We start from the raw sequence: 118742 nt of genomic DNA on the forward strand, positions 1-118742 counted from the left end.
TTAAAGCAATCGATCCATTTTTTACGAAACCGCTTCACTCCAACATATCCCAACGCCATGTCTCGCATGGTATCTGATTCAGGTGAATTTGTTAGACGCGTGCACCCGCAGAAGTTTGTGCGTATTCTTTTTTCTAACCACTTTCTGGCTCGACTCGAAATAATTTAACGAAACGATTTTAACATTTAACGAATTCCTTCACGCAATTTTGTCCATCTTCAGTGGGCAAATAGTTTTGTGTGGCATCCTTTCAGGCGAGCACGTGATTCGTTTGAATAATTTTACTCAATGAAACCGTATTTTAGCGAAGTCTAAAACCACAATTACCGTATTTGTGTGGCTTGCACTTAAACGGGAGAAACCGCCCGGGTGTAAAGGAGGCAAACCTCGACTTTGCGGTCGATTCGGAAACGGAAACATTCAAATCGGAGTTGCACGTTTAATGAAGCTTGTCCAACGTTGGAATCGATGGGGGGGGGGGGGGGGTTCCATGATTTGAAAAGAATTATCCTGCATGCATTTTGCTTCGACAACATTTAAAGTAGTTTGAAATTAGTGATAGTTGGATTTGTTTTACATGCTTGATTTGATATTGATTGTTCGTTTGAGACATTTAAACAAGTTTGTCTAATTTTACCAGTTAACCAAAGAACATTTCATTTCCAACATAAGTTATATGTAATAGAAGTTGTATAATCGTGAATTGTCATCATCGCGCGCGACCTGCATGACCAAAATATGTTTCGGAAAATCATCCGAGTCCAAACGGCGTTACTGACTATAAAATTAGAAATCAATGCAATAATGCAGACAAATAATGATTGGTAGATGAAAGAATGGTACACAAATCGTGAATGGCTATGGCTTTCTTTGCATTAAATAAATTTTATTTGTATCACTCCATGAGTAAAACACCATTTATATTTGATAATTATATTCGAAAACAATGTCAATGTGTAATCGAATATAACCGAGCAGACCGCTGATTGGTAAACTGATGTGAGATGAGAAAGTAGAAATAAGTTTTGAATGGAAATTTGTAACTTTTATTTTACAAAGGAAAATGATTTGGTCCATGGTAAAACTACTGGATATCAAACATTGCATATCACAATAATGATAAATTCAACAAATATATTTTTGTGTGAGAAGTGTTGTGAACAAATATAAATGTAATGCTCATTTGAAATTCATATTTAAGAGGAGCCAATTGTTAAATCAAAGTCCTGAGAGCTATTTTACATTGAATTTTAGCTGGAGAGCATTTTTCCGATTAGTTTGATTTCCTCTAGACGGCGCACCTCTGTATGGACTCAATCCTTTACTTGTTCATTAAATAACTGTGGAAACTCATGGGGGGAAAGCCATTTCATTCTCATTTTGTCCTTCTCTCTCTATCTCTCTTTCTTGATTGATGCATGTTTTTTAACTGACATAAGGTAGCACAATTCTCTGTCGGTTGATTATGTTACCAATAATTATGAAAATAAAAAAAACTGACAACCCACCCGTTTGGGTGCGAATGATTCGATTTGATGCTTCGAAGCAGCACACCACAAACACATCAACAAACCTCACGGTCCGTTTTCCGAGGCTCGAATTTGATACTCACCGATCCCGGGATTCATTAATACGATTACGAATTAATTAAACTAATCATGTTTCTGCATTCTCTCCGGTGGCAACACACACGCCCGCATTTTCTGGTAGTGGAAAATTTGTTAGAAAGACGAACTAGACGGTTTCAAGCTGCCTCTAATTTCCAATCCCTTCCACCGCATCCGTAGTCCAGAACCATGATTTCCCTCCCACGCTGCATGTGCGGTGTGTGGGGTTTAGAAATAGCTGCCTCGTAAGGGTTTTTTTGTGTGTGTCGTTTGCTCTTCAACCACCCCTAACTAGGACGAGCTGGGTCGACGTGTCGTGTCCGTGGGGAATCGTTTCTGATCGAGAAGAAAGGCCAAAGAGCCGTTTTCCAACGAGCAGCAGCTTCTCGCCGTGGTGGTGAGCTTGTGTAAAGACGAGAAAATCGCTATGTTTATCCCACCCCGTGCACAAATCCTGACCGGTCCTTGTGAATAACCGCTTTGATCCATCCAAGCCGTTCGCTGTCGGGCACGATGTCGATGCTAAAAACCCCGGCACTACCTGCTCTCGTCATGGGGAAGAGCGACGGTAAGGGCAGATGGAGGAGCGCCCACTATCTGCCACCATGTTGATCCTCACGTAAAATCGTGCCCTGGCGACGTTTGGCCGCACGCAGGCAACCGGTACACCGTGATCGGATGGGTTCGAAAGAAATCGAATTAAAATTGTATCAACTTTAGTGGCGTTGGTTATTTTTGACGGTTCGTGATATGCTTGCCGAATGGCTTCGTTATCCGACGTAGGCGGTCAAGACGCCGGCAGCAAGGGGCTGGCCCGGGCTGTACGGAGGAGCCGAACCGGTTCCACACCGAGCCGAACCGAGAAACTTGCCGAAACCATCGTACCCATGGGTGAGCATCTTTTTCTAGGGCTGTCGGATGTCGGGATCTTTTTTCCCCTCCTGGCCACCAGCAGCTGAGGGTGAAGAGTGATAAAATAAGTAAACCTCACACAAGTGAGTTATGAATGTTTGATGATCGGTAGTTTACCTCCACAAGCCAATGGCCCGGCAGCGGTTGGCCACGGAGCAAGGTTGACTTTATTATTGGTCATCCCGTTTTGCGTTGTCGTTGATGTAGTTCCATTAAGTTCAGGTCAATAATTTGTACCGGACCGACCTTTAGATGCTACCCCTACCCCCCGATGCGACCCATCCTCTCAGGCATCGTTGCCGGCGAGGGGGAGGGTCGAAAGTATCAGATTCATAAATCTGCAAAACGTATGCGTTCGAATCGTGTCCCATTGCCACCGTAACGAGATCGCTGCTAAGTGTGATGATAATTTTACACTCACCTTAGCCACAAGGTCGTCATGAAGTAAAATTCATGGGGTCATTTTGCACGTGACTGAGCAGCACATCGTCTGTGAGGCGAAAGCAAATACCCAACCCTCGGTTTTGTTCACTGGCAGTCCAATGTGATGTGTCTTGAAGCCGCATTTTCCGACACGTATAAGCTAGAAAATTCATTATTTTCTTAAAGGCTGGGTACCTACTAAACCAAGGACTTTCAAAATAGCATCAATATTTTTGAACCGAATTAAACTAAATTCGCATTGCATATCGCTCAACGTTAATGAAAGACTTTATTTTTATTACGTATGATTATTAATTTCCTCAAAAATAATGATATATAAGTAAAATACATTGCCTTCTTTTTGCTTCCGGTTCAACAGCATCCTTTTGGTTCTCGCATGTCCTTTGTTTATAGTTTCAGTTAGAGTTTAGTTCTTAAGATCTTGTTTTTTGTAATCTAATTTTTAAGTTTTGTTAAGCCATTACGTGCAGACCAAATAATATAAATAAATAAAAATGAGGGGTTTACGACAACCAAGCGATAGAGCTGGTCACAAAAATCGACCCATTGCTGAGGCTCACTACCTTGACGGCGTGGCTTGGGTTCGAATCCCAACCGAGACCGGACCCACTCCTGTACGAGAGGACTGACTATCCACGTACACATAGAGTAAATTTAATTCGATTTAGTACAATCAGTTCCAAAACAAGGTTCAAGGAATTAAGTATATTTATTTTACAATACCAAATTAAAATTAAATTTGGATTTGAATAAGATATGTCAAAAGTACATTGTTTGTGAGTCATGGATGGAGAATCTGCACAATCTGAAGTACAGATCTGAAGACTGAAAAGTATTTTTTTTTTAATTCTATTTTAACTTCAGTTTTGATATGTCTTGCCAAACATTAATAGAGGTGCGTCACATTCCGCTACCTGCTATTACTAACATGCGTTTACTAGACAATTTCGCTTTGCATACGTAATAACCACTTCTATGTTACTGGCGTTGTTTTACACAATCAAATTATTGATGCTGTGAAACTTACATCGTATATCATTACCATAATGATTTGAATTTCGAATAAGGTAGTCACAAAAACAAAGATTTGGAAAAAAAAGTATGGGAAATCATGAAAATTATGAGAGTCCGTGGCTTAAACATTAGTTAACCCAAAACTGCCAATCCATTGATTAGTTATATGCTCTGATATAAACCATCATAATTATCATGCCACAAATTTATCCCCTTCTACCATATGCTAATCGGAGTCCGGTAGGCAAGTAAAACTTACCCGTGTGCCGCAAGTTCATCGTTAATCTTGCACTTTGCCATCGAGTGCACGAAGGATGCCATCCCTTGTTAAAAGCTAATTTATCATATTTACACTTTGGTGTCACCTGCTTGCATCGTTATGCATCAATGGTGGCCTCATGCGCCCTGAACTATCATTTTTTAAAAAGCTTGTTGACGGCTCCAAACTATACGATGAACTCTGCGCTACTATGCTCATTTTTATTCATCATCCTTCGTACTATCTTAGCAGTATGGTGCTACCAACGTGAGGTTGGATAGAGTCGTTTGGCTGTTTTTCTGAGATCATATTGACTCAGCAGTTCCTCCGTTTAATGAATGCTAAAACGGGAACAGCTCTTTGTAATTAAAAATTTCGATTTCGGAAAATACAAATGTTACTTCAGTTCTTGGAAGTATTTTGCTTACTAACCTATTTCGGTTTAATCTTTTCTCGTTGGTCTGGTGCATCGCCTCCACAATGGAGCAACCAGATGCACTCATAAATCTTGCAGAAAACTAAGCAAAAAGGTAAACTTTGCTTGATAGTAATTCAACAATTAGTGTCAGGGCAATGTGTTTCCCCTTCGGTACGGTCTTCTTGGCTTCTGCCGAAAACCGCTACTACGTCTAGTATGTCAGCCTCTAGCGCTAATAGTCTATCGATTGAGATTAGCTCTATAGACGGAATGTCGCTTCCGAACCACACCAGCCACTCTTTCGACAGCCATATATTACAGGAGCATCTACTTTTACGAAGTAGGAAGAACGTAAAACCAAATTACATCACCTTTTGCACAGCGCGTCGCGTTTTCCCAGCACAAATCCATGTCCATACTTACTCCTTTTTCATCCCTCCTGTCTGTGCTTATATTCTTGAACATTGATTGATAGCATACTTGAGTGTAAAGTTTTTTTTCTTCTATACTGCCAAGAGTCCTTCAGTTCATTGTTGACGCTCCCTACTCGATGAACTCCTCCAATGCCTGTTTGTTCCAGTATGGTAAGAAAAAATCGTTTCTTATAGGCTCACATACATTGCCTATTGAATGGAAAGGGGAGGTTAGCTACAAGATTAAGAAAGCAAAACGAAATAAATACACTGTGGGAATGGATCGTCCATATCGAGAGAGAGCGACAGTGCTTTACATAATTGAATTGCAATGCGACACGCTGGCGTCAAGTGCGGCAAATTCCTGTGGTGCGGTTGAACGGAGTACGGTGGCATCAACAACGTACGAAAAAATGAAAAATTGTACAAAACGGTAGCCAACCATCCGGTACTGGCGCAGAACGGGAACAATGTCAAGCAATGGGGCTCGGAGCATAAGAATCGCTTCAAAACGGGAAAATTGCAGGATAAAAAAAGGGCGCTGACAAATGGAACAAAATACATAAGTGGCTATTTGATTTGCCCAGAAGCGTAAAAGATTTATCACCCAAAACTTGCGACGCGGCTAAGGGGCGGTGCAGCGTCATAATAGAGGCTATAAAAATATAATCCCACTGCATTCGCCTCCCGGCGGGGCAAGTTTTTGAACGAAAGTATTATCGTACTTCAATCTACGCCACATTAGGTTGCCATTGTAAATTTTGCGAGAGGAAAATAAAACCTAGAATACTTACGCCCCGAAACCGGCTAAACGGAGGAAGTGAAGTTTCCAATCCGTGAAGTTACCTTCTGATGACATAATATGTCAGTCGTTATCCAATCCGAGCTTCCCAAATCTGTCGATTGCCGTGGGAATGATTTAACATTTAACCCCTCGTACAAAGACTGTCCTTACGACGACTCCATGCAGTGCAGCTCTGAACTCCATGCAAATATCATGTGGCGAAGTTGAAGGGAAGCTGGAAAAAATATCTGTGGTAAAAATCAACCTCTACTATTTCCTATCGAATACTTTGGGTAAAAAATAGTTTATTCTCTCAAAAAAAAGAAACGAAAGAAAATCGTACAGAAGGACTTCTTTCTTGACATCAGCATCTTCGGCGCTGGTAGAACTTCCTCCGACGTTGTAAGAAGGGCATAAGTATGAGAAAAATATTTTCATTGTAAATTTGAATTTTATTCAATTTTCCATTCATTTCCACCGAGCTGCCAAATAGTCGGTTGAAGTCCCCACTGGTGTTCAATGTGTGTGTGTGCGTGTGAGAGAGAGTGGGCCTAACGTGCCTTGGACCACTCGGCTCCGGATGCTGGCCCCGGAGACGATTTGTCGCTGGATGCTCGACTAAGGGGGCTCTCAGCGAGGTGTCGGGTATCCTTGTTTCCTTCCGGCGCTTTTCGTGACTCGTCGTCGTCGTCGTCACAACACACGAGGACAGCCGAAAATGGAGCATGTTTCTGACTTAAGCCATTCATTTCTGCTCCTTCCGCTTGCTCGTCCTGCGCTGGTGTGGATTTTTGCATACGCCAATCGGAGCAATATGCGGAATAATACGTAAATACGTCTGTGTATTGAATAGACAACGTGGCGTCCCATATGTTAAGATATTATTTTATATTTCCATCGCTTTAAAAGTGGACCCTATGTTTGGAAGCTGGAGCGGAAATGTGTTCACCATCGCACCATACCGGAGCGTTCCGACGATCGCCAAATGGAGGCCAGAAGGAATCTGGGCTGCGCGGTGCAGAGTTCAAAATGTGCAAAACTAAACTGCATCGCCCGGAAGGGGAGAGCTGGCGGTTGCGTTGGTGGTCGCGAAACTGCCATAAGGCTCACCGCCTTCCGGTGGAAGGTGGAAGCTCAAAATATGTGTTGTGGAAGGAAATTCAATTTCTTCGAAGGATTTCGAGGGATTCACGTTTCGACGTGAACGTGCATCGTGTTCCATTCCGTACACATCCATTAATGCGTGCGCCTTCCCGCCATCGGTCGGTTTTGGATGGTGAATTTTTATTGGCACAATTTGCCAGCCTTTCCGTGTTATGTTATTTTAGTTTGCCTTCGGTTTTTTTTTGCTCGTTGTTTTATTTCACTCTAGTAGAGCGCATTGAAGGGCAGGGGTAGGACATAAAACGATGGCCTGGTGGATCTTTTAGGGTACGGGGAATGTACCGCACCACGAATCGATTTGATCGGGGCGATTTTTGAAACAGTTTTGCGTTTCCGGAAACCCCGAACGCTTTATGGTGGTTGCGTTTGTTGATCTTACTCGCAAGGTTACCCGAGAACGATTTCCATTTATTCGCGAGATAACATAAACAAACTAACCGCATCATATCAAATACTGTGTGAGAAAAGCGTTCGTATTAATTCTATTTCCAGGATTCCTCGATACTGTGCAGAGCTTTGTTTAAGCTCTAACAGATTAAATTCTGCTAAAATAACATCGAAAATGCACTCTGAAAAATTATAATTCAACTATCGACATCCATCAATATTGAATGCATAAAATTGACAAATAAAAATAAAAATACAACAATAAAAAAAACATAATCCTCTTTCATGAGCTGAATATAAGATAATTATCTAACTCGCGAAGTTTGGAGTTCCTACCCTTTTAACCTTTTATAATAATGCTTTAAGATTGAATTTATAATGATTTACATGAAAGATTGCAGCACAGGTATTTGTCAGTATTTGGGACCAAAAATTATATATCAACAACATTCACTTCAAACATCTGAATTACAAATGAAAATTTTAAAACATATATTTTATCGAATCTTTAAAATACCTACCATTTACTGAGTTTCACAAAAAATCAGTTTGAAATATAGAAAATTTATACCACCTTTAGATCTTTGCAACACTTGTTTAATGAAGAAATTATTATTTTACCAAAAATAATCAGTTTATAAATTTAATATTTTACAATAGCTGCACAATATATGGAAAATGGCCGGGTTGGTCGGCTTCCCTCTAATATGAATAATTTAAAAAATATATGAAATCATAGATCAAAAAGGTTATTTTTTTCAATTTTGACATTTTTGCAAAACTTTGTATTAAATCATCAAATTATAGCCTATAGTTCAATACAAGGAAGAATGTAAATGATCGGATTCAATTTCAGGTTTTTTTTTCTACGTGTTCATGGTAGCTTCAGAAGCACTTTGCGTCAACATCGATATTACATGAGAGTTATTACAGTTGATGTACAGTATTTTAACGTCTTTATTTTACTGAACGGTTAAGTTTTAGACTAATTTGTATTGATTATGGAGTAACAAAAGCATGTTCTTAACATTTATTTATTTATAAGTTTTCTTATTTTATCTTTCCAAGAAATGTACTTGAAAACAAATCTAAAGTTTATTACATTAAAAATTACGTAGCGTGCTATAAAATTAATGGAATTCTCTGTAAAAAATGAAATAATGAAATGCAAACTTGAGAATGATTTCCTGCTGTTATTTGTTTTACTTTAAAATGCAATACTTGTTGTCTCGTTGCAAGGATACAATTTTCCCGAATGAAATTTGATTTACTCACTCATATTAGAATGCGGAGTAAACATTCTTCCGTCCAATTGACGAGAGTGAATTACTCGGTGTCTGCTACCCCGCGTGTCGCAACTCTTCGCAACATTTCCATGTCCGTTTCCCAATTTCCACGAGTTGCGTATCAAAACATTTCACCCCAGCTTTTGTGCATACAAAATTTACTCACGCAAAGTAAAGATGAGGTTTGGCTGTTATTTCTCTGCTCCCTTTCGTCGCCTCCGCCTTTTTTTGCCTTCGTTTCCAAATCTCCCACCCGTATCATCAACCGGATCCGGAGCATAACCGGATTAAATTTGAATCAACCGAAAATCGGGAAACGTGATATGCTTCGAAATCGGCCCGACCGTGGCTGGCAGTGGCTGTCTTTTCGCAGTGGTCTCCATGATTCATGATTCGCCTGTGCGCGGTGCCCGGGATATTATTCTACCTTATCGTTTTAATCGAATCAAAACATTATTTTTTTCGCCTCACCACCCACACGGTTGCATAGCAAAGTGCGATGGTGATAGCAAGCTTCAGTGCTGCGGCAACCACGTGGCCCATGCACATGCCTACGAAAGGTGGTTCTACACCCGGTCGACTTTCCACATTTTCCACGGGCTGCTGATTTTTTCCAATGCCCTTCCCAGAATAATATTCACCATTCCTTCATTGCCGGCCAGACCATTGTCGTTTGGTGCATGGTGAAGGTATATCCCACAAGCTTTCCACTTCCGCAATACAAATTTCTAACAGTTAATAACATCAAACCCGTAGTAACGCGTGGAGCTCCAAATGAGGGACGAGAAAATCCAACGACAAAACGACTTTTCTACTTTTGAAAACGATATTCAAACGACAGGGCGTATTTTTCTGCTCTCCGAAAACCCCTCAAACCTTAGCTAAGCTTTTCACAACACAACTGTTACGCTCATGGCGTTCTGGGCCGTTTGCACGAGGAAAAACTTTTCTTGAGCTAAATATTTTCCGGCATTTCTTTGCCAGCTTTTCCGTCGGTTGAAGTGAATTAGTTACTGTATAATCGCCACCTCAACGCTCTTGAGCCTATTCATTGCAATGAAGACGTTTCGGCCGACTTCGAGGGACGGTAAGATAAAGACCCTTTCGGCAGACAGATTCAATCGGTGAACGAGTGAGATGTTATAATGCATCAAGGGTGTGTTGGTGTGTTTGAGCATTCCTTTCAACCGATTCTCATCGACTTCCAACTTTTCCAATACCTTTCCGTCCTTGGTCACACCGGCAGACAAGCATACACGCTACTGACTGTCCCGCGATAAGTCAACAGGGAGAAGGGATGGAAAATGTCTTCCTCATTCCTTTCCATCCTGTGTCGGTTCTTTAGTTCAACCTTTCACCACCTTGGGTGCTTTATCTCTTTATTCATTAGCATGACGACTTTGTTCCTGTTTGTTTTTTGTTTTATCCTGAAATTTTTGATTGAAATACTTTTCCTCCGAAACGTTCCTGTACGTCTTTGGTCGAGAGGACGAGCGGACGGAAGGGAACACTCCGGCCACCAAAAAAAGGGTGATTTTCGAAGTGAAAGTGAAACTTTCGACTTTTTGGAGCAAAGACATTCATTCATTTCTAAAGTTTTCTTCATAAACGGGTAGGTATTTGTTTCCAATGAACTTCATGGAAGAAAACCGAGATGGCTACAACTTCCTATCAGGCAGTTAGCATTTTAACGAAGCTACTTCTTTTCATAAAAAAGACATTTTATTCTGTGAAAATGTATTTTTACTCATAGATTATGTAGAAAACATCACACTTTAATAAACTTTTATTGTAAGCTAGCATTCAAAACATTTTGATTTTTTTTTCATATCATGTTTCTAAGAAGGTTTTCAATGCATGCTCATAGCGCTAGAGAAAAACTAGTTCAGCTAACTACTCAATGATGGATATACTTTTTTACTTTTCAGGCAGCTATTCTTTTTGAATAACTTTATTACATTGCTAATCATGTTGATTATTCATTTAGGTTATTTTTGTTTTTACCTTTAGTACGTCCATCTTTGCACCGTGTTAAACTCCTATTTCCCATTTTATGGGAGTCTTTAATTGCAAAATGCGGTTTTGTAAATATTATTCTTTATTCATTTTGGTACGTTCACCATGTTGTATAACTTTTGTTGAATACATCTTAACATATGTCGTAGTTATTGGATTACAGTAATGGTCAGCGATGCATACATACGCGGATGCTGGGTTATTTTTATTGGAACCATGTATGAATCTAAATTTGAGTTAATATAAAAATCGTTATTACAGTAAATGCTACGAAGGCTTTTTATTTTACATATAAGCTTTTGTTTGTTTTTGTAAAACTGAGTTTCAATAGTAAAAGTTTGATGATTTTATCAAACAATAGTTATTAAACAAATCTTCAATATGATTTGAAAAAATTAAACTTAACGTGAAGAATGTTTCAGAATCGACGGATTGGTCGAGTTTTTAGTGCACACAAAACTCCATACAAAAAAAGCTTAAATTTATAATAGATCAGAAGTTGTTTAATTCATTTTCATTTGAATATGGTACCATCAAATAAGGAATTTATATGGAACATTTAAAAAAGTAATCTCATTGGATAAACTTCAAATAACTCTTAACAGAGGGAATTCTATGTCTCGGCAATAGTGAGAACAAATTCAACAATGTCAAAGTATGCTAAATAAAACCCACTATGAAACACAGCTGAAATATAATTATCCAAATGAAGATTCCTGAAAAGCAGTATGTCTGGTCTTTTCCACACTGGAGAAAGAATTTACAGATTTGACATAGTAAAATCCCGGCCTTACTTTACAAACTACCACAATACCGACCGATCAATCAGTTGAATCGAGGCACTGCAATTTGTCGATTGACAATGGCTTCCATTGCGATGACAATTGTGATTACAACCTGCAGCATCAACAACGTCATTGGAAAATCAATGGACGAGTTAGGCTCGAAAATCAATGGATAAGTTGGGTCCCCGTTTCACACCGTTTCGGGGGAAAACCTCCATTCTATTCTTCTGTTGCTTGACCTGCTTTTCCAATCGCTGTAAGAAATGTTGCTTTCATTGAACAATCAGCCTAACTGGATTGCATCGCCAACAGATAATCATCCAACGTTGGATGGAGCAGAGGTCAGACGAAAGCGAAGAATAGAAATCGTACACCATCATGGGGCCGTATGGTAGAAGAAGGCATCATAGAAGCATGCTGGGGAGTACTTTGAAACCGAAACACTTACACAATACACACAACTCGAGCGAGAACCATCGATAAAAGTTTGAAAGTATAGTTTCAAAGTTTTATTGATTGCGGAAACGAAACGTTCTCAACAAGCGTCGTTGTATTGTAATCCTGAAAGGCAGGTGCATGTTTCTAATCGAGGTCGTGAATCCGTTTGTAAACGGTATTATAGAACACAATAGGCAAAGCGGAAATAGAGTCCTGGAAAATGCAACGATAAAATTAAGCATGTCGCTGTTCTCGCGTGTCGTGTCTTTTAAGCCCCGTCGGCATTCTGTGTCGTGTTACATTCAAACAAAAGTTCGCTACAACATTCTAATGGAACATCACCTAGATAAATCTATATAAGGAATCTTTCGTGATGGTAACATGTTAACTACACATTAACTATGCTATTTTGAGATTCAATAGACACGTATTTCATATTATTGCTATTTTTATATTTATTTGCTAAAGGATTGTGTTTAACATAGATACTCCTTTTAGCCTTCCTCTTTACTTTCAATCGTTACGTTCACTTTAAACTTTACCATTCCTATGAATCGGCGGTTGTCCTTTACGATCTGTTTGGTGTTTTTTGTCAGACAATTTATACACTCAACCGTCCCACTGCGTCTGTCGAACAAAACTGTTGATTTGGTAAAGTCACGAAATCTTGCGAGGAAAGCGTATGAATGCGAAGTCGCTCGTGGTTGAACGTTTGCAGAGTTTTATGATCTGTGTTTTTATACGAACAAGAAACACCTTCTGGTAAAAGTCTCAGGTTACGTGTGAAGAGAGTAAGAGTCAAGATACAATTTTATAAACATCCCACCGCTGAGAATTGACTTTCGACGAAAAGGAAGGCAAGGTTCATCAACATAATCACAAAAGTTACAAAAAATCCTTTCTGCTTTTGCTGGTATGGAATTGATTTTACTTAAAACAATTCCAAATCCTTCAAATAAAAGTTAGCACTCATCAAAACATTACGCTTTCCTACTTCGACATCAAATGTAAATTGAAATTGAAAAACCCGTTGAATAAATCAGCTTATGCAACGAACCATTCAAACCACTTTGCCAACCTCTAATTATGTTCAACATTTCTTGTCAGGCGCTCTCAACCGAAGGTATTTATGTGTTTCATCCCGCTACACAAAAACGGTAATGTAAAATTTAACGCATCCCCTCGAAAGGGTGTCGAAGGAATGTGTGAGAATTCAGAGTCTCGTTAGATCGGTAGCAAGTATTTTTCAGGCGTGTCGGTAACCTGGCACCGGGCACCCGATTTTCCGGGTGGAAACAAGAGACACTGATTGTTTGCAACAAACTTTGCCCTCTACAAACTAACCGATCTTTTTCAGCTCAAGCGCTTGCGTTGCACTGGCTGCATTTGGTTGAGATATAAATTTGAGACATTTCCTCGACGGGAGGCGAGGAAGGAACTGTTTTGAGTAGGGTGAAACGGTTGGTGCAAAGCTCAGATTTCAAGGATGAATAACATGCGCACCCAAAAACATTCTTCCTCCCATACTTGTTTCGAGTCCCAATCCCCATGTTTTTACCGAACGGTGGTAGCTGTTAACGTTAGTTGGTGTGTTTGTTTATATTTTTGTTTGATAAATTGGTTGACAACAGTAAAAAGTGTTCATCCACATGGAATATGTATTTATATGCCGCTTGTAGACAATTGTGTAGTGGAACCTCAATCTAGCACACGGTCACTTAAACTACTAAGGCAACAAATGAAACTGGTTTATTGAACGAAGACTTTTATGTTCTAGCATTGACTAAAAGATGCTATCGTTGAATTCGGTTAAAAGATCGTTTAAAGACTTTATACGTAAGCAATGGGAAATTTTCAATCAGCATTTCTGTAGAATGGAAGCATTTAAGTTTAATATCTTGGTTTAAAGCAACGGCACTTTAATTAAAGCATATTACTTAATGGCTTTGAACAATCTATTAAAATATCATAAATTGCTCAGGACTTCGTGAGTTAATATTCTACAAAAAGTAAGCATAAACATAATTACTGGGCAGATATGTAATAACTTTGTGAAAAAATAAGTATTGACAAAAATCTTGATAAGTGCAATGCAATGACCTGTATGGGAGTGTTCCAATGATTTATTCTAATATTTTTCTATTTTTCTAGTATTTAAAACAAAACATGCCGCCCAAATACCATTACTCAGATTACCATCTTCCAATCGCTGTGAAACTTTTTCAACGAAACTATGGGTCCCCGACGAACGTAAGTGTTTCCCACCTTCTCTTTGGTTCTCGTTTCATATATAAAGTAACATTGGCCACCATAAGCCCCGCACTTGCTCAAGAGGAGAGTGTAGTTGAGGAATGTTTCTTAAACTTCACTGCTAGCAACAAAAAATCAACACGCCAAATTAAGTATACAGAAAGGAAATAAAATTTGATGCATAAATCAAAACTTTATCAGTATGAATTCTTAACTAAATACCAAATAAAAAGGCATTTTCCTTTTTTCTCGTACATTTCCTCGTTCATTCCACTTCCAGGTAACACTATCTCCCTCTTCATCCGGGCCATGTGCACTCCCCTTTCGCCGTCCAGATTGCACTTGCCGTTTTAGTAGCCCAAAAGTTGACCCTTGGGGTTGTTAGTGGTAAGGTGAAATAGTTTTCGTAAATTATGTGTGTAGCTCCACTTAAAGGGCGGGGAGCTGTTTTTTCTGCTCATTCTCTGCACCATGGTCCGAGAACGCTGGAAGGCAAAGTTTCCCACTCAAGGTGCGAGGATGGGGAGCCTGTTTCCCGCATCTACCTTTCGCTGGTCACCTACATTCATTGCGGGTTAGAAGCCCGGATTAGAAGCCCGGAAGGCTTCAGGTAACGGATTTGGGACTCGAACAGAGCCTGTTGGGTCTCATAAAATCATTAAAAGATCTTTTAAACATGAGAACCTCGCACTTTTCACTTTCAAACTTCTCCAGAAGAGCAAAGAAAACGTTCACTGCCCCGTTCTCGGATCGCCTTTGCGTGTGGTCATCTTTAATTAAAACTTGAACAAGAATCTCGCTCGGATCGACAACGGAGTAAAGTTGGCCTTATTCCGAGCAATAAAATCATTATCATTAGTGTCCGATTATTGGTGGTTCAGAAGTGGAATCACGTGTCTTTAGAAACGAGTTTAATGCACAGCCGACAGAATACTTTTATTTCCGGTTTGGGTCAATGATCTTTGATGGGATTTTAACCAGTCCTATCGATTTTGGTTCATGCGTAAGGTTTACCTACTGTTTGTGAAACCTATTAATAAATAAATAAATAAATAAAAAAATAAATAAGAGCATTTTTGTTGCATTTAAGAATTTGAGATAAATACTAACTTAAATCCTTACTGAATTAGTGTGGCGTAGATGGATAGGCCAATGATGGCGGCGCATTTTTATTTATGTCCAAAGTTCAATTCAAAACAAAAAAATATGAACGCCTTTAAAGAGCTTATGAATAGAGCGTTCCTAATTCGTACGCGAAAAGCGAACACGCTGCTAATGGGGATTCATCGTTAAATTGTTGAACTCTTAGCGATCCGTCGTCTTACACTTAGTGCCCTCGTGCTTCAAAAACCCGGGCCCGGAATCCCGGAGTTCCGCAATGAATAGGGGAGTCAAACATTTTTCCGTTTTCGGCGAGACTCCACTAGAATTTATGGTGATAGAAGCAATGGCTTCAATTACCACGACGACGAAAGCTGGCGAAACGCTCTCGCGCATCCGTGGAAGGTAATAATTTTCTTTTTTATTATGGTAATTACTTTTTCTTGATCTCCCGCGCTCGCTTTTCCCCGCGCGAGTCACAACCGGAAGGTCGGTGCGGAGCGGTTTAACGGGGCGGAAGTGATATTATTGTAGGTGTTGAAAAATGTCAGGATTTTCATTACACAGTCATCTAGCCATTTTGCGCGCCCGAGCCGGAGTGGAGGAGCCAAAGTGGAATGTAAACAAGATAACAACCACCGCGTGCGTTCCTGGGCACACCTGATTCTGGCCTGGCTTTCGATCGTCTCCTTCCTCCGCCAGAATTTTCCGCCGTAACCCCCGTCCGTCACAAATGCCAACGCGTTGAGGGCAGTGGGCTTGCAGGGAATCCGTATTTTTTATTTTACGTCGCGACAAAATGCTTGTTAATTAAAATTATGGTCTTCTTGCTCCGCTGCCTATACAACTAGTGCGGGCCGTGCCTGGAGGAGTGTCGCCACTAGTTCAGCATGGAATTGGCTTCACACGTTTTCCTACTGAGCGGCAACACAACAGTTGGAGCGATGCGTGTGAAGCTAGAGGAAGCCGGAAAATCGTAAACATCGCCGTTGAAAATCGTTTAATTTCACACTAAACGTCGCAAGCCACTTTCAGCGTGAAAGTGATTACAATTTTCTTCGTAGCAGCGTGCTAAAATATATTGGATTTTTCTCTTTTTACCAGAGATGGCCATATTTTACTGATATATTTCAATGGTATGTAAAGAAACATTGGTGGCAGTGAAAATACAGCCATTGCCGCTATTTTATTCTATCTAACCAAGCTATAACTGAAACAGTGTACAGAGCAGGCTGTTTTACCCCGTAGTGATCCGTTTTTAGCTTCGCATTTTTAATTGAAACAGGAAGACTGTTTTAATTAATATTTACACATAAAAAAATGTACAGAATTATTAACAAAATGAAAATGTACTGACTAGAAATACGCTATCAAAATACATTTACATCCCACGAGTTCATCTCTACTGTGTAGATCTCGAAATACTCAAACAAAAAGCCATAAGTTAGTTTTCAAGCATAAAATTATCTATAAATATTTGCGTTCAAATGTCTAGTCTAGTCTGCGTTTAAATGTTATTTCTTTTTCTTTTTTTCGGTTGAATTAAAAACTGAAGTCGAAGGACAAATATACGATTTCATTATTTACTTGCAATTGCTGTAAGCTTGAGAATATGTGCACATTTGCTTAGTTTATTGCTTAAAACTATTAAAATACACATACAAATGGGAACGAAACATTAGCAATTAATTTAAGGTTTTCGATATCGTTCTGTTCCAAGAAGCGCCCACTAAGCACGCACACCCTGGGCCGCCTTACCTATCAGAACTACGAAAATCCATTAGTGGCTAATATCAGGTGACCACGAACGCGTCACAATGGCGGAATTCATACATGTGCTCGGGTGTTATCAGAGCGCTCATTAAGCGTTTGTGTGTCGGAACGTTCCATACAATAAGTTCCAGGGTCCCATTCGTTTTTGAAGAATGGAGTAAACAAACGATTTCGCAAAACAATTACGCCAACCATGGCGTTTTGGAGAACCCAAACAGCCGAGACTGCGATGTAGTTTCTTCGGAAGATTGTATTACGTCTCGCTGTACAGTGTCAGTACGTACTTCTTGACGCGACGCTAACCTCGTCCAACCATATCAACAACCGAAAAGAACTCAATTATGAACGATTCATGAAATTAGGGTTTTCCCGTTTGATTCACGTCACCGGTGCTCACTTTTCACGGGTGTGTTCGTGCGAAGCGTTCATATTTCAAACTCCAAAAAGAAACAACAAAACAGCGCAGATTGGGTTTCAGAATCGTAAGTTACCCCGGCCTCGCTTCGCCTCCTGTCGTGAACAAATCGTATGGACGAATGTCTTCTGCGCGTCGGACGCTTAAAGGGCATGTATACATTTCACGCCCGGAGTAAAGGAAAAATTTGCCAGTTCTAATTCAATCAGTTAGCGGGTCGAGTATTTTTTAAATTTAAAGCGCTTTCCTTGCGCCACCCTACCGGAGGGCTTAGGTCGAAGCTGAAAGAAGGAAGTGTGCCCGAATTCGAAGGCTCATCCTTAAATTATCCTACTCCTATCGCAGCGTCTAACGGTTTGTACCACTTCCTTGAACGCTCGAGAGCCAAAGCCCTAAACTGCCCATGCCGGTGCCGGTCTAGCCATCATGAATAATTAAATCACTGAAGTGAAACAAATTGGCCGCAATTTGCGGCGAAAGAGCTGAAGGAACAATCCAACACCGACAACAGCAGCAGCAGAAGCAGCGGCCAATACCACAACAACACCACCGAGGGCCGCCACGAAAGGCGCACAGTGAAATTAGGAACGTTGCAGGAAGTGTCGTTGGTGTGCAGCGCGAACGTTGAATACGTGGCGCGAAAGTGAACGCGTAAACAAGCCATTTTCCAGATTAAATTTTCCATCCGCACAGATAACGTTACAAACGGCATGGTTGGAGATTTGAAAGTTCTTTCGTATAGCTCGTGGCTGCAACGCCGATTGCTTACCATCAGTTCTGAGGTGGCGGAGGACAAAATAAGGACTTCGACAAGCGCAACATACCGCAAACACGGGGAGCGAACCGCACAAACCATTGAGTAATTTCTGTAAAGGTACAAAATTGTTGAAGATTAATTTGATTTTATTACAAAAAAAACTTTATTACATTATTTGATTTCAACGTAACCTTCCAAGCTGCTTTACAATTTCGTACTTGGTATAGATTTATCATTCACACTTTTATATTTTTCCCCCGAACTGTAGTGCACAATCGTTTTGTTAAATCTTTTGGCCTAATTCCTCTGCCTTCTCGCATTGCGAATTGTCTAGAGTTAATCTTTGAATAATGATTTCGCGACTGCAGCCTTCCGCTTTAGAGCAGCTCATAACTAATACCTCTAATAATATTGCAATCACCTTCGAGTGATTGTACCAACTGCTAACGTATAACATATGACGATCAACAAAATGGCCCCTGCAGCGCCTGGAGGCTGGCCGGTCCCGGAGTTTGCTTCGTTATCGACGAATGCTTCCTTTTCACGCTGGTCCTCGCTGAAACTGGCCGCATTGTCCCTGTACCGATGATCGCGATCTACGCAAAAGAGAAGAGTGGTTAAGGTGCTACTACATTTACTTCGCTGCACACACTCGCGCCGTACCTTTCTCCATGGTTCCATCGATGTTCCACAGCTCGGAACTTTCTCCAGGGCCCAGAATCTTATTGGACGACGCTGACAAATCGTCCACCGACTGACGATAAATTTTATTTTTGTCTGCAAAAAGAAAGTAACACAAAAATTGTCGCCATTTAATTGCCATCACCGTGAACGCCACCTGCCGTGGGAGGAAACGTACAATTCTTCCTGTAGGCTGCCTCGGTCGTTGTTGCAACTGTTGTCGTGACCGGTGGACTGGTCGCTAGCGCCGTCGTCGAAGGAATGTCTGCCAACGGGAGAGAGCAGACCGAGAACCGATTAAAGTGTACACTTCCAATAATTTGTCTACCGAACTCGAAGGATATACTCACGGTACACTTTAATAGAGCCATCCGTTTCGCCGAGCGAGTTCTTTACGACACATTTGTACGTCCCGAAGTCACCGATGTCGATGTCCTTAATAGTGAGCTTCATCACCACCTTGTAGCTGTTGATTTCCTTGATCGACGGTTCGAAGTGTTTGCCTGTGAAAACAATTGATAATGTGTAAAGAATACTACAATAAAGCTGTACTACGCTTAGAAAAGAAAACTATGGTTTATAGCGATGCTTTGATGAAGTAAACAAAGACCTATTGTGTTTTACTGTAGCTTTTTATCAACTGAAGTTTATCTACTTAATTACAATGATAATTGTGGCCGTGAAATTAATTCGTTCTGAAATTATGAGGTGGTGAAATGGTGCATTTCTATAGATCGTTTTTTCAAAAGATAATTCGAATACTTTTTTCCAGAAAGCATCCTTTTCTGTAGTATTCCAAAAATTTATACCTCTCTTTTTTGTTTATTTTTTTTCCCATCTCTTGTTTATTTTTGCATTTTGCAACAAATCAAACAAAAAGATGTTTTTCAAGTAAAGATCATTCCCATAAATCTTGCCCCCGCGCTTCGAATTTCCCGAAACATCACGCCTGCGTTTCCTTCCGCAGGTACACCCAAAATATGGTGCAGGGTAATGAATTCGTTGACGTGGGCCCTTATCATTTCACCTGCCGTCGTTCAGATCGCCGAATAAAAGAACAGAACAAGCAGGACTATCTTTCACTGCTTCTCGGACGAGCAAGACTTTTCTTCTCCTATCTACCTTGTTTTTTTTTTTTTGCTACACGCTATACCCTCGGTGGATTCCTTTTTATTCATCGCTATTGTCCTGGGAGTTCCCGGAATGTCCTTACTTTGATTGAATAACAAGATGATGATTGTGACACAATTTTTCCTCGTTATCAGATTTTTCCTTGTTTATTATTTCCATCCGCTTGGTGATGTTTCGCTCCGGTTTGGCGAAACAAACCCCACAAAAAACACAGAACCATCCACGAGCGACACGCCGCCGAAAAACATGCATACAAACGGTCGGTAGCATCCCAGGACACGAATTGGTGTAGGATTGTTGGTGTAGCCGGTAAAATCCGCTGCCCGTCAACCAAAAGTCAGTCCGTTTCTATCGCAGTGAAGGGGAAAATATTAATGATGGGTTCTTCGCTGCTGGCAAACCAACTAGGTACTTCGGCCAGACGAAGGTCGAGAAATCTTCCTGGATCCGAAATATCCCAGATCGATATGCTTCGTTGGCATGTTTTTTATTCATCTTTTCCTCCCGGCCGGTTACTCCCGATGATAATAATGATGAAGGCAATCGTTGACGTTGTCTTACCTTGTGTTATGATGGTGTCGTTCTTCATCCAGTAATTGATTGACCGTGGGTAAGCTTCCGATTGGCATTCGAGAGTCAAACGCTGGCCGAGCGCTGCCCCGACCAGCTGATCCTGGATCCATATCATTGGTGGAACTAGGGAAGACACATAAATTGTACACATTAACCCCCTAAATAGCATTCAACGGTAATATTCGGTGGTTTAATTTGTGCGTCGTTAGCAGAGATGTCTTCATATATGAATGTAAATGCATTATCAGCTAATAAGAACTTAGTTCCTCAACGCACCGCAATGAAGATTTATAATGATTTCATTTAACAATATTACAATAAATTGCTACGGCTGAGGAAAAATTGAATGAATTAAAAGAACAGGAATGTTTTAAAATATGTGTGGTTTAAATTTCAAACTTTCACTTTTTATAATAAACATCACCTGGAAATGCTTTTTACTGCTTAATTAGGTTTTGTTGTTTTGTTATTTTGCATTGTATTTATGATGATCCGTTCAAAAAAAAATAGGCCTCGTATTAATGCATATTGGATGATTTTCGGTCAAATTTTAGCATAAAATGGCTTCATTGAACAACTTAAGCCGCCATAATCGCCTTATTTTTCAACATTTGTGAATATGTTGCCTGCTTCAACTACTCGCATCAAACTTCAAAGATTGTAAAATGAATGTATTTCGGGCAATAAAAGCACTGCATACTGTCACCCCGTAAATTTAACTGTAACATTTTTATTCTAACACAAAACGAGGATTTTGTTTTGCTCCATCAACTTTATTAATAAACTCTATACTAATTCTCTACTTGCTAATAAAATTTTGATTAAAAAAAAAATGTAGTGTCCTCGGATGGCCCAAGAAGTATTAATTGAATTCATGACCAATGTTTTGGGAACAACAGAGGGTATGATATTTTTAATAATCCAGTAATATCACAAACACCCACTGTTAACTACTTGAAGATAAACAACAGTGTGCTCCTCTACCCCACAGTGCTTTACAGTTTGGATCGACTTACTTATTATTCGACGATAATTTCCTTAAAGTTGCTAAACTTGGTTTAGTATATGTATTGCAAAGCTACGTTGCAAAAAAACATATTTCTTTGACATGTTATGAGGCTCGTTTCACAAAAGTTTATTTTTAATTCAAGCCAGCAAAGCGAAACTTCTTCAGAAATTTAATTTTACGAACATTGAGGGGTAATTCATATGACCGACAATTTCCAGACCAGATTGTTGGTTTATTTTGTTACGGTTTATTATGTTTACGCATATTATCACCACGGTCATTGCAACGAAGAGTGGAAAACAAACGAAGGGACGTACTTACAGTGAACAATCAACATGACGCGCTTGCTGACCGATGGAGGGATGCCGTTCGACGCGATGCACAAGTAGGCCCCCATATGCAGTCGATTAACCCGCGAAATGGAAAAGGTGGAGCTGTTCAGGCTGGTCGCTGCTTGGCGCAGAGTGGGCCGGCACGGTTGGATGGAATAATAATGAGACAATTTGGTTGTAGTTTTTCAACTCGATGCACTTTGTGCTTGTGTGATATGTAGTTTCATGGTGGGCGGAATCCAAATAAAATAGTTCAAGGTAATCGAGGAAAACAAAAAGTTTGGGCCACACACGCGCAAACATACAGAGAACCAAATCGTCCTACCTCCTGCGCTGATCGGCTCGTTGCCCTCGCGGCGCCACATAATGGAAGGTGTTGGGGAACCGGAAGCGGCACATTTTAATGTAACGTTGCTTCCCTCGCGCACTACCATGTCGGTGCTGGTGGGATAGTCCAATATGTTCGGTGGAACTGTTGGGATTATATTTTTAAAGTTTGTTTTATTTTTTAACGCGCAGCGAAAAAACATTCTCATTAGCATAAGCCAACAGAGGGTGCGTCAATTAAACCGTGTTGCGTTGCTAGCAACATTTTCCAATTTTACAAGTGAGATTGTTCAGCACATACTCACCGACAACATTCAGGTAACCGATTTGATTTCGCATCGGGTCCGTATTGACCTGGCACATGTACCAACCCTTGTCCGACTCCTTCACGTCGCGGATGCGCAGCACCCAAGCCCGTCCCTCCACGTGAGCGATGGTCATCCGATGGTTTTTGGTGATGACGTGCGTTTGGATTGTCAGGATCGTTTGAGTATCCACTCGGAGCCACGCGACCTAAGACGGCGAACAGACAAAGATTCCTGTAGTAATGATCCTCCTGCTAACGAGTCGTACGCTTCGCCTTTTGGGTTACCCTCTCGGGAAGTATAATTCCTTCTCCTCTCGGGAAGTATAATTCCGGGGTGTTACCTTGTACGTCTGCAGATTGTTGATGACACACGTGAGGACTGCTTCTCGGCCGACCGGCACGGTCAGATTTTGGATAGGCTCTCCAAACTTCGGCAAATCTGAAAATGGTCGCATCGACATGAGTATTACCTTGATTTATTGGGAACTGGGAAGCTACTTCAAAACACTTTGAATTATTATTATAAGTCTGTAGTTCAGTTGAATTATGTCAAGCATGGAATCTTTCACTACAAATAAATAATGTGACACTTCATTACAATGATCTTGTCTACTGGGGATGAACACAAGCAATAATTTAATTTCACTGGAACCTTTCACTTGTAAAAAAGGGGGGTTGGTGCATGAACAGCGATGAAATGTGTCTGTGAAGATGAGACGAACCTTGGAAATAATTGTTAAACTAATTTGTAGTAATTTACCTTTTTAAAATTGTTTTATATTTTATCAAAACTACTGATTGTACTTACGTTACAAATGTAGTAAGTTTCATTTAAACAATGATAACTATAAAGACGGAAATAAATCATAGCAACATTCATCAATTGGTAACTTCTGACATTCATGGTAGTTTTACTCGTGTTTTCAGTGTTATTAAAACTTTCTCTACACACGACACGTTCCGAACGCCTTGCTTTCTCAATTTAGTTTCTATTTAACTCAAACGTAACGCAACACAACAGCAACGAAATTTATTGTTACGAGATATACAAATGAATCACATCGTATACCACATTGGTAATAGTATTTACAAGTACTGGTTTGAGGTTCAGAAAACGGTTGAACACCCAGTTTAAGAATTTTTGTTTGTTCGACAAGAGGCACTGCCTTCATGCAATTTGCATTCACACATGACTGGATTGGTATCTTTTACCAGTTAAATTTAAACAAATTATTTTACGACAAGAATTGACATATTGTTGAAGGAAATTGAAATTTTCTTACAATAGAAAGTTGCATTCGTGTTTCAGCACCTTCAGGTAATAAACACCAAACACTAAATAAGCATAATAAGTAAAACATAAAAGATAACGGATGCCAAAAGGTTGGAAAAAGCCACATGACGCTGACCCTATTCCCACACTGTGCTCTTTATTCGTTTAGTCAGCTCAAGCTGAACCAATTAATTCCTGCTCAATCATAGCTTATCCCGCCTTGGCACTATCACACTGTCGATACTTCTCAGTTTATTCTACACGGTTTCGCTTTTACCAAACGGATGCGGACCCTTCCTTTCCTTCCTGCCCAAAAACGCTCATCCGTCTTCTCACCATCCGTTCCGAACATCTCACACTATCAGCTGACTCACAATATTTTCCAATTTTAATTACGATGAATATTTTACTCCACCCCGCACTGTCATAATGCCACTGAATAATGCATCACTACTGGTATATTATATTCATGAAGCACTTATTCCTAAAAATGAGTGCATTGGCGCTACTATGCAAGCCGTTGCTCGATGGCAATTAGTGCTGCGGGGTTGGTTTCTACTTTTTGCTACCATTAGTCTACACTTGGCCGGTATTTCAATGGATTCTTAGTGGCTTTTGATTGCTATCGATAACCTCAAAGTGCACCAGAAGATGGAAGCTCTCATAACCTGCTTCAAATGAAGTGTCTGTATGATAAAACACCGAAAAACGGATGATACTAAAAATAGAAAAAAATAACCTTGATTCAATGGTTTTATCCTCTGTTTTCCCTTCCTTCTCTTCCGTATTCAGTACATAGTTCAATAAACAATAGAACTCAGCCTTTTAATTTAACCTTAAGGTTAGCCTTCACAGTTTTCATCAGTTGGCAGGTGCAGTTTCTTAAAAAATACACTTTTTTCCGAAATATTGAAAGATGGTGCCATCTTTTTGTTTGTATAGGATCAGAATCGTAATTTAACCCGTTCTCAGATTTATCCGAGCCTAGCTCGGGCAAGCTGATGGAATTTGTACTGCTTTACCCGGACAGTTTTTTGACGCATGGTTTGTTTCTACTTTCGTTGCGAGTCGTTTATTTTAATTGCTAATATTATGTTATGAAATGTAGTCTTTTATTGCGTTATGATTGATTACTGTTGTGGATTTTTTTCTAACCCCTTCGCAAAGAAATGAACACTTACTTATAAGTGTACATTATAATGATATTTTATATATGTTTACACATAAGATTTTATCTTGGCTAATAGGTTTGGCTATTGAATCCAATCAATTGAAAATAATTTCCTCTTTAGTCTTAGTAATGTAACTATTTTTCCCCGTCTGTAGATAATTTTTTTCGTGTATGGTTTCGGTATCCTTTAATTGTCTAAACCGTGCAATCGAATTTTGTATGAAATATTTCTTAACGGTACTTGCTTGTGAACTCAATTTAAACTAAAAATGTCACAATTTATCTTGAAACTTACCTTTATCAAGTATGTACGAATTGCTTTCCTCCACATTGTCGTCTACTGGTGACAAGTTATGTAAAGAAATAGAAATAATGCAGGGGATAAGTTGGTAAACTGTTTTATTTGATCTGCTTAATTGAACACAGAACTAACGACAACAAAAAAGCGTTGCGACTCTTGCGTGGCAATAATTTATACATCCCATCTCATCATTATTCCTCCGGAATGTAAGAGAGATGATGGAGTGGATTTTAATTGTTTTACTCTTGTTTACAATGTTCTTACTTATGCATTCAATGTCTTTTTTTTCTCTTATTGCCAGCAGCAACGGCGAACGCCACTGCACCCCGCTGTCCCATCAAAGCCCTGAGCGATGGAGATTGAAATTGAATGAATATGGTAGCGATGCCGGGTTTATGTTTAACCCCCGCATATTTGGTTGTGGAACACCCCGTACCCCATAGTTCATAGTTTTAATATCTCCCATCCTGAAGAGGCTAGCGCACTAAACTTTATAACGCTACCAAATGGATGCAAAACGAAACGTCAACGAGGAGATAAATACTTCCATCCTATCGTGGCTCCGTTGCTAGCAGCCTCCGGCGCAGTTGCTCGCTGTTGGTGGCAAGCAGCAAATTTTCGCTCCATCTGAAACTTTATTTGCATTTTTATCGCGCTTGTTATATCGTCTCGCACGATTGCGAGCTGTCAATTTGTGCTGGGGCGGCCCGATGATCCACTCTTACGCCATGCGACACAATGTCTCGTCGACTCGGCTGCTAACCAAGAAGGTTTTGCACAAATACTTGCATTCAGTTCGCTTGGTTTCTCCACAAACTGCTCCTAGTATGCTAGAATCAGATCCGGTGGAAAGATTTTCAAAAGGACCAACACATTCAACCACCAGTTTGACACTGGTTTATGCCATTTTATTAGAATTAACAAGAAAAAAGTCCAGCAAAGTCAAAATTAACGGGCTACGGAGGCAACGCGCCGAACCATAAAAGTCACCAAGGCCAGCCAGGGAAAAAGGGGGAGGACAAACATAGTGCGAAAAGTAAAATGGCATCCCGAGCAGACTTTCCACGAAACTCACGTGGCAACTAGCATTTTCGCCCATTAGGCGTCACTTTTATCGAAATGTGCACCGTACCCTCACGCCATCATCGTTAACGATGGCAAAGCGAGCGAAGGGATTCTGTATCCACCACCAAGCAATTCCCCGCGCACACCCCCTCGGGACGACCCCTGTCCTCCTTCGTTGGAAAGGAAATCATAAAATTTACAAGCCTGTTGAAAAGGTAAACCAAAATCCCTTCATTCATTTAATTAGCAACTAAAGCAAAGTTGGTTCCCTTTCATGCTCATCGGCACCGACCGTCGGTTGGCCCTGTCCCTGCACACCTACCCCAGACCCTCTACCTCGTCGCGAATTAGCCATCATCTGGCATCCTTCGTGGGCTTTCTTCTTTTAACCGCGCCACGACTCACCGGGCGCTGCAGTGTCGCGAGCGTTCTTCGCCCCCTCCCTCAGCTCCTCTTCCTCTTCTCTCCTGACACCCGACACCCGACTGGAACCGCAAAAATGAAGCGACCGGCAGACGGCAGACGGAGGACCGAGCCGGGTGGAAAAACCGCCAACCCGTGGAGTGCTGGGAGGTTTACATACGTCGGGGTTTTATGTTATGTTCTGTGATGTGGAAAACCGTTGGCATTCTCTCTTTCTCAACCAATTTCAGCCAAAGTCTGCGGTTTTTCGAAGAGGAAAATTATAACCAAACAGCTAATCATTAATAATGAAACCATGGCGAGAGCAGCGGAGACCGCACGCATACAAGCGCCACACACAGCGCCGGTGTTCTCCTTCGTGAAAAACCTCCTAAACCCGTAACTAGGCCGTTTATCGTCAAGGACCGCGGCGTGGAGGCGCTTCCAGCGCGCTCTGCTGGATTGCTTCTGCAGAATCACCGGCTCTGACCTCCTCACTCCTTTCGGCATTGATTCTTCGAAGCCGAATCCCCCCGGTTCGCTTTTCTAACCCACGAGGACACGAGGGTAGGGCATCTCGACAAGAATGGTTGAGCCCTTGTTTGGCTACGAAGCTTAAACAAACTAGAAACGCTTTGGTTGAGTTACCAAATACTTGCATGTGGTGAAACACATGGGACGGGGTTCTGTCAAACGCGTTTGAACGCCCATTAACAATCGCGTGGCCTCGTCTTAATTATCGCCGGTGGCTCAAGGATTGTGCCTCAATTTCAATTGCCATAAGAGAGCTTTTAATTATTTTAAAACTACTTGTAGGATTGCCTCGCTTTGCAAATCTCATAAGTTAATTGTGTTATGTTCATTATGATTTATTTTTTTTTAGATTTTTAAGAACTTGGACATTTAAATGATAATTTGAGATATATCTAATGAAATCTATTGAATGCAATTATACTATGCCTCGTGTTATTGTGAATGTAATTAATCATTATTTGAGATCAGTTTGAACTTAGTTTAAAGAAATTAAACAAGTCTTGGCTGATTGAAGAAAACAATAAATCACAATCTATAAACTACTACATTCTATGTTACGGCTGATGACCGTCGGCACAATTATGAGACCAATCAGCATAAATTTGTCATCTAATTTTGAAGCAAAAAATTTATGTACTCTGTTTCTGAATATCTTGCGAACAATCCTAATGAACTCGAGATTTAATCTGTCAACATTATATTAAAATCAATATTCTCATGGGAAAATGAAAGTTTTTTCCTGTTCTAAAACACCGTGACTGTACTTAAACATGAATTACTTTTTCTTAAGAATAATTTTATTGTTTTTTTTTATCTTTTTGTACAGGAATTGGATGGAATTCAAACCCACACCACTGATGGTGTTAATCGGCTGTACGTTATGTATGCACATAGTTTTTTCGATAACCCCAAGTAAATTAGAGTCATGTTAGTTTAACTAATAAGCCAATAAATATACCAACATTGCTAAAATATACCTCAAGACATATGTAACAATGTCAGGAAAAAAAAATCAGTTGTATGTAACGGATGTTGAATTTTCTTTCCGTTTTACAATTTTTTTCACTTCGACGAAAATCTTAAATATTCTGATGTAAGAAGTGTCCTGATTAACTTTTCAACAACGCTGGCGAATACTTTGCAAATGCAAAAACTTTCAAATCACCAATCTAGTTTGTAAAACCTTTCAAAAATCCACAACTTTTAACTTTTTGTTCTCATTGAGCTGTGTGCACTCTTTTCTGCACCAAACTGCACTGAGCTCGTTCGTTTATCCTTAAGTCAGAGTGCTTTTTGTACAAGTCATCGTCCGAAATTCGCCAGGCGCCCGATCAGGTAAAGCAGCGGAATTTTTCCATGCCATTCCCCTCCTCAACCCGAGGTTGAATATTTTCTTATTCACTTTTCCAGATTGGCGTCCATTCTGCGATGGTGTTGTTCCGCCGATGGAAAGTGTACGTGTGCTCGTGTAAGTGGCTGGAAGACACATAAAAGTTACCATGTTTTCACTTTTCCTTCCGTCTTCATTTTCTTACATCATTGATTCATTCTGCCACCCCCGGGCTGGTGGATGTAGTGTTCGAGAAGTAAATTTCGCTCCATCAACGCACTCGCTCTAGTCGGCCCGGGGCACCCTGCCCGCCCACATCGGCCTACCGTCTGCAGTGCCGTCCGCAAACCATTAGAGAAACGTGGACCGTAATTTGAGTTCAACCATTCTAACCATCCTTTCCCGGCCGGGCCGAGTGAACCACAATGAGGGTTGGAAATAATAAATTTTCATCTTCGAAACAATAGGGAATCATCGCATAATGTACCTGCCGGCAGCCTACCTATGGATCTGGAAAGTTTGTTTTAGAACTTGGTTATAGCGCAAAATGTGTATAAAGTATATGAGGATCGGTCCCGCTGGCTGCTGGCCTAACGCGGCCAACGCCGAGCGGTCCCGGCGAAATTTATAGCGTGTCGTTCTGGCACTATCTGGCAGCCAGTTTCCGTTTCTTCCTGGTAATGTGGGCAGGCGAATGCAAACCCGAAACTGCACCCCGTTGGTGTACGAAAATGTGAGGCGCCGCAAAAACTGGGAGAACATTCCTGGACCAGACAACCGACCAGCAGGCACGGATTCGCTTCATTACGACCATGCCCCAAAATGTGCATTGAAGACGTCCTGCACCGAATGCGTCGTATTTTCAAAAATCACTTCATTCATTCGAACACAACGCGTTTGCTAGAAACGCTTGCCTGAATGTAATGTTCATGATAATGCCTCAAGATGAGTGAATGATCGTGAGCATCGAACACATTAGAAGGATTTGCAATAAACGCATGGTACTACTATTGCTTGGTACATTCCAACGCGAGATGTTATAATAAATATTGGAAAATAACCGAAACAACATAAAAGTAAAGGAGAGAATTAACAGCATATGTTGGGAAACATTTAAAAAAAGACCATATGTGTTGATTAACGGGTTTATTGTAGTGGCCATGGTTTGGATAATATGGTTTGCCGGAAACTCAAATTAATGGGATTAAAAGAGTAGATTTTCTTAAACAAAAACGTCCGTACATGCAATATGGCTGCATATAGCATATATCTATTTTATGTTGCGGAACACTGTGACAAACCGTTACTGGCAATATATGAAATTCAAAGCTAAACAGTAGAGGAATAACATTTTTAATTTTCGATGGGCGTTAAAGAAAGATTTAGGGTGAAATTCTGATCAACCTCTCAATTAAAACTTATCAATTAAATTGACTGGTATGCTTTTTTTTTGCAAATCTCTCAAAATATTCGAGTTCAGTTAACTTGAGACATGATAACAAATTTAAAAAAAAGTTTATAAAGCTATAATGGGAATGAAAGTATTTTTGATGGTACAAACCGCGTAAAATCTATATGTTAAAGATAATCTTCAAAATACATGGCATGTTTGCTGGAGATTATGGTACTGGGCTAATTTACAAATACAAATATTCAAATTTACAATGAAATTTTCAAGTAAAAGTTTTGAAAGATCCAAGTTTTAGTGAGTATCAATGTTGAAATAAGGTTTGAACAAATTTGATTTTAAGTCTCAATCTGTAGCACAAGCCCAGTTTGGAATTAAAGACCAAACTGGAACAAAATTTACATATTTTGCTTACCGTATGTTTTACAAACAACTTTTATTTTTCTATGTTTTCGTCTCTATAATCTCATGTTTGTCATTTTTACAATTTTTTAAAATTAACAAAGGCTTACTGGAATAATTTGAAAAATACCAGATCAATCAACATAATTTTGTTTGTGTATCTTATAATTTTCACAATTTTCTACTATGTTGATTGGATTAATTTTTCACATGTCATTCTTACTTTGAACACTATTCGCAATCGGTTCACATTTTCACATGCATATAACATATGGTATTCCAGACATCTGAGTAGCAAGGCACCAACAATTCAAGCATCTCTACTGTCTCATTTCCTCATCGAGCATTGTTTGCCAACACAGAAGCGTCAACTGTTGTTTAGTCAGAACTGGGCAAACGGCCGCACGGGTCGGCACCTCCTATCATCGGTTTGAACTTTTGCAAATTAACTTTCGATGCACTGGTCGCAAGCAGCTAACAGAACTGTCCGGCTGCGTCATGCACAATGGGCTAGCAAAGTTGTTATGTCAAAGTCGGCAAACATGACATTGAGCCATTGCCATTGCGTACCGTGCACTGCACTTACCCTCATCTCCTTGGGCCGCTGCGGAGACATGCAGGACATTCAGCAACAGCGCAACAAAGACCAGTGCCATCGTGGACCGCTGGAAGAAGACCGTGTTCGCTCGTATCAGCATCCGGGCCATCGTGATCGTCGTCTCTTTTCCACCGACTGGTGTGGCTACGTAGCTGAGCCCAGATCCCGGCAGGAGCAGTCCTTATATGCGGAGAGTTCAGGCTAGAAGCGAGCGACCTGGCAAACCAAAACACACACCCACTCACCGAGGCCAGGCTCCTTGTAATGCCAGCAGCCTCCTACTTCCGCCCGGATCCAGATGGCAGGTGCACTAACCGAATTCAACTGACTCGGTGTGGTTTTGGACGCGTTGCACCCGGTCCGGGTTAGTTGTCTTTAGAACAAGGGTGCACTCGGTCGCCCACTACCGCCTCAGGAGATACCACCTCACCGAGACCGTTTATGTACGGCTTACGGGCGCAACGTGTGAATGTTTCGGTCGTTGCCGGTTGCAAACGAAGAAGCCTGGCTGCAAGTCTTCAGTCTCCAGCCCATTGCGAGCATTGCAGCATTTTGCGAACAGCACCCCTTGCGATATCCTTACGACGTTGAACTCATGCCCGACTCGTGCAGCCGGCAGGAACCTTTCGCACGTACTACGCCTTTCTCCCGTGTTGTCATATGCCGTTCGATGCCTTACCACCACCCCCAAACAGAGTGTCGGTGCTCGCCGGCCAAATAAAACACTCGGAATTTTCTCACTTCACTCTATCCGTGCATAGTAAATATTTCCCCCTTCGCACCGGAAAAACCCTCTCCGCGTGGGGTTTTCGCGATGGGTTCGCGATTAGGTTCGGTTCCTCGCGCGCGCCCCAGATGCTTTTCCAACCGTCCAACTGATAGCGAGGCACACAGTGGCATTCCAGACGTTCGCCACACCGTCACCCTCAGACCGTCACCCGCCGATGCCGCATCGCATGCCGACGCACCGTTCGCCGGGGTTTGTTGTGGCTTAGTTCCACCACTTTCACGTTCACCTTCGCGCCGTGTTCTTTCCGTGCGTTTTCGGGTTCCGTCTTTTTACACTCTCCGGTTTCCTTTGTTTGACGGGTTTTTATTGCCGATTGTCACGAAATTGTACTTTCCTTAGAAATTTATTACATTATTACCCTCTTCACTAAATCTTTCGGACTTTAGCGGGCTGGCGGGCTCCCCGGAAGATGGCCGCCGGCTAGGGCCTTGGGGACGCTTAGGTACAGCACAGCTGTTGCTAGGACGCCTACTGCTCATCGCCCCGCACTCACCAACGCGCATCGCCGACGCCAGCAACAACGTCTTACGCACTTACTTAAAACTAAAAATGGCGCCAACTATTTCACGGCTTGGTATTTACTCGACTGTCACTTAACGAATACATCGCAACCAAAAAATGCCACCCAGGACTCGGACTTTCGGAAACACCCGCAACGGTGTTGTGGTATGTTTCCTTTTCTCTATTGTTTTCTTTCTTTCCTCCCACTTTTGCCTTCAGTTGCCAACTTTACACCACGCGAGGCGAGGAATATTTTCCGATGTGCGATAATTTGATTCTATCCCCGTGGGTCACCCCCGCGGTCCCGACCCCTTTTTCCCATTCCCCCGTTCGGCTAATTAAGTCCAGGAAGTGGGAAGAAAGCACGGCTTCATAATAGTGATTGTGAACTAATTAATTTCTTCCTCCTTTTATATAGGGCCATATCGGTCCGATTGAGTTGGTAAGGAGGTGTGTCTGTGTGTGCGGGTCGGTAGGTTTTTGTCCCCGTGCGTGTCGTAGAGAAGCTAGAAAAAAGGACGCTGTCCCGTAGCTGAATTGACAGAAATGGAAAAAAGACGCGGGAAATAGGCAGATCAACCGAGGGTTTTCAAAATGCTCGTTCCGATGAACGGAACAAATTTGTATGCAACCACCACCACCAGATAATGTGCGGGTCGTGGTTTCTTTTCATTAGGTTAAAAAACATTTAACGGCGAGTAGAATAAAGGCAGCGAAAATAAACTTGTGTTGTCTGATAATGAATGAAAATGTAAACACTTCTTGCACCACAAGAAGACACTATTGCATTGTTTCTTCTTATTTATATTGTAAAAGCGTGACACAATCAACAAATACGATTCAATAAACAATTTATAATCTTCGACACAGTTTTTCACACCGGAAGACTGTCAATATAGCAGACAGCGACGATACGACCACGAGTTATATTCTAGTATTCACGAAATGTTCTAAATACACTTCTGTCACCGGTTACCGGATCTCACCAGCCAAGATCAATTCTCCTTGATCTTGATCCTGGTTGCGCCATAGTCACAAGTTCCAACTCCAAGTCCCGGGTATCCAACCTAGGCAATGCCGTTTTCAGTACTGGCCGAAAGTACTCTAATACCTTCGCTTTTGTAACGATAAAACACATGATCTGGCGAAGCGAAGTTTCGATCGCACTGCACGAACAGGGCCCGAGTCCAGCTTCGTCCTTTCGTCGTCATGCCGGTTTTCACAACAAACAAAACGAACCCAAAGGACAACAGCGCTTCGTCCCGACAGAGTGGTTCCAACGAGCAGGCGCTACAAAGTTCGTAACTACCCAAAACAAATCATTCTCCTTACGGAGGGGAAAACTCGCAGTTCCCAGAAGTGTTTTCCCCTGGAGCAGAATGAATATCTGATGCTGTTTTGTGGCTCAAGCCAACAAACGACTGATGAACCAATGAATAGAGAAACCAGAAGGAAACAAAACTTATGAAAACATAGTTCAAACACTATTTAAAAATGAAATTGACGTCGATAAAGAATAGAAATTAAAATTATGAGCGCTTTATGGCAGGTAAGATTGGAAATGTACTTGTAAAACTAGCGGGTGCTAATAAATTTAGTGCAATGCTTACGAAAAATAACACGAAAGGCAACTAGTCTTTCTTATGGTATTTGGAAACTAGTTTGCATTTCGCTGTACAGTTGCATCTGCAACCCTCTGTCTACCTCTTTTGCTACCTTTTCAACCAACTAACCGAAACGGTACGATATCTGTGATGTCTGTGCACATGTGCAGAAATTACTTGCGCGCATAATTAGTGCATCGATTAAACAAGAGGGTTTGAAGTTGAACAAAAAACAACAGTGTGTCAGACCCACGCTTAGCAACGTTGAAAAGTTCATATCTATTTCCATTCTGCAAGAAAAAATGTTACAGAGATCGTGCGAATTTAAATGGAGTTGCGAAAGAACAATTTTACGTTACGTTAAAGTTTCCTTGTTTTCCACTGTGCAGTATTCTTAAAAGGCAGATAAGGATGAATTTTTGAATGATTTGATAAAATCATGGGCAGTGTGGTCTTTTCAAACATCTGGACGCATATGCTAGACGCCAGAAAATGCGATCGAAGTCACTGTTTTAACCACGCTCCTCCTTCGTTTGTTTAGCGAGGTATACAATTATTTGCAACTCAAGCAAAAATTTGCATTTATATGACATCATCTGTGATGTTGATTTTTTTTTTTTGTTTGTTTTTTACTCAAACACACGCTCCTATATTCTTTGCAAAGCCGGCACATTTCACATTTCAACATTTTTCGTTCTACAATCCTTATCTCTCTCACGCTCTATCTTCGCTTTGGAGTGACTGTTCGGGCGGGCGAGAATGTAAGATATGTGTACCATCAGCAAAGGTGAAACGAAAAGCATTAATAATAATAAATCTAAATGAGCAACATAGCCAAACTTCCGAAATTCTCGCACCCACATTCGCTGATGGGACCTAGTTTGGGTAACCAGGGTGGCGAGCCTTGAATCATCATGTACCATCTTGTTTATTTTATTTTTCTTTTTGAGGCCAAACTGTGGCCATCTTTGCCATTTGCACGAATTTTATCTTGGCCCCCGGTGCCCTCGATGCATATGGGAGTTAAAACTTTTTAGTCAGCAAACTTACAACTTTTTACGCAATGAAATAGAACATTTACAAGGTAAGATATCCTTAAACTGGGCTTTGGATTTCAAAAAGATGAGAAAAGTATTTTACGTTTGACTTCAGCTGATCAATTAAAGAAATTATGTTATCAACAGGAAATTTATCAAATTTTAGTGTACTGGATTCCAGCAGCCCATATGATCGGAGGAATATATTTTTCTTCCTTAAAAACCAGAACCAACACTCATCGATAGCTCCGAGCAGCACCAAAAGCAGGCAAAGAACAGTCGTTGCATTTTTTATGCCACCATGCCACTTCAGACTGCATAGGTTAGCAAATACCGACCAGCGCGCATCCTTTATTCATTAGCAAAACAGTAGACAATTTATCATATAATCCGGCTCAAAAGCGAACCAAAAAACATGGAATCACGCAACGAACCCCGTTGCGTGCGCGTGTTGCTTTCTGGAATCTCTTGGAATGTATATGCCTATCCTGCCACGGGCCACGGGGATCCCTAGCCCCGTTCCGTTCGTGCCAAGCTGCTGAAACTTGTAGCACGCTCGACAAACTAAGAAACTGACAACTGTAGTGCAAAAACACACGGAAGGTGTTGGAAAAGTCTCCGTGTTCGTAAATTATGTACGCTCTTGCCATATGATTTCGTAACACACCGGCAACACTCCAGTGACTCACTAGCCGCGTGCTAAATCACGGTTTCGCAAAGAAAGTTTGCAGCTCCCCGGTCTCATCTGTGGGCCTTCCGGTGGGAATAGGAAAAAGCACACACATTCACAGGACAACGAGCTGGGAGCTTCGCCAAAACGCTGTGCGCTGGCCAACAGCAAAACAGTGGAAAATTGCGTAAAAAAATCATAAATTGCTTGGTGGAAAATTAAATTTTAAATAATTTTGTTTGTGTGGCTCGAAAAACGGCCAAAAGCCGAAAGCAAACAATTGACAATGTAACGCTCTGTCGTGCAGCTGTGAAAGACTGTTTTCTTTCAATTGGGTCTAACATCCCCGTTGCCGCGACGTGGATGTCGATGGCCTTTTTTGACGCTCTTCACAACTATGTGGACTGGCACACGAGTTTCCGTTTTCTGTTCGCTGGGAAGCTTTCAGGGGCACTCCTCTAAACTGTCGATAATGTCACAGTGACTCCTGGCTTGGGTGTGCACTTTTCCGTTTTCAGCAGTTACCCAGTTAGTTCACATACCTTAAACTCATGTTAGTTACTCAAATCCGTGAAAATTACAGCCTATTGTATTTGTTAGTTTGATTTCCTTACTAATATATCTAATGACCATACGTAAACTATATATAAATCATATTTCGAGTTTCGTTCGAATACTATGCATTAGAGTTAAGCATAAATTAAAAGAACTTTACAATAACGTAGCATAAATACTAAGCCAATAGATGTTCAAAAATGTTGAGATATCGCATACTATTTCATAGCCATGCATTTTATAAAGCCATGAGTTTATTATGAAAGTTCACATTCTGGTCCACTGTTATTTACTGAACTTGCCTCTAGATCCTCCATTCCATCTCCTTGTACCTATCTAATGTTTACGGTATCTAAATCTTGCTCATATTCCAGGTAACAAAGGACATGAAAAATAGTTTTACTACGAATTTTCAGTTTTGGAAAATGTATGACCCTCTCTTATGTTAGCCTTAATTTATTCAATTGAAGATTCTTAAAAACCGATAATAATTCCGTTTCGAAACATGCCACCTGCGAAAGGTTCTACTGTAGTTTCAAGCAGCATCGAACCAGTTGCTCCATCTCGGATGCATGCGCGTGTGTGTATGGCAAGTTTTACGGAAGTGCCATTGTTCCACAAAAACACCCTTTCTGATGTTTATACCCTAGACCTACACCGAATATCCCGTTTAGCCGTGTGTGCAAGTGTTTTCTTGCCTCTCGACCTACACTCGTCTTTCGGAGCATTTTTGACGAGCTATCTGGAACTCGCACCACCCTGATCGCGATGGTGATGTTGTGCGAACGAGTTTTGACTGGCACTGTTCTGCATTCTGGCAACGTTCAGGTGCAGCCCATATGCTCACGAAGCACACAACAAAGCTTTATCGAATCATGGCACCCACCATTACTGGTTAGCTCGCTGACCCACAGAATGTAGGTTGTTGTGGAAGAATTTTGCTTGCTTTTATGTTGCATCTACAACACCAGGGCGGTGCTTTAGCTCCAGTTATCCTTGATAATGTTTGCACCTGCCCGCGCTGCTCACCCTTGAAGCCACCCGTTTCATAAGAGGGCTTGATGTAGTGTAGTGGCTGGAAGTAAGTATAAATCCAGGGCGAAATCCCTTTACGTAGAAAAGCACCGTTCTTTTCGTTTAACCCTGCAAGAATCATCCGAAAAGCAACAAAGTATGTGTAACAAATCGTTTATTATCACTATTCCTGGAAATAACTTTTATCATAATTTTCGTTCCTTATTTTGCTGGAAAGATTCCACTATGTTTGATAAAACTTTCCCGGCCAAAACGCTTAGCATAGTGATATAGCAACTCAAAACTATAGCATGATAATTTTTAAAAGAATTTCAAATTTATCGATGCCTTAATTCATTCAAAGTTACTTAATTTTCTTCATAATAATTTTGTGTTTAGAGCAGCTCTCCTCATGGTTTTTCCGCAAGTTTCTTTATCAGACCGTCCTGGACATTGTGAAGGGCGAAGGAAATCTACACTAGAAGGAAAACAAAACCGAGTAAATGCACTGAAAGCCACTGTTGCGGTGATACTCTGCTTATGAAGGCATGCAACACGTTTGATCTTTTACTACTCGGAAAATTCCTTTTTTTCTTGAGTTTAGCTGATGAAAGAAAAAATGTTAATTCCATCAGTTTTTTCGCAGTTTGTAAAAGAAATATGCGGCAAAATCGTATGTCATTGACATATACTATATAGATGGTTTCGCTTGAAACGTTGTTGGTTCCTCTTCGTACCTCAAGCATGTTTCGAACTATGATCATTTAATTTGGTCTTGTGTCGTTTAGTCCTTTGATAAGCTATTTATTGCTATACACCTTTTTAATGTGAATGGCGTCTATCACATTCCGTGTGCAAAAAATCGAGTATTTATTATTTTTTATTACTTACATTCTAAATCAATATAAATACTAGCACTTGTTTCGCATACGTTAAAATACTTCATATTGATCACCTATCGGAATCGTTCTATATTGTAACAACATTCTCTCCCTGGAGTGGAGTAGTGTTTGTGGAATTGGAAACTCGATTAAGCATCGAGCCAATGGATCAATGAAACAAAAAAAGGGATTCAAACCGCTACTACCACAAAACAAGGAACTTCCAGTATCTCAACCGTATCACTTAGGACGGAAGGAAAGAAACAAATCTCACCAACTGAGAAAAAAACCCAACAGAAACGTGCTCGCGAGTAACCGTCTCGCCCTTGCACGGAACGAACATTCTCGCGGAAAAGCTCAGCCGGGAATGGATTCACGAGCCCGAATTCAACAGCGAAACCTTTCAAATTGAAAATAATGCAGTTTAACTTAGGGCGAGGGCTTTTAGCCCCTACGCCGATCGATGTCTTGTATCCCGAACCACACACTGGGTTTTTACTACAGAAGGGCCTTAGACATGCCAGCGGCGCACGCTGAATTGAAACCCATAATTGGATAAAAGCATCACCATTTGCAAACCGATCTGCGGCCTATGAAGAGGAAAAGATGACACTGGATTGGTAGTGCCGGGAAAATCCTTCCGATACCAAGTGCCAAATGGATTTGTTATTTATGATTGGCCCGCGTGTGCTACACCGGAACGGAAGAAAGCTGCTACACGTATCAGCTTGGCAGGATCCTTTATCATCTGAGTTATTTTTTATCTTTTTCTGTTTTGTTCCGGTTTTTTGCTCTCGAAGGAACTACGAACTGAGCCTATAAAATGCGTTGACCCACAAAAAATAAAAGAATTCAAAGAGAATGGTAAACTTAAAGAAATCCTTGCTCTACATATATCGTAACAGATAAAAAGCAACTAAGTTGATTAAGTGGATAAACTATCTCCAACTACTACTGTACTGTTCTGATTGTTGACAACAGTATCCTTAAAACCAAAAACATATTTTTTTTTTCTTTTGAAAAATTTCCGAATCATTTTAGCGTCAGACGGCGTCGCTCTTACATGATACATGGTTTGCATGATACAACCTGTTACAAACATTCGCACATCATAAAACTTTAGACTTGTGCTGTCACCATGGTGTCCACCGTTGAAATTGAACTCCTTCAGCATATTTCAGTTTGTACTTAATTAAGGCAATTATTTTTTCCACTCTGTTAAGCACGAAAACAGATTTGCACCCGCCGTGACAGGAACGGCGTTCCAGAAGTGGCGTTACGAGATGCCGATTCTCCTCCGTTGCCGGCGCCCTGGTTTCGGTCGGTTAGCTGGGTGACTGGTTGGCTACAGCTTTGGTTGTCTTTTTCACTTTCTTTCATCTTCTTGCCAAACGGCACCGCGGTCGTCCGCCCCGGAGCGGCAGAACAAGAATATACCGCCACTTGGGACCTTCTTCGGAAGCGACCGTTTCTGACCTCGTGTTGGATGATACTTGAACCAGCGAGAAGCAAACTTCTACCATACTAACCAGCGTGTGCAGCGGCTTCCTCATCGGTGCCGACAGACTCCCTAGTTTAACTAAACATAAACCCCCGCCCTTATCGGAATGTCTTACGCATGACAAATTTTTGTCGGCAAATTTGTTTGCCGGTACTTCTCGGAAGCGACAGATGGCAAGATGCTTGGTATATTGCAGAACGAAGCGGTTGTCTCCGTACTTGTCTCTGATTGAGATGGTAAAAATACATAAACTATGCGATCAGCAACAAACATTACAAACATCAATACTATGATAATAATGACTTAACACTGAAAATTTTCTAAACATAAAAAATGTTTAAATTTAAAGAAATTTATCAGAAGATACCGAAATGCTATATCCCCGATATTACTATGCTTTACCAGAACAGATTAGGTATTCTAAAACGGAAAAAACGCAGAAGTTCAGGGGAATTAAGTGAATATGGAAATGACAAACATTGTTTACCATAGAAATGAACATATAAAAAACGTTTGAAACGAACTATTTTATTTTACCATTCCAATTTGAGTACTTACTTTTCATCAATTGTTTCAAGACTCCCTTCTTAAGAGCTCTACTGACGTATCAAATGGAGTCAATTTATAAATTAGTTTCCGCTTTATTCATGTTTAAAGTAGTGCTATAAAAATAAAAAAAAAAACAATGCCTCACTCGCCGCATCCAATGCTAGGAAAAAATTGTATTTTACCACCCACTTCCATTCTGTAGTTACAAAGGAACAACCAATTAAAGAGCCAATGTGGAAACATTGGAGCATGATTTTTGATACTTATAATTGAAATTGCACCATCATTTGTGATCGATATCACAACTATGTAGTATAGTGTCAAGTAGTTCTTTGTAGTGACAGCAGTGACACTGAGTTTACTAAACTACCAGTTAAACTTAGTTTCCTGACCCCCCTGAGCCTTTGTGAGCCACCTGAGTATATGTTGCGCTTGAGCATTAGGTGAGCCACCAGAGTAGCTGAGCTACCTAAGTAAGTGAGCCATGTTGCAGAGCTACCAAAGTTTTTATTTCAAACAGGCTGCTCATTGCTCAGTGAGGTCGCTACCCGCTACTTATTTGCGTGATCTACGATAGTAACATGTTCTTTTATCAGTTTAGTATAAGCTTTCGGTCTTTATCTCCATGCTCCGTTATATGGATTTGAATGTGTTCACTTAAAGTAACATGTGCAGAAATACTATGCCACATGTCTGGTAAACTCGGCTTTGAAAAACTGTTTGTGTAAAATGGTTTACCGATCAAAAAACCGAAAATGACTTAATTTCCGTGACACACTAGCTTAGCTAATTTCTGTTAGTTAATTACAACGTCGACGAAAAAGTAATTGCATGGAGGAATCGTTCGTAAAATAGTTGAGCGATGAAACTTGAGTTTGCCACATCCAAGCTAAAGGTTACCAGCCAATTCAAGTCAAACGCGTAAAAATGCACGATACATCGTCCAGCGCGTAGGCCAACGTGTTTTCCAATGCAAAAGTAAATGCACTACATTTGGAAAACTATAAGAATACTCTGATCAACTATGACGAAGTACTGACAACCAAAGGGCTCCCCGTAGTGGCGGATCAAGCTCTTTGGAGGCCCTGAGCGGAATTTTAGTAGAGGCCCTTCAAATAATAACTCATTGTAACTATCCAGCCCGGTGGGGGTGGGGTGGGAGGTGGGGGGGGGGGGGGGGGGGGTTGGTTAGGGGGGTATGGGAGAGGAAGGTAACTTTCACATAAACATTTCATCGATAACAAATTAAGAATTAAATTTTATTTCATTTTTTAAGAAAATGTATAAATTGATTTGGTTCATGTTGCAGTTTCATATTCTTTCTATCATCACATATTCCATATTATATTTTAAAAGGTTTATAACTGACTCGTATCCCTTAGCCCTTTGTAATGTTTTTGTTTGAAATGAATGTAATGAAAATTTGTGCTCCCTACAACTATAGCAACAACACTGAAGCAGCGTGTTCCAAATTACGGTCATTAAAACAACCTCATATTTACTCATTTGTTGGATAAGCGCGTTTGTTTCATCTATTGTTATTGCTTTTCCAGCTTTATCGTTACAAATTTCTTGCAATGCATTTTTGATTTCTAAAAACCCGGTTTTTAAGTCTAAGACCGCGTCAACTCTAGCTGAACACCGAGTCAGAGAGCACCTTTTCAAAAACTGTTATTGAATGATTGTTTTCCTTTTTCAATTTTTTTTTACTTTCCAACGATGGGTTGAAGAAAAAACACTTCGTTTTTAGCTGAAAAAATTACCAAATGAATTTTATGAGTGATTTGCATATGGTATATTCCACCGACATAGCACCTGCACTATTCCGCTTAATGCTTGCGTGTAGACTCAAGTATTTACCAGACATGTTTGAAGCAACGTCAAATGACTGTCCTCTACAGTTTGCAATATCCATAACTATTGTTTTTTTATTTAACACTTCTTGTTCTAAGTAAGACGAATTATGTTTATCGGTCGGAATAAATCTCTAAATAACTTAAAAATTTAATAATACTTAATAACATATTTGCTTTAGCACTTCTCTCGAATAATTGTGTTCCTTTCCCCTTTTTTTATTAACTTTGTGTCATTTGTTTGGGTTATACTAAACCTTTTGTACAAAGTACAAATAGATGTGATGTGTTCTTTTGATGCGTGGATACTAATTAACACATTTGGTAGTTTCCGAAAATAATAGACAAGTGCTTTCTTCTGATGCTCCATTGTTTTTTTCGGTAAAAATGTCCTGCATTGAACTTTCTACAGTAAACGTCATCCTCATCTTTATAAAGCGGTTTTTGAACTTTCGATAATGCCATAATTTGCAGTTGTGGTCAGTATTCCAGGCGTTCACGCCGTCAACTGTTAACGGCCGGTTGACCCCTTCCACGACAAAGGACTGCAGTCTGCTAAAAATGTGGATCTCGTTCCTGATACCGAAGATCGAGGATGACAATAACTTCGTTGTGGCGCTCCAGAAGGACACGCTAGTGGAAATACAATCGGTGTGATCTTCTTCAATGAAGTGTGCCTAGACCTATGGCTTAAAAATTCGCACACAGAGTGATGGTACGGAGTAAACGCAAAGTACACTGTGCCCTTTAAGTCAGTACACAGCAGACTAAAACAGAAGCAAAGGCCATTTATTTTGTAAGGAACCAATGTTTTAAAAAAGTAAAAATGGGGGATTGTTTCTGGCACTATCCTCGTTATTCGTATGTAATTTGGCCACGATACGAGTTTGGGCTCCCGAGATATGGTCAAAATTGTGCCGTCGCACCCTAAACACGCACCAAAAAAGTGAATACACGGCAGAATGTCTCATCATGGTTTGAATTGTATTATGCTTTTTCTTGGCTTTTTGGTGGTTGTTAGGGGTTTTATGACATAATCTGTGACCGATTGAATCAGTTAAACAGTGATTGATAACACATTTACCTTTTTTTTTCGCCGAAAATGGCCAAAAAAGGAACTCCTATGCAGAAGATGTCCGATATCATCCGATTGCATAAAAATGAAGGAAAAAGTTACACTAAGATTGTTATTTGATTGAACGTGAACATAAATACAGTTGCTAGAGTGGCAAAATCAAAAAAAGTTTAAACTGAATGTATGCAATAGGTGGTACATAAATTCGTTAATTTCGATTAACGAGTATTTAAACCGTTGTGTGTACCGTTCATTTCGGCTACGCAATCAACATAGGGGGCGCGGTATGAGGGGGGCCCACGGGCACTTAAAACCATTTCACTTTCATCGTTACCGTTTAGTTGGTAGTATCGAAAGCAATCAGAATGATGTTGGTCATACATTGGAGTTCCAAAATGCAGTACTGTTCATCCTTTGAGAAACTGCACACAAAACAATCAACTTTGGTAGAGGTCATTACGAAAGTTTTTGGTTTTTGCACGCCTATGCGAAGATCACAGAGATCTTGCAATCCGAACCATTGCCACAACCATCAGATAGCCCAAGATTCTCCATTGGCACTAAACTTCACTCCAGGAAACATAAGTACAAATCTGCCTGAACACACAAACAACTGCAAGACTGGAAGCAGAATCAAAAGCCCAAACCAGGCGGTGGAAGGCAGGCAACATTGCCTGGCATCGCATTGTTCGTGTGGAAAATTCATTAACGAAAAATATAATCTTCCCTTTCCATCAAATCAATTTCCGCTGCTTTCCACCATTTATGATGGGCATTCACGCGAGTGCCGAGCGGTGCCATTGCTGCTTGCTAAACGTAAACGCACTTTCAACTGCTTCCGGAAGCGCCGGCACGACACCGTCGGCAACGGGTGCTGGTCGGTCGTTGTTTGAATGGTCTACGGTTTGTCTTTTGGTTGTAGGGAGGGATAGTCAAGGATCGTGAAGGTGGAAGCGATTTAGGAAGCTCGTTGCTTTTGCACCGGTACACTGCATTCCTTCGGACCTTTACTCTTCCCCTAGCACAACTCCCTACTGCAAGTCGAACTAGGAAACCGAACCAGTCGAACCAGGGGTTACACCATGATGTTGCACATTCCGCAACAACAGTCGACAGCTTCTTGGGAAAACGATGGAGAGTAAACTGTTGTTCAATAGTTAATGAACGGCTTTGCTCTTTGCTTTTCTTCCTTCCGGCTGAGGAAAACTACTCTAAGGCTCCTCCGTTCACCTTGCAAGGCGCACAACAAATCAACGAATAGATTTTGTCCTCAAGAAGATACTTTCAACGTGTTTCCCAGGGCGGACCGGTAGAGACATTGCTCAGGCAACCGGATGCAAACTGTTACACAATTCTACTGACCAACTTGCCTGAACTGCCCACTTTCTCTTGGGGCGAATCGGAAGCTAAATTGAGACGCAAATTGTGGCGCAACCGTGTACAAATTTGTTTGTATCAAACAACGAACTCAAATGAAATTTCTTTACACAAGTTACCAGTTTTGTTTTAATTTTAGAGAAAAACGAACTGTCTCTGTACATTTCTCGGTATAACAACTTATTGGGTCTTTATCCACAATATCAGTTTGACTGAATAATATTTAAATTAAGATTGAAACAAATTCAAGGCATATTCAATATAAAAAAAGGAATCAAATTAAAAAATTACACAGTACAACAAATAATCTTAAAAGCTATTGATACACTCAAAAGATGTCATGTTGGAGAGTAAATTGTGGAAATTTTACTATTGGTTAGAATTGATTGACCTACTACAAAAACTATATACAGACAACATAAATTTATTTTGTTCTCTTGCCACTTTAGTGGAAAGGTTGTCCGTAGAAAAAAAGCTCAAAGAATTGAGCATTTCTAACTACCCAAAGCACCCAAAATGCCTCTTTAAGAGATCCTTACCATCTGGTGAGATGACTCAGTCCGCAATCTTGTTGAAAAGTTAATTTCACACTAATTAGAGGTTTATTAAATCCTTTTAATTTTGACAAGCCAAACATTACAACGAGCCTCCGTGATAGGACAGTGGTGCGATGATTTAATTAAATTTCTTCGCCGATTATATCACGCCCATTCATCAACGCTTCTTCGGTGGCCCGTGCCAGGAAATTTAATTCATTGGAACAGAACGAATTTATTTCGTAAACTTTATGGTGACCTTTACAATGCGGAAAAAATTTGACCATCAAAAGAGGAACCACTCAAGAGATTTTCTGTACCACTTTTAACGTATGTATTTCTATTTTACTAAGTGAAACACCATTCCTAAAAACTACAAACTACTACCAAAAATTATTAGCAATGGTTAAAAGATATAATGTTTTCTAGTTTAACATTGAAACAATAGCAATTTATATCACCCTATTCGGAGTCACTACCAACATAATTAATTCATTATTTTTTATTTTCAAAAACTAATGTGTAGTTAATAATAATGTCAATCTTTTTCATCATCTTCAGTTCGCATTATTGAAGGACGAGCAAAACTAAAACATATTTGATTTACAACGTAAACATAAATTATAATCGAAAGGCACGGAACCAATTGCCACATGATTTGCAGAATCATTTGGCGATAATGGGTAGAACTTTCTTTTGAGCAATGTAAGTGTGATGATGGTTTTTCTTTCATCGATCTCACATGCATGAAAAACGATTCAATCAGTAAAATTGTTGAACTTAGCGAAATGGTATCTACACAAAACAAAACTCATCCCAAACGGAATCATGGAACGGTCGGAGACATGATAGGGCGTGAGGGCAGTTATGGAGGTAAGTTGGAAATTAATTTCTCTTGCTTACCCTTCGACGCAAACGAATTTCGGCAAACGTTATTATTACTTAGGAAGAAAACCTGTTCCGCCGAAGGCTTGAGGTGATTGCATGTCAAGACTCACTTCTCGTAATGTATCCTTCCTACGTTCCAAGCGGCTCTTTGGTGGTGTTTTCTGTACGCTAGCACGCTTCCGTGTTTATTTTTTATTCTTATCTATGACCCCACCCTTTTCTGTCAGTTCATCATCTTTACCACTGAAAACGGTGGAACTTGTAGGAAAATCACGGGATTCTTGAACAATGCCAGACAGCTGTTACTCTAGCAGGAATCATTCACGGCATTATCATTACGGCATGTCGAGCATATTTTGTACTATCATGAAATCGTCGAATCATCACCTTTATGATGCTACTGTCGAAGCCAGAAGAAGACGGTGAACGTCCTTCATTGCAAAAATAACGGCATGATTTCTTACACTATCCTTTTGGACAACAGTGGAGTGGCTCGTTTCCTTCAGATTTATGTACGAAACATTAACCCATCCGAACAACAAATGTCTTGACCAGTTGAAGGAATCATGTCAGCATTAAACGAAACGAAAATGTTCTATACAACGAAATACTACTCTTAACACTATTATGGCAAATATCAGCATCAAACATGATTGAGCTTTAGAAAAATTAAAACATCTGTTGTTTTTTACCATATGACCCCTTTCGATAAACGTATGCTGACCCCGTATGTTTTAATGGATAATAATTCACATTTCAACGATTGTTTTGTTAAATTGCTTCATTAAACCATCTAAATCAACAATTAGAAAACAAAAAAACTTAAATACGTAAAATTATTTAAATTAAAGGAATGAATGAATGTACCTTAATTCGGGTTAGCATGTGCAAAATAGCAAAAAAATATTTGTAAAGGAGTAACTGACTCCACAACAAATAACGGTAACAGGAGTCTGTTCTTTGGACTATATAGAAAAATAACTTTCTTTAATTTTCTTCTTGCTCTGGAGAAATTCGACCTTTGAAAAAAATATTAACATTCTTATTATAACACATATCAAACGAAATCCTTTAATCGAAATTGGTTACACTGGAAAACTTTAATCTGTATATTACAATTACATTGCAATTTCATAAGAGGCTGACAAATCGCATTACAACATTTCCCATGTGGTGGGGTATTCAACCAAAGCCACACGTTTTCCCAATTTTTAAACTTGTGTAATAAACTACAGACAGAGGATTAGTAGTAAAAGCAATTAAATCTGCATTTTCACTATCCTCACATCTATCGGACAATTTTTCGGTATCCTGTTTACGAAGCAAAACTTTGCCATTTTGCCAACGATTGCAGTCATCCAGCTTGCAAACATGTTCCACGAGCCCGGCTTAATTGGGTGTGAATACAAGTCATAAACAAAGAGAGGATGTTTTTTTCCTTTTTGCTGTAAGCCACGGTCAACCGTACTCTGTGTGGCAATTACGAATGGCTTAGCGAACTTTTGCCACAAGAACCTCTCTTAATTACCACATTTTGTACATTGACGTCTAACGTACACTGTTATCGAATCTATTTTTTTGACTCCTGCCCATTCTATAAATAACGTGGAGGAAAGATGCTATACATTAGTTAGTACTTAAATCAATTAGAGTAGGCCAGCGTTGCAGTAAGAAATTTATTATTGCCGAAACCTATTTCGAGACAATCACTAGTGATTAAAAAAAACTCAAAATAATTATAACCTGTGTTATAAATTCAGTAATGCATTTTGAGCAGCTGTGTGTATGCTCTGTCAGAATTCATTCTTAAAAACTTCTTAAAACTACTCATTTTAGTTATTCTTTGTCATAAGAGAACTTTCTTCTAGATCTTTTTTTCTTTATTAATGAGGAAACATAACTGGTATCCACCGTAAAGTCCACCGAGTAGCCACTAGACACCAAACTACAAGCGAATAACCTGTACACTGCGCAGAGCTGCAGAGCGTAAAAGGTAAAATTGTTGCAATCCATCATTTCATATCAATCAGTACCATAAATCATGCGTCCGCTTGATGGATAATATGCGACTTGACAGCGTACAGAAACAATTTCACTTACAAGGACCGAATGCTTGGTACGCCAGGCTTTCACTAGTGCCTTGTTCCAAATGCTTTATCCAGCAATAAATGCATGTGAACGGATTTCGTCGATAAGCCGATCTTATTACCTACAGCATACCGTTGACAGGTTTTACCATGAACATGTCCTAACTTTCAACAACATTTTTTTATACTGAAATAATTGTATCGCATCCTAGAATACCAACTGTAAATTAACCAAATCCTTTAAGAATAACAAATGATTACTGAAAAAAGTGACAGTTTTTCCATCCAGTACATTTCCTTAAGATTCTATGGAAAATAAAATCATTTAAAATTTTCAACAATATTGTCTATGTAATTTGTTCATCACAAAAGCAATTAAGAAGAAACTAAATATAAAAGAAGTTGGGAAATAAAAAGAAATAGTTTCAATTTCGTACAAGTATTATTTTCGGTGCAATCAATATTTCCACATAAGTTTGAACATGGCTAAATCAATTCAAAATACATTTAAATAGCCCGATATACCAAACCGAAAAAACGAGAATTAATTTAAAGCTTCCTTTTTTCGGTTCAAAAGTAGCTTGTTTTTTTCTACCTTGCTTCTGCCGAGCATGGAAATTAAAAAAGAACTTACAGTATAGTTTCTGCAGATAATTAACTATAAAGTCAAAGACGAACGGGCAAGAATAGTGAAACAACACTTAATAATTAAACATTTAAATTTAACACTTAATAATTTTAACACCTAAAGATCCTCAGAAATCCGAAGTATGATGCGATGCCCACTCAATTTACTATTCAAATAATAACATCAATGCAAGCAAGGATACTATTTCATTTGTCTGAAAGATAACAAAGATAGTTATAGGAAAAGAGAAGAAGAAGATAGAGGTACAGAGTGCATTGAACGAAACGACAAAACAAAAATTCTTTAATAAAAAACGCAACCGCAGTGGTAGAACATCAATTCGTAGAAGGTGGTACCCACAAACTATTCGAAGGAGCCACCAATATGGAAGAAATAGAATCGAAGAGGTATACAATTGAAAGTATTCAATAGAGATCGCTGATCAGCTGTTTATAATAGCGGAAGGACGTCAAAGACAAGACTCGAACCTACGACTTCTAGCGACAGTGGTATGTCCGACCACTGCACCATGAGCACTCCAAGTTGGCCGAACGCAGTTTGGGAAGTTGTGATGTCCAATTTGCTACCTTTAAAGTCCTCCAAATAGTCGACCATTCGATTCTTATTCCAAATATGCCCCGTTGGATGGCTACGTCAAACTCAATCTGGTTCTTATATTTATATCCGACTTCTGGCAGTCCAATATGACGTCATCCGTCACCCGCAAACTCATATCAACTTTGCTAATATTCTCTTTAATTTTTACTGTTGAAAATATCCGCAGTGTTGTCATCTTGTGGCCCATGGTATGGTTTAACAACACACTCACATTTTTGCCAAATGATTAAAAAAGCCGATAGAAACAATTAAAGAAGATTATTCTTACGAAACATGTAGTATTTCATAGCTCAAAATGGAGGAAAACAATGTTTCAACAGCTTAAAACCCCCATGTGTGTTTTATAATCAAAATTAAGCAGATAAAGTGGATTTGCAAGCTATGCAATATTTGTAATTAACCTTTACACCAACTTTAGAGGTACTAGGGGTCTCTTTCACTGCCCAAATCAAATGTGTTTTCATGTTATTCGTATTATTTTCGATTCATTTTTCAATTTTGTACCTCCAATTCGACACTTGGTGAAGAAAGAAGTGAAGTTGAAGGTGAATTCAATATTCATACGTGGAATTGAAAAAGGTTTTTACAGTTGAAATTTGATAAATAAGTTCCAAACGATACGTAAAAAATCGAAAATTTGTTTGAACCCATGGGAACCGTCTTCGGCCATACTAAAATTCTGTTTTATAGGATATAATGTAAAATATTCAGAGTCAACGTACCGTGAAGAAGAAGCAATATTTAAGTTCACTATCATAAAGTGAATCTTTGCTCTTCAAAATGATAACAACTGTAGAAATTTGTACAGCTAATACCCCCTCCTCCATCAACACATCTTAAAAGAAGCTTTTTAAAGTTGTCTTACGATTATGAGAAACACACCAATAAAAAAATTAACTAGAAAAAACTACAGCATGTTGTAGAACAGCCGCCTTAAAAACATAAAATGATTTTAAAAAACAATCAAGGCAAATGTAAGGAATGTATATAATGGAGGCGCCTAGTAGGTGACTAGTAATAAGTTAACAGAAAATAATCTTCAACAAATTTTATGTTTGGGCCCGTCTCCTACAGCAAGAAACTGTAAAATAATTGTGTTGGATTAATACATCCACAATTTTTACCAAATATCTTGATTCTTCAAGTGGAATCTTTAATTGATCTAGCCTCTAAATGCACATTCTTGAAATTTAACTCTTATATCTGCGATAACAAACTACTGATCTAGTGTCTCCGATTTCCAGTGCAGTGCAAATTACATCGTCCAAATCATTGATTATTATAAGATATTTTGTTTGTAAAACCATCACTATTTATAAAATAAATAGTTTATATTTTATAAAAAAAAGTCACACATTTTTAGGCGACTGATTTTTATGTATAAAATCACTCTCACTTTTGCTTTACATAAAAGGATTGTGCAAACTGAACACCAAATGCGTAAATAAAACAATTGAAAAATCTTTTTTTTTGTTTAATTTCACCCAAATTACCCCTCCTAAGGCTTTAAACTTGTTCGATTATGTTTGACTTTGAAAGAATGCATAATTCTGTGGTATTATTTGTGTCTACAGGAATTAATCCGGCTGAGTCAGCAGATGTTTATATTATGTCAAGGGAGTACGTACGCAATAGCAAAATTTCTCGGGGTAATGGAAAAAGCACATTACTATTGCATGTGACGTTTATTTCGGTTTTCTATAGTTCCAAATTATTTAGCTTTCCTCAAGAACACCTTTACGTTTCTAGCGACGAGTAATTACTGTTGGCTTGAATATTTAATGTCAATGATACAACCGCATCCGATCTGTTATTTAAGGTAACGTCTTTCAGCTCTTTGTTGGACAAAACAGCCTAATTGGCAGACTAATTTTGGAGAAATGTTAGAGCGGTCTCACACGTATCTAGTGTGATGTCGTTTAATGCAAAGAATTACCATTAAACTGAAACATGTATTGTTGTTCTGTGTAAGTTTTATTTATGAAATGTCGTTTATTGTCCGTGTTGTATAAATATAGTTACATTTCTATTTGTACAAATTTTTACTTTACAACAATCAAGGACGTTTACGTCAATCACAGCATCATTGTTTCCAGTGATGTGGATTACATTATTAGACGATAAAAAAATTTTTTATTTAACTGTTCTACAGCTTATGGAATCAACAAAAAAAATTAATTTCTTTTTTACTAATATATTTTGCTGGTATTTCCATGAGGTTCAAGCAAATTATATTATGCAAAATCGAAACTAATTGACAAGTTGTGATAATTCTATTCAATTATGATTATAAATAATCACTTATTCCTAGGTAAGGTATTAGACAAGCTGTAACCGTGACATAAAATATTGCTTTCAACCAACTAGAAGTCAATTAGGTAATTAGCCAATTTGTATACGTTGTCTATGCTCACCAACGATGAGAAATGGCTGATTACAACTTTCTAGAGAGCAAAACTTTGATCGATAACATGAAATAGTAGCATTTTGGTATCTTAAGTTTTCTGAAAACAAATTTAGGCGTAGTTTAATTGAGTGTGCGTTGGAAAGAAATCGCATATAAGGAAATAATTTAATTTGTTCGCAAACATCAGTATGGTATGTTTCCTCGAAATAGCGTTTTCTCCATACTGTGCAATATACTGGTGCTCGGATATTCCCCTCAAATATAAATACACAGTAGAATGTGATGAAAAAATGAAAAAAGAAATCGGGTATAGTGCAAACATTCGAATAATCTATTATCTAAACTGCTGATTTTTTTAAATCTCTAAGGTACTTCTGCTTTCGTTGCGTAAATCATTGATTTGCTAAAACATAGTAACTATTAAATATAATTTGCACAATCTTAGAACAACTTCTGTTAGCGTATTCTAGACTACTTTTCTCTACGATAATGATATCAATACAACAAGGTACCTGGTTTTTATTTGTAACTGTCTCTCAGTGGAATCGCGACACTGGTGTCGATGATAAACTCCCGGTACTATAAGGTATTCTAACTTCTGCCGCAACATTGAGTTCCTGTATGATTTTTGGCATTTGTTTGATTTTCTCTCTTAAATCCGCTGGTAACCGTTGCTGAGTGATATCATCGTTGTCGAGTTGTAGGGTCGAAAAATGATATTGTTTGGTGTTAAGACCTACCCCATTACCTGATCCTGGAGGCGCAGTGTAAGTTATACCGGCGCCGGTCATATTTTTAGGCACCAGTGTCAGTCGGCTTCCGTCGAAAAAGTTTACTTCTACAATGCCTTGAGCGTGCAGCATGGCTGTACCAATTCCGGCAATGGTGCAGCTTTTCGTATTTGCAGACAAGTTTGAATGCCGCATTCGAGAAGTGCTGTAGTTATTCGTAGGTGTTTCAGAGTTGTAGGAATTGGCGAATGAACCCAGCACCAGATTCTGATGAGGTGTCCTCGGAGTCGCTGGTGACGAGGAGAATGCGAAACTGTGCTTAGCATTACTGCCAGTGATAGTTCCAGTCCCGGCGGTTGCCGGCCGTCTACCAATAATGATGGGAAACGTCTTGCCACCTAGTGATAAACACGACAACGTACGCTCGATAGTCCGACAATGTTCTAATGTTTGCTGAAAGTGCTCATATTTTATAAACGCTTCTGATTGTATAGCTCCCGAGCCTCGGTGTACCTTTCCCGTCTTATCAAACATTTTCAACTCTTGGTCATTTGAATTAAGCACAATTTTACTTCCTACAATGGAAAGAAAGTTAACTGTAGTATCGTCAAACAATAATAAAGAAAGCACAACTGTTCAACTTACCATCGTAAAAAACGACCTCATAATCCAGTAGAGTTTCCATCAACTGACATTTTGCCATTTCGCTGTAAAGCGTAATTTTTGGTGTTTTAGCCTTTACCATATTCACAAACCGTGCCGCATACACGTATTTTTTCCAGTGCCTTTCGGGAATATTTTCGTAGCTGTAAATTGAATCAACTCCAGCGAGCGGTAAATCGGGAGGTTCATTTTTGATCGGAACACCTCGACTACCGCCGGGGTGATACAACACGAATCGTAACCCGTCGCTCGATATCCGACACACATCTACGACGCGATCTTCACGCAATCGTCCTTTCGGCTTCACAAACTCTAGCACCACTTCGCCGCTGTCTGCCAATATCGTGAGAATGACGTGCTTTGTACGGTGTCGCGTGGGCATTAGACGGGATGTGTTTAATTGTGATGGCATTTGTAGTTCTTTTCGTGCCGCCGCTTCCTGCACAAACGCAATCGGTTTCGAAACACAACTGGCTGGGGCAGTGCCTTGACAAATGTTGTTCAGAAAATCCTGCAAGAATAGTTGTGACATTAAAAAAAACTATACATGTGGCCTCGGAGTTAGAAAACTTACGTATTGCACAGGAATCTTGTTTTGTTTCGGTTGGAGGTGAACTGGATCATGTGACAAATTTTCGCCTAGTCGATGGGATGGAATACACCCACTATTAGTAGCTGACTCAGTTTTTCTCATTGCATTTAAGGCTGAGGTCGAATTCGAGGGCTGCTGCTGCTGCAGAATACTGGAACCAAATCCAGTCAGTTCCGCTTTGTCAATATTGTACTTTTCCATAAGTTCCAAACTGTTAAACTTCTGAAGCAAAGATATGTGTGATGCCGCAGGATGTCGTTGTAAACCCAACACTATACTGTCCTTTACTTCCATCGATTTTTGCAGATGGTGCTGATTCTGATAGTGATTTTGGTGATCGTTGACACCGTGGGTATTCACATGATTGATGCCACTGTCGCTGTTGCTACGATCGATCGTGCCACGTGTACGAGAATAGAACAGATCCGAACGGCCACCACTGGAAAGGGTGTCTACACCACTATCTGCACCGTGAACCGGTGCATGACGATATATGCCGGATGTGGAAGTTTTCAACCCAAGATCGTACCGGCATAAGAACGGATGCGATAGCACATCCTCCAGTTTGATGCGTGCGTTCGGGTTTTTCTGCAGCAACCGGTCGATAAGATCCCGTGCATTGGATGAGATGTGCGCCGGCATGCTGTAGCTGGACATAACTACCTTCGTCAGTGTCGATTTCACTCCGTTCGTATCGAATGGCGGTTTTCCAACCAAAAGTGTATAAAGCATACAGCCCAAACCCCACACATCTGCCGGTAGGCCGTGCGATGCACGGGAAGCGACTTCCGGTGAGATGTAGTTCGGTGTACCACAAAGGGTAAGATGTTTTTCGTCGGGTTTACTCAGTTCCGTAGCAAGTCCGAAATCGGCAATTTTGATGTTCATATCCTTTGTGAGCAGCAGATTCGAAAGGGACATGTCACGATGTAGGATATGGTGCGAATGTAAGTACAGCAGGCCATCGACCACTTGCCGCAGCACCAGCGCTGCTTCATACTCATCGAAAGGTGTTTGCCGCTTTCGTAAATATTCCTGAAGTTCGCCATTCTCCGACAATTCCAACACCAGATAGACATAATTTAAATCCTCGAAAAACGTATATAGCTCCAGTATGGATGGATGCTTCAGTTTCGAATGAATGGTTACCTCTTGTCGTACCCGGTTGGCCATTCCCGAAGAATGCATTGCTTGCTTGTTGATCTACGGAGAGGTAAAAACCGGTTTTAAACCCAGACCAGGACCGCACAAAATCAGATTTCCTCTTACCATTTTGATCGCAACGAAAACGCCAGTACGTAGACATTTTCCTCGATAAACGCTAGCGAACCCGCCCTTGCCAAGTATTTCATACACTTCGTAGTCCTACAATTTGGAAAAATATAAGTTAAAGTCATACAATCTCATGGCGTCTCAATCAAAACACAAACAATGAAGCTGTTGCAGCACGGCACCAAAATACTGTACCTCGATCTTTTCTCCGAAGCTAGTTATCATTGTGTAGGGGAATGTGTGTAACGCACTACAAATAAATTGCTTTCATATCAAACATATACGCAACAATTCGGTAATTATCTCAATTCAGGACAAAGGATCACAACACACAAGTGCCACCGATAATTTGACTTCCGTTGCAACAACAGCTTGGTTTTGGCTTTTCAAACGACTTTTCTGACAGCTCGTAGTTCAGCTCACGAACACATTCGTATGCTGTGCACTAACCCATCCAATACCGTGTATGGACACGTATCCGATACGTATGAATTAGTGATGTGCCATAAGAATCTTTAGGCCAGACTGCATGACTCATATGAATCCTTCTCCTAATCACGTGACTACATTATGGCCTTATCACACTGGTCACCAATGGTGGCTTTGCAAAGCCACCGAACTGTCAAAATTTTTTTTTGGCATCCAGTTTGACATAATGGTGCCTCTTGGTAGTGTGATAAGGCAGGTCACCTGGGAGTGGGAGTTTATTTAATTCACTTTCGGTTCATGCGGTTTTCGGCAGTTTAAGATTAAAATACCAAAATTTTATAATCTTATTATGCTTATAATTGATTATTAATAAAATTAAAAAACATGAATCACTTTCAAATCAAGCTTAACATGCCCGATACAGCAAACTCCACACAATGACAGCTCGGTGATACGGGTAAGCTCATTCACCAACGGACCCCCAGCCACTCCAATGTCATTCGTTTTCGATGGTCGTTTGACAATCCAGTGCTTTTTCCATGCCACCATTGGTGACCAGTGTGATAAGGCCATTAGGCGTACCATACCAAAAACTTGGTACGGTCTAGCTCCAGCGTACCATACCAAATGCAACCCAGCACTTCTGGATTGGCTGACGATGGTGTGCTCGAAAGAGCTCGATGAAGTGCTCGACTTTTCATATTGGTAAGAATTTGTCAAGCAGTTATCAGTTAATTTGTGAAGAGCATGTCCAAAAAGTTAATTGATAGAAAAAAATAGTATATTTTAGAATCATGATGGAATTTAAAACTGTTATTACTATTTTTCCATGCCATAAAATTGATGAAACATGGCAACTTTACTCCATGGATGAAAATAATGCGCTGCAACTGTCGTTCCAAGCAGGCGTTAACAAACAAACATACTCGTTCTCTTTTCATCATTTTTCTTCTTTTATAATAATTAATACGATGAATTTGCTTAACATTTCTACCCGCTCTGTTGGTCATAGTTCTTGATCCAACAACTATTTCGTTTTGAAAGAAGTTATCTCTGCGTTCCACGCGCTAGCGCGTCCGTTGACGTTTCAATATAAATGTTCACGGATAATCGAACACATACTAAAATACGTTTATAATACCTGGTTTGAGTCTTGGCTAGTTCACTTTTGACCAGTTCCAGTTAGTTGATTCATCATAAAAAATGTTTGAATTATTTTTTGAAGGAAATTTTTATTGCTAATTTCGATCCGACAAATTTTATTTGACACTATTCCTAAAAAAATGTTGTGAACCAACCTGATATTCATGGAAACAATTCAACCCGGTTGTGCAGTTGTCAGTTGCAAGACACCCGGATAATCCGCCCCCCGGTTAATCCGGCCCCGGATAATCGACGTCCAACTGTAATTAATTCGTTGAGAGGATGTTGTATAAAAACACACATCACACCTGCCACGCTAAGAAAGAATGAGTTTTTCTTCTTAAATACTTAAAATAAAATTTGTTTGAGCTGGCGACGCGCGTTCAAAATGGCGGGTGGTTACCTAGACGATGCGCATCTCACGTGCTTAAATGACGATTCGTTAAACGTCAATTATATCCCATTTTGACTGATGTTCGGTTACATTCGGGACGCAGACGCGTCGGACGCACGCCGTCTAATATGGGCCTTACACGCTTTCCAGACTGCACTGTCGCGTAACGCGACGTCGCCTGACAGGCGCTGAACTACATGCAAAAAAAACATAGCGCGATTCGCGCGACATCGCGCAAGGTTTTTTTATATGCCCGGTTTACAAAAATTCAAATTTTTTGCAGCTGTCATCTAGTACCAGCGAGTTTTTCCATGGCAGATTGCTGGGACTCTTGCTGGAACTACATAGTACCAGCAACAATGTCAATTTCTGTCAACCGGGTGGAGTTCAGCTCCTGTCAGGCGACGTCGCGCTGCAGTGTGGACCCCGTGCTACATTAGTGAATCTTTGGGATTCATGCATCTCCAAGACGATGCAAAGAATCATTCAGATTTATGAGACTGCATCCGAATTACCCAACTCTAGTATGAATGCATTCACATCAATTAATTGATGGCGGCCATGCCCAAGTGACAGAAAACACGATTTAGATAATTTTCGCCAGGCTTAGAAAGGGGCTGCATAGAAGATTAATAGCAGACTTATTAAGCCAAAATTGCAAGTGTGTGCGTGAAAAATGAACCCACCGTGGGTGCACTGATCCGATCCTTACTATTATAAATTGAACCCTTCCAACCCAACTCCGGAACTGACAGCTCAAAGCCATCAAATCAAAACAAAATATAAATTCGAATTCAAACAGAGGATTTATTTTAACAATCTCAGCAGTCTAGAGATGAATGACCGAATAGGTCAAAATCTCTAAAATAAAAAAAAAAAAAAAAAAAAAAAAACAATCTCAGCAGTTTTTCTGGAATAGTTTCTTTGCGTGTTCCAAAAACCGTCTAGTTGCAATTCGTAGTCATGAAACGAAAAATACGAAAAGGTAAATATAGAAAAGTACAAATATACAAAAAATTACCTGTTTACATTTACCTTGCTTGCAAACAGGATAATCTTCCCCGATGAACTCGAATGCAACAAAATCGCAAACACTGCATTTATCGAGCTACCATGGAGTAAACCTGCTTCCTAGCTTGCTGCTCGTCCTGTATCATAGGGTTAGCTGCATCTTGCGGCGAACAGAGCGTCTGCATCATCATTGCATAAAGTTCATCCCTCGTCGATACAGTCACTGGAAATATTGGCCTACCCTGGCTTTCCAGCATTATTTTGGCTTGTATGTCCTGTCTCGTTTCCGAAATCATAGCCTCTACAAGCAGCAAACGCTTCCGAAATCATAGCCTCTACAAGCAGCAAACGGTCAATACGAGCAATGCAGAAACCTTCCGGCATTTGTTGTTGAAACCTGCTGGACGGTTGCAAATAACACTTTCCAAATAAAAATTATCGAGTGCTGAAGCGATAACGCAAATAAATCAGTAAACTTACCATAATCGATAAACTGCCTCATCACAATCTTGCTTGGCCCTGGGTAAACGTGTTGTTGGCTTTCATACTGCTGATCCATATGTTGTTTAATCCGCCTTCTGATCGAGAAAATTAGAGTCGCATCTCTGTTTATCTTCGAACCACAATGTTGTTTTTGGTACAGTGCAAACGGCTGAATCGAGAGAGATGTGGAAATATGTTATTCGCAGACCGAGACGCAGGTGGGACATTTCAGTCCAGTCATTGCTGATGCTCTGCAGGACTACCATGACAGTGCAGCGAAATTACTCCGTCGTGTAGCTTCATAGAACACTTTTTCCACTGGATCGTATGCCAGAGGGCAATTGGGCTACGTTCTATCGGTGCCGCAGGACAAGTAAGATCGATCAGTTCAGCCTGAATACCCATCTCGAGAATGCAAGCGCAAACTACGATGCGAGCATGGTTAAGCTAATGCAGTCTGACCTAGCCACAGACTGCTCGTTACAAGGCACAAGAGATTATCTGCGTCATTTTCTTCAGCGTACTTCACACCCGGCGACTCGACACTGTTTCCAGTGCTGCTATCCAACTTTTCACTACGCTTTGTGAAAGTAACATCTTTTATCACCGACCTACCCGATTATTGAGAGGAAACATTCTCCTCGCTGCTGCTGTTGAGCGACGAGTTTTTCTTACGACTTAGCGAACGTTAGCGAACCGATCGCGTCCTGTTTGTCACCAAGTAGACGGAAGTGATCGAAGAGGTGATATTCTTCACCGCCCGTTCACACGGCATCGTAGCGTAGCGATTTTGACACTCCATCGTAGTGTCAACTATTTTTTATGGCCGTGGCTAAGGCCTCTCGACCAACATTTACACTACGATGGAGTGTCAAAATCGCTACGCTACGATGCCGTGTGGACGCTGCCTCACCACCGCATCTTACACCGTATCCTCCTGCTCCTTGATCACCATTGCCTCCTCAGACATGAACGATTTCGGTCCATGCTTACCGCCACCGTCGTGTACGTGTACGCATCAGATCGTCGCCAGCACCATTGATCACCGACGATTCACCTTCACGTTTGACCACCTCATCCATGTCGATCAAAATATTCCCCTACTTTTGCTCCCTCGCGCCTCCGTGGACGCGGTTTTCCATCCGATTTTTGTTCAACAATCGAGCAATCGACTCCTGCCAGCCAATCTGTTTCGCGATCATCTGCGGAGCTTTCGGTTTGGTAAAAGTGTTGATCATCAACCGTCGCGCATTTTCAAGCTTCAGTGACAGTTTGGCCAGATTGGTGTGATAAATCAAACAGAGTGCCCCGGCGTATCCCATCTCGGTGTCGGACCCAAGGACGAGATCCCGCAAACCCAAAAGAACGTGCGGCTCCAGCTCGAACGGCAGCGTGAAGGAAAACAACCCCGATTAAAGGTTGTGGCACTCAAGTGATGGATCGTAGAATCGCAGGACAGCATTTTTTTGTTCGAATTTCGCTTCGTGTTTAGCATCGGTAATGAACTTGATCAGCTTCCTCGGCGCCAAAGTGTCATCAACCTCGTGCTTCGTTGTGGTGGTAAGGGTGAGCTCAAATGAAATCCAAAACGAGAAAAATAGGAAAATGAATAAGCTTGTCCCCTAAATCTTACGAACCTTTTCAATGTTAAACTCTTTTCGGATGTAACACTTCACGTTTGTCAACAGTGACTCCAGTACCATTTTGGTATCCTGCGGCGGAAGTGTCGTACCTATCGCGAAATTCTCCTGTACCACGTCCAACATCTACTGACGTGACGCCGACAATACTTCCGACCGTCCTTGATAATCGTACTGATGTATTGTATGTGCCCAGAATTTCACCCAGATATGCACCGAACTAACGATGGCGATCACATCGTTCATCAGCACATTCTCCTTGTTTGTTGCGAGTTTGTAGAGAATTCCCGAAGCCACCAAGTTCGTTGTGCGAAGTTCTACTTCTCAAAAAACCCTATATCGAATATGAAGTTCAAGAGATGGAACATTTTAAACAAAACTTCCTTCAACGGTTGTGATTTATTCACTCCCGCCGTGTCAACAAGTTTTGATACAAACCTCTGGTTTGTTGACGTTTTTTCATTCAACACCTACATTCGACCGACGTTGATGATGATGCTAAATATGTTTCCGGAAAAAGGCTTCTCTTACCTCTTTTCTTGTTATTCCGTGAAAACATGTGTGATTAATAAAGATTATCATCTTTTATTTACGCTGAACAAGTCCGCACGATGCACAGTCACATTACCAAATGAAAACACCAATGACAGCTCAAAACTGATGCACAGCAAGCTTAGAAAAATGTTCAAGAAGAAAACATTCATCAGTCCGTGTATGTACACGGCGATACGAAATTCCGCACCCATACATTCAAACATCGGTGGGATTTAGGGCAATTTCACTGCATTTTTCAAAAATAACCGTCAATTTTGTCACCTGGGTGACACGTACGTGTCATTTGTGGCCGTTAGATCTCTTTTCGGAATTGAAAACAATCTAAAGTTAACGTTTAGATAACGGAAACAAAAAGATTCAACAAAATCAAATTTAAAACAATACTAGACAAATTACGATCAAAGTTTTCACGACATCTAACATACCAAGATCTTGTTTCTTTCGCATAGCAAAAATGCAAAACAAGGATCATGAAAACATCGTTGTTCTAATACATTTATATAAAACATCGATGAACATTTCGGTATATACACAAAACTTGGGACGCATACAGAAAACAATTACTACATAATAGAATCGATATGCATGTGCATTGTGAACTAGTTAATGTTGACGTTCGATATAATTATACAATGTCTATCTTTCGATTTTCGAGCTGACCGGGTTTTAGCCGCATGTGACTTTTAGTTATTTTATATAATTTGAAAACCAACAATGCACGCAATGAGCTACTCGACTGCCCGAGGAAACCAGTTCCACAGGCGACCTTCCCGCAAATCAGAAGAAAAACTGGTCCTAATCTATTGCCTTGCGGTACAGATTGAGCGTAGCATCCACCTTTCACGATATTTTTTTAAAATTTGTGTCATTTAGAATATATTGCTCCTAAACGAATATACAATCTGATTACATGAGATACGTGTCCGTTAGTTAGTCAACCAGCTCGACTATTATCCACTAAATAAATAAACTTTAAAAGATCAAACAAGTTGATTAGCAGTTACCATGAATACCAGTTAATTGTTAAAGCAAATGATAAAAGACGAACTGGCTGCAACATGAATATATGAGACTTGTTAAACCACCTTAATTTATCCTATGCACGTATAGTGTAAATTGAATAATAACAACATTGGGTTTCCCCTAGCAATACTTCACGATGTTTCTTCTAGAAATAATACTTTTTCACTAATTGTGTGAATAAATCAAATCTTTAAACTTTGCTCCGGATTCCTACACAATAAATAAAATAGTTTCTATGCATCGCTGTAACAATTATGCTAAAGTATATATGTATCTACTATTCCGCAGTCTAGGCAATCTATTGATTCCAGCAATGTTTGCATAGTGTCGGATGAGTTGAAACCTTTTTCTGCTTCAGATTTAAGATTCCATTGTCCTGTGCTTGGCGACCACACTTGAAACAATATACTCTCCCACATTGCCGGCAGGTATTCATTTTGTCGGGAGTTGTGAGCAAACCCTGACATACAGCACAGAACCGATCCATGCTAGAATCATCGTTTGATGTGCCAAGAAAACCACCGACTATGCGAACACTGTTTGAGAATGACGGTTCAGCTACGGACCACGTGAATATGCGACCCCTGGCATCACCTATTGTAGAGTTAAATACAAAATTGAAATATAATCGCAGAAAACATCATTTTTATACTCAGAAAGAACAGCAAAGAATACGAAAGACCCTAGACATTAGCCGTGGGCATTATAAGAGCATTATATATTGTCGATACTTATAATAAGTAGAACTTTATACTTACCGACATATAAACTACGGTGATCTTTGGATATGGCTAGCGCCGTAATACTTGCTGGTTCACTATTATCTTTCCGATCGTACGCCGTATGCATTGTCAATTCTACTCTAAAGATCAGTTTTCGAACCCATTGAACTTCAACTATAAAAAGAAAAAAGCAAAAGTAAGTAACGAACCATGAAAAGTTATGTAATGTAAGAGACGTAATAATTTGACCTACGTTTTGCCGATTGTAGATTATTGTCTTTGGTGTCGTCGCTGGGTCTTAAAACACCGGTCTCCTGTGCCGTAGCACCTTCCGCGGGCACATTTCCTTTACTTTCCTCGGCACCTGTGCCTTTAACAAATTCCATAGACCACATCTGAACAATAAAACATTCAACCGTTATATCAACAGTTAAATACCAAAAAGTAATGTTGTAAAATACCGTACCCTTACTACACCATCAGTAGACCCGGTTATAATCACGTTATTTGTGTCCCATTCCCGAATGCTCGAGAAAGTAGCACAAAGGATTTGCTGCATTCGATCTGAGCTACCCATGCTGGTGTTGACGACAGCCATTTGAAGTCCATTGATAGACCATATGTGCAGCCAGGTGCCCGAGCACGTTGCGATGTCTCCCTAAAAAGCATGGCAAATAAAAAAAAAGTTAATAAATACAAATTTTGATGAGTTAAAATGTGAAAAATTAACGTTTGAAACAACGAAATATTACCGTTAGCTCATTGATGCTAACCGCAGCTACTGCACCTGCATGACCAACCAGCTTACGAACGTACGTTAGGCGTGATAGATCCCAAATGATTGCGCTTCGATCTCGGGAACCACTCAGGATTATATTATATGCGCTACTTGACGTCAGCGCTGTGACGGTGTCGGTATGACCGAACAGGGTCTGTTTGAGCATAATCTTCTTTGCCTTCGTGTCGACACTGTGCACCGATAGCACAGAGCTGGTGCCTGCGAGGATCAACAGCTTTGCACTAGGACAGGTACAGGATAGGATCTCACCACAATGATCGATGTTTTCACAGACGTAATTTGCCCGATCAGAATCGTAGGTACCGACTCGTATCGAGTGGTCGGCGTAACCCCATGCGATGTAGCGATTGTACGCATTCGGAACAAGAATTTTGTTCTGCTCCACGGCCAGTATGTTTTTTTCGTGCTGTATTATTTGTCCTACCGGCCCTTTTACTTCTGGAAATGGAAAATGTCTGGTAAATAAGAGTTGTTCAGTGTGCAAGTAGTGCAAACATCACCCTAACCTTTCACGGGTTGCGGACTGGGTTTAAGGTTGTTAAGATGGTAAAAGAAAAACTTTTCGCTACTTATCGTTGGAGCATTTCCAAGCGGTGATAGTGGTGGAATCAGTGGGCTTACATCGACCAGTTTACTGAACTGCTTTGTTGATACCATACGCTTTGCAGGGTGTGCTTTGCGGAACAATTGCTTTGGAATCTGACCAAAGTTGTTGATAAACCCGATGGCAGCACTTTTCTGTAGAGGATCTTGAATACTGAAAAGAAACGAAACAATTGTCAGACATGAAAATGAAACCCCAAGTCAAACTAATTAATTGATTAAAGTTACTTACTTGTAGATGTCCACATTGCCTTCGTAGAAAAGATGATGGAAAACATTCACAGCTTCAATAGCGGCTTGTCCTTGTTGTTTATAACCGAAAATAAGGTCGATCCACTGCATGCATAAAGTTAAATTATTTTAAAAAATACCACACTAAGTGAAGAACATAAGGATATTTTCTTACCAAATGCAAATTACGGCTCACAAAGTCACATTCCAGTGCTTCTCGATGCATGCGGATAAATTCCCGCGGATCATTTTTCGCCCACGGTGGCAGTACTACATCATTCAGTACTTCCCCATTCTGCTTTGTGCCCAAATCGAAGCGATTCGAATTTTCCAAAAATTCCGGAAGATAGAAAAACTCCGGTATGAGCTCCTTCACATCGGCCATGTTCTGTCGCGATGCCGAATACCATGCTTCCTTTACACTGTGAAAAAGCCGATCGGCCAAGTCAAAGTGACCGCCCTGTAGGCGAAGAAAGTTCTGCGTGAACGGTTCCAACCGCACCAAGTACGAGCAGACAATCATGGCCGAGCTGTAGTGCGTGCCGTAGTGATACGGCGGTGTGTCCCCTTGGGGATCGTCCCAGTCTTCATAGCGCTTCTGAAACTGCTTCAGACGCTCCTGCGTCTGTGCACCCATCGGTTTGGAGAGGTCTCGAAAGTTTCCCGGATCGTTCAGATCCAACGTGTCGCAGTCATAGTTTGCCAAAATCCACGGAAATACGGGGTACTGCATGAGATCGTTGTACGAGCGACCGGCCAGCGAGTTTAGGTGCATCAGATATTGAAAATTGGATATTTCCCCGCGCTGTACAGACAACATTCCGCATTAAATATTGAATGCTACATTTGATAAGCTAATGCTTACTTACCACCCAACGCTGTGTAACCGATGTTTCGCCGATCAGATTACTCAAGAGGCCAGCGTTTTGTTCCACACTGGCGGCCCTTTTTTGTCCTGCCACCGATTGCTGTGCATTATCGGCTATGTGCGTTGCAATGGATATTAGTTTTTGGAATACTTTATTTCGCACTTTCTGCGGGAAGCTCAGCAGGTAGTTCTGACCGTTGCCGCAAAATACCTCTAACGCGATCGGTTGCAGTAGATAACGTCGCTTGTGTATTTCACGAATATCGTCATAAAATATCTTCGAACATTGTCGTATGCTACGAGACCTGAAAAACACATTGCACAATATCTCTGAATAAGTATACTTATAAGAAACTCTTGATTAAAAATATACGTAAATGTACTACAATGAATAAAATGCCAGTTCAAATAAAGGAGTCGGTAGGTAGCATGAACATTTGTGAATAAAATTTAAAAATACATTACATTTGGCTGTTTCCAGTAGTTGTGCTCGGTATAATTGGTTCAAAGTTTTCCGCCGGCAACGAGTCAATGTCGTGAATTTCTCGATTACGCAGCAACGTAAATCCATCGACAATGTAGCAACATTCCCTACCAAATAGGAGAAGACCCTCGAACGTGTCCAATCCTTGTATACGTGCGGAACGAAATATATGCGATACCTATTGATGAAAGAAAAGATAAAAAAAGATAGAATAAATAACACCTTCTCCAATGTATATGAAGAGTGTACGCTTACCTTTTCTTTTTCCTCGAGTAAACGTAACAACACCTGATTATCCGGCAAAGAAGAAGATAAATCTTCCTCGTTTTCCAAGCAGTCACCTTGCATTCCGTTCTCAGCGCTGGAATTTCATTATTTTAAATTATAGGTTAACGATTAAGTGTATCCATACAACATTCAAACTACATTGCCGTCTTACCGATGCGATTTGGAAAAGTTCGACTTTTTGGTGGCCGCATCCGTTTTCGTTTGCCCCGCCGTAATGAAGGCCGCCAGTTCCTGTTCAAATTGCTCCGGAAACATATTGCGATACTGTTGAACGAACTTGCTGTTTTTGCCACTGTCGTGGCTGATGGCCACACGACATTTCAGCTGTCGCTGGCTTTGATGATCGCAACCGGCAGCCACGTCCAGCTCCGGCCGTGGTGGATAGTGCACGTAGAACAGCTCATTCTTAAGCATCTTCTTACGCATACGGTAAGGACCTTCCGTGCTGTCCAGCGTCCACTTGGTAAAGTCTGCACAGCACTCCGGACCCCAGATGGCCCGTTCACGTATCAGTTCCGCCTCGGACTGGAGCCAATCTTGATAGACGTAGCGTTTCGTGTGCGCACTGCTGTTACCATGCTGTTCCAGTCGAAATTCCCAATAATCCCGAACGAGGGTCAGTTTAGCGGTAGTTATTTGGCGGATGTCGGCCCCCCGGAATTCCTCCGCATGCACGCGCCGTTTTCCGGACTCTTTTTTCAACTTTGAACGACTGGTTAAACGTGTTAAGCCACCGGTAACCTTTTGTATTTTAGATTGAATATTATTATGTACCTCCCAGGGCGTACGGTTGGCTGACCGACGTTCCGCATCTAGAAATGCTAGCCAATGCTTTAGTGATATCTCGGCTACCTGTGCTTGGGTTCGATCCATATCGGGTGCACGAGCGTTTCTTACGGGCTGTGAGAGCGTTACTTTGAATATTTCTTCAATGACCGGCTTCTTGCACACATACAGCTCTTCCCAAACTCTAAACGAAGCCATTACCAATTCCGACGACAGGGACAATGATGAGGTAGACGCGTCATGGGCCACCTTATGTGTGGCGATTTGTTTTTCACTATCATTGCCCAGAAAGGAATCAACATGCCAAGTCGTGGTTCGGGCAGCAGCCTGGGCCGATGGTGAATGCAACACGATGCGATCACCACCGCTTTCGGGCCCATCGGAACTGTGCAACTGAAGTAAGCAGTACGTGAGACACCCAATAAAGTCGGGATCATGATTACCGGCACCGAACACGAGCAGTCGATTAGTCATCAGCTTCTGCAGCACCTCCACCAACATTGCATCCCCACCGGGACGTGGTGGATGGGCCAACAGATACAGTATACACCGATTCAGCGAACGGTACAACGGTTCTAAGGAGCTAGCACAGGTAATACTACCCCCACTGCTACCAATTCCTCCACCGGATCCTAACTGGCCAGCACGACGTTTAGCCTGTTGTATCAAGTGTATACAGTAATCAAACACTTCCCGTCCATCTAGGTACAACATCTTTTGCCAGAGTTTGTCGACAATTCGCGCCGTTACATAGAACACGTTCGAGGCAAGGTGCTGTTGTCCACCCGGTGCGGCGTTGTTAACGCTGGAATTAGCAGCCGAAGAAGGTGACCTCAGCATTATGTTAATCGACACGAGGTGTGCCATTAACAGGGAAACAAAATCGGTTAGAAAATGCTTCCGTTGGCGATCGTCTACAATGCTTCCAATTAAAAAGAACTCTAAAACGGCATCAATCACTGGCGCCGTTTTGCCGGTGTAGCAAAGCGACAGTGAGTCCACCACCAGCTTCAATAGGAAGTCCAGAATTTGTGCCGTAATTGGGTAGGGGAAATTTTTTTCACATATTTCATCGTTGCCAAATCGGTTCGCTAGCGTGATAAGGTGCTGCTGATCATCTTCTGTCACTGGAGAGCCCAGGGGAGGTGTTACATCAAAGCTATCCAATTCTTTTAACACCGGAGAAACTGACTGGCCGGTTGCGGCTAACGGTGTCGATGCAGCTGATAAAGATCCGGCTGAATCTTTTACAAATGACGCCGCAGGAGGAAAGAGAACTGATATGAGCGCTACAATCACCTCGCCGCTCATCGCTATAGGGGCGAAATCGGGCAAATGTTTATAAAATGCCACAAGCAACCGCACAACGTCGGATGGACGGGAGTGTAACCACTGATCTGATCCAACGGCCAAAGTCCCATCGTCGGTTGCCTTTTGGCTATGTACAATCTTTCTCACCAAGCTTAAAATTATACAAACCGCTTCGGTGCAGAAGGTTATTTTTTCTGAACCTTGCTTTGTTGGTAGCACACTCGAACCGGGTGATGTCCACAAGAATCCCCAGATGTCTTCGAGACTTTTATTCTCCGAGGGAATTATCGACGACTTCACCGGATACCCTATGATTAGGGCAACGAGTAGGGGATACACTTCAGGCACCTCGATTCGATGCAATAAAAGCCATTCCAGGTAAGGAAATCCCATCAGCACCTGATGCTTGTTTGAGGTACTGCCATCTGAGCTGCCCATCGGATTGCTACCACCCGAACCACCGCCACTAGCGATTTGTGGCAGTGCTGATGACAATAAAATTGCATTACGCGATTGCATAACCACTTCGGTGTTTTTTAAATAGCCTTCTTCAGCCGACCCACCGCTTCCCTCGCGGAAACGAGGAAGAATGCTCTCCCGGGCCAACATTATCACAAGCAGCCGCATAGCCCAAAGCATTGTCGAGTGATTCAGATGCGGTTGCATGAACATCAGTATCCAATCTAGCCCTAGGATTCGCGATATATCATCGCACAGGCGCCAGTTAATGGCATTGTTAGCGCCAAAGTGTAAATGGTGGAGAATGCTGAGGCATCGGTTGCGTAACTGCACCTGTCGATCTTGAACGTTTTCTTCCGAAGCCGACTGGTCAACCTGACAAAAATAAAAATAAGAGAGATTGAGCAAATTGAATAGTATAATCACAAAAACACTAGCTACCGACCGTTGGTGTAAGACTTGTGATGTATTGTCCGAAAAGGAGAACATCGTTTGATCGCGGCTGGTATCCGAGTAAAGTATGCGCCAGAGCAAATAACGCTTTCCGAGCGCTATCGTCAGTAATTTCATCAATGATAAATAACAATTTTGCCAAGCACTGTAAGAAAGTAAATAACGCCATGATTAGTTTTAAGTTAAGATGATAAAAATAATTGTACAAAGGGTATGTTAACGCAAAATATTCTTGCTTGTTATAGCCTCTTTTGAACGGTAGCAACTATCATGCTGCGTGTGGATATATTTAGAAAAAAATAGGCTTAGATAGATTATTTTCCTTGATATCAACAAAAAATAAAAACGGGTTAGAAATCGTCAAGATGTCGATAAAAGATCACGATCGGTTAGCAGTCTTAATGAATCTTTTGGCGAGATTCATTCATATGAATCTTTCACCTAAGATTCATTCAGATGGATTCATGAATCTTTGCGGATTCGAATCTTCAAAGCATAATGAATCTTTCGAAACCCTAATGAATCTTTCATGGATCTGTCATGAATCTCCTTGATTCTTTCATTGGCCTGGGTCATGCGACCAAAAGAAAGGAAGTCCCTCTACCCAATTTTTCAGCAATTGATGATTTTTTGGGATTCATGAATCTACAAAACAAAAAGAACTATTCCGATTCATGAATCTGAATCTGAATTATAAAACTCTACTAAAAACCTTAGCTTTAAATTATTTTATGAACTCCATGACCAACTTACGGCTAATGAATAAAGCTGAAAACTTCGGCGTCAATTGAAGCATCCTTGTCCGATTGTCTTTTTCTCTAATGAAAAACCATTATTCAAGATGAAAAAGTGAATCGAAGAAATGATAGATGACTCGCACCAAATTGTAGCCAAGTTCCTATTGTCATCTCTACCATGGTTCCGATCCATGAGATGGTGCAACAGGTAGTCTCCAGTGAGGCCGATTCCCCCTCATTTCTTTGAACAGGTACTAAAAGTAACAGCCGATGTTTACTTGAAGTTTCAGCAAGATATTGTTGTTCCATGGGAGAAAAAGGATGCTTCTGGCCATCATTTTAACTTCCAACAAGAAAACTCAAAATTAGCAAGAGAAAACTTAGCTTGCGAAACATCGTCATGCGCCCTATAATTAACGCTTACTGTTGAACAATTCTTGAGATTAAAATAGCAGTTTAAAACTCTCATTAGCTTGGAAACGAATGGAACATTTCCAATTTCCATGATAATTAAAAATTACAAGTGTTGCTGCACCAACGATGTGTTCGAGGATAAAACACAACAAAACGGCCAATTTGAACTCAAACGGCTCAGAACCATAAAACTTAAGAAACGCTGCACCAAAAGGAAGACGAAAAGGTCGATAGGCAAAGTCCCACCTTAAATTGTAACATTTCGGTATCCAGTACGATCGTTTGTCCAAATAAAGAACTTTCCGAGAAGGACACGACGTACCGGAATCGAGATGCCCAAATCAACATACACCAAGCGCATGGGTCGATCGCGCATTTGTTTAGGACAAACCGAACGCGTGGCATAGGGAACAGCGATTACGCAATGTACCAACGGAATAAATATGTAGATCGGCGCTGTAAACAAACCCACATGTAAACTCCCGTTACCGATCGCGATCCTGATCCCCAATAAACATAGAAAACGGACAAGGGACATGACGCAACGATAACGGGATGTTCAGGCAATGCGTTGCATCATAAAGTGGATAGGAAGAAAAACCCAACATAAGGATCACCAATCCTTCTCGCCACCTGCCACACATATACATTTAAAACCTTGTATTGTATAAGCACAAATACCATGAAGAAATTCTGGTATATAAACGGAATCAATTTTGAAATAAATTTAGTGTTAAATCAAACTCCGACTAGAGTAACCTCGTTGGTTTTTTATCGCACTTACTGCCATATCCGAAAGCTTGAAGCACCCAGTCTCCCTTTCCAAAGCATAGGCCTCCACCACACGCAGAGGCAACTAGCTAGAAAGTAATAGAGTCCAGGGACTTTGACAATTAGCCGGCAGAAATATAACTTCCCGTTACACACCGCTAACCAAGCTAGGAGGTCTTCCTTCGCGGGACCTACTTGGTTAGAAGTGAGTTAACAACAAGAGATACAAGGCGCCTAGCAGTTTGCGTGAAAAACCCTATCATTTCAAAGGGGCTTTAGTATACATGGCATTAAAACCAAACAAGATTACTTACCTGCAGATCCTGCATGATTCGAATATTGGCGAACTTTTCGTTCGACTCGGTGCCCAGCTCCAAAAGATGCTCTAACAAAGAGCGGATTAAATCATTCGAACCGTCCAGCCAGATGTCGAAATCACATAGTAAATCCTTTTGATAAAAGAAACCAGCATTCATTAGTATTTCTTTTCCAGTATAGCATATTAAATGCTATATATTAAAGATTTTCAAAATACCTGGAACGCTGTTATATTCGGTATCGTAGAGGTCTCATAGCCACTGTGCACTGTACCAACCAAATTGAACGTTAGATGCAATATGTGAGAATTGAGAAGTGCCTTTTTCCGTTTGTACAACATCCCCAGCGTCTGATAGTACCGACGACGGTTCATTTCTCGACGTGCCGATTTATTGGTGCGCAGGATGCAGGTCAGCGCTTTGACAGCCGCGTAAAGACTCTCGATATCATGCGACATGGCAACCAGCCCGAGCAGCACGCTGCAACCACCGACCGTGTTCATCGTCATCGATACGGGGAAGGGATTAAAGTGCCGTATGCCTAGGTAACCGACCAGTACGCCACCAAGGGTGCGTGACGGTCCGGTCAAATGACCGGAAGAATTGTGCAGCAACACGATGGGTGTTGCGTTTTCGTGCGAGCTCATACCGAGCTGCTTTCCGATTGCCTTTGCGTCTGTGCGATTGTAAACTTTGCGAATCTTCGATAGGGTCATATGCGAGAAGGCCTTTGGGTTAACACCGAACATTAGCCGCTCCTCTTGGACCAGTGGGCTAATTTCTTCGTTGTCCTCCAAACGTACATCCTGATATGAGCCAACATAGTGTGGACCAAGAACGTATACACGAGCAACTGAAGCGGCATCAAAAGTCTAAAAATAGGTAACAGTTAAAGGAGGTAGAGTTAATACAAGTACGCTCCCTTTGCCAATGGCATACGAAAACCCTACATCGTCGATAAGATGACAAGCTCCTTGCTTCCAGTTGAGTTTGGAATATATTCTCCATATAGGTGGGGTCCCGATAAATGCATGCACGCAGCTAGACATTGTGCGAGTTGTAGATGCCGTGCTGATAGGTTGTATTTTTTGGGTATGGACATGGCGCCCATCTAGATAGATTGACAGTAGACACGATTTCAGGGTAACTTTTGCGATTGTTACTGCCACATGATGCCACTGACTCTCCTGCAGGAACGTTGGACACCATACACGCGACAGATATTCGTCTTTGTACACATTGCAGAACGCTAAAAAGAAAAAAGAACAAAACATTAAAATTAATTAATAACAATTACAAAATATCCTCATATTATTCCATACCTTGAGTGAACGGAAATTCTTGCGTTGCTACCGATAAGGTTTTATCACTAGGTAGAATGAGTACGCTAAACACCACCGACGCATCTTCAATCGTTCCGTCATCCGAGCGGACAATGTGCAACAGCCTGATGGGATGGCTATCTAGTTGCGGAGGGTGCGGGAACCTGTCCACACAAAACCACGTGCTAAACGTTAGCCCACTATTGGAGGGAAATACTCTATCGCCCGTTCCTATTCCACCACCAGTGGCTACATCTTGTTGGTGGCCACTAGTATTACCGCTTGAACTACTTCCACCACCGCCACCATGCTGTCCCGAGCCGTATCCGACCCCGAAACCGAGTGCAGCCCCTGCTCCGCCAGCGCCAGCTCCACCGTCCATGCTCGCTAGCCCCATGCCGACTGATCCATGCAGATGGTGATGAGCGGTAGAATTGTGTAGATGTGGATTCGATTGGTTGGGTGCGATGTTTGGAAAGAAAAGACACGCAAACCCTTCTGTCGACATGTCCATTTCGATAAACGGTGGCTGCGTGAAAGAACCGTGTGCTCGGAAGTCACGTGGAGTGGTGATTGATACCAACGTTTTCACGCGAGTCAACGGTACTGTGGGTGATTGCATCGATTCGCTGGTCTTTTCATCGTCCTTTGTGCACATGTCGATGTTTAGGTTCAATCGAAGAAACGTGCGCAATTCCTTCGGCATCAGCGCTTGTACCGCGAGACGCTCGAAGATGTACTGCAACGACGTGTGCAGCGGATGACGTTCGTCCACCAGAGCTACCTTGCAGATGCGCAAGAGACACTCATTTAATCCGCCATCGCACATGATTTGTTGATTGCGCTCGCTACGAACAAATGACTTAATAACCTCGGAGAGAAAATATTGCAGCGCGATCGCCCTAGTAGTTGACGATTTCCAGATGGTCGTGTCAGCCTCTGACGAAAGTTGCTCCTCCTTGACGGAAGGGAGCAATTTTAGCATGCAAACAATCACGCTTGGATGTACTATGACGTTATCGATTACGTTCAACGCTGTTGGTGTCAGCACGGAAGAAGACTGTTAGGAAAAAAAAACAATTTTATTTATTACGACTCGTTTTTAACAAAACTGTGTACAACATGGAACAGAAATTATCCCTTTAAACAACGATTGAACATTCGCTTAAACCATTATGAGATTTTAATTTTATATTATACACTTTAAAAATCTTACATGTGTCTCATTGATGATTGCGGCAGAAGAGGCAGTTGAAGAATCAGAGTTATTGTCTGCGTTTGTTTTGTTGTGCGTATAGTGCAAGGTGTCGACCATCTGAGGTCTATCAAATCCATCCAGAACTATATCATACAACGATCGATATATTATGCAGATAGCAACCAATGAACGGGGCATATCAACAATTAAGTGATGTTTGTCACTGTGATTATACGATAAGAATTAGAAAAACATATCAATCAGTTATGAGCACATATTCCAATTTCGTTGATTTACAGTACACATGTTCGGACTATTTTTTTACAACATTTCAATTACATTAATCGCATTTGGCGTTGGTAGGAAAAATTATAACATAAAACACTCCTTGTTATCCGTACATGCGATAAGATTTGAAAGATGCAACTGGTTGATGAATGTAGAAAACTACAATCTTACCTGAAGAGATCATTCCTAATATCTGCTTTAAACACTTTCGAATACGTTTCTACCAAATTATGATCAACCGCCCAGGTATCGGGCCCATCGCCAGTGGTAACTGTATTCCCAGTACCCCGTTCGTAGGAATTAATGTACTCATTTTTAGAGAAGCATCCCAAATCCTGTATGGCCTGGTAGAAGAGTGTATTCGCTATCTGTAAATATATGTCCATAAAAGAGAATATCTGTTTTAAAACTATATTTTAAGAGACAATTTTGCTCAATGACATTGAGAGGGCCCGTGGATCCTACGCTCAAGCGCTACAAGCGGCCCCTGACGCCATATCAGAGACCCTGCTAAACCAATTTAGCATCTTAGAACAGGATCTAGAGAACGACGTCCCTACCTCGCTCCCCCGGGCAGGTAATAACAGGAAACATTTAAGCTTTGCGGTACGATACAAGCTAGCGAAAAAAAAAGTAATTTCAAAGAAGAAGGTAGCACAGAAGAAGCAAAACAAACCCCCAAAGCCAGTAGCTTCCAGACCTGCGCCAGCTCAATAGGCAGAAACTCGCACTCCCCGATCCACACCTAGTCAGACCACCCCACCGGCTGCACCTAGCACCTCAGCGTATACCGGCAAACCTGGCTCCTCTGCTAGAGAGCCTAACTCGTGCGCCAATATCCCTCCCCCATCCCTTTCTGACATCCTTCAGTCGTTGCTGGACCCTCTCAACCTCCCTCCTCCCCTGTCGAGTCTGGTAGCCTGCGCGTTGCCCTTCATACGAGGTGTGTTACATCGATGGCCGACACAATGGCCATGCATTAGCAAGATTGTTCGGACCGATGTTTGATACGTCAAACATTGTCCAATGGAATTGCAGGAGCCTTCTGGGGAAGATAGACCTCTTCAAGGCCCTGCTGAATGAACACCAGGTTGATGCATTCGCACTTTGCGAGACATGGCTAACCCCGGAGACTACACTCAGATTCCCAGGATACAACATTATTAGTCAGGACCGAGACTCACGGGGAGGAGGAGTACTGATAGGAATAAAATCAAACCAGTCTTTTTCCCGAATCCACTTTACAAACAGTGGAACAATAGAGGCAGTAGCCGTTAGAACTAGGATAGGAGAGCAAGACATTGTTATTGCCTCGGTCTATGTCCCGCCGTTTTCTACAGTTAGCCGAACCAGACTGGAATTAATAGGAAGGGAGCTACTTAATCTGTCAAGACTCCTCCCCCCACCGTTTCTCATATTAGGGGATTTCAACTCACATAGCTATGATTGGGGGGGAAATAGGGATGACGCCCTGTCTCACATCATTAGAGACTTTGTAGATAACATGGGATTGACAATTCTAAACACTGGAGAAGCGACTAAAATTCAAACACCCATGTTTAGTCCAAGCGCTCTAGACCTCTCGTTGTGCACGTCAACTTTGCAGCAAAACATCAAATGGAAGGTAATAGCCGACCCACTGGACAGCGATCATCTGCCTATCCTTGTTACACTCTCGAAACAAAGTGGAACCACGGCAAGAGGTGTTTTTAAAGGTGACCTTACCCTAAATATTGACTGGGGAAAATATGCAGAGCTTGTTACCGCTTGGCTCACCCGAGAATCTGATCATACGTCGTCTTTGGAGGAATTCTCAAACTTTGCGGTAGGTGTATACGAGTGTGCCCTTAAGGCACAAAAAGGTCACACACATATCCCGAAAGCCTTCAAGAGGACGCCTAATCCCTGGTGGGATAGGGACTGCCAAGCGGCTAGCATAGCAAAACGCAAAGCCTACAAATACTACTGCAACACTGGCTCCAGATCTCTATATGAGAACTATAAAGGTCTGGAGAAAAAGTGTAAAAATCTGAGTAAGGCTAAAAAAAAGGGACACTGGCGAAGCTACGTGAATTCCCTTAATCCTGCAACAGCTCTCCGCTCGCTATGGAGGAAGGCTAAAAGGATGAGGGGGCACTGCCCGGGCAACGAAAGTGAACGCTTCACTGCGGACTGGCTGAAACCGTTTGCTCACCGGATTTGTCCAGACTTCGTCCCTGAGCAGTGCTTCAAACAGTTGGAGACTGAAGGAGACCCATCACTGGATAAATCATTCACAATGGTGGAGTTCTCCTTAGCCCTGCTCTCGAGCAAAGATTCCGCCCCAGGATTAGACAATATAAAAATAAAGCTTATCCAACAGCTCCCGGCCCTAGCCAAGAAACGGTTACTATGCATATTAAATAATCTTTTCACGCTAAACATCGTTCCCCCCTCCTGGCGCGAAGTGAGAGTAGTGGCCAGTTTGAAAAATGGTAAACCTCCCTCAGAGCATACTTCGTATCGGCCCATTGCAATGCTGTCATGCTTACGCAAATTATTAGAACGAATGATTCTATTCCGCCTGGAGGGATGGCTGGAAGCAAATAACCTTCTATCCAACACCCAGTTCGGCTTCCGGAAAGGCAAAAGCCCCCAAGACTGTCTGGCTCTTCTCACCACAGAGATCGAGATAGCCCACTGCAAGAAGAAGAACATGACGTCAGTTTTTTTAGACATTCAAGGAGCATTCGATTCAGTATCGCCACATAAGCTCTGCAAGAAGTTGCAACTCGCAGGAATTGGTCCCAGAATGAACAACTTTCTGTTCAACCTGCTCGCTGAGAAAACGATGCTGTTCGACAATGGGCATCATCGGGAGAGAAGGGTAAGCTTCTTCGGTCTACCACAAGGCTCATGCCTAAGTCCTATCCTTTATAACTTCTATGTGAACGGCATTGACGCCTGCCTTGAACCGAGTTGTACCCTGAGGCAGTTCGCAGACGATGTAGTACTCTCAGTTGCTTGTAGGGACCCCGCCGAAGCAAAAACATTCCTACAAGCTACGATCAATAAGCTGGAAAATTGGTCTAACGACATGGGAATAAGGTTCTCCCTAGAAAAAACTGAACAAATAACTTTCTGTTTCTTCAGCAACACGGCGGGAAATAAACAAAAAGGCCTATACGAACCTGAAATTAATTTGTTTCTCCAGGGGAAACAGATTAAAAAAGTTGACACAGTGAAATATCTGGGAATTTGGTTCGACAGAAAACTCAAGTGGAGCAAACATGTGGCAGAACAATCACGAAAATGCTCTCGCCGTATTAACTTCCTCCGCACAATAACAGGCTTCTGGTGGGGGTCTCACCCTACGGACGTACTGCGACTCTATAAGACTACGGTTCTCTCGGTATTGGAGTACGGCAGCTTTTGTTTCCACTGGGCAGCAAAGGCTCCTTTGCTGGTACTAGAGCGAATCCAATATCGATGCCTGCGAATTGCCTTAGGGTGCATGAAGTCAACGCACAACATGTCACTAGAAGTTATGGCCGGTGTAATGCCTCTTAGACTGCGCCTGAAACAACTAGCACTACGGTACATCATTCGGGCCTCAAACTCGAATCCGCAAGTGATAAAGAATTTTGAAATGCTGCAAGCATTAGGGTGCAGCAGCAGAATTATGCAAATTTATCAGGACTACTTGTCTTTACATATTATTGCTGACAAAGTCCCGAGATTTAACCTTGCTGCGCTTCCAGGCAAGTTGGATAAAATTCTAAAGATTGACACATCCTTCAAAAAGGAGCTAAACTCCATCTCCAAGGAAGGGCGAGAGACGACAGTCCCTGCCATCTTTAGGAAAAAGTTTGGCCATATAAAGCCGGAGAAACAGTTTTATACGGACGGATCTGCTTCCGCCGAGGGCACAGGTTTCGGTTGCTTTAACACCATCGCGGAAACGTTCCATAAGTTAGAACAACCATGTAGTATCTACGTTGCAGAACTTACAGCTATCTTTTGTGCGCTAGCTTTGATAGACACCCGGCCCCCAGGGGAGTTCTTTATATTTACGGACAGCTTGAGCGCTGTTCAAGCCCTCCAAAATGTGAATGTGGTTAATAGCAAAGATTTTTTTGTTATTAAAATATTAGAACTGCTATGTGCTCTTTTTGATAAAGCCTTCCGAATCTCGCTCGTGTGGGTTCCCGCTCACTGCGGAATCCCTGGGAATGAAAAGGCTGATGCCTTGGCAAAAAAAGGGGTGTCTTCGGGCGCCTTATATGACCGTATTATTCCTCCACACGAATTCCTCCGATACCCAGAGCAGCTCTGCCTGTCCCACTGGCAGAAGTTATGGGAGGCGGATGAATTTGGCCGCTTCCTCTTCTCGATCACTCCTCAAGTATCACTACGACCCTGGTTTAATGGACTGACGGTGAACCGTGCGTTCATCCGAATGATGTGCAGGTTGCGCTCGAACCACTTTGCGTTAGGGGCGCACCTACATCGGATAGATCTGGCTCAGACGAAGTTATGTAGCTGTGGCTCTGGATTCCACGACGCGGATCACCTTCTGTGGTCCTGTGTGGATTACGGAGCCGCACGACCGGCTTTGATCGACGCAGTAGAGGCGTTGGGCAAAACACCGGCCGTCCCGATACGTGACATCCTAGCGGAGAACGATATGCAGTACCTCAAAGTAATTTTCCATTTTGCTCGGAACAACGGACTCACACTTTAATTCCCACTCCCTCTCCCTTTCCATCCCCCTCTCTTTTCAGTTCACGTTTCCCCTTTCCCCATTCTGTCCCTTCCATCTTTACGTACCCTCTCCCACTCCTATGAACCTCCTGATGCGTCCTTGTTAAAGCACCTAGCTCGTCCGACCAAAATAGACCCAAATCACATCAACAAGCAAGAGTTGGAAGCAGAAGATCCCTGTCAAGGACGGTTCCGGACAGCGTGATTTCCCACATCGAGCGCCCTGATAGCCTCGACGTGACCCAAATAGGATAAGGAGATATCAGTTCTCTAGGATATAGTATATAATTTAATATGTACAATACGGCCCGCACCGTGAAAATAGAAATAAAAAAAAAAAAAAATTTTGCTCAATGACAATTACCTCGTTTTGAAAATATTTAGCATTTGCTGGTTCGAATCGCATAGCCGCATTTAGCGTTTGACATACAACACGAAACAATCTTATGTGATCTTTGCTTGATGGGTAGTTAGATTGTCGATCGTTAAATTGGCCTCTCAGCATGTCTAGCACATTCACAACGTACACAAATCCTCCGACCTGCCGATAAAACAAAAAATTTGTAATACTAAACGATGTGTTTTAAACATAGCAAACGCATTCACGGTAAAATTGATTGACAACAGTACCTTCCGAAAAAACGATCTCGTACGGTGACTTTCTTTAAGACAATCAATCAATGCGTATAAAACATGAATACGCATGGAAATGCTGGTTGTCAGTGGCTCTGTGGTTGTGTTGATAGATTTAAGTAAGTGTAGCATATCATCTTCTCCTCCAGCAGTTGAAACGAGCTCCTTTACAATTTCTAAAAACGAAAAAGTTTTAATTCATGGTATACAAAAATGGCAGTGTAAAGAGGAGAAATTGGACTACATTATTCCGGAAAAGTGGTATAAAGCCAGCTTTTCGAAATATACAAAATTGAATCAGCTTTTGTGTGTGACATTTAGAATGACTGTTAAAATAAGATAGAAACTTACTTAAAACAACGCTGTTGCAATGGTCGAACTTGATCATTTCATATATGCACTTGCTTCCACCGCTGTTTTTGAAAACGGATGTATTATTGCTATTGCCACTGAGCAAAAGCACAATCGCTTCCATTACGAGACGCCCCAGCATTTCTTGTGGATCGGTTTCCGGTGGATTATCTACACATAAACAAAAATAAACATTTGTAAACTCTAAGCTGTGCTGGAAATCCAATATTTCATATCGTTCGAACGAATGAAGAAGGTGTGGTATCTTAGGTTGCTAATTCTGTAATATTCTGAGAATCAGCACAAAGGTAAGCACTAGAAGAAAAGTAAGAATTGTGATATCCTGTAACATTTTTTTAATGAGACGTGTACATTTGAATCTACATTTTAAATAGAATTTATTTTTTATAACATTAAAAAATGAAACCCTCAACCTTGTTTAACCAGTTTCATCAACGTGTAAAACAAAAATAATGTTTGTTAATTTGTAATCTATCATTAGTACAAATTGCACTATATTAAGCAATTATTTTTTTAAATTTTAATCAAACATCAAGGATAATAATTGCTAAATTATCACTATTGCGATAATCAAATTATTGTTGAAATATGAGGGACATAAATTTCAAAGATCACCTACGATCTCCATGGAGTCCACGAGGTAGATATTGGATTCAAGCGTCACATCTTTATTATTACGATAGCGCTAGATGACTTAAATCGTTTCAATGAGTTTTACATTACGCTATTCAACGTAAGATTTTTTTTATTACCTCGAATGAATTACGAAAACAACCACATACCTTTAACAATATCTCGGGCGACATCTGCATTTATCGATTCTCGTGTCGTATTTTTTTCCAAAAACTCTTTGTAACGCTTCATGCAGGTGGTGAAAACTTCCAAGATTCCGACTTCTCTGTACACATCGTTAAAAATATTGTTGTGACTAAATAAAAAATTAAATACTGTTAGTTTGGTTGAACTGTTGATTTGCTCGATTTGCTAACCTTACCTTAAAAGATGCAAAAAAGTCCGAGTGCACGTAATGCTGGTATCTATTGCTTGATTCGTTTTCAACAGTACCGAAAGCGCTATCAACTCCTTGCGGGGTATGAAATTGAGTTGAAAAACTATGAATTCAATCAGTTCGAAAAATTTTAATTGCACCGTTGACTGCTTTTGGTGTATCTTTTCTGCAAACAGGCACAGCGTATTTTGGGACTCCAAAATAAAGTAATTGGCATCGTCATTACGGTAGACCACCATGATTGCGTCCAAGATCGTGCAGCAGAGCGATGCATTTGTCGAGCGAAGAAATACTGTTTGCAAGACTTGGAAGGCGTATATATTACGCACACACGTGCCTTTCGATGTTACGTGAGGCATTCTGAATCCTTGTAACTGCAATTGTGCTTTCTTATTGTCCGGAAGGGGATGTAACGGAGGTGCCTGCGAGTAGCCACAGCTGCACCAAGAAACGATCATGGGTATGAGCTTACGGAAAGATTCCTCAGCCACGGATCCCCCGTGTTCCGCGTCAGGGGTGAGAAGCTTCTTATCTTGATCTATCCTGCAAAGCAAAAGAAAAGATGAATTAATATCATCTACATAATTTTTACACGTACACACACACACTTTCATCAAAAACGTACTTGAGAAAGAAGTCTACTAGAAACAAGTATCCCTGACACTGCTTGAAGTCGTCTAATAAAACTTGAGACAGGCGCGATGATTGACGGAGGAATCCAAAAATCGCCAATAACATTTCAACCGTATCTAGCGGTTTGAAACTGATTGTTCGCTGCATATTGTCCAAGCACAATGCCATGCATCCTTTTGCTGTGGGCAAAACGACAATAATGGGCGATATTACATTCTAGAAAATAGTCTTACTTCAAAATATTACCATGCACATATTCTATCACATTTTCGTTTAAGCCATGACGAGCTATGGTGCATAGAACCTCGCGAGCTAGTGAACGCCACTGGGTGTTGCATGGAGCGTATTGCGCCGTCACGGTAGAGAACAATAAGGTTAAGTCGTCCATTCTTATCAACTCTTCCGCTGCTAGAGGGTGTGCGCAAAGTTTCAACAAAATCTATGAATAAGAAAGAATGAAACGTACCATAAAACGTTACCTGAGGGAATCGGTTATCAGTCCCTTTTTTTGCGTTACACTAACCTGGGAAAATGCATTATATAATAATACCCGCCGATCCAAACCAATACTGTTCGAAATATTGTCTGATAAAATGTCTTTGTTTGCCTCTGGAAGATCGAGAAACAAATAAATGCAACGGATCAACGTGGAAGGAAGCGTTGCGTTAATCATTATCTGAAACGAATTGGGACGCATCGTTTGTAAATTTGAAAATTTTAAGTCCATCCAACAATCGTCAAATACTGGCTACATACCTCATGCAATGAACTGTCGTGATTCGTGGTAGCCATTAAGCTGATAGCCGTTAGAAGAATCCAACCGTTCCCTGGCTCGTCATTACCATGCACATCGTGGAGTTCCAAAAAACATGCTATAGTCTTTGAGGCGGTTTCTGTGCTTTGGTTAGATGCTCTGTAAAACATTCGTTTTAACAACTAAATACACGCATTATGTGCTATCCATAACTAACCTGCGCTTTATTTCTCTGGCTAGCAGACGACTAACGTGATAACAGAAGGCAGATTGACTATCCCAGGACACTAGGGGTGCGGTATGTCCTCCACTTGGGCTTACCTCGTCGTACCGTTGCAAGTGGCTAAATACGTTACAGTATAGTGGTAACATTTGATACAATCTTCTATCCCTATCTGTATCTCCCATAGTTGGTTTGAGATTGATAAACTCGTCAAACAATTTGCATAAGTGCAACAGTGTTAAATTGGTTTCATCGTTGATCTCCCCATCGCTTGGACTCCCACTCAGGTTGGAATGTTTTTCGCCACAACTTGAATTTTGTAATGTTTGATACGCCTGGGATGGGGCTTTTTTAGCTATTTGCCGCTGATTACTCATTTTTCTAGAATGTTGTTACGACTTTCAGTAGACCAGAGCAATTATATGTTAGTTTCTCAGCGATCATCGGACATTAGACTAAGGAATGTATGTGCTATTCCAACAACTTTCCATAATGTACAATAGTGATACTAATAAGAATAGTATATTTCACCAAGAATATTGCTAAACACTCGTTATTACATTTCACTAACACGTCAATACACTTTAAGTGGTATCAAAACGAAGAGCTACATAGAACACTAGAACTTTAATTTGTGTCATTTATGATTATAATTACTCTTAATACATGACCGATTAGCACTTTAGATGCAGAGAAAAGAAAATGTTCGTTATATTCATCACTTGAGCTTATATAAACAATTTAACTAATCACCAGAAGCAGGTCACCAATAACCCTAAACTAGAGTGAATTTTGTAAACCAGTATCGATTTTTCTCTGTTTACAAGATCTTTCGTGTACTCTTTGATTTTTGTCAATTCGATTGTTTTTCTTGTTTCTCTTTTCTCCAAGTTCCCCTACTTTATCCATTTCTTCTGACATGTTTTGACATTTGGATATTTCCCGGCTGACAGAAATTCAAATTGTTTGCTGCTGTTATGTAGTTCCAGCAAGAGTTCCAGCAATCTACCAGCAAGTCAATACTCGACGTGCACAGATTTTCAGAACCTCTGTGAAACTCATTATGAAAGTTTCAATATGAACTAATGGTTGTTATCACCTTGATATGAAAGTAAAAGACCAACATGTTTTCATCTTTAAATCAAATAAAACGTGATACGACCAGATGGTTGCTTTTGAGTTAAACCAGCAAATAAAAACCGAATAGGTATATTTGTTGAAAGAACATAAGTTTTATTGAATCGATCAGAACGTACAAAGTATGAAAGCTTGGTGCCAGAATCAGTGGCTCAAACTACCTGCATTTATTAGTGGTCTTTCTTGACCACCTTTTTAACAACTTCCGATACATACGGCACGGTACCGGGTTTTGAGTTTTGGCGAACATTTTCTTCCTTTCGCTTCTCCTTCAGATGCACGGTACGCAATTTAGCCTGTTCATGATAAACTGACTTAGGGACCTGCCGATGCTGAGCAATGCGTCGCACAGCGGGATGAGCTGCATATTTCTCTTTCAGGGCAGCATTGTAGTTAAAAGCATTCTTCTCGCGCATCTTCAACGACCCCAGCTTCTCTGCCGCATTCGCCTTCCAAATACGTACATTCATTTCATCGGAACCGTTGAAAACATACTTATTGTCCATACTCCAATTGACGCAGGTAACATGCTGCATTCGCTTGGTATGGTATATCTCCCGGCTGTTCAATTTGAGCGCATCAAAAATGCGAATGGTTTTATCGTAGCTTCCAGATACAAATTCATTACCTGTCGGGGAATAGTCCACTGAAGTGACGGAACTGACGTGGCCTTTGTGTATTTTTAACGGATGCTCTAGGTTTCTTGTATCGTAGGTGTACAGATTATTATCCTCATTGGCAACCGTAAAAAAGAAAGCTTGCATCGGATTCCACGCTAGTTGGTTTGACCGCAAAGTCATTACAACTTTACGCAGCGGTTTCTCCTCTCGCTGGTCATATAGAATGATGCCTCTGTCCGAGGCACACGCAGCTAGCAAGGATGTTTCAACGGGGTTGTACTTTATGTCCTGTAACATATCCACACCCCATTTTAGCTCCTTCAGGGGTTCGTTACGACTTTCATCCCATATGTGGCAGGTGTCTCCGCTGGTGGCAAAGTTTGGACCATAGTAGCAGTGGGAAAGGGACACCAGCATTCCCTTTGTAGGAATCATATTCACTGGTTTGATTTGCTCACCCTCTTCGTAGTCTTGCTCGTAAGCCCATGTTTTGATTGTTTTATCGTCACCAATTGTTATTGCATGCATCCCATCGCTACTGAACGCAATGCCACGACAGTAGCCACTGTGTGCATCTAAGCTTCTTATGCAATTCCTGCTAGCGACGCTCCAAATTTTTACTTCGCCATCGTAAGCTCCACTGGCCAACATCGAAAGTTTCTTAGGATGTTTTGCCAAAACGGCCACACCATCCTTGTGTCCGTTCAGGTTGCCGACAAACGGTTTGGCAAACACTCGCTCCAGTTTGGTGGCATTGAGAGCTCGTACATATTCTCTGGCACTTTGAAATGGATGAAGCGTAGGGTCGTAATTACGAAACGTTTTCCGCAAATCTTTCTTCGTGTCACGGATGTACTTGTCCGGATCTCTGGAGATAACTTTTACCTTCATTTTGTTTTAAAAAACAATTCCCTTTCGGAAACTCTCGAAGTAAGTTGTTTTGGTTTACCAACTGATTAAATGACGTCGCGAACCATGTGTGATGCAGCTGTCAAGCCAAAAATGCGAAGTCGGAGCTAGATCAAGGTTGGGTCGAATAGAGCGATTTGACAGATAGCTCCTGAAATTCAAAATACCAAAACAACCATTCCTATTCAAAGTTCTCAATTCACTTAAATTTATCTTTGAAACGCCAAAGTCGAACGCAGCCAATTTAACACCACCGGACCCATAATCATTTTGATCTGCATGCATCAATCAAGTAAACTATTTAATTAACAGGCCGTTACCACGTTTTTTTACATTTCCGCCCTTCCGACATTTTCTGATTCAGCATCTTCGACCGACCAATAATTAATATTATGATATCGAACGCCTAGTGTTGTGCTAGGAAGTCTATCCATGCGATGATTTGGTATACATATTATTTTTAGTTTGAGCAATATGAGGATCAGAATTGTATCAATTTGTTACAATGCTCATAGATTAAAAATATCCATCGTCCTGCATATTTGTAAATGAACTTTTTATCTGTGAACAATTTTATAACGAATTTTTCTGCTTAAGCAATAACGCTTTCTACATTTCCCTGTTTTTTATCATAAAACCGCGCAAATAAGATGATTTTAAAATCGAGGAACAAAACATAATTTGAAAGTGTGGTTCATATTCCAGCGAATAGATTTATTTTAAGTTTGTTGCTGAATGCCAAATTTGGAATGATAAGAAATAATTTCTGTATCCACTTAGTTTTTGCGAGGTTGTTGAACGACGCACCCACGGTCATTCTGTCCTATAATTTTCTAAAATCCACCGAACAGAGCTGATATGGTGGTAGGTCATATATGGAGGACGTAGACCTTGCTGCTTATAGTGTCCTAAATTAAATGTTATATATAACGTGTTTGTTTATACAGCATTTTTATATGAAGATTGAATAATTATTTCATGTCAATATTATCAAATGAGGCTTGAGGTAGATGATTTAAAAAAAACTTTATTAACGAAACCATTTACTAGTAGAACTGAAACAATAGAAATGTGTGCAACCATATTAAACAATCAAAATCACTTTTTAAAATTATATTTTTACATTATGGTGTTCTCTCGTATCTCTCGCAAGAGGAAAAATGAATAACAATACAATTGAAAAAAAGGCTTGAGAGATGTGACGAAAATTCAATTTTAGATCACCAAATCATCAACTTCTAGTCTTGCCTTCGTCCAAAAATAAATCATCATCTAATCGTGATACGAAGCTCGACGAACAACCAAGCAGCTATAGTGGACTGATGGAAACCTAAGAAGAATAATTCGGGAGCTACTAAATCTTGTTGTTTTGCTTTCCTATATTTTTTGTCACCATTTCCTATTGACTGCAAAACAACATTTGACTAGAAATAAACGAATGCACTAACAATGATATTGTTGTTATTTATACTACCACTATTAGCCTTCTTATTTGCGTGTATATTAATGCAGTTTCCACGATTGCAGGTTCTTTGTCTTTACTTGGGTTTTAATGATGGACGAGAAACGATAGCAAACTATGCTACTTATTGATTCACTTAAAAGCAACCGTTAACACTCCTAGAAGCATTGGAAATATTTAGGAAAGTTTTTTAGCAGATCCAACGTCAGACGAAGTGGCGCCATGTTGTTTTCGCATACGTTTGCAGCAACTTTGAGCAAAAGTGTTCACAATTGAGATAATGAAGTAGCAAATCATGGCGAACACAAAATATTCAAACACACTTGCCAGCAGGTTCCCTTTGGAGGACGATGGCGACGATTTCTGAGTGTTTCTGTGTAGTCGCTGCTTTTGTCCCTCAAAGAACGCCTTAAAAGGAGTCTGCAATTTCACACCGATGAATGGAATGAATGCGAGCAATTCTATGAATTTATCAACCAGATTTTCGTTAAATGATATGATGACAAAAATTTTTTGTATATGCATCTTAATGATTGCTTTTCCAATTAGAGTCGCACCGAAAAATTTCCAAAATGGAACTAGAAAATGTCCGCACGTGATGCCTGCTAAGTCGAACAGTGGATTGGGTATCTGGGAATAAATTTATAGAAAAATTGTCAACATAAATAAATCATGTAAAACGATAAAGAAGGAAAAAAATACTCACACTAGCACACAGCAAAATTCCAAAAAATCCAACGCGTTCAACTATGTCTTCCATCATAAGCTTTCCTTTGTCAAACAGATTTAGCTTTTCTCCTTTTTGTTTTCGCTTCTGAAGTTTTTCCAGCTCCAAAATATTTTCAGGTTCATCTGTGGTGTTTCCGGAGAGACGGGCCGCTTTTGCCATGAAGTACGGCGGAAGTTCACCCAAGGCTGTACCGGCACCCCACAGGAATGCTTCGAATCGAACCTTTGCCATAATGGACCAGAGCGACGGAACAATGTAACCAACGTTGTCCTTGTCTTCTGGACAAAGTATTCTATGGATTAGAAATATGAAATTAGTATTCACCATACTCGATGTAATCATACAGTGTTGTTACACAAACATACTCGTTGGGATAAGGTGGTTCCGGGAAATTTAAGGATCCACATTCGTATGCCGCTAGGGTGACGCTGGCTATGTGCGGGCCAAGGTACAAGATGAAAGTATGCAGTCCTGTGCCGAGTCCTACCGAAGACAAAATACCCAACCCTAGCCAGTAACATATGAAAAATCCTTTGCTTTTGAAAACATCAATCACTTGTTGATGCTGGCCAGGTGTATAAATTAGTACTAGCACTGTAAATAGCAGACTGATGATGGCTAGCAACAATGCACGTTGGTGTAATAACCTGTAGAAATAAAAAGAACAATTTATTAAATTATCACCTTTGTTTACCTATATTCGGGTATTGCTAATATCACATGTATTTTGAGACAATCATTTCAGGGGGTATTTCACTAAGGAATTCGCCCAATACAATATTTGTAATTTTATATTCAGGAGTTCTTCACAGACACTATCAATCAGACATATTAAGTAATATTTTAGGGTTAAGAAGTAGGGTAAGCAAACGCATGAAATGAAAAAAATAGTCGAAAGAGTATCTGTACCAACTACTATAAGTCTAAAGCTAACACAAACTAAATAAAAAGGCATTAAAAACATTCGCTACGTTAGTGCTATTAACAGTAAATGTACAAACATAAATAAAATATTTTAAAAAAGATCTTACCTATCAACATTAGTTTTTATTAGAAACAATACTTCAAGACTAGCGTACTTGAGAGTTTTCAGTGGTGATTTCCAAAGCACTAGTGATTTAATTTCTTTGGCCAATTTTTTGTTCTCACTCTTCATTGAAAGCACAGCGCTTTTGTTATTATTGCTGCCATTGCTGCTGCCGTTACGGGTCGCAGTTTTGTTAATGTTCGAGTTACTGGTGCTAGATTTTTTCATGATGCTGCCGATTCTCTCCCCCAAGCGTTGCAACTGCAATGAATGTGAAAGAGATGTGCAATGCTAATAGATATCATTTGTACGGTTTATCAACAAAACACACTTAAAACTGAAACTGTTTTGTGGCGAACACAAATAACGTGGCATGATTTCAAGAAAGGTATAGGAAATCGAAGTGTTCAAAGGGTTTACAATTTTACACAGTTGGTTATTAGGGCTTCATAGTGTAGGACTAGTGCGTTAAAGGGTCTGATAAAACACAGGAAAAGCAGATATGTTTCTTACTCTCCGAGATACTTTCATAGTCTGCAGAAATTCGATTGGTTGTACCAAGAATATTTGTTTATTAAAGACAAATTTATCTTATCTCATCCATTGCAGACAAAGAAATTTATGAACTAATATTTCGAAAGGTTATTTCTCTTTTGCTAAACAGGAATAAAGGATATTGATAATAAAGCACATGCAGTGTTACAACTCCCACTCAAAAACTTTACATTATATGCAAAACTTATGGACACATTTAATTCAAAACTTTTCCAATCTCTGTAGTAACTGTTCAAGATGCTTCATTTTCGCTCGAGGCGAACTATGAACTTTGCTCGTAGTTATAGATCGAAGTACGAAAAATCAGTTACTGTCTTATGCTGTAACAGCAACCCAAACAAAACAGTACCGCCTCGAACAGTTTACTGTAATGACCCACGACAGTCTCAGACATAATGATCTGACCGACAGCTAATGGGCATTAGGAGTTCAATAAAGCATATGAACACCACAGCTCAAGTCAAGGATATAACAAGAACAAGGGTATTGGAGCACCGCCACAAAAGAATCAATTACAAATTTCCTCTTCGTAGACCAGATTGTTCAAGTCAGCATTTTTTTTCATTTCCTCTGTGCAGAACTGCAAAAAAGGGCTGGATTTTGCAATGCGTGTTAAATGATTGCCTGGCAGGTAAAGTGAAGAGGGCGAGCAGGAGAGATAATAAAGAAAGGCAGACAGAAAGAATTATCGTATGATCATCTACTTTGTAGCATGTTTTCATTGTAGCACTTCTCGCGACTCTGCTAGCGCCCCATCCACAACATACAACAGGCACGAGACCGCACATGCAATTTTCAACGCCTGTTATCTACCCTAGAAGACCATTGGGAGGCTATTCCGATTCACATGGTAAGAAACTTGCAACAACCGAGTTATTACTTTATCTATCAAATCGGCACAACCTGCACACGATGCACTGCACGAGTTTTGCCCAACGCGATCAATCTTTAACTAAATTATCGTACGCGACTCTGTTCTTTTCAACATGAAAGGTGTACGTGTGTTTAATCGACCGACCACACGACATGTGTCACATGAGCGCAAGGTTGCTAGATGCTCAGATATGAGGCTTACATTTACATGCTTAGTTTGGAAGTTCAAACAGAGTTAATTTTTGAAAAGTTCGCTTTATCTTCAAAGCTTCCAAAACAGATCTAAATTGGGAAATATTGGGCATCAAAGACTCTGGTATAATGTAAAAATGTGTACAATTTCTATCGGGCCTTAATAACATTGAAAACTGCGTTATTTCATTACATCATGGATTGCAAACATTCGTCAAGCAATACGGGGTGTTGCTGTCAAGGTTGCTTGCAGCAAGTGTTGCTTCGTTCTAGCAACCTTGCTTGAAAAGAAATTGACAATCGTCAGTTGTTTCAACGCCGAGAAATCAAAACATTAAAAGCATTCAGTGTAGCGTGTACACAACAAAAGACGATGGCACAAGTAGAAAATAATAAAACTATCCTCAAATTTGTTCCACCGCGGTCAATAGTTCACTACGATTTCTGGCACAAATATGCCGAAATCAAAATCGATATTGATCGTTTGGACGAATCTGGAAGGTCGATTTTCGCGACCTTATCAATGCAGACGGGAAAAGCAGTTTTAGTGGAGATTGCCTGCAATTCGTTCAATGAGTAATTTATTCGTATATTCACATTGCTTTTCTTATGCATACTTAGTTTACGTTTATCGTATATTTCAGACAATACGCTGACGTTTCCAATGGCAATTTTTGCTGTAAAGGAACGCTGCTAAACAGCAATACAATGGAGTCATTCAAAGAGAGCGATAAGAATGTACTCCTGAAAACGCAAGCTGTACAGTTTTATCGCGACCTCATGAAGGCAGAAACTTTGCAAAGCAGTACAGATTTGTTTACCTTTTTTGTGATATCGTTCGCCGTAAGTATTCTGCTGCACAACCCTGGTGAATTAGTTATAATTTAACTGTTTATTTTCCTCATCTAGGATCTAAAAACATATAAATTCTACTATTGGTTTGCCTTTCCCGCTCCTACAGACCTTCTGTTTACATATGAGCAAGCGAAACCGCTCCCAATAGCGATTTCAGAGCATTTTCGTTCCTGTATTGAGCAGCAGGCAACTTTAAATGATTTATTTTTCATCTACCACAGTATGACTGGTATAAAAACAATTTCCGAACAAATTCAGCACCAAAATAGAGAGGCAAATTTTAGTGAAACGAATTTGCAGGATGTTTATTTTTGTGTTTTCGATATGACGGAAAATAGTGACTCGGAATTAGCTGGCTGGCATGTGAGGCAAATTTTAGCGTATCTCATGATGGCATGGTAAGATCCAGTTGCCTTCATAGAATAAAATAAATGAATAATAATTTCTTTCTTTCAATCTTCAATAGCCCCCGACTAGCTGGAAAAAGCACTCAATGGATACGAGTACACCGTGATGCCACCAACAAACTTCAGTTTTCATCTATGAATATTATTTTACCCGAGGAAAGGGTAGATCCAGAAAACCTTTGCAATTGGGTGGGATGGCAAGCTAACGAAAATGGAAGGTACATCCCTCGTGTTGCATTATTGGCCGATACTATGTCTCCCAAACGGTATGCTCTGATCATTACCCCGGCATCATTTTTCTATCATACGTCTCACAACAATATTGTACAGTCTTGCAGAGAATGCCATCAATCTCAACTTAAAGCTAATGAAATGGCGGCTTGTTCCTTCGCTGGATCTCGAAGCAATAGTCCGCACAAAATGTCTACTCTTCGGTGCCGGAACTCTTGGATGCAACGTTGCTAGATCACTGATGGTAAATTGTATTTTACCCTCATACTACCACTAAATTCAGTTTTGTGGTATTAACGATTTATTTACTTTTTAAGGCATGGGGTATAACTACAATCACATTCGTAGATTGCGGCAAGGTCTCACTGTCAAACCCTGTTCGACAAAGTTTATACCGCTACGAAGATGCAGTGAACGGTGGTAAACCAAAGGCTTCAACAGCTGCAGATCGATTACGCGAAATCAATCCTTCAATTGTAAAACTAGCTCATAAACTTACTTAGTATCCGACCATTACTAAAGATGAACCTTTTTTTTTTCCTCAGAACGCGATTGGGTTTGATATGAAGGTGCCTATGCCTGGTCATCCAATCGGAACTGGTGATGATGCAAACGAAAGCAAAGCTGCACTAGTGAAGCTTATCAAACTTATCCAAGAGCACGACGTTTTATATTTGTTAACAGATTCACGAGAAAGCAGATGGCTTCCATCTATGCTAGCAGCGTTTTATGGGAAGGTAAGTAACGTAATATATCATCTTTGGAGGGCTACTTGAAAATTTATCTTATTCTTTGCACAAAAAGCTTGTCGTAAATGCAGCGCTTGGCTTCGACTCATACCTAGTAATGCGTCATGGATATCGCGATTCCACCAATTTGGACGACAGAGTCGAAAAGGATGCTTACGAAGAGCATTGTCCGGCAGGATTTAAGATGATTAAAGGATTTGACCTAGGCTGTTACTTTTGCAACGACATCGTTGCACCAGGAAATGTCAGTATACAAAAGATGTTTGTAGGATATCTTAGGTTGGCTAGACTTTAAACGTATTTTTTTCGATTCCATACCAGTCAATGAAAGATCGCACCCTGGACCAACAGTGTACTGTAACGCGACCAGCTGTTTCGAACATGGCGGCTGGATTGGCAGTGGAATTAATGGTGTCATTGATCCATCATCCTAAAAGGTACAGTTTTATTCAACTGGCAGACTTCCTTTTGGTTGGAAAGCAAGTTCATGTCCCCATGCTTGTACCACTACCAGATTATTTTTACACTTGGCAGACACACTTATTAGAACCAGAAGGTAAATGCATAACAAAGATGTAAATATTAATGTTTTTTCAATCGTTCCTAGATTCAGTGCACCAGCATTTTACCGGATGCCTAAAAATGATACTCTCGGAATAGCGGAAGAACCAGAAGGCATTCTCGGTACACTGCCGCATTCGATACGCGGTAACATAAATACTTTTCAGTCAATGATAACCGCTACAGAACGATACCGTCATTGCGTTGCATGTTCGGATCCTGTTCTTTCGCGCTATTCTTCTGAGAAAGATGATTTTATTATAGACGTTTTAAATATAGCAAAACATCTTGAAGAAACTGTGGGATTGAATCAACTAATGTCTTCCGTTGACGATGATTTGGAGTTAAAGGTAATTATTACTTCATGACTATCCATTGAATGTTTTCTAACTGTTTTTTTTTCGATCGACACAGATGACAATAGACTTTGAAGACGATTCGTCTGATGAATCATGAGAGCGTAGAGGCGCTTAAACAAAGATGATATTTATTGTTCTTAATGATTGCTCTCAAGTAAACTAGTTTTGGCAATATTTTTTTTAAATTGTGTCTGTATGTTATACGTTTATTAAATATGTATTCTATAAATATACCAAGATACTTTTCATAGCTACAAAACTATCTAATACATGTTGTGTGATTGAAGAAGTGAAAATATTTAACTACTCTTTGAAATGATATTATATAACGATAACCAATATATGATAGCACCTCGCTAATAGCTAAAATGTCGACTTTTTTATTCAATTGACATGATATTTTTGCAAATGTATCTTTCTGTTCCACCATAACAACAATAATAAAAACAATTACTTAACACTTATACAAGTTTCAGTTTGCCTAAGGGCATAACGAAAGACGATCGATATATTAAGAATGGCGAAAACATGGAAGAATAAACGATTTTGTAAGAGTTTCCAGTTTTTATCACCGTTTATTTAACAGAGACAAAGTAGTTACGATAACTATTTTTAAGCTTATATTTCTATTTATTACATTATACTTTTTACAAACAAAACATTTCAGCTATAATTGCAATATAATAAACTAGCTGATTAACCCGATTTCATCCGGGTAGAAAAACAATTCCAAACGAAAGAGTGTTTTCATTCAGTGTCTTGAGTTTTACAATGTTAAGAATGTTGGACGTTTCACACTTGAAAATTGGCTTTCTTATTAGTATGTTGGGTGTAAATCGAATCGATTTTGTGTGATTGAGAATATTTGTAGCAGAAGATAAAAGAAGTCTGAGATGAGATTGAACACTCAAATTCGATTCCATTCGATTTAGTGACCCCAAAAAAACTACGAAAATGATACCCATATTGCTTTTAAACCATTGTTGAGATATAGAGGTAAGATGGTAGCCCCTCTTATCCTTTCCTGTACATGGATGAAATTTTATTAGATGATGGCTACATATTTAAGAAGTACGTGTACCAAATTTTGTAAAACTCCCATCCCATAATTGTTGAATTATTATTATTTTTCTTCATTTTAGGTGTTCGGTGTTCGGGGATAGGGAAAAGTTTTCGGTTCGGGAAAGGGACGGAGGATATTCGAAATCATAAAAAATTAGCTACACTCCAGCCTAGTTTGGTTAAGGTAGACTTATTAGATTTTGCGTTGAATACATGTGATCAGAATTGACGTTTTTTGTTCTAAGAATTGCTATTGTTTTGCTGGAGAGGAGGACGGTAGTGGGAGTCTTAGCTAAGATTGAACATTAAGAGTGAGGCCATTCGATTTAGAGACCACAAATACTGCGAAATTGGTACCCATATTGCATTTTTACTATTTTTAGGGTAGGGGGTAATTTGAGAGCCCCCTTTTTCCCTTGCCTTAGGAGGTTGAAATTTTAATCAAAGCTATGTCTCTTTGTAAGCAGTATGTGTACCAAGTTTGTGACAATCTGTTCAATAATCGTAGATCTTTAATTGGTTTTCTTTATTTTTGAACGGTTGCTATCCGGGAGGGGTAGGGAGGTATGGGGATATCAACAAACGAAGTCCAAACAATTCATCCTTGTAAAATTAGCTAATCCAGTCAAGTTTGGCACAAATCGGTCTGTTAGAGTTTGCGTAATGCTGTTGAATACATGATAAGAAATAACGCTCTTCGTTTTGAGAATTGCTATTGTTATGCTGAAGAAGAGGAGGATAGAGGGAGTCTGAGCTAAGATTGAACATTAAGAGTAAGGCCATTAGATTTAGAGATCCTAAATCTTGCGAAATTGATATCCATATTGCATTTTTACCATTTTTGAGGTAGGGGGTAATATGAGAGCCCCCCTTTCCCCTTCCCCTAGATCGATGAAATTTTAAACCATGCTATGTCCTTACGAAAGCAGCATGTGTATCAATTTTTATGTAAATCCAATCAGTAATGGTTGAGCTATAATTGTTTTTCTTTAATTTTCGAGGGTAGGTGCTCGGGAGGGGTAGGGAGGATTGAAGATATCAACAAACGTAGTTCAGATCATTCAATCCTGGAAAATCAGCTACCTTCCTGCCAAGTTTGGTGTAAATCGGCCCGGTAGATTTTGCGTGATGCGAGTGCATACATATATATATACAGACAACGGTGACTTTTATATATTAGAAGAAGATAATAATGAGGAAGGTCATACTATTGCTCGATGTCTTGTAGCAAATGTATGGCTGCTAAAACTACCTCTAAGAACAAAAGATACAATTATGACACAAAAGCCCGAACCTTCGCAATAAACGTGGCCGAACGGTTTGGATCGACAGTAAGTTATATTTTTAATTATGCCATTTGATCACCTAGTGCGTGACTCAAATAGCCTTCGGGAACATTTGAAACGACATACAGCTTTGATAAGGTTTTAGGTATCACCAATAGTGCCTCCTTCAGTCACTATGCAATACTACCACCAAAATTGGCGAACTCCCAAGTAGACGAGTGGTTTCAAAGAGATTGCTCTGTTTGATCGGGCACGAACCCGATTCCGTTTGGAAGGGATGAATGAATTTCGTTGCAGAGGTAACAGCAACTGCAGCATGTCCGTGTTGATGGAAGAGTGATGTGGCTGTGCCTATGCTGTCCACCGTTCGTTGAGAGGACCGTAGCTCTCGAGCATCGCAAGGTGAGAGGTAACTTGAGCAATGGCTCCAAACAAACGCACGATGGAGGGAGGACTTCGTTCGCTCCCTAACCGTAAGTACAATCGTGCAGCATAGCGATGCGCAAGATGATGCGCGATGTTGGTGCTGCGCGTGGGGGAAGAGCCATCTCGCTTAGAAAGATATTGGATGCAATTTTTCAGTGCTCAGAAACATTCTTTTGCTGGTTGCAACAGTGTTAAGACGCAGTCAACAGCAGCCATAGCCTCGCAGTAGTAGTCTAGAGCGCACTCGGAGTGGTTGTGTGAGCAATGGTACCATTTTTTTGACTGTTAAAATTTGTCCTACTCCACTGCCTTTGCACGACAAGGGTCGTTCGTAGTTTCAAAGTGATACCAATTTATTTTGAATTGTAACAGTTTACGATTGGCGTTCAGCAAAGATCAACTGGGAGGATCCGTGTTTGAACATGTGCATACACCACGTTGTTGATTTGATAAAAAAAAAGTTAAGGAAATGCAGCAAGAAGCATAGTGAAAAGTGATAGTCTGTAAAGTTTGTGGTGTTAGAAAAAAGAACTGGAAAGAGAACCATCAAAAGCAAGACTGTGTGTGTATTTTCTACAAGGACGATTTCTTACAACAGTAGTATACAACACAAGGAGAAAGGTATTTATGGTTTGTTTTAAGTGTTTTATCTAAAATGTTTCTTACTTTTTACACAACTGTTTGGTAATAAGTTCTGTATATTCAAAGTAAACATTCTACAATGCTAACAAATATGTCAAACACACATCTACATCAACTCATTTAAAATAATTAAGATTCAAGCATGTTGAGGATTCCCAACTTCTCCAAACTTTCTGCCAAATCTTAAATTGTCGTTCGCTGGTTATCAAACATCAAATACCATCGATTTCCCTGACGTTAGTGCGTAGTCCATTCAAACATATTCCATACATACTCCAAGATCGTGACGACCCTCTTTATCACCGTTTCGATCGTAGCAGGGAAGTGCATGGATTAACCAGTTTTTCTAACCACTTTCCTTTTCTCGAACGGGCGCATCATGTGAACGGAGAAGTTCTTTCCACTTTCCACACAACGAGCTCCAAAACGAGCCACGCTGTCGGAAAGGGGTAAATGTCAATGTTACTGTTTTCCTTTTCGCATACTGCCTCGAATTGGACGGCCGCTTACCAGCGTAGTCTGGCGCACGACCCTGGCACTCGCACTGGCTCACGTTTGGGCTGGTAAGAAACGCGAAGCATTGCTATTTTAGACGGTCTGGAGAAGATGCTGATGGCAAACGGCGATGGCCATCTTATTTGGATTTGACATTTTTTTCTTCGAAAGGTCACAATCACATACCTTTCTATCACGCTTCTTTTTCCCCATATGGTACAGAGTCCCTGCGGGTGTGTGACTATAATTGTAGTTATTTGAAATTCCCCCCTTTTTTCTTGTATTAGCTGATTTTGCGATAGAGCTGTAAGGCATGGAAATTTACGATGTATAGTGCAAAGTTTGTCGTTTCTTTCATTTTAGTTTAATCGGGCTGTCCATATTTATTTTCAAGATACAATTAATTTTAAAAAGAAAAGTATTCAAATTCCATGCCGACGTGCTATCATGATTCTTAGCGTATATCCACCACGGTCAATCAATGATCTTAACATAAAAAAAACAATGATAATGAAGTGCACCGCGTAGAGCGTCTCCAAAGACGAAGTCATGAAAATAATACTATTTGGTAACAATTATCATACAAACGGAGTATCAGATACATCGTTACACCCCCATTCCCACCGTTTCTGTCTTTCCGTCGTATTTGCTCACCGTACAAACTTTGGCCGAGTCAAAAACCAGCTCCTCCAGCTCATTCCACATGCCATGACCATGTACAGATTGTGTCTGGGAGATGGGGCTTTGATGCAACTTCTCCTGGGCCCGGGTTTCGATAGTACCACCTCGCATTATGATTCGATCTCATTGCACGCCACATCAGCCGCCACAGTCCCACCGCTTCAACTACTGCTCCACCTACCACCTCCCGCAGCTGCCAGCATCTACGGTTACCTGCTTCGTCTTCAATTGTGACCATTGCGAACTAGCCAGCTGTGCACTCTCCCTGCTGCTTACAGCATACTTAATCTCCTTCGTTTGAATCTCTGGGAGTAAATCACGTGAAATAGCGAAAACAATGCACAATCCAGAGACTTCTGCAATCCACGGCGCGCTTCCCACTGTCCTCCCGCGCCATTCTTCTACTCTCTGGCAGACATTGTCCGACAACCCACTGATACCCGTACCTTTTGGCTGTTGGCTAACTTGTTCACTATGTTTTGCGCCGTACTAAATGTATACCTGATTGGCATATCGTTGGATTTGGGAAGAACCAAATTCAGTCGTTACGTTTTCAAATTCTTATTCATGATGCCTAACACACTTCTAGCATAAGGAGGTGGCGTCCTTAAGATGGAGGAGAACAAAGTACAAACAATGTGGAGCTTTTCTAAAGATCTTTCTAAAGAACTTGCCTTTGCCATTCAAAAAACCACACGCAAATCGAATGGTCATGTAAAAACACATCAATTGAACAATACTGACTATGAAACATAACGAGGTAAAGTAAAACAAAAATAACACCAAAAATTCCCCACAAAAGCTGCACGAAGAGGGCAATCCGGAGACCCCTTAGCCCTGTGCACTAATCTATAATTGCAAATGCAACAGAGTCAAGGATAGATGGGTAATTTATATATCCAGCCGGGTATTTAAGTTCGGGTATGCATCTTTCTTTTCCTTGTATTTTCCGTATCGCGCTGTCGGCTAATTGCACGTGTTCTCAGGCCCGAATACCGCGGTCTCGGGCTGCAACGTGCCGCAGCATGTTCGATGCTCGCTGCTGTTGCAACTATCTATGTTACGAAAGATTAGGTAGAAACGTTTATTGTCCGTATCCATTGCATCTTGCGGTGCCTTCGAGCGATGCAGCCACAAATTGAATAATTGCAACCAGATTTGACCTTATCTTTATTTCTTAGCGAAGAGTGATAGGAAAAGTTGGATGCTATAAAAATTCACAGCGTTTGTATTGACTTTAGTATTAGTAAATATGCACGTTAAGCCTTTTGTGAGGGGAGCTCAGTATATGATTGCTCAAAAATTCGAATTCACTTCAATTAAATGTCCCTTTCTTACAGTTAGATTACTTCGGTACGGTCACAGTTGACAGGCATCTTTATGAACATTACTCTTCTTTGCTAATGGTTAAGCAAGATAAAAAAGCTTTATTATTTAAAACTGATGCAATGGACATGGACTTTTTAAGTCCAAAGGAAGGGTGGGAAATTTTATTTTACAATGGACAAATTTGCTTCACTCGGACTTGTTATTTAAATGTATGAAACTATAAAAACAAAGATACTACGGTAAAGAACCATCCTTAGTTAAACCGATTTATTGTAATGCTTGATTAACTAATTGCATGGATTGCGCTGGATTGGAATTCACCAGCAAATGCAGTAGATTGAGAAATCATTTTCCTATTAATTGATGTCTTCTATCTTTGCTCAGCTAGTCGCAGGCATGAGCTTTTGGAGCTGATTGCACGGTAGCGCAACAAAACAGAAATCAGAATAATTAAATGCATCATATTTTTCTGTACATTGTGTTATAGCAGATGGCCTCTAGTGTTGGTACCAATTGGGAGAAAATCTCGCCGGTTTACATAAGATATAACAAAACTAACCCGTTCCCAGAGCTCTACCCATTGCTGATGAGCCGCTGACAATGGCTCGGAAGGCCTTGGAGGTGGAAGCTATTCGGCCGCACTTCTTCTCATTTCTGGATCTCGTGTAATAATTGGTCTGTGTAGCTCGGCTGGGCTGTGAGAGAGGTCAGATCTATGCAGACATTGCCACGTCTCTTTCCACAAACCGGAGGAGGCAGTAAAGCGAGGGGGGATTGCATCGCGTAACCATCGCAATGGTTGGAGTTGATGGGGAGCATCATAGATCTTTGTAGGTAACAATCATGAAAATCTACGAAATTGTATGGAAAATCGTGAACGAGTGAACGAGGAGTTTGCGGCGCGAATGTAGAGCGAAAAGTGGGTGAAAAAAGACTCGTTATAAGCGAAATACCTACCTCAAGTAGGGTTAAGTTGAAAACAGCAAAAAACAGAAAGATTAATTTAGACCTTAGTTTTCGATCGCTTCGGTATAGTTACCGGCGGCAACAACGATAGCATTCGTGATCATGATAAACATGCAATTGCATCATCAGAATATTCATCATCCTCCGGATAAACAAACATTGCTTTGGGGAGCAACACTCTTTTCCGGATACAGTATTTGCCAACGATATTGCGTGATTTCCTGTTGCAAAACGTGAGCAATTAATTGCCGAAGCCGTATCCAGAAACTTATTATTAGTAACAAGCCTGTTACTTCTCGAAAGCAGGCTCACCCAAATGTCTTGTGTTTGATTTGGTTTAATATAATTTCTTTTTATTGTTGCATAACAATGGTTTTCGACCTATTCCAAAAGTTTTATATTATCTATGTTTGCATCTTCATATTTTCTACTGGATTCACTTCGACTTCTTGGTCGTGTGTCTTAGACATGAGTTTCTTAAAACGAAGATTTCTTTTCAATGTTTTCTTACCTCTTGTCGCCTTTACAGGAGTCGATCTAACAACTTTTGCGGAATGTACATTGTTGCATGAAAGTCTAATGAAAATCTTTGATTTTTCAAAAATGTTTTAAACTTCCAATGAAATCTTTCAAAATTATCTACTACTACATCAACAACCGTAGGTCTAGAGCGCGCACGTCGAAAAGTAATAAATCAACTTAAAAGGTATTTCCATGTTTTTATTGTTCATATTTTTATTTTTCACCATATAAATTTAATTTTTTTTTCATTTCGTTTAAAGGATAAAATCAAGCATCTTTCATCATGTTTTGGAAAAATTTGGTTCTCCAGTTCGGTATGTATTTGCAGTCAGTGTTACTTCTTATTTAGATAATATGTATTAAGCCAAAAGGAACAAATATTCATGATATTTTTTGTTTAATATATTCAATACTAATTTTGGGACGAAATTGCCCTTCTCCTTCCTTCTCAGTCCTTCGGAACTGCATAAACATGGTTTTTTAGGATTAATGTCACGTGGTATTCACGTTGGACAGCCAATCGGAGCTCGGCGATTCTTTCTCAATATACACGTTAAGATCGCTGTATACCTTTTGGATATCGTCATAACAGTGTCTGTTCCATCGATTCTTTCTTTAGATAATTACTCCTTTAGATAAATCTAAAGGATCTAAAATAAAACCTATCGTGAATACGTCACGACATTATTTATTTTTCAATAAGACCCATACCCCTATGGATTACATGGCATCGTGTTAGCAAAATGAAACTCTCCCATCAGAACTAGGACTACCTTTCATTTTTGGTTAAAATTTAAAATCTCTAATGGGCTTCAAGCAATACTTGAAAGTAGGGAGTTTATTTAACATGTTAAGAAGCAAATTTGACTGAATATATCTCTTCTTATTGTTATAATATCCTTATCATCTACTTTCGATTCCAGTCTGGATATCTGCTGTGCTTCTTTTTGTGCCCATTTCACCGGTGCAAAGCGCCGATCTGATAGAACAGGGATCTCGAAAGACACGATCCCGACTAAGCACCCGGAGCGTGGTACTGAACGAAGAAGCTGCTGCTGCCCTTTACGCTGTTGGTGCGAGCACCGAAGCAGATAGCTATCAAGGCTTGGTCGGACGGCCTGGTATTGATTTCCCAGTACTTACGCAGATTCCTCGTACAATTTTCGACTGCAAAAACCACGGAAATGGTTATTTCGCCGACCTAGAAACACGCTGCCAGGTGAGTTCATTGGGTATAATTGTGGGCAATATTTCTACTGTGTGTTTTGCATACCTTAATTTATTATACAGCATTTCAATTGAACCATTTAGCATATGGTGTATTAAACAGTCGAGACATTGATCAGCACCAAAGTCATGCTTGAAAATATTCCAAACTTAATGGATTAACAAATATTCACAGTATAAAAACCAAGCTAAATTGTTTTTACGTAAACCATTTTTAGTATACTTTATTATTTTTAGATTGCTTTGAAATTAACGCTCAATAACCGAGTGGTTTAATGATATTTCTACCTAGTAAAATCTCGTACCACATATTTATACACACTTTCAAAAAGTGCATTATCGACGTTATTTGATTTCGTTACCAAATGTTTTATCGGTATAGTTAATCTTTTATATTATCTTTTATGAATGTTTAGTTATAGCTTATTATTTATGTTTCTAAACTTATGAACCAATTAAACACGCACGTTGTATCTCGATCAATTTCAAATTTCTTTGAGGTTTTTGCTTCGAGAATAATGAGGGAAGAGAACAATGTTTTTACAAAATTTTTATTGCATTTAAAAAACAAGAAAATTCAATGAAAATTAATGCAGAAAAGAGAGCAACTTCGGTTCAACGAATAATTAAACCTTAAATTTGTAAAAATAAAAATTATATGCAGCAGACAAGAGAGCAATGTGGTTTTTAATAATTTAAATTTCACTGTTTTTTTACTTGACTTTCATGAAGTGATCATGGAAATGGAATGTTTTATAATCTACTTTCATGAAATGGTTATTGAATGTGCAAGACAAGAGTATTCTAGCATGCTGCTCACAAAAAATACAAATTTTACTTTAAAAAAGGAATCACTTCAAGCGTTAGTTTTTTATTGAAGCGCCGTTGCTCAAACCAAATCAAAGGAAAAAAATTGTATAGACTGACAGGCAATTTGATGGAATAATATAATTTTATAATTTTTACACCACGCACAAATAAGGCAAACTAAAAAAATATTGTGCCTTTGAGGGTCAAGTAGAAACATGCACAAAAACTGATTACAGAAATGTACAAACCAAAAATTGATGCATTTCAGCTGTCTGTTGGAAAGGCGACACATTTTGTGAGCCAGCATTAATCGCTACTTTTAAATTTGCTTCCCGTTCAAGGTGTTTCACATATGTGACGAAGGCAAGAAGATCTCGTTCCTCTGCCCGAACGGTACGATTTTTCGCCAGCTCGATCTCATCTGCGACTGGTGGTTTAAAGTGGACTGCGCTGCAACGCCAAACCACTATGCCGAGAGTACTGAAATGTTGACGCAGGCTAAGCGGGCCCGACTGCAGAGCAAACACCCAGTTCCGCAACCGATTAATCCCAACGACGAGCGACTGACGACCACTATCCAGGATAAGCGGCTGTTGCTAGAGCAAGTTCCGAATGGACACCGCCAGAAGCCGGCTTTTCCGCTGGAACCGATTGGAAATGTTCTGGAGTTTAACCGGCGCATGGACTTGATCAGCTCGGCCGAGTTTTCAGATGGAGCCGGTGAACGAAGCGATGTTGGAAGACGCAATCGTGTCGATCGCAAGGGCTCTAGGAAAATATCATTCACTAGCGCAGATGAGATACAGGACACCGCGCAGAGTGCTTCGTTTGCTTCGGTGGCACAGAAAATGTTCAACTCATACTACGCGCACGACAAACCATCCAAGGACGCGGCGGCCGGTAAGCTGCGTTCCGAGAACCAGGTAGAAGATGGTAGTGCGCTGCATGATCGCTCGACATTGCCCGATCCGAGAGATGCGTCCGCGAAAGGTTACAGTAACAATCACGCAGTGAACTATATACCTTACACAACGGCGCGGAAACTTAATTTGAGTGGCAAAGTGACGCAATTCTACACACCGACGGTGCCCACGTTCACCACAAGCGCCAAAACGACGGTGGTGGAATCGACCACGGCCACTGCAAAGGCCACCCTCGGGAGTGGGGATGGCGATCAAGAATCGCACATTCACACCGGTCAGCCTGTGCCGGTACGACGTGATGGTACCATCGATGAGTCCGTAATGGATCACGCAATTGAAATTATGCAAACGATCAAGAGCCTTAAAATAGATGATCGGAGCAATAGCGAGAATGATGCTGACGGTTCCAGCGATGCCCTGGGTGTTCGCGTTGCGGCCAGTCCTCGTGCCGATTATCAAATCAGTCCATCGTCCTCACCGGCATCGCAGTCCACATCCATACCGATGACCGACTCAATCGAATTCGTGCTACAGTCGGCAGGAAGTGAACCGAACGCAGATCGCTTCCGTCGAATGCGTCTGGGTGAACGCAAAGCGGACGTTCCAACTGGCCACCGATCGCTGCTAACGCGTACCACGCTGAACGAGTATGATCGATTGTTTCGTTCGAAGGATGCGGACGACGGAAACCGTCTCGATAATGGAAACCAAAACAATCTGACCGATAGCGACGCGTACTACATGGATTCGATGCTAGAGCACGACCTGGAGGGTCAGTCTTCCCGGTATCCGGTGTTTGGCATGTCTAACTCCACACAGATACGAGAGCTTGCACAGATTTTTACCCATGCGCTCTCAGCCTACCTGCAGGATCCTGTTACCTTCCGTCGCATACTAACAGAAATTCGACCGAAAGCTCCGGCCTCAGATAGTACGAGCTATCTGCCAACGAAATCGAACGAGCTAGAAGGACTGGATCGCATTCGAGTCGGTAAGTACACTACGGATGAAACAGTTACTTTCCGTCCTCCGGCCGAGCAAGCCTACTACGCTCCTTTGAAGGTTGCGGAGAATAACAATGGTGAGGTGCTTGACTTTTCCGATGTCACAACCACTACAACGGCTCAGAATCCCACTGAGACGAGCGCAACGGAAACGACCGCTGCAATCACGTCCACAATACCCACGACTACGACTGACTACGAACCAGTGTTTAATACACCCAGAGCCAACAGCGGTGCTAAGCAGGGCAAAAGCCTATCTATTCAGTTCATCACAGGCAGCCGCAATGAATTGGCAGATGAGGTGAACGGCGAGTTGGGATCACCGGCACTGGCGAACAATAACCATGGCTACACGGATCATGGTAGCTTTGAGGTGAAATCGAATATACCGCAAACCGTGGCAACGATAGCGCCGCTTTACAGTCAACAGACCAGCCCAAGCACGTTACCTGTGAGTAGTACCACTGTTGGTACTACCAATGAACCGATTCCCTCTCCACATTCGGAGCTCAAACCCCCAATTATGCCAGCTGCCCAGTACAACGTGGTGAGAACGCCGAAAACCACGCAACCGCTTGACGACGACGAACAGCTGCAGCGCGCCCATAGTGAATCCATAGTCGGCTCCCATAACCAGCGACCCATCTACGAGCGCAACCAGTACAGCATTATACAGTTGAATAACTTAAAGTCGGGCAACAATTACGCCGGAGACACTTCTGCCACGTCCTCCACCCTAACGACGACGAACGCCAACGAGATCAAATCGGTCGAAAGTGAAAAGCAAACGTCTAACACGGGTCCTCCATCGCGAACGACAATGTCGTACACAGTTTTCTTCGACCCGCTCACGATCAACGATGAGTTAATGGAATTGGACAAACCGAAACCGACTGCTTCGCACGCCGCAGCGATCCATCAACCGCGCCTGTATGGATGGAATGGGACTCTATTGAACGTCCCGGATGCCATCGCCTCGCCGGGAAATGGGCAATCATCGGCCCGGCTGGTGATGCGTCAACCGGAAAATGCTGCTGATATGCAGCAGAAGGCAAATGAAATGTTCGGTGACCTGAACGACGCCCAGGCGGACAAACTGATGAACGTCATGAAGATGGCTGATAAGGATAAGTCGATGCGCCGATTGATACTACTGTTGATACGTACCTGCGACGATGATCCTTCGACGGCCAACGAAGAATCCCGCAAAGCGCTACTGGATGCCCTCATCAACATTGATGGCGTGACGAGCCCTCACGGAACAAATGAGCTGTCTGGCGGAGGTTCCCAGATCCGAGACCAGGGTCAACGTCGAGGTAAAACAATCGCTACAAACGCTGCACGAATACTGTACGATGGTCCAGTGGTACAGGGCACGCATAATTTCACCGCCACAACGGAGAACTACGCTACCGTGGCAGAATCGAACGAGGATGCCAGCGGCAGCGAGGCGGTAAGCAAGGAAGACGATATTGACAGTGATGAGTTGCCCAGGGAAAGCGGTTTGCAAACCACTGTGGCCACCACTCGCATGTATTCGAGCTCCGAGGCTCGTCAGAACTACCACTCGTCGAATGGCGGTAAAGAGCTTCGCGGTAGATGGGCTAAGGAGTACGACGAGACACGAGCGCAAACCACGACACCGCTGCCAACTACCTACTTCCAAACAACCACCAATACCGGATCTACCATCTATACCACCACTGAACCTACGACCATTCCTACCACGCCGGTCTTTACAACGAGTGGATTGGAATATGGCAGTTCTACCGTCGCAACAAGTACCGTGTCCACAACGAACCGAGCCGATGGTGGTCGGTCGCTGGAATCGTTTGAAGCGGACCCGGATTTGCAGCCACCGATCATCGTTTCCCAGCGCCTGCCGAAGGACCTATCAAGCTCACTGGATTATCCTGGTTCCAGTGGGTCAAGCAAAAAGCACTCATCTCCTCATTATTCCGATACCCGCGCGTTGGAGCTGTTGAAATCGCTCTATTCCTTGGCCGCCCGTTGGGGTTAAAAAGTAGTTCATCGATAGCTAACGTAAGTGCATGGTGAGCAATTTTCCAACGGATGATCAACGATCATCCACTGGACTGAAAACCCAAGTGCATACTAGGGGGAACATACGGTGAACTGTGGCATCCAAAATCGGTATCAAATTGGACAGAATGAAGTTACAATCATTGTTTCTCGTGGAAAATCAAATGACCCACCCATTAGTACCATAACACTCTTATAAATAATGTGTAGAGCAGCAGCGCGGCCAAGTCACAGAAACGCTAGTGAAAAAGGGGATAGAAAACACTCAAATCATACCATGAATGCATATAATCTTGAATTACTAATTAATCAAGCCATATTTATCATATATTGTAAAAAAACGAGAAACTCACAATACACAAAGTTAGTCGGTAAAAAATCTTCAAATAACATTCAAGTGGTGTTATATTTATATAATTGATCAACCCGTATCTAGAAGTGTATAAATTATTCAAATTAATCATATAAGAAAAACATTTTACACATTTTTCTTTTAAGGGGGTTCTCAGCCACACACATTCGCAAACATAGTATTCACAAACATAAACACAGGATACATAGTGGTATCATATAATTTATAATTGTGCAGGCTATTGTTATGACAATGTTATAACTTATCAATATAATTATTAATTTATATTTATTGTAACTGTTACGTATATTGCTACAATTACTGTAATAATTACTGATGTTGTCATAACTATTAAAGATTGTTAATTATTGAACATGGCAGTGTTTTCTTATTTTTGTTTTGTGACCATTCTGCGCGAGTTTAGTTAGCCATAGGCCATTGTTTCACCCAATGTAGCCGCTGTTCGTAAGAGCTTAAAAGACATCCTGAACCAGTCATCGGTTTGCCGAGTAAGTAATTAATACATTGATTGCATTCGTTTTGAGTGATCAAACACCAGAACTAGTTTCATTTATATTCGAATTCATATTTATTTACCTTTTTCCTGTTAGAATTTTGACAAAAATAGACACGTACCAACTTGGCAGGTTACAATTAAACATTTTAAATATTGTTTGGATTTAAGAGAATAAAACTTTTGCTAAAAATTAATACTGATTGATTCGTGTGTGCGTGTCTGTGCCGTTTCTTTTTTTTTTTTTTTGTTAGTTTTTCTATTTAGTCTCGAATCTTCTATCGGATAATTAGCTCTATTCCGACGGATCGCGCACACATAACTAGATTGTAACCTCGATTTCTCTCAATAAAGAAGTTGTGTTGCCATTATTGGTTGGTTGGTCATTGTCAGAATCGGCGTCGTTGAGAAAGGGACCAAATTTGCCAGCATTTAAATATTTTACTCGTTTTTTACCAAGCTTTACTCGCAGGTCTCTTCGTCGTCGGAAGAGGAGCTGGCCGGTATGGTAGAGAACCAAGCAACGCGATCCTTATTGGCAACCCTGGAAAAAGAAAATACTTTATTGGAATGAACTCATATAAAGTTTTTTCATTTGACTCAGTACTAATGCACTGAATGTGTGTATGTACTATGATAATTCATTTTTTTTGCGATAAGGTTCGCATTGATCTACGATAAATTGGGTAACACGATAAACAGTCGTGTAGTATGTTAATCATGCCAGCATTAATATTTCTAGTTCGAAAAATGTAAAAAAATTAAAAAAAAAATATTTTTTTGATTCATATAACAAAATAGGATGTTTATCATCTTTTAAATTATGAAAAGCTTCCACGGATTCAGCTGCCAATGAGTTAAAGTATTCAGAAAACGTGGGTTCGAATGCCGAACCTAACACATTCCAGATTGCAAAGCTCACGTATCCAATTCTTATTAGTATTCATTAAGTAACATATTCCAATACTTGTTTAATGTCTTCTTGATTGCAGAATATCATTTCAAAACTTGATATAGCTTAAACTAAAGTAGCGATACCTTACATAAATTCAGACATAATTTGTTTTATTCTGATTGTTCTGTTATATGTTGTATTAGACACGCTAATGAATATTTTCCATGAAATCACATAATTTAGATAGAACCACGCACCCCCGACAATTCCCCGTGCATCGTCGTGTAAACAGTTTCGCTTATGTGGCTCCGAAACCAGCTTTTCGTCTGACAAAGTCAACCGTATAAACCAGGGGTCGGCAAAGCCCAACCTGCCAACTGATTTTATCCGGCCCGTAAGAAAACTAAAATGCGATTCTTCCAAAAAGCATTTAGTTTCTTTCCTTGCCAAAAATGAGGATTAAAATTCTTGTCCGAGGTGTTCCTTATGACATCTTAAAAAATGCAAAAATAAGTATGCAAATGTTTAAACAAGTTTTACGATAAAATTTCAAATATTTTATCTTTTACCACTTTTTATGTAGCTTTAATAGTTAGAAAGCTGATACTCCATTTAACAGAGTGTTACTTTGAAAACATTAAATCATCGTTTAAGGTATCCGGCCCGTGCTTTCGGTTTCCTTTTAATCACCTGGGTCTTTTTAGTAATTGTTTGCCGAGACCCGAAGCTTTACTTTAATATATCCTACTTACGCACGAGATAGTTGGCAAAATACTTACGGCGCATTGCGTTTGCTCGTGTTGGTTGGCAAAGTCGACGACACCCGGTAGTAGTTCTGCTGTTCCTCTTCCGCGTTATCCGGTATCTTTCGCTGCAGTGTCATCGTTTCCTGCACCGGTGCGCTCACTTTGCTGTTGTCCTGCAAATCCAGGTAGTATCGTGCGTTACTGGAAGATTTGCAATTCTCACACTCGCTCAAGTAGTCCTCGTCGAGACTGTTGTCGTTGGGTAGCACGTGTTCCCGTGGATTGGCACAATTTGTGATCGTCGTCATGAGTACCGGCAGTGGTAGTAGTATCGGTTGCTTAGTGGTGTTGCTGCAGCCCGCAACAGTGTCGCCTTTCAGGGTTCCCCCACCTGCTCCTCCTGTTCCTCCTGCACTTCCCGCTACTGGTGCGGATCCTTTCGCCCCAGAGCCACCGTCACCTCCATCTCCTGCTGTTCCACCGGATCCTCCTCGTCCTCCAGCACCCTTTCGTTTGTTGCTTCCTCCGTTTTCCGCCATAGTGTACGTCAACGTCGAGCTATGCTTTGAGCTTCCGGTGGACGAAGGTCCACCACCGTCATTACAGCCTTGCTGTTTGATGATGCCGCTTTCGCTGGACAATCCGATCGACGACGGAGAGTTGGTTCTCAACCCGAACACGTTTGCTGGCGGTGGTGGAACTGGAATGTTGATTACCGAGGGTATATGGTTGACCGCTTCGGTCACGAGACTAGTCTTGCGCCCGACGCTTGCGCTTGAACCGTTCTTGGGCAGCGTATTGCTATCGTACGGAGATTTCTCATGCAGCGGTAAACCATCGCCGGAACGGACATGCCTTGGGTTTGACTTAGAGATGCCTACACGATCTCCGTACGTTGCCGCCGATGCCATACTACGTTGTTTGCGTTGCTCGTAGCTCCTAGCGGTGGTGAAGGAATGTCTCGGCAAAGAGTTGGAGTAACCGTTCCCCGGGGTGGCGGCTCCGCTAGCGAGCTTCAGTGCACCCCCGCCAGTACCCACAACGCCATCGTGGCTTGGCGGTACGGGTGATCTACGGTGCTCGCTCAGTTTCGCACCTCCACCATTACTGACCGATCCGGGGCCGCCGGTGCTGGGACTTTCAAGAAAAGATATCCTTTTCTGGTGCATAGAACCGCTGCGCTGCGATAACTGTCCTCCCGCCGAATGGCCATGCTGGGGTACCGTGGGTTGATCTTGTGGTTGCTGCTGGTGCTGGTGTTGTTGATGCTGCTGTTGCTGATGCTGCTGATGTGGATGCTGATGTTTTTTCACCTTCGGTGGAAGGATCGGATTTATCGGTCCTCCACCTCCACCAGAACCCACGGCTAATGAAGACTTCTTGTGTAGCACCGAACGATCGTCGCCATCGGTCGACGAAAGACCATGCTGGCGGGAATTCATCAGTTCGTCCATTCCCACGCCGGAAGCCTTCGATTCGGTGGCACCGATATGAGCATTGTGGTGCAGATAGTGATTTTGCTGGTGGTTGTGCGTTGCTTTGAGGCTTTTTCCACTGTGTACACCACCGACGGCACCGGCAAACGACAAGCTGTTGCTCTGATAGTCCTTCTCATGCTGGTAACGCTGGGTACCGAGTGCCGGAACAGAGATGCTCTTCGCCGATGAGCTACCCCCATCACCTCCGCCAGCGTTTCTTTCAACTGCCAGATGCGCTCCACGGTCGCCATTGACGGAAGACGGTTGCTTGCTGCGTGACTGGTCATTTCCCTGGCTTCGGTATCCCGCCTCGACTACGGACAACGAACCGGTGGGCGGTTGCCCAGAACCGACGGGCTGGTAGGCCGTCAAGATCGCCTTATGCTGCACCGGACAGTGGCACTGCTTGCCGCCACGGTTCATTTCCGTTGTCGATGTAGCCGTACTGACACTGCCGGTCGGTGTAACACTTCCTCCCGTACCGTTCACTCGATGCGAACCGAGCTTTCCCGACTCCCGACTAGTGGCGTGCTGCGTCATTGGTGTCGACGATGAAGCTGAAGAAGAAGTGGCTGCTGCCGCCGCCGCCACTACGAACGTGTTCGTCTTGATCGGGTTGATGATCGGATCGACGATTGAAAACTGTCGCGGTATCGTACGATGATACTTTTTCCCCGTCATGCGGTTCTTTGCCATGAACATGCCGTCGTCGGAACTGGTAGTGACGGCACTGACGGTACCACCGGGAGAATTGTTATCGGTAAACATCATCGGCACTGGGACGGATTGCATGAATGACTGGGAAGGAGCCAGTGGCGACGAGCTGGATTGCTGGTGCATGTTGCCTCCATTGCCGCCGCCGGCAGAAATCATCTGACGATGACGATGGTTGTGGACGTTGTCATTGATCTTATCCTCAGCCATCGACTGACGGTTCGACTGCCGCATCATTCCGATCGGCGGGCAGTGGTCGTCTTTTGGCAGCATTCCGAACACTCCCGGCCCATGGGAAGAGCCCCCGACGGAGCCAGCGGCCGTGTCATGCTGGATGAAATTGCAGCGTGCATTCATGTTCAGCTCGCAGCTGGAGCTCATACACAGTTCACTGCCATCGCCGTACGGAGCCGTCGAAGAATTAGCTCCACCGCAGTGCTGTATGCCAACAACGGCTACCGGGTGATCACCGGAAGCTCGGTCTTCGTTGCCGTTGTCCGTTCCGCAGTGCTCGGTGGCGGATGTACCCTGGTGGTGGTGGTGGTGGTTGTACATGGCCATAATAGAACCACCGTTAGTGTCGTTGTTATCACCGCCACCGACCGAACGGCTGTTGCCTCCGGTGGATGTCAAGAACGGCGGATCGTCACTGGTGATGGTAGCAACACTGCGCCCAATGCTGCTTCCGATGCTTCCAATTTCGGCGTTCCCAATGCCGGCGTTGGAGTTACCGTTTATATTTATATTGATCAGATTGGTTGTATTTGCTGTAATGTTGGATACGCTGTCCGCGTCCTGTACGATACCGAGCGGAAAATTGCGGGCAGTAGACGTAGCCACACTGCGAATTTGAAGAATGATATTGGAAATATATCGCATAAGTTATAAGTTAAGTCGTTATGTTTATAATTTCGAATATAATATGAACGTAAAATAACTCTTGGTGGAACAATGTAATGTTAAGTATAGTGCAATTTATTTAATGTTAAGTATAGTGACATAGGTTCGAATTGCAACTGAAACCGAACCCTCCCCGGTAAGAGCTCTTTAGAAAGAGAGAGCTCGTAAGAAATTTTTTGAAACTAAATTCGAAAAGAACATATAAAAGAACAATTCTTATCAGATTTGTTTACGATACCAAACATTTCTTCATAAAAGGGTACGTTGAAACTATTGTATTAGGTGTTCAATACCAGGCTACATTTTCATGGACTGTTATTTGAATTTTGCTATCGCATTTTACTCTTGATTGTTTTAAAATTTCAACGAGTCGTGAAACTCGTCCAAATTCTGGTGGCAAAAGAATGTATTCAAAGAATACAATTGTCGATAGCATTGCGGAACAAAAAATGTTTCATAATATTCATATTTCGATAAGATCAGCTTTTTAAAAAACTGGGAGAACCCTAGTAAAACCATGATATAGTAAAATAATACGAGTGTGCCGTCCCCTGCTCTAGAGGATTGACCCACATGAGGTATCCACATACACAAAGGGAAAAAATCTAGTAAATAAATGCCTCGATGGAAACGTGTTTTTTAAATAAAGCCTTAACCCTAATGTCTTTGCTAAAAAACTATGCAGCCATATCGGTGCAATAGATTAGGTATGAGTATCGATCGATTTATATATTTACGAATCGGTAACTAATGTTAAAATTACTTTAGAAAATTCAAAACTTAAACAAAGCTGCATTAAATATTTTTTAGACCCATAAAAAATTCACAATGTTCAAAAATGTATGTGTAAATACACGCATTTTCTATGTTTTCCCTGGATATGTCGTATATTTTAAATCGAACAAGATTAAATTTGGTGTTCAAAGCTCTACCATTTTGGTTGGGTATTCATACATGGTTTACCCGTTAGGTAAGATAATTATCAGTAATGAATGAATTCAAAAGTGTGTTCATATTGTTTTAAGTCTTATCTAATTTATTGTCAAACGGACTTCTACCATGGTTGATGGTGCTGATAATGAGTAACAGTCAATTTTCAAAACTTATGGTGGGATGGGATCGGTTCTTACGCTTCTACAATCCATAAAAAAACTTTGGATATGAATATGACTGCGGATTCGGTCAACCGTCTTTTACGTTATGTTCGCGTTAAATTGTTAAGTCTAGTTATAAGATTAATGTAGGCCATAAGACCAGATAAATTAATAAACTGAAATGACATGAAATAAAACATAAATTTGTCCCTGATTAAATATAATAAAGATGCTCAATAACTCTGGCTGTGTAGATGCTTTCATTAAAATTTAATTGCTTTGAAGAGATGTGACATATCTAGATTTTTTTGTTGGAGAAAGTCTCATAAAAAACCAGCATTTTGATCAACCAAAGCGAGTTCGATGCCAAGACTATCGAATCGATTGAAACTCTACCTGAGTCACGGACCGGAATAGATTTTTGCCAATACAATGACAATGGAATACAAAAATGGTCTAATGTTTTCAGATGTAAGTAAATTTGAATAATAGAAGTTTGTTTTGTCCTTCTTATACAACACTCACTCTGTCCCATTGTGTTTTTTTTTTAACTGAATCCAGTGCTCCGAAATCTTCCCATAATGAACCATACCTTTATAAATTTAACTTGAGGCTTTATCTCAATGTTACTGACTAATGTTCTTTGCAATATTAATGCATTCAAGGGTATTGGTAGCCAATGCCATTGCATTAGGCTAATTCAAAAGTGACGAATAACATAAAGCTTCCTCCATCCTATAAAGATCCATCGGAATGAGATCAAATTAAAACTTGTTGAAAAGATCCGTTGAGTAACTGGTAAACAAGAGCAAAAGTTAGATGAACTTCTTCACAATATTGCGCTCAACCAGTTTCGACCATACAAAGTCATAGAAACACTTTTCCCATGTAGTCTTATTAGATAAATAAACTTTGATTAAAGCTTACCTTACAGTGCAAGAGCTTAGTGACTCGGCGTGAGCTATCGCTATGGCCTCCTCGTACGGCGGTGGAGCTTCTCCTCGCGTATAGTACGCACCGGGCGGCTTCCATAGCTGATAGTGTGGCGCGACGGCGTGGTCAACGTAGGAGTAGTCCATGTTCATCGTGCCCCCACCAAGATAGCCAATGTTGCCACCGATGTAACCGACGTTGCTCACCAAATTGCGCTGCGATGGGTCATCGATCACCTCGCGACCCTCCTGGGCGCGGGTTTTGCGATGCCGCAATCGGCTGATGACGAAGAATAGCAGCGTTAGCGAAAACGTGACAATTGCTCCACTGGCCACTAGTCACATGCCAAGATCGTAGTTTTTGTCTGGCGTACTGCCAAGCGTATCGTCCAGACAGATGAATTCGCAACAGGAACTGCCTATCTGGAAGGACTTGCAGTCGTGCGGCGGCGAACATAGGACCGCCTTGCACGCCTTCGGGTGACCATTATCGCATAAACACAATCGACAAGTATCCGAACCGGGCGGGACGTAGTGGGCATCTGTGCGTGAACATGTAACACGTGTCGGTCGAGCAGAAAATAAAATTAGAAAAGTGATTTTAACTAGATGAGCAGAGGAAATTGCGGGTCGTTTTTCACCTTGTTCCACTTTTTTCCCGTTCACATCTCTACACTCTCCAGGTAGCGATACCACGTTTCCATATGCTCCTAAAGGGAAGGGAAGGGAATAATAAAATTAGTAGCTCAGCTAAGTCAGCACTTTGTGTATTGGAAATATATATAACTAGCATTTGCACCTCAGATTCGTTTTTGTTAATAGAAAGAACTTCCAATTTGGCACTGCATGCGACCAGATAACGAACCAGTGAAACAAGAAGCAATCATTATTTTTGCCAAACCGAGAGACCCTCTTGCCTAACTTACTCCGAAAAGGAACAATTCCTCTTATTGCTGTGACGTGTTTTATGTTATTTAAACACAACAGGTACCTACCAAATGTAGAGGGAACTTGAAGCAACAGTACAGCACCATACCAAAGCCACCGTCCGTACGGGTCCGCACCGTTTCTTGCACGAACGCCTTTCACCATGGCCCACTAAGTAAGTTTGTCAAAACTTTCCCGAAGTCAACGACAACTACGTCGAAAGCCTCACTACACTTTTTCGCGTGAACTCGGTACCACCCCAAAAGGGCAGGAACCACCACCGATTTGCAACCAACGTCTTTTCACAACTTGCTTTCAGCGCTACACAAGTCCCGGGACCTGACCCTCAGATGTGAACACATTCAACACAAATTGGATCACACCACAATTCACACAGGTAGGCTGAAAAGCGGAAGCACATCACATTGCTGGAAATCTTTTCAATCTTTTCATGCAAACCACTTTGGAAAAGCGCTCTCCTTTGGAGTACAGCTAGGCATTTGCTACTGTTGGTGCGAATTTCGAAACCCTCTTCGTAAATGTACAAACGGATCGAGCGCGCAAACGCATTGAGTCGTCTCTCCCGCTCCTCGGTGGGGGGTTGCTCAGAAAAAGTTGGATGATGATACGAGAAATTACACAAATCCTGCGAGTTCAAAGACTGATTAGGAGTAGCTGAGACAAGATTGCAGTCATTTCGAACACCAGATAGTGGTGCAAATGTAAGGCATTGCGTTCAGCATGGAAATCATCACGTCCTTGATGCATGTCAAAACTGGCTTGCGAATGTTATCAAATAACTAGCCCTTAAATTTTGAATCGCGGGAAGACGATCAACCTTTATCAGCCAATACGTCACTGGTTTTTGAAATCCTTAAATATGAGATCTATTACATGCCTGGAACTCGGCATATTGTAGCAAATTCTCTCAATGCTCAATGTTCTCTTTGATTGTTGGATACTATTTAATTTGTTTATTAATGATGGAAAATCTATCACAACACGAACTGCCTTCAACATTTGTATAGGATATGATTTGGTTCTAGAGCTTCGAGTTTATGCGAAACCTTTCGTTGGTATGTTTGGGAATTTTTATTACCAAAATTAACTAATTTATTCTACTTCTAATCCAAAAACAGGTTCGCTAAAGGTCAGTCCTAAACTACTTTGTTTGAACTTTAGAAGCAAAGAAGATAGATTGAAAAATTAATATGACATTATTATTGAAGAGGATTGGGTAAAATCCCAAATGAAGCCCTTCCAGCCGTAATCGCTGTCGTGGCTACACTATTTGTGAGCGGAGCATAACTAAAAGGTATGCAATTGGTGATACAAATAGTCCTGCTGCCCAAGGCGGGAAACCACCGGGCCAAGCGTCATCCTTTAGGCCCCTATGCATGGTCGACACTGTCGGTAAAGTGTTCGAACGCATAGTCAGGGATCGCCTGAACGACCATCTGGAGGCCCCACTGCCATACGGTAGACGCCTTTCTCCTCGGCAATACGGTTTCCGTAAGGAGAGATCAACGGTGGAAGCGATCCAGGAGGTGGTGAAGGCCTGGAGGCGCGAGATGACCTTCAAACGCACCAACAAGCGCGACCGACGTTGCTGCATGGTGGTCGCGTTGGACGTGCGCAACGCCTTTAACCCGGCCAGCTGGACCAGGATAGGAAAGGCGCTTCGGGAGAAGGATGTTCCGGACTCGCTCCTGAACATCATTGGGAGCTACTTCCGCGGCAGGGTACTTCACTACACAACGAGCGTCGGGACGGTGACCCGACACATCACGGCAGGCGTTCCACTGGGCTCCATTCTGGGGCCTTCTCTGTGGAATGCCATGTATGACGGTGTCCTGTCTTTGCAGCTACCCCCCGGGGTGGAGATCGTGGGATTCGCCGACGATATAGTACTCACGGTTCCCGGCCGGATGCCGCGGGAAGCATCATCGCTGACCACCCAATCCGTCATTCTCGTACAGCGGTGGATGGCCGAACATCAGCTGTCTCTGGCGCTGCAAAAGACGGAGATAGTGATGATCAGCAGCCTGCGGCGGGGCCACCTGACGGTGCCGGTACGCGTCGGGGGTACAATACTTCATTCGCGGCGCCACATACGGTACCTCGGCGTCCAAGTGTAGGACCACCTGTCGTGGAATTTCCACGAGCAGATCGTCACCGAGAAGGCTACCAAGATCAACAGGGCGATGGGATACCTCCTGAAGAACCACGGTGGGCCGTCTAGCGTTCGACGCCGCACCATGGCCAGTGTCGCAACATCCATCATGCGATACGCTGCCCCGGTGTGGTGGAAGGCAACGGAGCTGCAGACTAATCGACGCAAGTTAAATAAGGTCCACAACCGGTCAGCGAAGATGGTGGCTAGTACTTTCCGTACTGTTAAGTACGACGTCGCCACCGTCGTAGCTGGTTTGCCGCCTATCGTGGAACTTATCCAAGAGGACCATCGCTGCCATGAGCGGAGACGAACGACAGGCGGCAGCGATCCGAAAGGAGGAGCGAGCGGAAACGTTCCTCAGGTGGCAGCGGGACTGGGACGCGCTGGCACGAGACTCAGTCCGCTCGAGCAGATTCGTTCGTTGGAGCCATTAGATGATCCCGGACGTAAAGCGGTGGGTAGCCCGGAAGCAAGGACGGGTGAACTTCCACTTGTCCCATGTGCTGACGAGGCATGGATTTTTCCGTCAGTACTTATGCTCCAGGAAGTTCACCCGATCCCCGGGTTGCCCGGCTTGCCCAGGCACCGACGAGACGCCAGAGCATGTCCTCATTCAGTGCCCCCGGTTCGCGGAGGTGCGGGAGCGACTGCTGTCCGGCCACAAGCTGCAGGCCGTGACGGCAGAGAATATCAACGAGCACCTGCTTCACAGCCAGGAGTCGTGGGACCGCATAGATGAGGCGGCTAGGCTGATCATGTCCGAGCTCCAGCGGATTTGGAACGCCGAGCGCGGTGCAGCAGCAGAACGCGCTAGGCCGCCGCTAGGCGTAATGCGACGGCGCGGGCAGTGGCCTAGGATCGCACCAGGACGAGCCGGTTTGGCGACCCGACGCTGCGGGCCAGAATCCAGGCCATGGACGAGAACACCACGTGAGACTTCCGGCGGAGAGCGGGGCAGCTCCTCGCCAAAATCAGGCGGCTCCGAAGACGCCAGCGTCGCCACCCGTGATCTACGCGGCGACGATGGCGCGTAACGTGGCGCTACTTCGGTATCACGACGCAGCGCCGGATCGGCAGGGTGCAACAGCAGCACAGCAGGACGCTGAGATAGGACTCAACAACGCCCAACGAAACCAGCGAAATGCCCGCCAGCGGGCTTATCGGAGGCAAAGACGTGAAGACGGCCAAGCCCAGCGTGGGCGAGCACTCGCAAATGCGGCCCAATAAGGGCAACATCTAGTTAGGGGAAAAAATGCTCGATAGCCAGATGCTCGCCCCCACACAGCTCTACCGTGTAGGTGCATGCTGTGTGGGGGCACCAAAAGAGCTCGAAAAGGGAGTAGACAGTTTATTTATAACTGTGATATTAGTTAAGTAATTAGTATTTTAAGTAAAATAAATGTGACGAACCCTTATTAAAAAAAGGCCGTTGTGTGAATCGTTTGATTTGAATGTCTCGTTAAATTAAAGATTATGGTTATACTAGTTCTGTAAAGGGTTCGATCCGACGCCTCCTGAAGGCTATTGTAGGCTCTCCTCCTCAACTTCTACTCAATACGTACAGAACGGTAACTTGTCGCTTAAATATTCAACCTTGAGTACACGGGGAAACCCACCCCCTTGGGCGGATGGGCGGCAAAGCTGAATTGAGAGGTGGAATGGACTGCTACTTGCTAGTAGTTCCTCCCCGATCGTCTGTTCTCCATGTTAGGACCGGCTGTACACCCTGTCCTGGCATCCTACGGGACTTAAAACAGCTAGGATGCGTTGTTTCACCGAAGAGATAGGAGGCGGGGGGAGAGACCTTGCAAGCCACCCCCTGTATCACTGCAACGAACAGTCATCATGAAGAAATACCGATTTGGACCAATCATGCCAGACCCTCGCAACGGAAAAAGGACTACGATTGGAAACTCGGTACATAGAACTGCTGGTCTCG

At 41.4% G+C, this 118742-nt stretch overlaps 8 protein-coding genes and 1 long non-coding RNA gene across 10 annotated transcripts; 2 read left to right on the forward strand and 7 right to left on the reverse strand.

Moving 5' to 3' along the window:
• Positions 1-18367: 18367 nt before the first annotated feature.
• LOC131264432 (lachesin-like) lies at positions 18368-31176 on the reverse strand. The gene is made up of 11 exons (XM_058266735.1): positions 31056-31176; positions 25323-25364; positions 22925-23022; positions 22582-22789; positions 22275-22421; positions 21939-22067; positions 20597-20731; positions 19255-19407; positions 19083-19169; positions 18887-19000; positions 18368-18819 (listed from the first exon to the last, which is right to left on the reverse strand). Exons 1-11 carry the CDS (start codon positions 31174-31176, stop codon positions 18641-18643), a joined length of 1413 nt encoding a protein of 470 aa, XP_058122718.1. The 3' UTR covers positions 18368-18640.
• Positions 31177-51946: 20770 nt separating this feature from the next.
• Positions 51947-55224, reverse strand: LOC131262100 (serine/threonine-protein kinase PLK4). The gene is made up of 5 exons (XM_058264024.1): positions 55092-55224; positions 54894-54989; positions 53607-54827; positions 53015-53543; positions 51947-52944 (listed from the first exon to the last, which is right to left on the reverse strand). The coding sequence occupies exons 1-5, from the start codon at positions 55119-55121 to the stop codon at positions 52175-52177; spliced, it is 2646 nt and encodes an 881-aa protein (XP_058120007.1). The 5' UTR covers positions 55122-55224; the 3' UTR covers positions 51947-52174.
• Positions 55225-57761: 2537 nt separating this feature from the next.
• Positions 57762-58582, reverse strand: LOC131265608 (uncharacterized). 2 transcript variants are annotated; one of them, XR_009178292.1, is made up of 3 exons: positions 58354-58582; positions 57898-58270; positions 57762-57806 (listed from the first exon to the last, which is right to left on the reverse strand). It is a non-coding gene; the product is annotated as an uncharacterized LOC131265608 (long non-coding RNA). The 2 variants fall into 2 exon arrangements; XR_009178293.1 differs by having other exon boundaries at positions 57898-58273.
• A 2456-nt stretch (positions 58583-61038) lies between these two features.
• Positions 61039-82476, reverse strand: LOC131264433 (WD repeat and FYVE domain-containing protein 3). The gene is made up of 29 exons (XM_058266736.1): positions 81987-82476; positions 81772-81928; positions 81539-81691; positions 81262-81454; positions 81008-81194; positions 80368-80925; positions 80156-80301; positions 79353-79523; positions 78999-79177; positions 78733-78909; positions 73797-73993; positions 73356-73560; positions 72140-73199; positions 71768-72066; positions 71036-71689; positions 70815-70949; positions 68571-68723; positions 65721-68500; positions 65537-65642; positions 65263-65459; positions 64799-65102; positions 64105-64734; positions 63931-64034; positions 63602-63852; positions 63049-63533; positions 62763-62954; positions 62550-62691; positions 62333-62470; positions 61039-62168 (listed from the first exon to the last, which is right to left on the reverse strand). The coding sequence occupies exons 1-29, from the start codon at positions 82367-82369 to the stop codon at positions 61873-61875; spliced, it is 10632 nt and encodes a 3543-aa protein (XP_058122719.1). The 5' UTR covers positions 82370-82476; the 3' UTR covers positions 61039-61872.
• Positions 82477-83208: 732 nt separating this feature from the next.
• LOC131262855 (DDB1- and CUL4-associated factor 13) lies at positions 83209-84732 on the reverse strand. The gene has a single exon (XM_058264939.1). The coding sequence runs from the start codon at positions 84638-84640 to the stop codon at positions 83300-83302; it is 1341 nt and encodes a 446-aa protein (XP_058120922.1). The 5' UTR covers positions 84641-84732; the 3' UTR covers positions 83209-83299.
• Positions 84733-85665: 933 nt separating this feature from the next.
• Positions 85666-89449, reverse strand: LOC131262411 (vacuole membrane protein 1-like). The gene is made up of 5 exons (XM_058264405.1): positions 89313-89449; positions 87882-88138; positions 87216-87497; positions 86827-87142; positions 85666-86750 (listed from the first exon to the last, which is right to left on the reverse strand). The coding sequence occupies exons 2-5, from the start codon at positions 88103-88105 to the stop codon at positions 86298-86300; spliced, it is 1275 nt and encodes a 424-aa protein (XP_058120388.1). The 5' UTR covers positions 88106-88138; positions 89313-89449; the 3' UTR covers positions 85666-86297.
• A 421-nt stretch (positions 89450-89870) lies between these two features.
• LOC131264434 (uncharacterized) lies at positions 89871-92948 on the forward strand. Its single transcript, XM_058266737.1, has 11 exons — positions 89871-90073; positions 90142-90340; positions 90407-90750; positions 90819-91025; positions 91090-91234; positions 91308-91466; positions 91536-91727; positions 91795-91983; positions 92061-92176; positions 92347-92650; positions 92715-92948. Exons 1-11 carry the CDS (start codon positions 89871-89873, stop codon positions 92754-92756), a joined length of 2100 nt encoding a protein of 699 aa, XP_058122720.1. The 3' UTR covers positions 92757-92948.
• A 2398-nt stretch (positions 92949-95346) lies between these two features.
• LOC131264435 (uncharacterized) lies at positions 95347-106052 on the forward strand. The gene is made up of 3 exons (XM_058266738.1): positions 95347-95416; positions 100992-101287; positions 102447-106052. The coding sequence occupies exons 1-3, from the start codon at positions 95347-95349 to the stop codon at positions 106050-106052; spliced, it is 3972 nt and encodes a 1323-aa protein (XP_058122721.1).
• Positions 106053-106989: 937 nt separating this feature from the next.
• LOC131264436 (uncharacterized) lies at positions 106990-114792 on the reverse strand. Its single transcript, XM_058266739.1, is given in 4 exon segments — positions 106990-107485; positions 108616-111615; positions 113696-114242; positions 114696-114792. Coding segments are annotated over 4 exon segments (3726 nt in total). The 3' UTR covers positions 106990-107403.
• Between the last annotated feature and the right edge of the window lie 3950 nt (positions 114793-118742).

Source organism: Anopheles coustani, chromosome 2, assembly GCF_943734705.1.
Source record: "Anopheles coustani chromosome 2, idAnoCousDA_361_x.2, whole genome shotgun sequence".
Taxonomy (NCBI): Eukaryota; Metazoa; Arthropoda; class Insecta; order Diptera; family Culicidae; genus Anopheles; species Anopheles coustani.

Coding starts and splice junctions, on each gene's coding strand:
- LOC131264432 (XM_058266735.1), bottom strand. CDS start 31,176: ATGGCCCGGATGCTGATACGAGCGAACACGGTCTTCTTCCAGCGGTCC. Junction 22,422..22,581: donor CGGTTACCTGAATGTTGTCG/GTGAGTATGTGC, acceptor TAATCCCAACAG/TTCCACCGAACATATTGGAC. Junction 19,170..19,254: donor TGGCTCTATTAAAGTGTACC/GTGAGTATATCC, acceptor TCCCGTTGGCAG/ACATTCCTTCGACGACGGCG.
- LOC131262100 (XM_058264024.1), bottom strand. CDS start 55,121: ATGATAACTAGCTTCGGAGAAAAGATCGAG. Junction 54,990..55,091: donor GCTTCGGAGAAAAGATCGAG/GTACAGTATTTT, acceptor TCCAAATTGTAG/GACTACGAAGTGTATGAAAT. Junction 53,544..53,606: donor ACAAGATTCCTGTGCAATAC/GTAAGTTTTCTA, acceptor CTATTCTTGCAG/GATTTTCTGAACAACATTTG.
- LOC131264433 (XM_058266736.1), bottom strand. CDS start 82,369: ATGAGTAATCAGCGGCAAATAGCTAAAAAAGCCCCATCCCAGGCGTAT. Junction 64,735..64,798: donor CGGTTACACAGCGTTGGGTG/GTAAGTAAGCAT, acceptor TTGTCTGTACAG/CGCGGGGAAATATCCAATTT. Junction 63,853..63,930: donor GGCAATGTGGACATCTACAA/GTAAGTAACTTT, acceptor GTTTCTTTTCAG/TATTCAAGATCCTCTACAGA.
- LOC131262855 (XM_058264939.1), bottom strand. CDS start 84,640: ATGAAGGTAAAAGTTATCTCCAGAGATCCGGACAAGTACATCCGTGAC.
- LOC131262411 (XM_058264405.1), bottom strand. CDS start 88,105: ATGAAAAAATCTAGCACCAGTAACTCGAACATTAACAAAACTGCGACC. Junction 87,143..87,215: donor GAACCACCTTATCCCAACGA/GTATGTTTGTGT, acceptor TCTAATCCATAG/AATACTTTGTCCAGAAGACA. Junction 86,751..86,826: donor GAATTTTGCTGTGTGCTAGT/GTGAGTATTTTT, acceptor ATTTATTCCCAG/ATACCCAATCCACTGTTCGA.
- LOC131264434 (XM_058266737.1), top strand. CDS start 89,871: ATGGCACAAGTAGAAAATAATAAAACTATCCTCAAATTTGTTCCACCG. Junction 90,074..90,141: donor GCCTGCAATTCGTTCAATGA/GTAATTTATTCG, acceptor CGTATATTTCAG/ACAATACGCTGACGTTTCCA. Junction 90,751..90,818: donor GCGTATCTCATGATGGCATG/GTAAGATCCAGT, acceptor AATCTTCAATAG/CCCCCGACTAGCTGGAAAAA.
- LOC131264435 (XM_058266738.1), top strand. CDS start 95,347: ATGTGGCTGTGCCTATGCTGTCCACCGTTCGTTGAGAGGACCGTAGCT. Junction 95,417..100,991: donor CGAGCATCGCAAGGTGAGAG/GTAACTTGAGCA, acceptor TTTCGATTCCAG/TCTGGATATCTGCTGTGCTT. Junction 101,288..102,446: donor ACCTAGAAACACGCTGCCAG/GTGAGTTCATTG, acceptor TTCCCGTTCAAG/GTGTTTCACATATGTGACGA.